At 45.1% G+C, this 136,136-nt stretch overlaps 1 pseudogene across 1 annotated transcript; it reads left to right on the top strand.

The window, feature by feature from the left end:
- The first annotated feature begins 33,412 nt into the window (after window positions 1-33,412).
- On the top strand, window positions 33,413-101,223 carry LOC143940910 (granzyme A-like; annotated as a pseudogene). The gene is made up of 5 exons (XR_013263953.1): window positions 33,413-33,524; window positions 58,168-58,321; window positions 71,917-72,061; window positions 93,539-93,800; window positions 99,517-101,223. The product of XR_013263953.1 is annotated as a granzyme A-like (transcript).
- The last annotated feature ends 34,913 nt before the right edge of the window (window positions 101,224-136,136 follow it).

Here is a 136,136-nt window from a genome sequence, read left to right as displayed (position 1 = left end):
ATAGTCTTCTCTCCACAGTTCACACACATCTGACTCCTCCCGTGATCCCCATCCCGGTGGGGCTCCCACTCTTGACTCCTCTCCAAAATCCCCCTCAGAGAATGCAGACATGATAAAAGATAAGAGATGGTCAGAGGCTGCGGATATGGTACAGGAGATGGTCAGAGACTGCGTACATGATACAGTAAATGGTTAGATGTTGCAGACAGGATACAGGAGATGGTCAGAGGCTGCGGACATAGTAAATGAGGTGGTCAGAGACTGTGGACATGGTACAGGAGATGGTCAGAGACTGCGTACATGATACAGTAAATGGTTAGATGTTGCAGACAGGATACAGGATATGGTCAGAGGCTGCGGACATAGTAAATGAGGTGGTCAGAGACTGTGGACATGGTACAGGAGGTGGTCAGAAACTGCGTACATGATACAGTAAATGGTTAGATGTTGCAGACAGGAGATGGTCAGAGGCTGCGGACATGGTACAGGATACAGGAGATGGTCAGAGACTGCGGACATAGTAAATGAGATGGTCAGAGGTTGCGGACATTGTACAGGAGATGGTCAGAGACTGCGTACATGATACAGTAAATGGTTAGATGTTGCAGACAGGATACAGGAGATGGTCAGAGGCTGCGGACATAGTAAATGAGGTGGTCATAGACTGCAGACATGGTACAGGAGGTGGTCAGAGACTGCAAGCATGGTACAGGAGGTAATTAGAGAGTATGGACATGGTACAGGATGTGGTCAGAGACTGCGGACACAGTGCAGCACTTGAGAAAAGTGTGTGGGCCACTCAGGCTCAATAGAGAGGGGGGTGTAGACAATGCATCTGCGCTGCTACTAGAGTGCTGACAGTGGATGGAGCCCATCCTGGCTTCTGCAAAGGTTCAATAAAGGAAAGCTGACCCTGGAGGTCACATACCTTTGGTGTCCTGCTGCAATGAATGGAGGGGCAACCTCCTCGGCCTGCACTCCGACCAGGCCACGCCCCCAACATGCTTCACTCTGTCCCCAGACCTTAGTCATGGGGACAAACATGAGTAAGCTCAGAGGGAGTAAAACGCGTTGGGCCGTGGCCTGGATGGAGTCCAGGCTGAGGTTGCCACTCCATTCATTGCAGTAGGACACCATAGATGTGCAACTTCCAAGGGTCACCCATCCTTTCTTGGACATGGTACAGGAGGTGGTCAGAGACTGCAGACATACTACACTAGACGATCAGAGACTGCAGACATAGTACAGGGGTGCTAAAAGACTGCGGACATTTACAGTGTGTCCGGAAGGCCACAAAGGAGAGGCAGACACAGGCCACTAAAAGAGAACAAGCAGGTTCTGTGTCTACAGTCGACAGTAGAACACTTCTTTTTCTTTTTCCTGCAGCTGGTCGTGTTATTGAGCCACAACATGCAGAAGAGTTGGTGGAATGGATAACAAAGCCGTCCTCATCCTCCACATCCTCTGTCACCCAGGCTCAGAGTAGTTTTCCTGCCAATGCAGCTGCCAAAGAGGCCTATTCCACCAGCTCCATGTCAACAGTCACTCCTTCCCTAGCCTGACCATCATGCATGGAGGAGTCCTCCGAACTATTCGACCAGTGTCTGGTACATGCTGCAGGAGGATGCACAGCAATTTGAAGGGTCTGATGATGACACCCAAGTTGAGGAAGGGAGTAAAGTCAGCCTAGAGAGAGGGGGTACCCAAGAAGGTCAAGAAGCTGGCAGTCACATTCCCCCAGCTGCAGCATACTGCCAAGTTTGCTCCACTGACGAGGAGGGAGGGGATGATGAGGTCACTTATTCAACTTGGGTGCCTAATAGAAGAAAGGAGAAGGAGGCACATCTTCAATGAGGTAGGATGCCCTCCAGGAAGCAGCTTAAGGGCAGACACCCTATTACATCACACCTCAGAGCTAAGCAGGTGCAGGGGGCTGCTGTCTCCCATCATATTTTGAAAAGTTCTTTGGTGGGGGCCTTTTTTGACACGTGTGCAGCAGATTGCACCATTGCTGTTTGCAACAAAATGTCTGAAGCGTATCAAGTGTGGCCAAAACAGCAGCCACTTGGGCACCACATGCTTGACTCTGTCAGCTCTGCAGGGGCAGGCTCAGAGGTGGTTGACCCCATGCCAGTTTTAGCCAGAAATGATTGTATGCGACAATGGCACCAACCTCCTCTCTGCTCTCTGACAGGAACACTTGACCCATGTTCCCTGTTTGGCTCATGTCCTGAATTTGGTGGTCTTGAGCAGGTACCCAGGCTTACAGGATCTCCTGGGGCAGGCCAGGAAAGTCTGTGGTCATTTCCACCTTTCATATAATGCCAGTGCTTGGCTGGCTGACATTCAAAGAGAATGCAACCTGCCCAAGAACCGCCTCATTTGTGACATGCCCAACAGGTGGAACTCAACGTTGGCAATTCTGCAGCAGCTGCACATGCAGCAGAGAGCCATCAATGAGTACCTGTGTGAGTATGGCACCAGGACAGGGTCAGGGAAGCTTGGCTTTTTTTTGCCATGCCAGTGGCTACTGATCAAGGATGCATGCACTGTCCTGTCACCATTTGAGGAGGCCACGAGGATGGTGAGCAGTGACAGTGCATGTATCAGTGATACTGTCCCTTTTGTCTTCCTGTTGGAGCACACGCTTTGTGGAATAATGGACAAGGAACTTGAGGCAGAACAACGGGAGGAAGAGGAGGACTTCCTTACCTCTCAAGGCCCCCTTTATCCAGATACTAGTATTCCTACAGGCCCACCAATCGCACAGGAAGAACAAGAGGAGGAGGAGGGGGATTGTGTCAGCATGGAGGTGGAGGATAATACTCAGCATAAGTCTTCAAGAGATCGTTTACAGTCCCCAGAAACCCATGGACATGGCTGGGAGGAGGTGGTTGAGGATCATGCGATCCTTATGCCGCGTACACACGATCAAACAAGCGGGTGGAAAAGTCCTGCAAACTCAGGTCCGCCAAACAATCCCCCCATGTGTAGCCTCCGGCATACTTTTTTGACCCGAAAGTACGGCGGACTTAGAATGTAGTTTTACACTCCAATCTTCCCGCCGGACTCGCATTTCGGCAGACAATCCGGCCGTGTGTATGCCAGTCCGCCGTACTTTTGAAATGAACGGACTTTTCCCGCCCGGAGAAAAGTCCGCTCATTTCGAGCGGGTCTCCTGGTAGGCAGGGCCCGCGAAGGAGACGTCGCTGGCCCCGCCGTCTGGTATGGACTTAAAGGGGAACCCCAATGCCCAAAAAAAAATCGGCCTGGGGTCCCCCCCAAGTCCACAACAGACCCTTGTCCAAGCACGCTACCCGGCCGGCCAGGAAAGGAGGGGTGAGCGAGCGCCCCCTCCTGAGCCGTACCAGGCCGCGTGCCCTCAACATGGGGGGTGCCTTGGGGAAGGGGGGGCCGCGCTGCCCCCCCACCCCAAAGCACCTTGTCCCCATGTTGATGAGGACAAGGGCCTCTTCCCGACAACCCTGGCCGTTGGTTGTCGGGGTCTGCGGGCGGGGGGCTTATCGGAATCCGGGAGCCCCCTTTAATAAGGGGGCCCCCGGATACCATCCCCCCACCCTATGTGAATGAGTATGGGGTACAATGTACCCCTACCCATTCGACCTGTAAAATAAAAGTACAAAAAAAACACAACACACAAGATAAAATAATTTATTGCACAGCTCCGGGGGTCTTCCGTCTTCGGGGGGTCTTCTCGCCGGACTCCTCCGCTATCTTCTTGTAGCTCTTTTGCTAGCGGAGGAGCCCGGCTTTCTTCCTCGCCGCCGGTCTCTTCTTCCGACTTTGGGGGTCTTGTCCCCCTCTTCGGTTCTTCTGCCGGTCTTCTGTCGCCGCCGCCGCCTTCCGCTCTTCTCTTCTTCTTCTTCAGATGTTGCCTCGCCGAGTCCTCCGCTCACAATGACGGGGACCAGGCGCGCAGCGACTTATATAGGGACAAGGGGCGGGGTCTTTGATTGATGTCACATGGGTTCATGTCACATGGGTTCATGTCACATGGCGACAGTCCCAGCATCCTCCGGGACTGTGACATCGTAAGGGGGCGGGGTCACCCCCGGAGCTGTGCAATAAATTATTTTATCTTGTGTGTTGTGTTTTTTTTGTACTTTTATTTTACAGGTGAATGGGTAGGGGTACATTGTACCCCATACTCATTCACATAGGGTGGGGGGCCGGTATCCGGGGGCCCCCTTATTAAAGGGGCTCCCGGATTCCGATAAGCCCCCGCCCGCAGACCCCGACAACCAACGGCCAGGGTTGTCGAGAAGAGGCCCTTGTCCTCATCAACATGGGGACAAGGTGCTTTGGGGTGGGGGGCCGCGCAGCCCCCCCTTCCCCAAGGCACCCCCCATATTGAGGGCACGCGGCCTGGTACGGCTCAGGAGGGGGGGCGCTCTCTCGTCCCCCCTTTCCTGGCCGGCCGGGTAGCGTGCTCGGACAAGGGTCTGATGTGGACCTAGGGGGGACCCCCACGCCGTTTTTTTTCGGTGTTGGGGTTCCCCTTTAAGCCCATACCAGGCGGCGGGGCCAGCAACGTATCCTTCGCGGGCCCCGCCTACCTGGAGACGCGCTCGAAATGAGCGGACTTTCCTCCGCGTGTGTGGGCGAGTCCGTTCATTTCAAAAGTAGGGCGGATAGTACGGCGGACTTAGTACGCCGTATTAGTCCGCTGAAAAAGTGCCGTGTGTGGGCAAGTAGCCCATTCGAAAAGTCCGACGGACAGTCTGGCGGGAAGTCCGCCAGACTAAGTACGTCGGACAGACGGCTACGTGTGTACGCGGCTTAAGTGACCCAGAGGACTCAGGATTGAATGCCTTGCAAACCTACACTGCATGGCCTCCCTGATCCTGCAAAGCCTGCGAAAGGACACTAGGATTCATGGTATCAAGGAGAGGGACCATTACTGGCTGGCAAGCCTTCTTGATCCATGTTACAAGGATAAGGTTTTGGAACTTATCCAGCCTTCGCAGAGGGAGCAGTGGATGAAACATCTTTGGGAGGCCTTGCAGAAAGGTTTATGCAATGCGTTTCCAGAGCCTGAGAGGTTACAAATTCCTGGTACTGGATGTGTTGCTGAGGCTTTTTTAAGTCACAGAAAGAGTGCTGGAGAAGATGGCCGGCTGACCGATGCCTTCAGGCAATTCTTCAGTCCTCAGCGCCAAGGTCTGATCAGTTCCAGCAACCATCGCCAGCGTTTGAATCCCATGGTGCAGTAATATCTAGGGGCAAGATCAGACTTGGAGACCTTTCCACCAGAATGTCCACTGGGTTACTGGGTCTTGAGTATGGACCACTGGCCAGAGCTTGCTCAATATGCAATTGAGCTACTGGCCTGTCCTGCATCCAGCGTTCTTTCTGAATGCGCATTCAGTGCTGCTGGAGGCTTTGTAACCAATCACAGAGTGTGCCTATGCACAGACTCTGTTGATCGGCTCACATTCATAAAAATGAATTGGTGTTGGATCACCAGCTACCAAGCACCTGATGCTGATGTAACCAATAGATTTTTCTATGGATGTGGGATCCCTTGAAGACTGCATATGCTGAGTGACTATCCTATTATGCTGAGTGACTCTCCTATTCCTCCTCAATTTTCATGATGATAGCTTCTAAGAATATTTTCGGTTCAGGGCACCACCACCACTGCCTAAGGCCCAATTTTTATGCCCTTGTTTAACGGGGGTGTGTAATTACAATTTTTGATCTAATATTTCACAGCAGGGCCTGTTTCTGAACTCAACAAAGGTATCTGTGAGGCTTTACAGTGTTGTGCTACCACCACCACTGCCTAAGGCCCAAATTTTCTGCCCCCGTTTAACAGTGGCCTGTAATTACAATTCTTGATATAATATTTCACAGCAGGGCCCGTTCCAGCGCCCACCAAGAGTAACTGTGAGGACTTACAGTGTTCTGGTACCACCAACACCTAAAGCCCAATTTTCCACAGAGTGTATAGGGCAGGCCGTATAGTATATAAGGCAGTCCCCTATTTTCAAGCATCCGATGTACAAATGACTCCTACTTACAAATGGAGGGAGACAACCTCGGAAGTGAAAGTGTCTCCCCACTGATGCTTTATCACCAATCCTTGTTTCCCTAATAACCCAAAATTTTCAAAATACAATTGTCATTGGGACAGAAAGTGAGGTGAAATCTTCTGAACAGGGTCACAGACAGCAAAACAAATGTTACAGTGATGATGATAGGCATGTGCAATTCGTTTCGGAACGAATCGAAATTCGGCCGAATTTTGCATCTTTCGGACATTCGGATGCATCCGAGTGTCCGAATAAAAAATAACGAATTACAACGAATACGAAAGAAATATAACGAATGAATTCGAATGCATTCGACATCGAATTCGAAAACAATTCTAGTCGAATCGAATTTGAAAACAAATTTGAATAAAAATCGAAAAAATATAATAATTCGATTTCTAAAAAAGAATACAGTAAAATAGAATATAAAATAATAACACAATAGAATGAATATATATATATATATATATATATATATATATATATATATATATATATATATACCATCTTCCGAAATTCTAATTTCCTATAGAATGAATTAGAATATAAAAGATTTGAATACAAAAGAATAGACTAGAAAAACAATTGAACAGAATAGTATAAAATATTATTTTTCTATTTATTTTTATTCTATCACTGAGTCCAAGCCTTATTCTTCAAGGGGAAACCCTAACCCCAACCCTAACCCTAAACCTAACCCAAACTCCAAGTTGGCGATTGTCCACTTGCCACATCACCTGCCACAAGTTGTGTATTGTCCACTTGCCATGACACCTGCCACAAGTGCCATGACACCTGCCACGAGTGCCACGTGACCGGCCACGAGTGCCACGTTACCAGCCACGGGTGCCACTCGACCGGCCACGGGTGCCACGTGACCTGCTACGGGTGCCACGTGACCGGCCACGGGTGCCACTTGACCGCCCATGAGTGCCACGTGACCGGTCATGGGTGTCACGTGACCGGCCACGGGTGCCATGTGACCAAGTTGTGGACTGTCCACTTGCCACATCACCTGCCAAAAGTTATGGGGTTCCTAGCACCAAGTGACCCTGAGATATGTATCTTGGGGCCACTTACAGCTAGAGTGTGGCCCCCAAGATATGTGGCCCCAAATTCGGGTCGCAAAATGTCATTCTCTGATATGAACAATATGTCAAGCACTTTTCTGTTGCAGAGAATGACATTTTGTGACCCGAATTTGGGGCCACATATCTCAGGGTCACTTGGTGCTAGAAACCCCAAATTTGGTGATTTGGTGAAATCATTATATACTAAATTCGAATTTCGGAAGATGGTGGTTTTATAATATATATATATTTCTTTCCGACATTCGAATTTTGTATAGAATGAATTAGAATTTGAATAGAAAAGATTAGAATGGAAAAAGAGAATAGACTAGAAAAACGATAGAACAGAATAGAATATATTATATTTTATTCTATTCTGTTCTATTGTTTTTCTAGTCTATTCTTTTATATTCTATCGAAATCTTTTCTATTCAAATTCATTCTATACGAAATTCGAATGTCTAAAAAAAAATAAAAAATTATATATATAAGAGAGCCAGTATGGTGGCCCGTAATTATGGGAGGAGCCCGGAGGGTATTTAATCAGACCACCCACAACGGTCTGTGTCGGTTCCAGTGCAAGGTACTGCACATCAAGGGGCCGACTCTTCTCAGCTCCCTCACGGTCGACTATCTGTGCGTCCAATCGCAGGTGCACTTCAGCTTCTTCATTCGTGGTCTTTGTCGGCGGTTCATGGTCGCAGATAAGTAGTATCCGAATCTTTTCATATCATGTGCAAACTTGCGGCTTATCATGCTTACTATCCTGCACCCCTTTCGCAAAACCTACCTCTGAGTTGTTGACACTCATGTCCCGACATCTTTCGGCACAAGCATAGTACATTCGTAAATTCCTTCTACCAAACATATGACTCATTCATAGATCCAAGCCTCCAAGTCGCTGTCGGTCGTTCTCCAATATCACTCACCATAGGCTTCACTGGTTTTAAAATTCACTGTTCTCATCCTTTTTTTAGATAAACCGGTATTGTTTGTATGGGTTTCTGTGGCTGATTGAGGTGTAATTAAACCCACCTGATGTCTTTCCTGCACTTGACTAGCCTGGGGGGATGGGTGGTTGATAGGTGTTTGGTTTCACAGTAAGGAATGGCATACACTCTACAACCAATTCGTATCAGATACTCCTTTCTGCCAATTTATATCAGATTCATCTCATACATTTTTTAAGCTGATTCGTGTCAAATGCATTGCACAGGCTGACTCTGCCAACTCACTGCGTGTCCACGTAGTTGTACCTTGGAGATCGGTCGTATATCTTCATCGATTGTCACACACTCGCTGTCGCAGGTAGGACTTTGTTGTTACCGCTCCTCTAAACTCTAGTAGTTACGTAATCATGTTCGTTTATCATGTTAGTTTTGCAAAAGTCGCACTTACGCCACCGTAAGTCTTTCTATGTCATCTTTCATGTATTTCATGCTTTCTACCCAACGCGGGTTTACTCGAGCCGTTCACTTCACTTCACGGCGATGTGGTCAAATCCGACATTCAAGCCCCTTACTCACCTCGCATCTACGGCCAATTCGAATCTAGTCGCAACTTCGCTTCTATGTTTTGGATCCTCGGCAATCAAAAGCCCCTTCAACCGCCATCACCATTTAGTTGATTCGAACCCAGCCATATCATCGGCAATACGGGCAGATCTGTCATACGAGCCCTGTAATCACCTCGCATCTACGGCCGATTCAAATCTAGTCGCAACTTCGCTTCTATGTTTCGGATCATTGGCAATCACCAGCCCCTTCAACCACCATCACAATTCAATCAATCCGAACCCAGCCATATCCTCAGCGATACGGTCGGATCCCATATACGAGCCTCTCAGTCGCATCTACGGAGGATTCGAGTCTAGTCGCAGCATCGGCGCAACGATTCCAGTCCTTGCCAAACGCAACTCTAACAACCAAGCCGAATCCTGTTGCATCACCGACTCAAATTAGTCAAATCTTTCGCAGACTATTCCATAGCTATAACCAAGTTCAAACTAGTCACATCGACTGTACGAATTCAGCAGTACTTACGTTTGACTTTCTCAGTCTATCCATACATGATCATACACAATTTGCTCAGTGTTGCGCACGGTCATTCCTACATAATCACATTTCCTCTATAACCTTTTCTTTCGCCTTTCAACAAAGCTCCTTGCAATCGCTGCAAGCATCAATGCAATGGCTCAATACGGCCACTCATCTCCAGTAACAACACAGCTGCTCATCTCATTCATCCATTCATTCATTCATTCTCACCTCATAATTCAAATAAGGCCGCTTCCTTGCAATCGCTGCAAGCATTTCAGCAAGTGGCTCAAACTGGCACTCATCGTCTCCAGTAGCAACACGGCTGCTCATCATTTTCTCTGTCGCTTTCCCCTTTTTAGGCTAGTTAGAACACCAGTTAGTCCCCCCTGCACCAGGTTTGGACAGTATCTCCCAAAAAAAAAAAAAACCCATTGTCGAGGGATTGCATCTTCACCAGGGGGCCAGCTTTGCCCCAAACAGCTCTTTGCAATCCCCCTTGTCAAAACAAAATTCTCATGTCACCTTACTACAGGCTCCTGGTCAACTCAGTTCTTGACCCCAACCAGTCGACTTCACAACAAGGGCATAAAGTCAGGTGTTTAGTTCAATGGGATTCCCCCTTTCTCTTAAACACTCTTTCACTACATACTTTTACTTCACATACAGAATTTGACCTGCTCCTGAGGCGTTAGCAACTGTCACATACTTCTGTGCACTTCACTCTGTTTTCGAAGCACAAGCCTTCAATAAGCAGATAAGGTCCCCTAATCTCCATACTTGCTGGCAGTGCAAGCATTAGTAGACCGAACCCACGTCAATTAACTACAGATCGCAACATTAAAAACAAAAGTTATTGGCGCACAAATGAATAAACCCTTTATAGAGAACGCTTATCCATATATTAGGTTAATTGTTGTCTCAAAGAGGGCCTGTAATTGGTCTCAATGTGCAGCTGCTAGACCACTTTGGACTTGGTGGAAGAAAGCAGAAATTGAACCATCAGAAAAACAGCGCATCAGAGAGACTCATAGTCTGATGTAAAAAGCATAAAAACAATTTATTAGATAAAAAAAACTAAATAAGAGACGTCTGATCCTCCTGGGATCTTAAAACCATTACATCAGTCAATCACGACAATATAAAACAACAGTTGCTTGGTGATGAATTGGCCCTGGGATCTTCTATTCGTGACTTTGAAATGTTGGTAAAAACAGGGCTGTGCTGCCAGTACAGTCTATTGTGCACCTGGATTTAATGATTGTGGGTGATCATCTCCCAAAGGCAGGGGGAACCAGTAAAGTTCATATATAAGTGCAAATAAATGGTTGGAACTGAGTTCCAAAAGTCACTCACTTTTGTTAATGGCTGGACTGTAGGGCTGGGGCGCCGTCGTGCTGAGCTGGAGGAGTGGAAGAGAAAGGGTCAATCCTGCTCCCTGTGCTCCGGGACGGAGGTGCAGTGAACGCTGAAGGATGTTTATCCAAGTTGGACACAAGGTGGCGTCCACCTTGTGTGTTGGAGAGGCTTGGAGCGCAGCGCACCGCGAATGAAGCCGCTTGCCCGAGCGGTTGTGGGTCAACTTGTGGGTCAAGCTTTGATAAAGTGCATGCGCGCGAAACATGTTAGCAAGCCGGTCGGCATGGCAACTCCCCTCGCTGCGGAGCCCTCCACGTGACCAATAGTGACCCACAACCGCTCGGGCAAGCGGCTTCATTCGCGGTGCGCTGCGCTCCAAGCCTCTCCAACACACAAGGTGGACGCCATTAACAAAAGTGAGTGACTTTTGGAACTCAGTTCCAACCATTTATTTGCACTTATATATGAACTTTACTGGTTCCCCCTGCCTTTGGGAGATGATCACCCACAATCATTAAATCCACGTGCACAATAGACTGTACTGGCAGCACAGCCCTGTTTTTACCAACATTTCAAAGTCACGAATAGAAGATCCCAGGGCCAATTCATCACCAAGCAACTGTTGTTTTATATTGTCGTGATTGACTGATGTAATGGTTTTAAGATCCCAGGAGGATCAGACGTCTCTTATTTAGTTTTTTTTATCTAATAAATTGTTTTTATGCTTTTTACATCAGACTATGAGTCTCTCTGATGCGCTGTTTTTCTGATGGTTCAATTTCTACAGATCGCAACATTCCTACTTAGTATACCAGACTTCAGCTACCCACCCCAGTCCGCCCTGGGGCGCTCTGGTTCATTAGTCTGTGCCGAGCACAGACTGATACCCGAGCTATCGGTTACCTAACCAGTCACCTCATGGCTCACCTCGGTTGTCACGCATTCTTTTGAGTTTTCTAAAGTCACACTCAACAGCGCTCAAGCGCAAACCAACTGTCACTATGGCTGTCGCTCCTTGTCCTATTCTTCTTGTTTCCTTCCGCCTTTCATCTTATCTACCCAAACGCAACTATCCCCCTCCTACTTTTGCAACTTACCTCAAACATACGCACCCCCCCTTGCTTTTAGTTGACGCCATGTCGCAGGCAGACAGTGAGGACTTTGCCTCAGCCCTGCCATCACCCTTTACGGGCTCTGCAAGCGGCGGTTTACAGTCTCACAAGAGCTTGGACCAATAAAAAAAAAAACTCATAGCAGAACGGTGTCGCAGGAGTAAATCCTACCCTACCGCAGCCAGGAAACCAAGCCTTTAGGCTACTGTTTCCACCGCCAGTGGCAGCCCTTCCAGGCACCACTTCAGTCTATCTTCTTTGCGACTACTCAGCTGCACTCCTGGGTAACCACACTGTCAACAGCAGTCGCAGAAGCCCAAGCAGAGTGACAGCCCTGGAGGTACGCCCAGCCATTCCCCTACCAGCTCCAGTCACCACCGTCATTCCCGTACCTTCACTTACAGATACACCCAACTTCTGCACCATTATCTTCCCTGCACACCTTGTCCTAGCAGGGCATCTAGGAGGACATCTTGGATGACAACGACGTTAACTAGGATCCCTCCTCATAGCAGTACACAACTTGGCCTAGAACAAGTCATATTCGCGGGGAGATGTCTCCGTCATCCTGAAGGCCAGAGACCCTTTACTTAATCGCAAGCTCACTGTCACAGAGTTTGTGCTGGCCTTGGGAACAGTCAGAGACAGGCTAGGCAGAGCAACCCCAACAGGAGGGTAGAATTGGACCCGTATCTGCATACAGCAGGTCACAAGTACGCAGGGTGCCCATCCTTTGACTATCACCGCTCATTTTCAGCCAAGGCAGCAGCCAGACTCAAGGTGATCGTTTATCTCCCGCCTTTTAGTGTTTCTCTCCCAGGTACAAGACCCCAACTAAATCCTTAAATTAAGATGTGCCAGCTATAGCAGATCTGCCCATGGGAGTCGAATTTCTCACAAATTGGAATGGCATGCCAATGTTTATTCCCTCAGCATCTCTCTCTTCATCTCAGGTAGTCATGGTCACCACAGCCTCCACAGGTCCTCGCCTACATTTTTGGCCAATTTGGGTTTATAGGGCCATGGCCGTCAGAAATCCTCTTGATTCCTTGGTTCAGTTAGTCCTCCTCTTTGTTCGACCTCTACCCCATTGTCGCAGCAGCTCAAGTCTGGTGCAACAACTGGGCAGGACAAACAGTGACGTTCGCCACAGACAACCAAGCCACAGCCAGTATTATGAATAAAGGAGATCCTAGTAGCAGGCCATCATGGCCTTCCTGCGCAGGCTGGTGCCACTAACCCCACAGCACCAATCTAACGTCCTATGCTTCCACATCCCAGACAAACGCAATAATCTGGCCGACGCACTACCCATTAACTTTGCTTCGTTATTTTTGCAGGAACCTGGAACCGACCCGACCATGTCTCTTATCCCACACTGGTCGTAGCTAACCTCGGATTCAAACAACACTTTCACGACGCTACCTGCCTTATTAATCTTTCATTATCTCACAACACCCTGAAGGCCTACCGTGCAGCCTAGAGGTTCTACTGCATGTCAGGTTACTAGCCTCAAACCCCAGAGCAATACCAAGAGTTCTCTATTACATCCTGGTCTTCATATCATGCCACCACACACAGTTGGCATTGTCACACAATACCTTAGACCCTACTCAGCTGACATCCAGTATTTCATCCCCTTATGAGATCCTAACAAACCGTCTTGTTTGCCGCCCATACGGTCAAGACCATGTTGTGTGGTATTCACAGGCAATGACCCCAAATCAGTATCAAATGGCTACCCGTCACCAGCGCCATATTCCGAGACATGTCTTTCATCCTGTCACATTCCCCTTTGGTTAAATTCAGCCTGGTCGTTCAAGCAGCCATCTACCTGGCTTTCTACAGCTTCTTACACCCCAGTGAATACTGTCACCATCCCAGTTGTAAAGTGTTACGTAGACGCCACCTCACACGCCATCAGACTTACTTCATCTTGCTCCTCAGGGTGTCCAAAACACAATAGTCCGGTCCAGGGGTTGACATCAAACCTTTCCAAACTCTCAAAGCCTGGTGCCCCGTGTCCATCCTAGATCAATGTTTGATCCCTCGCAGGACAGCCCATTACTACCGTTCCCGATTAGTACCCCAGGCAGCAACCAGTTCATTAGTCACGTCAGGTTCCTTTTGAGCAAATTAGGCCAGGACCCTGGCCATTTTCTTGGAAATTCTTTCGCATTGGAGCAGCATCAGCAGCCTCACGAAACGGGGTCCCAGTCCACGCGATCAAAGATGGGCAGGCGGGAATCCACCTGCTTTACTCGATACATCTCCAATCCACAAGTGGAAATGTCATGAGCCTTCAGCAGCTTTGCCCCGTAGTGTCTTGTTGTACATAAATTAATTACCTCCCTAAACCAAGTCTTTTGCAGCCTTCTCTTGGCATATCACCCAGCAGACCAGGGCTCACCGCCCAGCTCACCAGGGCTTACCTTACAGCAGACCAAGGGCACTATTCAGGTGTATTTTATGTTGTTAGTTTTGTGACGTGTTTATGTGTTCTTTCATATCTCTTAGAGTGGAGGGCTCCGAATATATATATATATATATATATATATATATATATTATTTATTTATTAATTTTTTCGACATTCGAATTGCGTATAGAATTAATTTGAATTTGAATAGAAAAGATTTTAATAGAATATAAAAGAATAGACTAGAAAAACAATAGAACAGAACAAAATAAAATTATAATATATTCTATTCTATTGTTTTCTAGTCAACTTTCTATTTTATTATAATCTTTTCTATCCAAATTTAAAATTAATTAATTTAAAAATTTTAATTCATTCTATTTGAAATTCGAATTTCAGAAGATGGTTGTATATTCTTTCTATTTTATTCTATTAAATTATATATTTTTTTCTAATCTTTTCTATTTGAATTATAAATTTTGGAAGATGGTTAGTTACTTACTTATATATATATCTGTCACATCAACTTCTCATACTTGCAGTGTACCAGTGCAAAAAAACACACACATCTTATTTCATTTATATTTATCACATCAATGAAGTTGTCAGCATGCCTGATTGAAGAAGTCACGGATGTCGATCTTAAGGCAAGTACATATGCTGTATGTCATTGTCCACTTGCCACGTCACCTGCCACAAGTTGTGTATTGTCCACTTGCCACATCACCTGCCACAAGTCGTGTATTGTCCACTTGCCACATCAACTGCCACAAGTTGTGTATTGTTCACTTGCCACGTGACCGGCCACGGGTGCCACATTACCAGCCACGGGAACTGCCAGGGGTGCCACGTGACTTGTCATGAGTTTCATGTGAACAGCCACGAGTGCCACGTGTACCATGTGACCTGCCACAAGTGCCACATGACCTGCCACATGACCAAGTTGTGGATTGGCCACTTGCCACGTCACCTGCCACAAGTTGGGGTTCCTAGCACCAAGTGACCCATAGATATAGGCAATATGTCAAGTACTTTTCTGCAGCAGAGAATGACATTTTGCGACCCGAATTTGGGGCCACATATCTGGGGGTCACTTATAGCTAGAAACCCCATTTGGTATGCAAACACAATACTACTAGCACTACAACATATCAAAATTTGGAGTTTCTAGCACCAGGTGACCCCGAGATACATGGCCCTAAAGTCGGATCACAAAATATTTTCGAATGCGGTTGAAATAATTTCAAATCATGTTGAAATCATTTCGAATGCGGTTGAAATCATTTCGAATGCGGTTGCAATAATTTCGAATTTGGTTGAAATATTTTCGAATGTGGCCGATTTTTCGAATTCGGTAGAAAACTAAACTAAATCCGAAAACGAATTTAAGGAAGTTAATGAATATAACTAAACGAAATTAATGAATTAACAAATTAAAATGAAACAAAACTAAACTAATTTTTTCCTTTTGCGCATGTCTAGATGATGATAACCCTTCGCTATGTTATCCAAAAAGCTTATAACATTTTTTTGGCTGGAGCTACACGTACAAAATGTACCTGTTCTAAATTACAAACAGATCCAACTTAAGAACAAACCTACAGTCCCTATCTTGTTTGTAACCTGGGGACTGCCTGTATACTGCTGCTGCTCAGATTATATAAGGCCTGGGGGTGAGGGGTTCCCCTTAATATCCAAACCAGACCCAAAGGGTCTGGTAATGGGCTAATGGGCTGGGGGGGGCAACATTACATTACAGCTGCAAGCATTTTTAAATGACTTTTAGTCCTTTAGAAATATAATTTTTGAAGGGACTGTTCTAAACATGGGAAAAATGCGCCACTTTACAGGAATACTATAGACACCCCTCCCAGGCATGATATTTATAGGAATATTTCACTTTTATTGTTTCACTTTAAGCATTATTAATATCACTGCTCCCAAAAAACAGCAGTTTTTAAAAGTTTTTTTTGCATTGATTCATGTCCCCTGGGGCAGGACCCAGGTTCCCAAACACTTTTTATGACAATAACTTGCATATTAGCCTTTAAAATTAGCACTTTTGATGTTTCACGTTCGAGTCCCATAGCCTTCAACAGGGTTTGTGTTTTTTCGCACAAAATTTTGGTCTGTTCGCATGTTCTGCCGTGAACCAAACCGGGGGGGGGGGTGTTCGGCTCACCCCTACCCCTCAGTTACATGAGTGTCCTCACTCCTCCTCGGCTCCTCCTCTGCTGTGACGAGGCACCACCAAGAATGAGTGCCTTTCATTCAAAATGGTGCCATTACGTCACTGCAGAGCATGTGCCCACCTGGCTGAGCGTGTAGGAGCTTTCCCGAGCATGGCAAGCATCAGAACGGCGCATGCGCATTTACACTGTCAGCCTGCAAGTATGTTTATTATGGGCACCACTGCTCGTAATGGGCATTTATGGGCAGCCCGAGAATGGGCTGAAATTTACAGGCTGCCGGTAAATTAACACTGGTTGCAACATACAGATCTGTGCAGTATTTATAAGTATCACTGGGTAAAGTCTTATCCTTTTCCACAGTTCAATCATATGCAAGACTGTAACTTCCAGCGTGAACCAGCAAGTAGCAGCTGTCCACTCACCACTGCATGCTCTTTGCTAATCTGTGAAGATAAGTGCTATAATTAGGTGGGGGGGGCAGTTGTAGATAAAAAAGTTATAATAGAACAGGCAAAATTCCTGACCAGAGCACATCACAGTTGAAGACATTAACTTAAATGACCATAGACACTACATTTACTAAGAAAATACATGAAGTAAAAAATGTTTTACTTATATTCATTTGGGACCTTATTTCCAACTAAATTGTTACACTTGAGAGCTTTGCTATATGCTATTTGCCTGGCATTTTTCTGATCTACATATAAAACAAACATAAAGCCAGTAGCATAGCTACTAACAAAAATAAAATGCAGACACACATATTTTTGATGTGCATCCAAGAAGTCATTGTAGGTGGAAAACATACTTTAATTATGGATGGGGCATGAGTGTAGTTCTACAAAGGGCCTAGTGTAAAATGTATTTAAAATATTGTATATACAGGAAGATGTATTATTTTTATGTACATTTATGTATTATTATGTTTAGCTAGCTTCAAATTGAATTTCACCAGTCTATTTAATGTGCCTCAACCCAACAGCTTTTGAACAGAATACAGTGGTCAATACCAGTTACACTGCAAACACATTTGGCATAAAATATTTAGAAAACGTTATTTGACACTGACGACTCTGCTGAGTAAAGGGAACCTGTGGTTCCTGCTGAAGGCTTTGTGGCAAAAAAAAAAAAAAAAAAAAGTCATAACTTAAAGAAGTTTAAGGTATGTAAAAAAAAAAATAAGCATGCATACTCACTTCAATGCTAGTAAAAGAGAGAAGTGACTGAGTGTGGGCCCCTCTTCCCGTACCAGATCACATGCCTTTCAACATTGGGGGTGTGCCTTAGAAAAGCCTTGCACCTTGCTTAGTGTCTTCTGTTAGGCCCCTTTCACACGGGACGGATCCGTAATGATCCGCCCTGTGATGATCCGCTTGCTCAGCGGTGATTGCTCCGTTTGTCCCCGCTGAGCCAGCGGATGACAGGGCGGTCCCTGCACACTGTGCAGGGACCACTCTGTCAGCTCTCTGCTCTCCTCTATGAGGGATCGGATGAACACGGACCGTCTGTCCGTGCTCATCTGATCTGCTCTGCAGACGGATAGAAAAATAGGATTTTCCTCCGTCTGTAGAATCGGATGTTCATCCGCAGACACCCGCTATCCCATAGGAATGCATGTATGTCCGTATTTCATCCGCAAAGGATGGATGAAATACGGACATACTGTTCGCATGTGTGAAAGGGGCCTTACAATGTTGAGGGACAAGTGCCTCTTCCCACCTACACTTCCCCAAAATAGGAGGTGGGTGTAATGGGGGGGGGGGGGGGGACAAATGCAATATGTTTTAAGCACCTCCTGCCCACCGTATTGTAAACTGACAAGTGCAAGAGCAAACAGGCTCTTTCGTTTCGGGATGACGTCATATGATATCGTCCTACCTCGCCGCTCTTGGGACACGGCTCATCACCAATCTCGGTAAAGAGTCAAAACGTCACTTATGCCCATAGCTCTTAAAGGGACATTTTTTTAAATAATTTTTTTTATTACAATTTATTTATTTTTTTAATTGCATTTTAGTGTAAATATGAGATCTGAGGTCTTTTTGACCCCAGATCTCATATTTAAGAGGTCTTGTCATTTTTTTTAAGTGTAAAAATAAAAAAAAGTAAAATAAATAAGAATTTTTTTTTTTTAATGTGCCCCGCCCCACCGAGCTCGTGTGCAAAAGTGAACGCATATGTGAGTAGTGCTCGCATATGAAAACGGTGTTCAAACCACACATGTGAGGTATTGGTAGAGCGAGAGCAATAATTCTAGCCCTAGACCTCCTCTGTAACTCAAAACATGCAACCTGTAGAATTTTTTTAAATGTCGCCTATGGAGATTTTTAAGGGTAAAAGTTTGTCGCCATTCCACGAATGGGCGAAATTTTGAAGCGTAACAGGTTGGGTATCAATTTACTCGTATCTTTCACAATATAAAACAAAAATTGTGCTAACTTTACTGTTGTCTTCTTTTTTAATTCAAAAAAGTGTATTTTTTCCAAAAAAAGTGTGCTTGTAAGACCGCTGCGCAAATACTGTGTGACAGAAAGTATTGCAACGACCGCCATTTTATTCTCTAGGGTGTTCGAAAAAAAATGTATAAAGTTTGGGGGTTCTAAGTAATTTTCTAGCAAAAAAAAATTTCTTAAGTGGTTAAGATATTGTGACTTAACCTATCTGGGTAAAAATCTATCATCTCACAAAAAATACATTTTATGTTGAAAATGAAAAGTTAAAACTCAGAGTATGTAGTTATAATATGATCTCAAGTGCTGGAGAGAAAAAAGAGAAAAAAAAAAGGTCCTGAACATTAACTCGCATAAATCTTTTGCATACAATATAGAAGATATTAAAGATTGGATTTGTGTATAATCAATAGGTTTGCGTTGTATTATGGAACAATATAACATTTGTTTAATAGTATTTAAGGAAATAAAGAGATAAGAAATCTGCTACCAACTTTGTGTAAAAAGAAAATTGAAAAGGGTAATGATGAAAGTTTGAAAGGGGAAAATGTGAGAAGAAAGAAATCAAAGATAGTGGGGATCCCCAGGGAATCACATGGTGGTGCACCTTCGCTTGTGTAGACAAAAATTCTTGCACTGACTCTTCTGTTACTTATAACCGCCTCCTTACTTGGCCCCCTACCACTCCCCACCCCTGCTAGCCCAATGCTGCCAGTCTGACATTCCAACCTCCAGCAGTGTCCCCAATGTGAGCCAGTTGCTGTAAGAGCTCTTCTCCTGCACCACTGCAGCTCATATTCCTGGGGTCAGTAATGGGTATGTTGGTTCTCTGGTTATGGGTGACCTGCTCAGGTTCTGCTCACTGAGCCTGTCAGTAACATCCTGTTTAAAAGAACTTCAGATGCTGGGAGTGCAGGTCTTACATGCTATTAAAATCTATCAAATTTATGGCAGTATCTAAATGCAGGTAGAAAACTCTGGCGGAACTACCAGGGTCACAAAGGTTACACTTGGGACTGGACCCTGGTGTTCTACCACCATGATGGCAGAAAGGAGGCTGCTGTGAGATCCTAATAAAGGGCCCCACAATGAGAGTAAAGGGATCCAGGCCCGGGACAAGAGGTCAGGGGGGCCTGTCATGGTTTCTTGCACCGGGGCCCTGAAAGTTGTAGTTACGCCTCTGATTTGGAATCTCTTTGTGTGGCCAGATAGGGGGTGGAAGTTTCTTTTCTCGTCTTACCTAGGACTATATCTGCTGGCTTTATAAAGTTGTCAGTAAATGGCCTTAGGGTGCTTTAAGCTCATGCATTTAAAGCAGAACGTAACTCTATCTGAACGCCACAAACTGAAAATTATGTTTAATTATTTTTTTATAATCCAAGCAAATTCACCCATTCATTCAAGTCTCCATGTTTTATTTTGTCAGGTAATCACTTTGAAAACACCCGCTAGCATTTCTAGCTACTTATCTTGAGTAAGAGCAGGCAGGCAGGAGGGTGTGCTTAGCTGAGAACATCCCTCCTCCATATGAAAAATGCCCATGAAGACTCCTGGGATGAATGACATCACTTTGGCCTAGGCCAGAATCCAGGAAGCAACTGAAGAAATGTAAAACAGAAGTTTAAAACAAGTAAACACAATACACCTTCCTATCTATTTACTAATGCTAGCAGCATAAGGATTAAAATAGGATTTTTAAATACAGCTTACCTGTAAAATCCTTTTCTTGAGAGTATCACGGGACACAGCACCTTCATTACATAGTGGGTTAGACCTTCTGTGATTGGACACTGGCTAACCCCCAATTAAGAATTCCTCCCCTATAAAACCCCTCCCATATGGGAGGTACTTCAATTTTGTAGCAAAGCAATAGGAAACCATGTAAAACCCAAGAAGGGCGGGAGCTCTGTGTTCCATGATGTACTCTCAAGAAAAGGATTTTACAGGTAAGCTGTATTTTTATTTCTTGAACATACATCATGGAACACAGAGCCTTCATTACATATTTGGATGTCCCAAAAGCAATGCTCAGTTTGAGGGGAGGGAGACACAGATCAGGATTATAGACTGCCATGGACAAGAGGAACTAAACTGCAGCCTGCAGTACACCGCGCCCGAAGGCGTTATCCTCCTTGCCCTCTTACATCCACCTGATAAAATCTGGTGAATGTATGGACTGATGACCAAGGCGCAGCCTTACAGATCTGAGCCAGGGAGGCCTGGTGATGCACTGGCCAAGAAACACTTACAGCCCTAGTTGAGTGCTCTTTTACTTGAAAAGGATGGGGTCTTCCTATATCATAGACCTGAAGAATAACTAATCAATCTCAAGAGAGTGGACTTTGAAGCTGCCTGGCCTCTTTTAGGGCATTCTGGCAAAATAAACAATCAGTCTTTCTTATCTGAGCGGTTGCCTGCAGATAAATACTGATTGATTGCTCTTACCACATCTAGAGTGTGTAATGACTCTTCTTCTGCGGACTGCAGATCTGGAAAAAAGAATGATAGGATTACATCTGATTCAAATGGAATCCTGAAACCACCTTAGATAGGAAGGCCCTATTAGAAGGATTACATCTCGATTCAAATGGAATCCTGAAACCACCTTAGATAGGAAGGCCCTATTAGAACGCATCACTACTCGGTCCTTGTGAATAATCAAATAAGGTTCCTTGCTTGAAAGAGCTGCTAGCTCTGAAACTCTCCTAGCCAAGGATATAGCTATCAAGAAGACTAATTTCTTAGTCAAAAGAACTAAAGAAGCCTGGTGTAATGGTTCAAACGGTTGTCCCTGTAATGCAGACAGAACCAAATTCAAATCCCACGGGCACACCGGTTTTAACCGCATGGCCCCCTAAATAAAAGCCCGGACAAGTGAATGTGATGAAGTGGCTTCTGGAAAAACACTGACAAAGCTGAAATCTGGACTTTGATAGTGCTTATGGCCAAATTCATTTCTAGGCCTGACTGGAGGAAAGCCAAGACCCTGCCAATGACATACTTTCTAGGATGCCATCCCCTGGGTTCACACCAGGAAACATATGCCTTCCAGATTTTGTAGTAAATAAGCCTGGAGGCCGGCTTTCTGGCATTGACCAGAGTAGACAGGTGTGACTCTGTGAGTCCGCAGTCTTTCAGAATGTGGGTCTCAGCAGCCAAACCATCAAATTCAGACTGTGTAAAGCAGGATGGTAGATTGGACCCTGCGAGAGTAGATTTGACCGGAGGGGAGGGACCCAAGGCCTGCCTACTGCCATCTTCATGATCTCTGAGTACCAAGGTAATCTAGGCCAAGCCAGGGCTACTAACAGAACCGACTTTGTTTCCCTCTTGACTCTTCCCAGGAACTGCGTCAGAAGTGGATTCGGCCGGAAGGCACCGATTAGATTGTACCGATCCCAAGGAATTGTCAGAGCATCTGACCCCTTAGTAAGTATGTCTTTTGTCCTCGATACAAACTTGTCCAGCTTCTTGTTGAATCTGGACGCAAACAGATCTACATCTGGAGTACCCCATCTGTGAGATATGAAATATTTCGGGGTGTAGAGCCCATTCTCCTGAGCAGAATTGTTGGCGGCTTAGAAAATCCGCTTGCCAATTTTCCACTCCTGGGAAGAAGACTGCAAAAAGGCAGGGAACATGCCTTTCTGCCCAAGCAAGTATGCGATTCACCTCTCTCTGTGCATCCAGACTTTTAGTGCCACCTTGGTGACTGATATAAGCCACAGCCTAGGCATTGTCGGACTGTATTCGAACAGGGTGACCCTGCAGTCTGTAAGACCAGTCCATGAGGGTTTTGCTAAAAGCGCGCCCCTTTTCACACGCATGACAAGCTGTCATGGCCGTGAATGAGGGGGAAGGAAGAGGACCACTCTATGAGCTCTGCGGGACCCCCTAGACTACGTGGGACCCCTTTATTATCTATTTGTGGCAGAGCCTGCAGCGGAGGATGTGAGCTGTCCGGAGACTGGCTTCACTGAGCGTGTATCCTGGAAAGGCAGGTAAGTATATACCCGGCTGCTCTTTACTCCCTCTAGTGGCGGAAACCAGGTAAGACATGCAACTACTCATGAAGAAATCTATTATATACAATTAATATAGGATTAACTTCTCTTACCTGTTCAATCTTCACCCATCACAGCGGGTAGCGTTGTGCCAACCTTCAGGATTTTTTGGGTTGCTTCTCAGAGGAACCTCTTACCTGGACCTGTAAAAGACTCTGCCAGAACATTCGTGCCACTGTTTTAATAATACACCAAGTCTGGTTTTCCCAGAGCCCAGTCTTCCAAGGGAGAGGACTTACAGGCAAAACCTTGTTTCTGACGAGGCCTGGGTGCCATATCATCTTGGGATTTGAATATCGGCCCGAGATATGGATCCGGTTAGTATATCCCCTTAGACCCCTGCAGGGACCTGCATAGAGCTTTCTTCATAGCAATTGGGGATTAGCCAGTGTCCAATCACCAAAGGTGCCTATCTAACCCACTATGTAATGAAGGCTTTGTGTCCCGTGATGTATGATCAAGAAAAATTTGTTAATGTTAACTGAGAGAGTTTAGCTCCCCTTTAAGAAGCTTTTCACACTTGGGCCCTTTCAGACTTATGCATTTTGGGGACTAAGGACAACCCCTCCTTAGTACACTATATTACACATCACTTGTGTTGTGGCACTATATTTTAAAAAGAGTGTGCAGGGCACATTAAGTGCTAAATACCACACACTAACATGCATGCAGCTAGCATGCAATGGACCACAAAGGTCTGAAGAGGGTCATATGTAGTGATGGACGAACTTCCGACGGGACGTTTCGCGAACGCGAAACGCGAACGGACACAAACGTTCGCGAAAACGACCGTTCGCCGCGGGCTCCATTGACTTCAATGGGAGGCGAATTTCGCAAACCTTTAGGTCGAATTTGCGGCCACGGGGTAATTATTAGGGGGTAGCACGTAGTCCCACCACCTGGACAATAGCATAATACATGTATGAGGTGAATTTGGGATCGATAACTACAAGCATTTTTTTTTTATTTGGGAAATTGTTCTGACAATTCAGGACTATGGAGCTAATGAAGGCAATGGAGGAGAGGGAAGGTCAGGGACCAGGGTAGGCAAACAAGAGGGTGCAGGAGATACAGAGCACTGACAGCAGCACCGTAATACAGAGCACTGACATCAGCACCGTGACATACAGCGCTGACAGCAGCTCCGTGACATACAGCGCTGACAGCAGCTCCGTGACATACAGCGCTGACAGCAGCTCCGTGACATACAGCGCTGACAGCAGCTCCGTGACATACAGCGCTGACAGCAGCTCCGTGACATACAGCGCTGACAGCAGCACCGTGACATACAGCGCTGACAGCAGCTCCGTGACATACAGCGCTGACAGCAGCTCCGTGACATACAGCGCTGACAGCAGCTCCGTGACATACAGCACTGACAGCAGCTCCGTGACATACAGCGCTGACAGCAGCTCCGTGACATACAGCGCTGACAGCAGCTCCGTGACATACAGCGCTGACAGCAGCTCCGTGACATACAGCGCTGACAGCAGCTCCGTGACATACAGCGCTGACAGCAGCTCCGTGACATACAGCGCTGACAGCAGCTCCGTGACATACAGCGCTGACAGCAGCTCCGTGACATACAGCGCTGACAGCAGCTCCGTGACATACAGCGCTGACAGCAGCTCCGTGACATACAGCGCTGACAGCAGCACCGTAAGCAGCCCCAGGAGGAAGTCAGCACAGCACAGGGATGGTGTGATCCCCTCATAATAAGAACCCCCAGGAGGAAGTCAGCACAGCACAGGGATGGTGGGAGCCCCTCATAATAAGAACACCCAGGAGGAAGTCAGCACAGCACAGGGATGGTGGGAACCCCTCATAATAAGCAGCCCCAGTAGAAATATGACACCGCTCAACCTCTTCAAAGAGGAGGGTAGGGGCATATAGTACGGTGTGCTTTTTTGGGTCAGGGAAGTGAGCCAAATGAATTAAGAAGGTCTGTGTGCTTGATTCCAAAAATTGTTTATAGACATATACATGGTCTACTGATCACATGTGTTGAATTCCTCCGAGATCCATGCCTCATTCATTTTTAGAAATGTGAGGTAGTTAACACTGTGGTGAGCTAGGCGAGTACGCTTATCGGTCACAATCCCCCCTGCTGCGCTGAACGTCCTTTCGGACAGGACACTGGATGAGGGGCAAGCCAACAGTTCGATTGCAAATTGGGCAAGCTCTGGCCAGAGGTCAAGCCTGCCCACCCAGTAGTCTAGGGGTTCATCACTCCTCAGAGCGTCCACATCGGCCGTTAACCCAATGTAGTCGGACACCTGACGGTCTAGGCGTTCCCTGATGCTGGATCCGGATGACACCTGTCGATGGGTCGGCTGAAAGAATGACCTCATATCCGAAGTCACCAACACATCTTCAAACCGGCCTCTTCTTGCAGGCGCTGTTGGATTGGTACCCGCAAATCCTTCTCTGGGAGTGGGAATTGCTCCTCTGCCAGCGCACGCAAAAGCAGAATGCAGCATTTCTCGAAGCAAGGCCTGGAAGTGCTGCATTCTGACAGCCCTCTGCGACGGCGGTAACATTTCCGCCATTTTGTGTTTGTACCGGGGGTCTAAGTACGTTGCCACCCAGTACTGGTCCTTGACCCTCATGCTTTTTATACGGGGGTCCCTATTAAAACACTGGAGCATGAAGGCCCCCATTTGCACTAAAGTGGAAGCGGTGTGGTGGCCTGGCTCCTGCTCATCATCCAGGATAATGTCGTCCTCTTCATTCTCCTCTCCCCATCCTCGCACAACAGGGATCCCAGAAAGGTTTAAAGCATGCTCTTCTTGCTCCTGCTCATCCGCCCCGGCACCATCCTCCTCTGACTCCTCATCAGACTCCTGTTGTTGACTTGTCTCAGATAGAGTAGCCCCCCCTGGGAATTCATCCAGCATTGCGACTTCCTCATCTTCCCGCTCCTGCTCCTCCACAGCCTGATCAATGACACGACGCAATGCACGCTCCAGAAAGAAGGCATAAGGTACCATGTCACTGATGGCGCCATGGCTGCGACTGACCAGTTTGGTGATCTCCTCAAATGGCCGCAGAAGTCTGCATGTGTCGCGCATGAGCAGCCACTGGCGCGGTGAAAAAAAACCCAGCTCCCCAGAACCGTTTCTTTCGCAGAGTTCATACAGGTAGACGTTAACTGCACGTTTCTGCTGGAGCAGCCTATCAAGCATATAGAAGGTTGAGTTCCATCGCGTCGGGCAATCGCAAATAAGACGTCTGACCGGCAGATGGTGTCGCCGCTGAATGTCAGCAAGGCGAGCCATGGCCGTGTAAGATCTTCTGAAATGGGCCGAGATTTTCCTTGCCTGCCGCAAGATGTCCTGGACCCCAGGGTATTTGACAAGGAATCGCTGCACGACCAAGTTTAAGACGTGTGCCATGCACGGCACGTGCGTGATTTTGCCCTGTTTCAATGCGCTAAGCAGATTGGCACCGTTGTCACACACCACTTTACCAACTGTCAAATTGAGCGGTGTTAGCCACTCATCTGCCTGTGAACGCAAAGCTGAAAGGAGTGCCGGGCCAGTGTGGCTCTTTGCTTCCAGGCACAACAGACGCAGCACGGCATGGCAACGTCTCACCTGGCATGTGGAATAGGTTCTGGGGAGCTTGGGCGGTGCAGTGGAAGAGACGCTAGCAGCGGAAAAGGAGGAGGCAGCTGAGGAGGAGAGGGAGGAGGATGGAGTAGGAGGAGGAGAAGAAGAGTCAGGCCTGCATGCAATCCGTGGCGGTAAAACCAAATCTACACGGGTGCCACGGGTTACATGCTTGACGGCCGTCAGAAGGTTCACCCAGTGGGCAGTAAAACTGATATACCTTCCCTGCCCGTGTTTGCTAGACCACGTGTCTGTGGTCAGATGTATCTTGGCACCGACACTGTGTGCCAGAGATACATTCACTTGCCGCTGAACATGGCCATATAGCTCTGGGATGCCCTTCTCTGAGAAATACTTCCTTCCTGGGACCTTCCATTGTGGTGTTCCAATGGCCACAAATTTGCGAAAGGCCTCCGAGTCCACCAGTTTATATGGCAGTAGTTGGCGGGCTATGAGTTCTGACAAGCCAGCCGCCAACCGTTGGGCAAGAGGGTTATCCGGCGTCATCATTTTTTTACGCTCAAACATTAGGCCCACGGAAGCCTGCCTTTTTGCAGAAAAATGTGAGCTTGGCGTGATGGAAGGTGGAGTGGAGGACAATTGTGAGGAGAGAGGAGAAGGAGAAGTAGAAGACGAGGCTGGACGGTGAGAGCCTGCAGTGTGGCTTTGTGTGTTCCGTTGCTCCCACTGGGCTCGGTGATGGCTGCTCATGTGCCTTCTTAAGGCGGTCGTCCCTAGGTGAGTATTGGGCTTACCGCGACTAACGCGTTGACTGCAAAGATTGCAGATGGCAACGCTATTGTCAGCAGCGGACACGTTAAAAAAAGCCCACACTGCGGAGCCATGTGCCGGTGTCCTGGGAGCGCCAGATGTGACCGTACATGGTCGATGACTCGCTCCTGATACATTTGCAGTCTGCTTTGTCCCTGCTGTGCAATGTAAGTCATTGCTGCTTCTCCTCCCTATCTGCTGGTCCATATCTCCCTCTGAACTCCCCTCCTCTTCCTCTCTTGTGGGCACCCACGTGACATCACTAGACACGTCATCATCAACGTCACCTTCCCCACCGCTATAAGTAGAGTAGGCAGCAACACCGGGGACCAACCTCCTCCTTGGGCTGATCTGGGTACTGGCGTCAGACTGCTGAGTAGCGCTTGTTGCTACCTCCTCTTCCTGATCCAATACCAAGAGTGGCTGCGCATCAGAAATGTCCTCTTGATATGGATCGGAAAATAATTCCAGTGACTCAAGCGGAAGGTATGTGGTGGTGGTGGTGGTGGTCGTGTTGTTGGTGGTAGTGTCTTTGGGGGTGCACATAGCAGAGAGTGAAGAAGAGGGTGCAGATCGAGAGGATGAGGAGGGTGCAGAAGAGTAAGGCTGAGCGAGCCACTCAACCAAGTCTGGTGCATCCTTTAAAGTAATTGAACGCACCTTCTGCAACTTCCCACTTTGGCTCAAGCCTGTTGCTCCTGCCCTACCCCTACCACCCCTGCGGAAGGGCCTGCCTCTTCCTCTGCATGTCATTTTTTAAATGACCCTGTGACAAAACTCTTAGTCCCTATACCGCTGAAGGACTGCTGCAGTATAGGTGAGCGGTCAGCAGTGGTGCACGTCAACCCTATCTATTGTGGACCTATAGCGGTCCTTACAGAACAGCAGACTGTACCGCACTCAAGCCTATGTACCGTAGCACCCTATACCAAGTTACCAGTCCTTATAAGAACTTTTGTGGACCAAGCAGGTTGTGTATTAGTGTTTAGCAGACTGTACGTCAGTCCCTATACCGCTGAAGGACTGCTGCAGTATAGGGCAGCGGTCAGCAGTGGTGCACGTCAACCCTATCTATTGTGGACCGATAGCGGTCCTTACAGAACAGCAGACTGTACCGCACTCAAGCCTATGTACCGTAGCACCCTATACCAAGTTACCAGTCCTTATAAGAACTTTTGTGGACCAAGCAGGTTGTGTATTAGTGTTTAGCAGACTGTACGTCAGTCCCTATACCGCTGAAGGACTGCTGCAGTATAGGGCAGCGGTCAGCAGTGGTGCACGTCAACCCTATCTATTGTGGACCGATAGCGGTCCTTACAGAACAGCAGACTGTACCGCACTCAAGCCTATGTACCGTAGCACCCTATACCAAGTTACCAGTCCTTATAAGAACTTTTGTGGAACAAGCAGGTTGTGTGTTAGTGATTAGCAGACTGTACGTCAGTCCCTATACCAATGAAGGACTGCTGCAGTATAGGGCAGCGGTCAGCAGTAGTGCACGGCAACCCTATGTATTGTGGACCGATAGCGGTCCTTACAGAACAGCAGACTGTACCGCACTCAAGCCTATGTACCGTAGCACCCTATACCAAGTTACCAGTCCTTATAAGAACTTTTGTGGACCAAGCAGGTTGTGTATTAGTGTTTAGCAGACTGTACGTCAGTCCCTATACCGCTGAAGGACTGCTGCAGTATAGGGCAGCGGTCAGCAGTGGTGCACGTCAACCCTATCTATTGTGGACCGATAGCGGTCCTTACAGAACAGCAGACTGTACCGCACTCAAGCCTATGTACCGTAGCACCCTATACCAAGTTACCAGTCCTTATAAGAACTTTTGTGGACCAAGCAGGTTGTGTATTAGTGTTTAGCAGACTGTACATCAGTCCCTATACCGCTGAAGGACTGCTGCAGTATAGGGCAGCGGTCAGCAGTGGTGCACGTCAACCCTATCTATTGTGGACCGATAGCGGTCCTTACAGAACAGCAGACTGTACCGCACTCAAGCCTATGTACCGTAGCACCCTATACCAAGTTACCAGTCCTTATAAGAACTTTTGTGGAACAAGCAGGTTGTGTGTTAGTGATTAGCAGACTGTACGTCAGTCCCTATACCAATGAAGGACTGCTGCAGTATAGGGCAGCGGTCAGCAGTAGTGCACGGCAACCCTATGTATTGTGGACCGATAGCGGTCCTTACAGAACAGCAGACTGTACCGCACTCAAGCCTATGTACCGTAGCACCCTATACCAAGTTACCAGTCCTTATAAGAACTTTTGTGGACCAAGCAGGTTGTGTATTAGTGTTTAGCAGACTGTACGTCAGTCCCTATACCGCTGAAGGACTGCTGCAGTATAGGGCAGCGGTCAGCAGTGGTGCACGTCAACCCTATGTATTGTGGACCGATAGCGGTCCTTACAGAACAGCAGACTGTAACGCACTCAGGCCTATGTACCGTAGCACCCTATACCAAGTTACCAGTCCTTATAAAAACTTTTGTGGACCAAGCAGGTTGTGTGTTAGTGTTTAGCAGACTGTGCGTCAGTCCCTATACCGCTGAAGGACTGCTGCAGTATAGGGCAGCGGTCAGCAGTGGTGCACGTCAACCCTATCTATTGTGGACCGATAGCGGTCCTTACAGAACAGCAGACTGTACCGCACTCAAGCCTATGTACCGTAGCACCCTATACCAAGTTACCAGTCCTTATAAGAACTTTTGTGGACCAAGCAGGTTGTGTATTAGTGTTTAGCAGACTGTACGTCAGTCCCTATACCGCTGAAGGACTGCTGCAGTATAGGGCAGCGGTCAGCAGTGGTGCACGTCAACCCTATCTATTGTGGACCGATAGCGGTCCTTACAGAACAGCAGACTGTACCGCACTCAAGCCTATGTACCGTAGCACCCTATACCAAGTTACCAGTCCTTATAAGAACTTTTGTGGACCAAGCAGGTTGTGTATTAGTGTTTAGCAGACTGTACGTCAGTCCCTATACCGCTGAAGGACTGCTGCAGTATAGGGCAGCGGTCAGCAGTGGTGCACGTCAACCCTATGTATTGTGGACCGATAGCGGTCCTTACAGAACAGCAGACTGTAACGCACTCAGGCCTATGTACCGTAGCACCCTATACCAAGTTACCAGTCCTTATAAGAACTTTTGTGGACCAAGCAGGTTGTGTGTTAGTGATTAGCAGACTGTACGTCAGTCCCTATACCAATGAAGGACTGCTGCAGTATAGGGCAGCGGTCAGCAGTAGTGCACGGCAACCCTATGTATTGTGGACCGATAGCGGTCCTTACAGAACAGCAGACTGTAACGCACTCAGGCCTATGTACCGTAGCACCCTATACCAAGTTACCAGTCCTTATAAAAACTTTTGTGGACCAAGCAGGTTGTGTGTTAGTGTTTAGCAGACTGTGCGTCAGTCCCTATACCGCTGAAGGACTGCTGCAGTATAGGGCAGCGGTCAGCAGTGGTGCACGTCAACCCTATCTATTGTGGACCGATAGCGGTCCTTACAGAACAGCAGACTGTACCGCACTCAAGCCTATGTACCGTAGCACCCTATACCAAGTTACCAGTCCTTATAAGAACTTTTGTGGACCAAGCAGGTTGTGTATTAGTGTTTAGCAGACTGTACGTCAGTCCCTATACCGCTGAAGGACTGCTGCAGTATAGGGCAGCGGTCAGCAGTGGTGCACGTCAACCCTATGTATTGTGGACCGATAGCGGTCCTTACAGAACAGCAGACTGTAACGCACTCAGGCCTATGTACCGTAGCACCCTATACCAAGTTACCAGTCCTTATAAGAACTTTTGTGGACCAAGCAGGTTGTGTGTTAGTGATTAGCAGACTGTACGTCAGTCCCTATACCAATGAAGGACTGCTGCAGTATAGGGCAGCGGTCAGCAGTAGTGCACGGCAACCCTATGTATTGTGGACCGATAGCGGTCCTTACAGAACAGCAGACTGTACTGCACTCAGGCCTATGTACCGTAGCACCCTATACCAAGTTACCAGTCCTTATAAAAACTTTTGTGGACCAAGCAGGTTGTGTGTTAGTGTTTAGCAGACTGTGCGTCAGTCCCTATACCGCTGAAGGACTGCTGCAGTATAGGGCAGCGGTCAGCAGTAGTGCACGGCAACCCTATGTATTGTGGACCGATAGCGGTCCTTACAGAACAGCAGACTGTAACGCACTCAGGCCTATGTACCGTAGCACCCTATACCAAGTTACCAGTCCTTATAAGAACTTTTGTGGACCAAGCAGGTTGTGTGTTAGTGATTAGCAGACTGTACGTCAGTCCCTATACCAATGAAGGACTGCTGCAGTATAGGGCAGCGGTCAGCAGTAGTGCACGGCAACCCTATGTATTGTGGACCGATAGCGGTCCTTACAGAACAGCAGACTGTACCGCACCCAAGCCTATGTACCGTAGCACCCTAGACAGACCAAGTTACCAGTCCTGATAAAGAGCTTTGTGGAACAAGTGAGTTGTGAATGATTAGCAGACTGCAGCAGAAGGGCAGCAGTCAAGTATAATATTCTTTCTATATTTGGAAGAAAGAATATTATACGTGTACAAGCCTATTACCGTACCACTGATACCAGTCCTGAAAAGAACCTTTGTGGAACTAATAGTAACAGCAAGTCTTTAAAATTATCCTCACTGCCTGACACACTGCTTCCTGCCTGTCCCTATACAAATTGGCAAAAAAAGTAGGCTGGAACGATTAGCTGGAACAGCTCTTTTGTGGACCTGATAGTAACAGCTAATGATGATGATGATGATGATGATGAAGAAAGACTAATCTGGCTGAGCTGTCCCTAAAATAGCAGCATACAGCGCTCTGTCCCTTTATCTAAACTGACAAAAGAAACTCAGGCTGCTGACCTAACACCTATACCAGTCCTGAAAAGAACTTTTGTGTACCAAATAGCTAGCGTTTTCTCTGTCCCTACTCCACACAGGATCCTTTCCCTACAGTGACAGAAGAAAGAATGTAAAATGGCCACCGGATCGGGTGTATTTATAGGTTAGGGGGAATGTCCAAGTGTCCATGAGCTGTCATGTCTCAATTGGTTGTCCTGTAACACATGATAAACGTGTCACGAAAGGTTAAAGTTCTTGTATACATTAAACACGTAAGTCCGCCGGGGCGAACGACGGAAAAAGGCGTTCGAACCCGCGGACGGCGAAAGTCGGAAATTCGCCGCGAAACGACCGCCGGGCGAACCGTTCGGCCATCACTAGTCATATGCACTTGCAGTAACATGCATTTATGATGCCTGTTCTTACATGCATTCAGCACGCACTTATACACATTTTCAGTTTTTTTATAGACACGTCTTTTTGCTTTACTATGCAAATCCAGGGAGTTTCATTCAAGCGCCAAAGTGGAACCTTGCTCTTTTGCAATGGACCAAAATTGCTTCAAGTTTGGCTAGTATAGTGCACTGCAGTACAGGTGGATTCCAAAATTACACTGGGGTATCATTCATAATGAATGGTACTGCAGCATACCACCACATTTAGCATACATTATCGCAGTGCATTAATGTATATGCAAATAAGATGTGAAAAGCAGGTCCTTTGCACCCTTTAAGCCCTTGTACACACAGTCGGAGAATCCAGCGGAATGTGTCCGATCGGACCGTTTTGTCGGATATTCCGACTGTGTGCGGTCTACATCGGATTGTTCTTGCCGGAGTATCCGACGAACCAAGTTTTCCAACTTGTTGGTAAAATTTTCGGACAAAATGCTCTGATCGGACATACTCCGATCATGTGTAGAGAATTCCGATCGAACAAAGCGTGAACGTAGTCCCGTCGTAATGAAATAACGTAATCACGACGGATTTTCCAACAACTTTGTCCGACCGTGTGTATGCAACAGTTTCGGACAAAATCCGTCGGACAAAATCGGATCAGATTTGGTTGTCGGAATCTCCGACCGTGTGTACAAGGGCTTAGACTGTTTATGATGCTATACTGTATAAATTTACTGTAAACCCTACTGTATAATGCTTTGCGGCACAAAAGAAAATATTTAAAAATAAAGATAATATCAATAACTCTAATCCTATCATTGACATTCTGCACCTAATTTTTTCAATTATTTTAGTTTACACTTTACAGTTCTGAATGATTCAACCATGATAACTGTGAAAGAGTTACCGTTGAGATGTTTATCAAAAGATTGCCAAATGATTGGTAGTTGCAATATACAGATCTGTGGGCTATTTATACGTTTCACTGGGTAAAGTCTCCATATTATGCACAGTTCAATCATATGCAAGATTGGCACCTTCAGCATGAATCACCCAGTAACAGCACACCTCTGTTATCTGCTCAGCACTGCATGCTTTTTGCTAATCTGTGAAGGTAAGTGCTATAATTAGAGGGTTTTTTGTTTTTTTGATTTAGTTTTTTTGTAGGTAAAAGTTACAGTAGAACTGGCAAAATTCCTGACCAGAGCACATCACAGTTGAAGACATTTACAATTTTGAAAAAAATTTTTTTTTACTTTGTTATAAAACATACCAATGTAAAAAATCTAATTTCTTCATCAATTTAGGGCAATAAGTATTCTGCTACATATTTTTGGTAAAAAAAATCCCAATAAGTGTATATTGACTGATTTGCGCAAAAGTTATAGCGTCTACAAATGATTTTTTAACTACTAATGCCGGCGATCAGTGACTTGTAGCGGGACTGGGATATTGCGGTGAACAAATCAAACACTAAGTGACACTTTTAAAACTTTTCGGGGACCAGTGACACTAATACAGTGATCAGCACTAAATAATATGCTTTACTAATGACACTGGCTGGGAGGGGGTTAACATCATGGGGCAATCAACGGGTTAAATGTGTTCCCTGGGAGTGCTTTCTAACTGTGGAGGGGGGTGGTAGTACTGTAAGAAGACAGAGATCTGTGTTCCTGCTTAGCAGAAACACAAGATCTCTGTCTTCTTCTGCCATGGAGCAGGGATCTGCCTTGTTTACATAGGCACACCGCCGTTCTGTCTGCCTTGGGAGCGGTTAGGGTTCCTGGCAGGCATCGGGTCCGCCCGACACGCTGATTGGCTACTGGTGTGTCCGATCACAGCAGAGTGTGTCGCTGGTCGTTTCTGCGCCCAAGACCCGGAAGAAAAAAGTTAAGTACAGGTATATGATTTTGTGCTAAAGGGCCTCCCTGCCACAGTATATGTACGTGGGGCATTCCTTAAGCGGTTAATTATGGGCATAGGGCATAGGCATGGTTCTCCAAGAGGAGTATTGTAAAATTTGTTTAAATATTGTATATACAGGAAGATTTATTATTTTTATGTACATTTATGTATTATTATGTTTAGCTAGCTTCAAATTTAATTTCACCAGTCTATTTAAAATGTGCCTCAACCCAACAGCTTTTGAAGAGTATACAGTGATAAACAACAAAATAACACTGCAAACACATTTGGCATAAACTATGTAGAAAGCATTATTTGACACTGACTGTTCTGTTTAACCGGAACCTGTTGTGGCTGCTGAAGGCTTTATGGCAAAAAAAAACAAAAAAGTGTCAATATTACTCAGAACTTAAAGAAGAAGTTTGTGGTACATAAAAATAAGCATACATACTCACTTCAATGCTGGGAAATAGAGCCGTGACAAGTGTGGGCCCCTCTTCCCGTACCAGACCACATGCCTTTCAACATTGGGGATGTGCATTAGAAAAGCCTTGGACCTTGCTTAGTACCTTTTTGTTGCATTGTTAAGGGCCAAGCGATTTTTTTTTTTCCCATATACACATATCCCATATCCCAAAATGGGGGGGAGGGGGATCTGGATGCCCCCAATATAATAATGGAGAGATCAAATATCTGACCACTGCCAGGAAGCTCAGTACAGGGGTATATTAGTACTTCTTACCCATTCCAAAAAAAGGGTTGAAAGTTGTTATATACACCTCAAATAAAAAAAAGTCCTTTATTTAAAACAAAATGCACTCACATACTTAGCTGCTTTAAAAAAAAATGTTATGTCCGCAGAAGTCATTTTACATCAGTCTTGGCGTTCAGCGATATAAATCCAGGGTCAGCCGTGAGCGAAGAACTGTCCCTTGCTGGTGTGTACACACTGCTCTCCCACACCTAAATGACAGAATCCCTGTCTGAGGAACAGGAAACTGACAGCTGGGAATCCTGGAGGATGTCATTGACTAAATGTGCTCAATGACATCACCCAGGATTCATGACTTAACCCCCCTGACGGTATTCCCAAGTCTGGCTTAGGGTGGAATTTTTATGTCGAAAGCGGTAACCCCGAGCCAGACTCGGGACCACATCGCTGGATCCAGGAGGACGCTTACTTACCTTCTCCCTTGGATACAGCGCTGTCCCCCCGCTGTACAAGCGAGCCGTGTCTCGCTCGATTCATCACATCGTTGATCTCCGTGCCCTGCGAGCGAGTGAAACACACACATTACATACAGTATAATGTAATCTTACAGATTACATTGCTGTATGTAATTTTTTCACATCCCCTTTGTCCCTAGTGTTCTGCCCAGTGTCCTGCATGCAGTTTTATATTATAAAAACTGTTCTTTATGCCTGGAAACTGGAGATTGTCCATAGCAATCAAAACTGTCACTTTACATCAAAAATGGTTTTAGACCAGCTAGAAAACAGCGATAATAAATTAGAACCACTTGCGGAATTGAACGATAGTGATTTGTGGGGAGATCCATCATCAAATACTGAAAAGTAATGACAGCGACAATTCTGCAACTGAGCAAATTTCAGTGTTTTTGTTTTGATTACATTATTGAATCATTTTTATTATTGTTATATTATTATTTGGTACAATTATTTATAATTATTTATTATATTATAATTTATGACTTCATTTTTCAAACTTTATCATACCCGGGATGTCTGCTAGACTCTGGTTTGTACAGATTTAAGTGAGTTATTGCTAAGAATTACAGGCCTACAATATAAAACACCAAATTTTCATGCAAAATAATTGTACCGCTTTCAGCACCTAAAATCTGAAATAATCATACCGCCAGGGAGGTTAAAGACCTGACCAGCTGTTATAAATTATTTTACACATTTTCTGTGCAGTTCCACAACATGGAGTAGATCTATCTTGGGGAAGGGGGGGTCAGCAGGGCCACACACAAAGCAATATTCACCTGGGTTCATCAGGAACTAATAAATTACAACTTGAGCAATAGATAGAATATTTTTTTCAATAAATCTGAGCTGACTGGTAGTTTAGCATTGTAAGAGAGGAACATCAATGTATACAACGTACAACTATGCACAAGCGCAGCCTACATTTTAGTGAGAAAATATTAAATGCAATGTGCATGTATAATTACAAACTACTAATATGGGAGGATTGTGATAGAAGTAATAAACTCTATATATGATACTACATTGAATCCTGATCATGTAGTATATCTCCTTGGGTATATAAATCAATGCTATTCTTGGCTCATAAATGAATAGCCTCTCAATGGGTACCACCTAATCCTCCTTCCCTTGGGGACTAGGTACGGGAAATGGCAAGCACATATCGTTTGAGAAATATACTTATCTCCAAACAAATGCATTTCAGAAGTTTGAGAAATTGTGGAAAAAATGGATGGATGTCCCACGTTCAAATTTAGGCTGAAAATGGGAGTAGGGAATACTTGCCTTTTTTTTTTTTCAATGCCTGCTCTCCCCTTTTCTTAAATTAAATGTACTGTTATATAACATGTTATATAATAACATGAGCGTAGCGGTTGCTCCGGGATATTATATCCTATTATAAATATTAATGTCTGCCCCTTTTTTTTTTTTTTTTCTTCTTTCCCTTCCTTCTTTTTTAATACTTTTGAAGAGCTGGATGATAAATGAACTAAAATTACTGTTAATGATGATGTTCCTATTTGCTTATCTAATTCTTTAATAAATGCAAAAATGTGTAAATAAATGCTCCCACCCAGCTGAGTTTGAATGACTGATGTTATCACAATATACAAACCATCATTATAATCAATAAGGTGAATACTTTTCCAAATAATTCATCAACATATAGAAAAAATAATTAATAAATAAATAATACACAAAATTCATAGATGCTCTTAAAAAATATCACTGAACGATGAGGGTGAAGAAATAAATATTGATAAATATTACACAAATGAATAATGATTCTGCATAGAAATCAATGAGCTTCTAACCCCAGCTTATCCAATTAAGCTTTGGTAATAAAACCTGGAAGCTCATTGGTTTCTATGCAGAAGTGAGCCTGATTTTGCACTTTCCAGCTTTAGTAAATAAACCCCATTGTGTACTTAAAAGTGGGGTATGCCTGTATATAGTGAGTGAGTCACAGGGTAGAAGGAATTTGGGTGGAGAATCAGAGAGGAGCTAGGCTCCGTAGCTGGCCACCATGGGATTTGGTGGGGTCTTATCTGCCAATATATATATATATATATATATATATATATATATATATATATATATATATATAAAACCAGTGATTGGTATTCCCCACCACCAGTGGGGACCATGGTGTCCTGGACAGGATGGAGTGAGGATATAGGACAATCCCAGGACCCTGTATCTGGAGTGGAAATGCACATTGATAAACAGCAAAGGTATGAGGGCTGTTAGTGGTACCTGGACATTTAAAATATGCCCATGTTCATTTTAGCTCTGCTTACAAGCAGGCTTCTGATATCCCTTTGTTTATCACCCAGGCTTGCTCAGCAGTCCCTCCTTGTGGCACCCAGCTGTGTCCCTATACTGACAACACTGACAACTCTTAGCACACCTGTCTTGTGGGGGGGTCCTAGAAGTATGGCAACATTGATGTAAATAGCCTGGTAATATCCCAGGTCCAGAGGTATACTGGAGAAGCAAAACCCTATGAAAAATGTTATATGCCTATCCATATGTACACCAATTGTAGAGGTGCATGTATTGTTGTTATCCCAGAGGGCCTTTTATTTTTCCCCTGTATGTGAGTATATGAAGGATATAAAATATAATGCAAGCCATATATACAGGTAGTGATATGAATACCCAAGATATGGATAATTTTCCTCTCCTTGTTCTCCTGGTGAAGCTTGATACATGAAATGCGTTGAGGAAGGAGACCTCTGAAAATCAAATTAATAGAACCCCTGGACTAATTGATACAAGTTCTTAAGGAGGGGGGGTCATTTATGACAATATTTTACTGTTCAGCATTGGATTTGTAGATGTTTTTTATATAATATGTAAATAAATACTACAATATTTTAGTTGTAATCTTGTATTTTTGGAGTTATTTAAGTAGGTGCAAGCACCTAAAGGGCCGGTTCACACTGCTGCAAATTCTATGGTGAATTTGAGTCATTGCGATCGCTCAAATTCGCAAGTGATTTAAATAACATAGTTTTCCATTAGTGTCGTTCACATCAATGTGTTGCTAATTTAAGCTACGTACAAAAAGGGTCCTGTGTAAGTCTGATCCATGTGCAATGTGAATTCAATGCAATATTTGCGGTAGAATTGCAGTAGATTCACCAGAACAGATACAGAATTTGCAGTGAAAATTTGCAACGCAATTGGATCAAATTCACACAAAATTCACACTGCAGCAGTGTGAACCGGCCCTTAAGTAGCATTAAACCTAAAAGCTAACATTTATTATATTGCAGCTTACTAATTAGATGTGATGGCTGATTTTAGTTTTTTTTTTTTTTTTAGCTTTATTTCAAATTATGGTCAGCTTTTATTTATTTATGTAAAACCTTTATCCCAAAAGTAACAAAACTCTTACTATAACTGCTTAAAGAATGTTATCTGGAGTTTTACTTCAATTTGTCAGTCACGGCCATCTAAATCTGCTAGTCTAACATTACTCTCACTCCAGATTGACAATGCTGCTGTCCAAAGGTGTCTCTGTTGCTCCTTCATCCAGAGTGTAGGCACGGTAATACAGGAAGGTGTTACTGGCTGGAACAATAGGTGACAAAAAAAGCCTAAAAAAAAGAAAACCAATGCAGCCACCGCATCTAAGGCTGCATTCACATTACAGCGATTTGAATCGCAGGCAGATTTGTCACAAATTTGTCACTAATCTGCTCCCGATTTAAAAGTGCTGATGTGTGAATGACATATCGAACTCACAATTGAATGGCATTCATTTGAATGACACCTCAAAACGCAGTGTGGGTTTGCCGCGATTGTCGGACGATAACGTGTGCTGCAATCGCGGCAACCCGCATCACACGGTACACATGTCACCCAAAAATAGTTCAGGAGTAAGGATGAGCCCGTGGTTCGAGTCGAGCTTAAGTTCGACTCGAACATCGGGTGTTTATTTCTTCTAGAAATTAAGTGAACATATGGGGTGTTTGTGGCAAATTCGAGCCCCGCGGAATGCCCCATAATGTACTGCGAGATCACAGTGCATTGCTGTATGATTATTGGCCAACGCATGCACCTGACCTGCATGCTTTGGCCAATCGCAGTGTGCTCTGAGAGAGCCATAATTGGACAAAGACAGGGAGCCTTTTGCCATCATGGCTCAGGGGGACTAAGTCCACACCCCGCACTATATAATTATTATTATTATACAGGTTTTATATAGCGCCAACAGTTTGTGCAGCACTTAACAAAATAAAGACATACATTGCAGTTCACATTCAAATTTGTTACAAGAGGAATCCGGGGGCCCTGCTCATTAGAGCTTACAATCTAAGAAGGAAGGGTCAATTGATAAAAAAAGGTAATAGCTGTGGGGGATGAGCTGATGGAGGAAGTAAAACAGTGTTAGTTAGAAGCAGGATAGGCTTCTTTGAAAAGAAGGGTTTTCAGGGATCATCTAAAGATGGATAGATTAGGGGACAGCCGGATAGATTGGGGTAGGGAGTTCCAAAGGATGGGAGAAGCTCTGGAGAAATCCTGGAGGCGAGCATGGGAGCAGGTGACAAGGGAGACAGAGGGCAGGAGGTCTTGGGAGGACCGAAGAGAGCGTCTCGGTTGGTATTTTGGGACTAGGTTAGTGGTGTAGCCAGGGGCAGAGTTGTGGATGGCTTTGTAAATTATTGTTAGTACTTTGAATTTTATTTGTTGGGTGAGTGGAAGCCAGTGGAGGGATTGGCAGAGAGGGGTGGAGGACACTGAATGGTTGGTAAGGTGGATGCGTCTTGCAGCAGCATTCATTATGGACTGAAGTGGGGATAGTCAATGTAAAGGCAATCCAATGAGGAGGGAGTTTCAGTAGTCAAGGTGAGAGATAACCAGGGAGTGAATTAGAAGCTTGCTGATGTCATTAGTTAAAAAGGGGCGTATTCTGGAAATGTTGTGGAGGCTAAGGCGGCATGATTTGGACAGGGATTGTATGTGGGCCTGAAAGGACAGTTCAGAGTCTAGGGTTACCCCTTGCACCCTGGCATGTGGGGACGGACTGATAAAACGATAATTCACCCAATCTATAAGACTTTGGTCCGGCCGTACCTGGAGTATGCTGTCCAGTTCTGGGCACCAGTCCTCAGGAAGGATGTACTGGAAATGGAGCGAGTATAAAGAAGGGCAACAAAGCTAATAAAGGGTCTGGAGGATATTAGTTATGAGGAAAGCACTGAACTTTTTCTCTCTGGAGAAGAGACACTTGAGAGGGGTTATGATTTCAATATACAAATATCATACTGGTGATCCCACAATAGGGATAAAACTTTCTTGCAAAAGGGAGTTTAACAAGACACGTGGCCACTCATTAAAATTAGAAGAAAAGAGGTTAAACTACGTAGAGTGTTCTTTACTGTAAGAGCAGCAAGGATGTGGAATTCCCTTCGACAGGCGGTGGTCTCAATAGGGGGCATTGATAGTTTCAAGAAACTATTAGATAAGCACCTGAAAGACCGCAACTTACAGGGATATACAATGTAATACTGACCTATAATCACATACATAGGTTGGACTTGATGTCTTTTTTCACTCTTACATACTATGTAACTATGTATATGAGAGATGTGCCATTGATCTTGACAGAGAAGTCAGGGGAAGGGGCACGTGAGGGAGGAAATAGAGTTTTAGATTCAGTTTGAGGAACTGGTTTGACATCCAAGTTGATATCTCTGTTAGTAAATCAGAGATGCATGAGAAGATTGATGGGGTGAGCTGAAGAGCAGGGAGATAGATTTGGGTGTCATCAGCATATAAATAGTAGTGGATAAAAGGCTGCTTACATAGTGGCCACATACAGTGTGTGGACAGAGATAGTTTGAGGTGGATTAGGCAGGCAGGTTAGTTAGTGGCAGTGTATTTGATATATATATATATATATATATATATATATATATATATATATATATATTATATACAGCTGTGCTCAAAAGTTTGCATACCCTGTCAGAAATTGTAAAATGGTGGCATTTATATTGAAAATATGACTAATAATGTCAAAAAACTGTCTTTTATTTAACCACTTAAGGACCGCCGCATGTAAATATATGTCGGCACAATGGCACGGACAGGCACAAACACGTACCCGTACGTGCCTGCCTTCCAGCAGGTGGGGGGTCCGATTGGCTGTGGCGGTCTGTTTCGCTTCAGGAGCGATCCGGGATGAGGGGAGCCGTTGGTTTCTGGCCATCCCCTCGTGATCGCTCCTGGCGAATGAGAAGCTTCCCCTGCCTGTGTAGTGTAAACACAGGCAGGAGGAAGTGATGTCACTCTCCTCGAGGCGGTCTCTTTGACCGGACGGCAAGGAGAGAAGACATCTTAGTAAGTGCACCAACACTACCCTGACACGTAGGTACACATAGGCAAATTTTCAGCTCCAGTCACCCCCTGATCACCTCCCCGATCACCCCGCCCCCCCCCCCCCCCCCAGTCACAGTGTCACTGATTGCAGTGATCATTTATTTACTGATCACTGCATTTAGTGTCAGTTGTGACTGTAAAAAGTGTCAGGGCAGTTAGTGTTAGGTCCAGGGTAGCCCCCTACCCCCACAATAAAGGTTTAACCCCTTGATTGCCCCCAGGTAACCCTTTCACCCCCTTTTGCCAGTGTCACTAAGCAATTGTTTTTCTGATTGCAGCATTAGTGTCACTGGTGCCCTTAGGTAGCTAGTTATTTTTTAGGTTCACCGCCAGGTTTTTAATAGCGTTAGGTACCCCCATATACTACCTAATAAAGGTTTTAACCCCCTGATTGCCCCTAGAGTTAACCCATTCACCAGCGATCACCGTATAACTGGTGACGCTGGTTATCCATTTAGTTATTTAGTTATTTAGGTTCCCTGTCAGGTTTTTATATAGCATCAGGGACCCCCATATACTACCTAATAAAGGTTTCAACCCCCTGATTGCCCCGAAAGTTAACCCTTTCTCCAGCGATCACCGTATAAGTGTCACTGGTGACGCTGGTAGCCAGTTAGTTATTTAGTTATTTAGGTTCCCCGTCAGGTTTTTATATAGCGTCAGGGACCCCCATATACTACCTAATAAAGATTTTAACCCCCTGATTGCCCCTAGTTAACCCTTGCACCAGTGATCACCGTATAAGTGTTACGGGTGACGCTGGTTAGTTAGTTTGCTTTTTATAGCATCAGGGCACCCACCATTTATTACTCAATAAAGGTTTAACCCCCTGATCACCTGGCGGGTGATATCAATTGGGTTTTAGGGTCAGATAGGGTCTGCGTCGCCCCAGGCAGCGCTAGGTTAGTGCCAGTACCGCTAACACCCACGTGCAAAGCATACACCTCCCGTAGTGGTATAGTATCTGAACAGATCAATATCTGATCTGATCAGATCTATACTAGTGTCCCCAGCAGTTTAGGGTTCCAGAAAAACACATTGTTAGCAGGATCAGCCCAGATACCTGCTAGCACCTGCGTTTTGCCCCTCTGCCCAGCCCACCCAAGTGCAGTATCGATCGATCACTGTCACTTACAAAACACTAAACACATAACTGCAGCATTCGCAGAGTCAGGCCTGAACCCTGCGATCGCTAACAGTTTTTTTGGTAGCGTTTTATATTTAAATCCTGAAGGCAGTGCTTGGTTTTTGGGGTCCCAGTACTCAGGAGAAGCAGCAGAATTTATGTTTGGGTGTAATTTCACATATGCCCATAGCATGTGTGAGCAATATATTATTTAGTGACAACTTTGTGCAAAAAAAAAAAAAGTTTGTAATATTCCCGCAACTTGTGGCAAAATATAAAATATTCCATGGACTCAACATGCCTCTCAGTAAATAGCTTGGGGTGTCTACTTTCCAAAATGGGGTAATTTGGGGGGGTTTTGTGTTATTTTGGCATTTTATGGCCTTCGAAACGATAGGTAGTGAGGAGTGAAATCAAAAATTTGCACCCTTAGAAATCCTGAAGGCAGTAATTGGTTTTCGGGGTGCCGTACGTGGCTAGACTCCCAAAAAATCCCACATATGTGGTATCCTGGTACTCAGGAGAAGCAGCAGAATATATTTTCGGGGTGCAATTCCACATATAACTATGGCATGTGTGAGCAATATATCATTTAGTGACAACTTTTTGTAAACTTTTTTTTTTGTTATTCAATCACTTGGGACAAAAAACAGGCTCAACATGCCTCTCAGCAATTTTCTTTGGGGTGTCTACTTTCCAAAATGGGGTCATTTGGGGGGGGGGGGGTTGTACTGCCCTGCCATTTTAGCACCTCAAGAAATGAGATAGGCAGTCATAAATCAAAAGATGTGTAAATTCCAGAAAATGTACTCTGGTTTGTAGACGCTATAACTTTTGCGCAAACCAATAAATATACGCTTATTGACATTTTTTTTTACTGAAGACATGTGGCTGAATACATTTTGGCCTAAATGTATGACTAAAATTGAGTTTATTGGATTTTTCTTATAACAAAAAGTAGAAAATATCTTTTTTTTTTTCAAAATTTTCTGTCTTTTTCCATTTATATCGTAAAAAATAAAAATCGCAGAGGCAATCAAATACCATCAAAAGAAAGCTCTATTTGTGGGAAGAAAAGGACGCAAATTTCGTTTGGGTACAACATTGCATGACCGCTCAATTACCAGTTAAAACAGTGCAGTGCGAAAGTGTAAAAAGACCTCTGGTCCTTAGGCTGACAATTGGTCTGGGGCTTAAGTGGTTAAGGATAATGATCACATGATGCCATTTATTATCACAAAGTTTTTTGGCTCCTTTTAAAATCATAATGATAACAGAAATCACCCAAATGGCCCTGATGAAAAGTTTACATACCCTGGAATCTTTGGCCTTGGTACAGACACAGAAAGTGGCACACACAGGTTAAAATGGCTATTAAAGGTTAATTTCCCACATTTGTGGCTTTTTAAATCGCAATTAGTGTCTATGTATAAATAGTCAATGAGTTTGTTAGCTCTCACATGGATGCACTAAGCAGGCTAGACACTGAGTCATTGGGGAGAAGAAAACAGCCAAAAGACCCTCCTAACAAAGAAATGAAACTTTACAAACATGGAAAGCAGGCATGTACTGGCCATTGGGACTACCGGGAGTTTCCCGGTGGGCCGATGGCTCAGTGGGCCGCTCTGATGTAAGGGGGCTGGTGATGGGCTACTCTGTTGTAAGGGGTCGGTAATGGGCCACTCTGATGTAAGGGGGCTGGTGATGGGCCACTCTGATGTAAGGGGGCTGGTGATGGGCCACTCTGATGTAAGGGGGCTGGTGATGGGACACTCTGATGTAAGGGGGCTGGTGATGGGACACTCTGATGTAAGGGGGCTGGTGATGGGACACTCCGATGTAAGGGGGCTGGTGATGGGACACTCTGTTGTAAGGGAGTGCTGATGGGACACTCTGTTGTAAGGGGGCTGGTGATGGGACACTCTGATGTAAGGGGGTGCTGATGGGACACTCCAAATGTAAGTGGGCCGGTCTGGATGAAGTCCAGGGCCAAATTTCTGTCCCAGTCCAGCCCTGATGGAAAGGGATATACAAGCATAGCCAAAGCCTTAAATTTGCCAGTCAGTACTGTTCATTTAATAAGAAAGAAGAGAAAAAAAAAGAGTTGCATGGTCAAGTTGCCAGAAAGAAGCCTTTATGGCACAAGTTCCAAAAAAAGCTTGGTTACAATATGCCCAACACCTTGACATGCCTCATTGGGTTTTTTTATGGCATTGGCGCAGTAAAGGCTTCCTTCTGGCAGCTCAACCATGCAGCTCTTTTTTGATCAAGTATTGTTGAAGCCTGTATTTCTCCTGAGGTTACCTGTGGGTTTTTCTTTGTAACTTGGACAATTCTTCCACCAGTTGTGGCTGCAATCTTTCCTGGGCTACCTGACCTTGGCATGGTATCAAAAGAGCCCAGAATTTTTTTTTTTTTTTTTTTTTTTTTTATAAAGTTCCATTACTTTGTTACGCAGACTATATATTCAGTGTAGACTCTATATTCAAGTCAGTGCAGGCAATGTATTTGATATATATATATATATATATATATATATATATATATATATATATATATATATATATATATATTACAGTTTCTCACAAAAGAGTACATCCCTCACATTTTTGTAAATATTTTATTATATCTTTTCATGTGACAACACTGATACTTTACTACAATGTGAAGTAGTGAGTGTACAGCTTGTATAACAGTGTAAGTTTGCTGTCCCCTCAAAATAACTCAACACACAGCCATTAATGTCTAAACCACTGGCAACAAAGGTGAGTACACCCCTAAGTAAAAATGTCAAAATTGGGCCCAATTAACCATTTTCCCTCCCTGGTGTCATGTGACTTGTTAGTGTTACAAGGTCTCAAGTGTGAATGGGGAGCAGGAAGAAGTTGAGTGCATGTCATATCCAGAGGTTGTCTTTGGGAAATAGACATATGAGTGCTGGCAGCATTGCTGCAGAGGTTGAAGGGGTCAGCCTGTCAGTACTCAGACCATACGCCACACACTTCACGCATCAAATTGGTCGGCATGGCTGTCATCCCAGAAGGAAGCCTCTTCTAAAGATGATGCACAAGTAAGCCCTCAGTTTGCTGAAAACAAGCAGACTAAAGACATGGATTACTGCAACCATGTCCTGTGGTCTGATGAGACCAGGATAAACTTATTTGGTTCAGATGGTGTCAAGCGTATTTTGCAGCAAAAGGTGAGGAGTACAAAGATAAGTGTGTCTTGCCTACAGTCAAGCATGGTGGTGGGAGTGTCATGGTCTGGGGCTGCATGAGTGTTTGTTTCTGGCACTGAGGATCTACAGTTCACGAATGCCAACATGTAAATTTATGACATACTGAAACAGAGCATGATCCCCTCCCTTCGGAGACTTGGCCGCAGGGCAGTATTCCAACATGATAATGACCCCAAGTATACCTCCAAGACAACTACTGCTTTGCTAAAGAAGCTGAGGGTAAAGGTGATAGACTGGCCAAGCATGTCCCCAGACCCAAACCCTATTGAGCATCTGTGGGGCATCCTCAAATGGAAGATGGAGGAGCGCAAGGTCTCTAACATCCACCAGCTCCGTGATGTCATCATGGTTGTGTGGAAGAGGACTCCATGGGCAACCTGTGAAACTCTGTTGAACTCCTTCCCCAAGAGGGTTAAGGCAGTGCTGGAAAATAATGGTGGCCACAAAATATTGATACTTTGAGCCCAATTTGGACATTTTCATTTAGGGTTGTACTCACTTTTGTTGCCAGCGGTTTAGACAAATATGGCTGTGTGTTGAGTTATTGTCACATGTTGTCACATGAAAAGATATAATAAAATATTTACAAAAATGTGAGGGGTGTACTCACTTTTGTGAGATACTGTGTATATGTATATGTATATATATGTGTATATATATATATATATATATATATATATATATATATGTATATATATATATAATAGGCATGTGCACACTGAAATATTTTATTTCGGAATTTCTTTTTAAATAAATTTATTTAGTTGCTCCCGAAATTTGTTTTTATTTATTTTGTTTTGTTAAAAATTGCATTAGTCCGAAAATCCAAAATAATTAAGGTGGAATCTGTCATTGAAGGCTTATGGTGTCTGTCCAATGTTCTAAGAATATTCAACTGAGCAGCCAAACTCTAAGAAGCTGCAGTTCTACAATTCCGGTCGAATGTTTCGTCTACAAGCTACGGTAGAATTCTAATGTAGTATGACACTAGTAATAATTATATTTATTAATTATTCTTACTAGTCAACCAACATTAGAATTCTAATATATCCTATGGACAAAGCATTTGACCATAAATGTCCACTCGCGGCGACTGCTTCGTCGAATCTTCATGTGGAATCTTTTCTTTCTATGTCGAATAATCTTGGACTAATAGAGTTAGGTTAGGCACATTCAACCTTTTTTGCTATTGTCTCTATAATGTCGAATCTTTTCTCTCTCTGTCAATTTTTTTCTCTTTATGTAGAATAATCCTGGACTAATAGAGCTAAGCTTAGGCACATCCACCCACAGGTTCGATGGACACAGATTGCTATTGTCAGCGTCATGTCAAATCTCCTATCTATATCGAACTGTTGTCACAACGAAAACGAAAATAAAGCATTTGTTTATGTCGGATCTTTCGGTTTTCGGATTCTGCACGTTCGTTATCGTTTGTTAAAATGATTACGAAAATACCCGAAATTCGACGAAAATGCATTTGGATGAAAACGAATGCACATGTCTAATATATAATATATAGTCTGCATTCAGTGTAGATTATATATTCAATGTAGACTCTATATTCAGTCAATGCAGGCAGTGTCATTTATATAACACAGTGTATTGAAGTGGTTAAGGGGAACCCTGCGCTAAATAAAAATGGCGTAGGGTCCCCCCCAAAATCCATACCAGGCTTTTATCTGAGCATGCAACCTGGCAGGCCACAGGAAAAGGGGGGACAAGAGAATGACCCCCCTCCTGAACCATACCAGGCCACATACCCTCAACATGGAGAGGGTGCTGTGGGGTCCCCACCCAAAGCACCTGGTCCCCATGTTGATGGAGACAAGGGCCTCATCCCCACAAGCCTTGCCCGGTGGTTGGGGGGTCTTTTGGCGGGGGGCTTATCAGTATATGGAAGCCCCCTTTATCAAAGGGACCCCCAGATCCCAGCCCCCCTTATGTGAACAGGTATGCGGTACATTGTACCCAAAAAAGCAAAAAAGACAGCAGACAGTTTTTGACAATTCCTTTATTTCAAAAAAATGCCCCGCAATGTAAATCCATCTTCAATCACGGCACTGACAGTCCCATCATATGACGTCAGAGGGGACGGAGTTACCCGTTTACATCATCGGGTGGCCCCCTCCCATGGAGGCAGAGTTTTTCAGTTTTTTTTTCTCTGGACCGTTGGTGAATTACAATGGATTTACATCGTGGGACACTTTTTTTTCTTAAGGAATTGTCAAAAACTGTCTGCTGTCATTTTTACTTTTTTGATTAATGGGGGGCTGGATCTGGTGTTCCCCTTGTTAAAGGGGACTTCCAGATTCCGATAAGCCCCCCACAACCAGCGAGCAAGGGTTGTGGGGTTGAGGCCCTTGTCCCCATCAATATGGAGACAAGGTGCTTTGGGGGGACCCCAAAGCATCCTCCCCATGTTGAGGGCATGTGGCCTGGTACAGTTCAGGAAGGGGGGACGCGCTCTCATTCCCTCCCCTTTTTCTGCAGCCTTCCAGGCTGCGTGCTCAGATAAGGGTCTGGTATGGATTTTGGATTTTTTTTGCATTGATACATGTCCCCTGGGGCAGTACCTAGGCCCCCAAACACTTTTTATGGCAATAACATACATATAAGCCTTTAAAATTAACACTTTTGATTTTTTTTACATTCATGTCCCATAGACTTTAACGGTATGCACACAAATTTATTTGTCTGTTCACATGTTCTGGTGCGGAGCTACTTTGGGGCAATATGCGTCCTGTAATGCAAATGAATGGCATCTCAAATGCGAGTCCCGCATTTTATCATTCATACATCGGCGCTGTCAAATCAAATCGCTGTAGTGTGAATGCAGCCTAAGGATTGGTAAACTGCAATATGATTTTTTGGTTTTGGGTTTAATGCCACTTTAAAGGACCCACTAAGCAATTTTTGGCATCTGTAGATGGATATACCCAAATCAGTTAAGTCCCCTATAATAAATAAAACTCTGGGGCAGAAAGTAAATTTACTTACCTTGCCCCTGGCCTCTGCCCACGTTGCCCAAGCAAAGGTGTCTGCCCAATCTTTCCTGGGAGATCCCAGGGAATGCGGAGTATCCCAAATCATACAATAATTGTACTGGAGTTTCTACCTGTGCAATCTGGAATACTCAGAATCCCCCAGGATCTTGACAGAAGGTTTGGGGGTATGGTAATTATAATTACTACCTTTTTCCCGGCTGTTTTTTTTTCTTTTTTTTTTACTTTAAAGACATGACTTATAAGAGAATGGGAGGCCCAGATGTATTAAGTTTGTTCCTGCATTTTAGTGCAAGGCCCACTTTAACAAACATTACAGTGGGTGTAAACTCAAACTTCATGTCTCAAAATGTCTGTACTAAAGGTTCCCATACACATTTTGACCCAATTCTATACAATAAAATTGTTATGAAACTCCATATTCATGTCTCTTTTAAAATAGGGCTGTAATTACATTTACTTGTCTTATCACACTTTTAAAACAATACCCAATCTCAGTGGCTGTGGTGGCCCTGACATATGGTATCCACTTGACCTCCAGAAGATTTATCGCCCCTCATTACTGGACCATTTTTTGCTCTACGGCACTGCGTTACTTTAACTGACAATTGCACGGTCATGCAATGCTGTACATACCGGAAATGAAATTTATGTCATTTTCACACAATCACACCACACAAACAGAGCTTTCTTTTGGTGGTATTTGGTCACCCCTGGGGTTTTTATTTTTTGCACTATAAAACAAAAAAATCTCTATTTTTTTACTTTCTGCTATAGAACATATTCAATAATAATGTTAACATTTTTTAAAAAAATACATAAATTTAGGCCAATATGTATTCTGCTACATATTTTTGGTAAAAAGATCCCAATAAGCGTATATTGATTGGTTTGTGCAAACGTTATAGCGTCTACAAGCTATTGTGTATATATACTGACATTTTTATATATTTTTTATATACTAGTAATGGGGGCGATCAGCGACTTTTAGCGGTACTGTGATATTGTGATAGACAATTGGATACTAACTCACACTTTGTGGGAACCAGTGACACTAAAACGGTGATCAGTGCTAAAAAAATATGCACTGTCACTGTACTAATAACACTGGCTGGGAAGGAGTTGAACATCTAGGGTGATCAAAGGGTTAAATGTGTGCCTATCCAGTGCTTTTGTGTGTGCAGTGAGCTTTCACTAAAGAATGTGTTGGATTTTCTGCCCTGCTTTTCAAGGAAGCAAAATCCAGCATATCCCATCTGACAGGACAGAGCTCTGCATTGTTTACAAATGCAGAGCTCCGTTCAGTGTGTCTCCTCATTGATCAGAGGGTGTCAACAATCATTCATTGGTCGGCACCTGAGACCTGCTTCTGGTGTGATTATTCACAGCATAAGCAGCAACCTGGTGGCTTGTGCACATGCCCCCTACCCTTAAAGAGTAGAATCACATTTTTGTAAATATTATATTATATATTTTCATGTGACAACACTAAAGAAATTACACTTTGCTGTAGTGAGTGTACATCTTGTATAACAGTGTAAATTTGCTGTCCCCTCAAAATAACTCAACACATTAATGTCTAAAACCGCTGGCAACAAAAGTAAGCACACCCTTAACCACTTAAGGACTGGGCCTCTTTTTTAGATGTTTTGTTTACAAGTTAAAAACATTTTTTTTTTCTAGAAAATTACTTAGAACCCCCAAACATTATACTTTTTTTTTTCTAACACCTTAGAGAATAAAATTGCAGTCATTGCAAAACTTTCACTGTCACACTGTATTTTCTTTTTTTTATATTGTGAAAGATAATGCTGAGTAAATTGATACCCAACATGTCACGCTTCAAAATTGCACCCGCTCGTGGAATGGCAACAAACTTTTACCCTTAAAAATCTCCATAGGCAACATTTAAAAAATTCTACAGGTTGCATGTTTTACGTTACAGAGGAGGTCGAGGGCAAGAAGTATTGCTCTCGCTCTACCGATCGCTGCGATGCCTCACATGTGTGGTTTGAACACCGTTTTCCTATTTGGGTGCTACTCACGTATGCGTTCATTTCTGTACGAGAGCTCGGCGGGATGGGGCACGTTTAAAAATGTTTTTTTTCTTATTTATTTTACCTTTTTATTTTTAATTTTTACATTTTTTTTAAATGGTGTCACTTTTATTCCTATTACAAGGAAAGGAAACATCCCTTGTAATAGAAAAAAAGCATGACAGGACCTCATAAATATCAGATCTGGGGTCAAAAAGACCTCAGATCTCATATTTACACTAAAATGCAATAATAAATAAAAAATAAAATAAAAATATGTAATAAAAAAAATGGACTTTTAAGAGCTATGGGCGAAAGTGACATTTTGACGTCACTTCTGCCCTGCAGTGTCATGGAGATGGCCATCTTCCCCTCACTCGTCTCCATGCACAGCCATGGGAAGGATCCAGATTGTGGCGGGAGGGGGGGGGCCTTCTCCCACCATTGATAAAAGTGATCGTGTGGCGAATCTACCACGGAGACCATGGTTATCTTGTACTGGACTGCCGGCCAAACACAGAGATACCAGGGCTATGGCAGATAGCTGTTGCCATAACAATATCCGTCCTTAAAGTAAGAACATACAACGGTGTGCGCCGGTCCAAAAGTGGTTAAGTGAAAATGTCAGAATTAGGCCCAATTAGCCATTTTGGACTCTGCGGTCCAGCTCACCCCAAACCATCTCGATTGGGTTCAGGTCCGGTGACTGTGGAGGCCAGGTCATCTGGTGCAGCACCCCATCACTCTGCTTCTTGGTTAAATAGCCCTTACACAGCCTGGAGGTGTGTTTGGGGTCATTGTTTTGTTGAAAAATAAATGATGGTCCAACTAAACACAAACTGGATGGAATAGCATGCCACTGCAAGATGCTGTGGTAGCCATGCTGGTTCAGTATGCCTTCAATTTTGAATAAATCCCCAACAGTGTCACCAGCAAAGCACCCCCACACCATCACACCTCCTCCTCCATGCTTCACGGTAGGAACCAGGCATGCAGAGTCCATCCGTTCACCTCTTCTGCGTCGCACAAAGACACGGTGGTTGGAACCAAAGATCTCAAACTTGGACTCATCAGACCAAAGCACAGATTTCCACTGGTCTAATGTCCATTCCTTGTGTTCTTTAGCCCAAACAAGTCTCTTCTGCTTGTTGCCTGTCCTCAGCGGTGGTTTCCTAGCAGCTATTTTACCATGAAGGCCTGATTCACACAGTCTCCTCTTAACAGTTGTTCTAGAGATGTGTCTGCTGCTAGAACTCTGTGTGGCATTGACCTGTTCACTAATCTGAGCTGCTGTTAACCTGCGATTTCTGAGGCTGGTGACTCGGATGAACTTATCGTCCGCAGCAGAGGTGACTCTTGGTCTTCTTTTCCTGGGGCGGTCCTCATGTGAGCCAGTTTCTTTGTAGTGCTTGATGGTTTTTGCCACTGCACTTGGGGACACTTTCAAAGTTTTCCCAATTGTTCGGACTGACTGACCTTCATTTCTTAAAGTATTGATGGCCACTCGTTTTTCTTTACTTAGCTGCTTTTTTCTTGCCATAATACAAATTCTAACAGTCTATTCAGTAGGACTATCAGCTGTGTACTGTATCCACCTCCTGCACAACACAACTGATGGTCCCAACCCCATTTATAAGGCTTGAAATCCCACTTATTATAACTGACAGGGCACACCTATGAAGTGAAAACCATTTCAGGCGACTACCTCTTGAAGCTCATCAACAGAATGCCAAGAGTGTGCGGAGCAGTAATCAAAGCAAAAGGTGGCTACTTTGAAGAACCGAGAATATAAGACATATTTTCAGGTGTTTCACACTTTTTTGTTCAGTATATAATTCCACATGTGTTAATTCATAGTTTTGATGCCTTCAGTGTGAATCTACAATTTTCATAGTCATAAAAATAAAGAAAACTCTTTGAGAAGGTGTGTCCAAACTTTTGGTCTGTACTGTATATATAGCACTAACCCCCAAAGGAGCTGCTGAATTTTTCTGGGCTTAACGATTACCTCCTCCAGCTTGTAACTCGTTGTTCTTGTCTTGGGGTTCCCAGGGTTGATGACCCAGTAAATGTAGAGACTGACACTTGAATTCCTTGTCAGGACTTTTATTTTGCATTAAACGGTTGAACAAACTCAGTCTGGGAATAGAGGGCATAAGGGTAAAGTTTAGCTCAGGCACTTGGACCTGCAGACTTCAATAAAAGTCTCTCTCTGTGTACACAATCCAGGGACTAGCCACTCGCAACTGGATTATTTAACTGTTGGATAAATCCTTAACTTTCGTTTAGCAGCCAACACGTAATTCTAGCTTTCAAAGTCACTCACACAGACTTGGTTGAAGAACTTAGTTGTAACAGGTAGGGTAAAGGTAGGAACTTTTTTTACTGTACCAGAATCTTTCAGCTGTAATACTGTAAGAATCGCAGATTCAGTCAATGTCCATGGCAGCTCTGCTTCCAGGCTCTTACCAAGCAGCCAGCCTTGTGCGTGGCTCTCCTACTTAAGAGTCCTCCCCTGGTTGCATGTAGAGTTGCTGGGCCTCTCCAAAGTTGGAACGACACCGGAACACCTCAGAATCCTCCTTCCAGTTACTGCGCCTAGCCAGTTCTGAGGCTCGGGAATGAACGGATCTGCACTCCAGGCCATGAGGGCCCCTGGGGGCTGGTCAGGAGGAACAGGACCACAGAGTCAGCAACAACTTCTGGACCGGAACCCAGAATCATGTGACTTAGGCATTTTTTTACAATTTCTTTGTGAAATGGTAGGGGTACTTTTGTACCCCATTACCTTTTCAAACAGGGGGGGGGCAGGATCTGTTGGTCCCCTTGTTAAAGGGGGCTTCCAGATTCTGATAAGCCCCCCGCCCGCAGACCCTCACAACCACCGGCCAGGGTTGTGGGGATGAGGCCCTTGTTCTCATTAACATGGGGACAAGGTGCTTTGAGGGGTCACAGACCCCCAAAGCATCCTCCCAATGTTGAGGGCATGTGGCCTGGTATGGTCCAGGAGGGAGGGGGGCCGCTCTCTCGTCCCCCCCTCTTTTCCTGCGTCCTGCCAGGTTGCGTGCTCGGATAAAGGGTCTGGTATGGATATTTAGGGGGAACCCCACGTCAATTTTTTTTTTAATTTGACGCAGGGTTCCCCTTAATATCCATACCAGACCTGAAGGGCCTGGTAATTGAATTTGGGGGACCCCCACGCTTTTGTTTTTATTTATTTTATTTATTTTATCAATGACTTTCAATGAGTGTTCTCTGTATTACGGAGCCGACAATTCATGATAGCTGCGAGTGATTTTAAATGACTTTTTTTCCTGCATAAATGACACTTTGTGCAGGGACAGTTCTAAGCACCAGAAACATGCGCCCCTTCACAGGCATACTATAGACACCCCCCCCCCCCCTTTACAAAATTTAAAGGAATTTTACACTTTTATTGTTTCACTAATCATTATTAAAATCACTGCTCCCGAAAAAACAGCTGTTTTTAAAACTTTTTTTTGCATTGATACATGTCCCCTGGGGCAGGACCCGGGTCCCCAAACACTTTTTAGGACAGTAACTTGCAGAATCTTTTCTCTCTGTCAAATATTTTTTCTCTGTCGAATATTTTCTCTATATAATCTTGGACTAATAGAGGTAAGGTTAGGCACATTCGACCACAGGTTCTATAGACACAGCTTGTTATTGTCAGAGTCACGTCGAATCTCCTATTCTATATCGAACTGTTGTAACAATGAAAACGAAAATAAAGCATTTATTTATGTTGGATCTTTTGTTTTTTGAATTCTGTGCTTTCGTTATCGTTTGTAAAAACGAAAACGAAAATAGGTGAAATTCGGACGAAAATGCATTCGGATGAAAACGAATGCACATGTCTAACTACCAGCACTTCCCTGCAAGAATACACTACTGCACTTGATAGCTATTGACTGCTGCTAACATATTAGTGAAGATTTAAAACATATAATAAAGCAGTTCAGATTTAAAGCTCATTAAACCCCATAATGTACTGTGAGATTGCAGTGCATTGATGGCTGCTGATTAGCCAAAGCATGCACCTGACCTGCATGCTTTGGCCAATGCTGCTGTGAGAGCCATGATTGGCCACAGGCAGGGTGCCTGTGGCCAATCATGGCTTAGAGGCTAAGTCCACGCCCTACACTATATACGGCTGCTGCTTACACAGTAGCCGTATATAGTGAATAGATGGAGATTAGGCTGGTAGTGTAGTTTAAAGTATATAGTGCAATTTAATGTAGCATATATATATATATATATATATAATACAGTTCAGAGTATATAGTGCAGTTAGTGTAGCACATAGTGTATATATAATGTAGTTCAGAGTATATAGTGCAGTCCTTATAGTATATATAATGCAGTTCAGAGTATGAAGTGCAGTCTGTATAGTATATATAATGCAGTTCAGAGTATATAGTGCAGTCAGTGTAGTATATATAATAAAGTGCGAGGTATATAGTACAGTGTGGAGTATATAATACAGTGTATTGAAGTGGTTATGGGGAACCCTATGATAGAATTAAGAAAAAAAATCAGCATGGGGTCCCCCCAAAATCCATACCAGGCCCCTTGGGTCTGTTATAGATTTTAAGGAGAACTCCATGCTAAAAGGTAAAAAAAAAATCAGCATGGGGTCCCCCCAAAATCCATACCAGGCCCCTTGGGTCTGTTATAGATTTTAAGGAGAACTCCATGCTAAAAGGTAAAAAAAAAAATGGTGTGGGGTCCCCCCAAAATCCATACCAGACCCTTATTCAAGAAAGCAGCCTGGCAGGCTAGGAAAGGGGGGGGGGGTGAGTAAGCAGTCCTGAACCATAACAGGCAGCTTGCCCTCAACAAGGGAAGGGTGCTTTGGGGATCCCCCAGATCCCAGCCCAGCCCATGTGAATGGGTATCGGGTACATTGTACCCCTACCCATTCACCAAAAAAAAGTGCCAAAAAGTAAAAACCACAATCCCTGACGGAATGCCTGACGGATCTGAAAAAAGCCCTGAAAAAAATTAAAAAGCCTTGCCTCGATTGGGAGGCCTCCCGCCAGCTGCTGTCTCTTGGCTGTGAAAGCTGTTATATAGGCAAGGGCAGGGCCACCCGGTGATGTAACCGAGTGCCCCGCCCCCTTCTGATGTCATGTGACATCAGAGGGGGTGGGCTCATCTGGTTATGTCAGCGGGTGGCCTCGCTCTTGCCTATATAACAACTGTCACAGTGAAAAGACAGCGGTCGCTGGGAGGCCTCCCATGGAGGTGGCGTTTTTTCAGTTTTTTTTCTGCTTTCCAGGTCCGTCGGGCGGCATGATTGATGATGTATGTACATCGCGGGACACTTTTTTTCTTTTTTTTTTTTTTTTTTAATAAAGGAATTGTCAAAAAATGTCTGTTGGGGTTTTTACTTTTTGACACTTTTTGGTGAATGGGTAGGGGTACAATGTACCCTTACCCATTCACATGGGGGGCCCCTTGTTAAAGAGGGCTTCCAGAATCTGATAAGCCCCCCTGCCCACAGACCCTAATAACCAATGACCAGGGTTGTTGGGAAGAGGCTCTTGTGCACATCAACATGGGGACCAGGTGCTTTGGCGGGACCCCAAAGCACCCTCCCCATGTTGAGGGCATGTGGCCTGGTGAGACTCAGAAAGGGGGCGCCCCCTCTATTCTGACCTCCAGGCTGCATGCTCAGATAAGGGTATGGTATGGATTTAGGGGGGACCCCATGCCATTTTTTTTAAGCCACCCAACATTACAGGTGATTTATACCGCCGAAGGAAATAAACCTTTGCATACTGGTACTGACTAGTATTTCAGCATTTCTCTTCTCCCTCAGTTTCTCTCCATTAGCTAATGATCCCATTGCTGAGCAGAGGGTCAAACAAGGACAACTGTGGGCACCTGATGTCATTGGTGGTTAGCTGGCCCTCGTGGTGCCCAAGGTTTTAATGCTGCACAATAAAAACCTTTGACTTTGTGTAACAAAAAGTCAGGCTTGATCTATCCTCTGACTTGTTGACAATTTTTGAGCACTTTGGCAAGGCACCCTGGTTGAAAAAGGCTGCTCTACAGAATCACTGACAGAGTCTATAGGGCAGAACACCAGCAGTTTTAAGGTGACATCTTGACAGTGCGCTCAATCAGTGCAGAGGAGTATTTATAGGGTTAGCTATCTTCCATGGCTTTTACAATAAGCCTCTGATAATACTTGGCTCACCGTAGAGTTCCTCAATCCTAGGCCCCTGCAGCAAACCACAAATCCACAGTTGAGGGGGAAGGGTGGCAAGTCCACTTGTTTCTGAAAAAGATGTTCTCCTGTCCGGCTTGTTGGTGCTGGCCAACAAGGCAACCCCCACTTTTTCTTTTCTAGTTGAATTACATGTTGCTGCACAGGGGTGAACTGTTCTCAAACCCCAGTTACTTGGGCCCCACCCACAGCTGGTATTATATGGGCACTAGATCTACCCATGACATCACTACAGGAGGGGCAAAACTTAAGGGGGCACTACATCTGCTAACAGACTGGCTTCTGTAAGCTATAGGAGAGCAATTTTTGGGGTCAGGTGAGATGCTATGGATCATGAGGAGCACAGCCAATTTCAAAACCAAGGTGTATTATGAGATAGCAGGGATCAGTAATTATTTGCAAGTGTCTCATCTCAAAAGAGCTCCGACTCTCGTGGGCTTACACACAAGAACGAAGGCCATAATAAAAATAGGAATGAGATACAAACTCCATGGGCATAGGGGTCTGTTGCTAATAATATTATATTCCTTTCTTTTTGATACAATTACATTTTATTATTATATAGGTGCAAACATAAAAATTATCAATGGAGATGACGTCATCCCCCATTCCAGACCTTACATAGCCCTAATAGAGACTCTGAATGAAAAGAAAAAAACAATATGTGCTGGAAGTTTAATCAAACCTGACTGGGTGTTGACCGCAGCTCACTGTAAACTGTAAGTACACGTTTTTTATTTAATTTTATCATTGCTTAATGTAATGCTTCATAAACATTTTGCTATTAAAGTGGACCTTGCACAAAAAGAACAAGGTCTGCCCAAGCAAAGGTACAGTATCTGCACAATCTTTCCTGAAAGATCCAAGGGAATGCTGAGTATTCTCAATCTCACAGGAAGATGCTTTTGAATTGTGCTGGAGTGTGCAATTTGGAACACTCAGCATTAGAGATGGACCAACTTGCGACAGGACGTTTCGCGAACGCGGCCAAAAGTTTGCGAACCGCAAAGTTCGCGGTGGGCCCCATTGACTTCAATGGCAGGCGAACTTTAAAAACCTACAGGTCATATTTTCAGCCACAAAATACTTACTAGCTGTGCACACATAGTCCCACCACATGGCCACTGACATAACACATGTATGAAGTGAATCTGAGATCGACAACTACAAGCATTCTTTTTTTATCTGTGAAATTTTGACAATACAGGACTCAGGAGCGCATGAAGGCAATGGAGGAGAGGAAAGGTCAGGATAGGCTATGAAGAGGGTGCAGGAGATGATCACCAGCACTGTGATATAGAGCACTAACACCAGAACCGTGATAGAGTGCACCACTGACACCAGCACCGTGATAGAGTGCACTGACACCAGCACCGTGATAGAGTGCACTGACACCAGCACCATGATATAGAGCACTGACACCAGCACCATGATAGAGAGCACTGACACCAGCACCATGATATAGAGCACTGACACCAGCACCGTGATAGAGTGCACTGACACCAGCACCGTGATAGAGAGCACTGACACCAGCACCGTGATAGAGAGCACTGACACCAGCACCGTGATAGAGAGCACTGACACCAGCACCATGATAGAGAGCACTGACACCAGCACCGTGATAGAGTGCACTGACACCAGCACCGTGATATAGAGCACACTGACACCAGCACCGTGATAGAGTGCACTGACACCAGCACCGTGATATAGAGCACTGACACCAACACCGTGATAGAGTGCACTGACACCAGCACCGTGATAGAGAGCACTGACACCAGCACCGTGATAGAGTGCACTGACACCAGCACCGTGATATAGAGCACACTGACACCAGCACGGTGATATGGTGCACTGACACCAGCACCATGATATGGTGCACTGACACCAGCACCATGATAGGGTGCACTGACACCAGCACCGTGATAGAGAGCACTGACACCAGCACCGTGATAGAGAGCACTGACACCAGCACCGTGATAGAGAGCACTGACACCAGCACCGAGATAGAGAGCACTGACACCAGCACCGTGATAGAGAGCACTGACACCAGCACCGTGATATAGAGCACACTGACACCAGCACCGTGATAGAGTGCACTGACACCAGCACCGTGATATAGAGCACTGACACCAACACCGTGATAGAGTGCACTGACACCAGCACCGTGATAGAGAGCACTGACACCAGCACCGTGATATAGAGCACTGACACCAGCACCGTGATAGAGTGCACTGACACCAGCACCGTGATATGGTGCACTGACACCAGCACCATGATAGGGTGCACTGACACCAGCACCGTGATAGAGAGCACTGACACCAGCACCGTGATAGAGAGCACTGACACCAGCACCGTGATGGAGAGCACTGACACCAGCACCGTGATAGAGAGCACTGACACCAGCACCGTGATAGAGAGCACTGACACCAGCACCGTGATAGAGAGCACTGACACCAGCACCGTGATAGAGAGCACTGACACCAGCACCGTGATAGAGAGCACTGACATCAGCACCGTGATAGAGTGCACTGACACCAGCACCGTGAGAGCACTGACACCAGCACCGTGATAGAGTGCATTTACACCAGCACCGTGATAGAGAGCACTGACAGCAGCACCGTGATATAGAGACACCGCTCAACCTCTTCAAACAGGAGGGTACGGGCATATAGTAAGGTGTGCTTTTTTTGGAAGTGAGGAAGTGAGCCAAATGTAGAAAAAAGGTCTGTGTGCTCAATTAAATAAATCGTTTATAGAGATATATATGGTCTACTGGTCACATGTGTTGAATTCCTCCGAGATCCATGCCTCATTCATTTTTAGAAATGTGAGGTAGTCAACACTGTCGTGAGCTAGGCGAGTGCGCTTATCGGTCACGATCCCCCCCTGCTGCGCTGAATGTCCTTTCGGACAGGACACTGGATGAGGGGCAAGCCAACAGTTCCATTGCAAATTGGGCAAGCTCTGGCCAGAGGTCAAGCCTGCCCACCCAGTAGTCCAGGGGTTCATCACTCCTCAGAGCATTCACACCGGCCGTTAACCCGATGTAGTCGGACACCTGTCGGTCTAGGTGTTCCATGCTGGATCCGGATGACACCTGTCGATGGGTCGGCTGAAAGAATGACCTCATATAAGAAATCACCAACACATCTTCAAACCAGCCTCTTCTTGCAGGCGCTGTTGGATTGGTACCCGCAACTCTTTTTCTGGGAGTGGGAATTCCTCCTCTGCCAGCGCATGCAAAAGCAGAATGCAGCATTTCTCAAAGCAAGGCCTGGAAGTGCTCCATTCTGACAGCCCTCTGTGACGGTGGTAACATTTCCGTCATTTTGTGTTTGTACCGGGGTCTAAGTACGTTGCCACCCAGTACTGGTCCTTGACCCTTTTGCTTTTTATACGGGGGTCCCTGTTAAAACATTGGAGCATGAAGGCCCCCATTTGCACTAAACTGGAAGCAGTGTGCTGGCCTGGCTCCTGCTCATCATCCAGGATAATGTCGTCCTCCTCGTTCTCCTCTCTCCATCCATGGACAACAACAGGGATCCCAGAAAGGTTTAAAGCATGCTATTCTTGCTCCTCCTCATCCGCACCATCCTCCTCTGATTTCTCTTCAGACTCCTGTTGTTGACTTGTCTCGGATAAAGTAGCCCCCCCTGGGAATTCATCCAGCATTGCGACTTCCTCATCTTCCCGCTCCTCCACGGCTTGATCAATGACACGACGCAATGCACGCTCCATAAAGAAGGCATAAGGTACCATGTCACTGATGGCGCCATGGCTGCAACTGACCAGTTTGGTGATCTCATAAAATGGTCGCAGAAGTCTGCATTCATCACGCATTAGCAGCCACTGGCACGGTCTGACCGGCAGATTGTGTCGCCGCTGCATGTCAGCAAGGCGAGCCATGGCCGTGTAAGATCTGAAATGGGCCGAGATTTACCTTGCCTGCCGCAAGATGTCCTGGACCCCAGGGTATTTGACAACCAATAGCTGCACGACCAAGTTTAAGACGTGTGCCATGCATGGCACGTGCGTAATTTTGTCCTGTTTCAATGCGCTAAGCAGATTGGCACCATTGTCACACACCACTTTACCAACTGTGAAATTGAGTGGTGTTAGCCACTGATCTGCCTGTGAACGCAAAGCTGAAAGGAGTGCAGGGCCAGTGTGACTTTTGGCTTCCAGGCACAACAGACGCATCACAGCATGGCAACATCTCACCTGGCATGTTGAATAGGTTCTGGGGAGCTTGGGCGGTGCAGCGGAAGAGACGCTAGCAGCGGAAAAGGAGGAGTCAGCCGAGGAGGATAGGGAGGAGGATGGAGTAGGAGGAGAAGAAGAAGAGCCAGGCCTGCATGCAATCCGTGGCGGTAAAACCAAATCAACACGGGTGCCACGAGTTATATGCTTGACTGCCATCAGAAGGTTCATCCAATGGGCAGTAAAAGTGATATACCTTCCCTGCCTGTGTTTGCTAGACCACGTGTCTGTGGTCAGATGTATCTTGGCACCGACACTGTGTGCCAGAGATACATTCACTTGCCGCTGAACATGGCCATATAGCTCTGGGATGCCCTTCTGTGAGAAATACTTCCTTCCTGGGACCTTTCATTGTGGTGTTCCAATGGCCACAAATTTTCGAAAGGCCTCCGAGTCCACCAGTTTATATGGCAGTAGTTAGCGGGCTGGCAGCAGTCAACCGTTGGGCAAGAGGGTTATCCAGCGTCATCATTTTTTATGCTTACGCTTACGTTTGGCCCACAGAATCCTGCCTTTTTGCAGAAAAATGTGAGCTTGGCGTGATGGAAGGTGGAGTGGAGGACAATTGTGAGGAGAGAGGAGAAGGAGAAGTAGAAGACGAGGCTGGACGGTGAGAGCCTGGAGTGTGGCTTTGTGTGTTCCGTTGCTCCCACTGGGCTCGGTGCTGGCAGCTCATGTGCCTTCTTAAGGCGGTCGTCCCTAGGTGAGTGTTGGGCTTACCCCGACTTATGCGTTGACTGCAAAGATTGCAGATGGCAACACTATTGTCAGCAGCGGACAGTGTCCCTACACTGATAAAGGACTATTGCAGAATAGGGCAGCAGTCAGCAGCAATGCACCACAACCCTATATATTGTACACCTATACCAGTCCTTACAAGGACCTTTGTGGACCTAGTAGCTAGTGATTTGCAGACTGTACCTCAGTCCCTACACTGATAAAAGACAGCTGCAAAATCGGGCAGCAGTCAAGTATAATATTCTTTCTATATTTGGAAGAAAGTATATTATACTTGTACAACCCTATATACTGTACACCTATACCAGTCCTTAAAAGGACCTTTGTGGACCTAATAGTAATAGCTAGTGATTAAACTGACTCTCCCTGCTCCACACAGCATCCTGTCCCTACACTGACAAAAGACAGCTGCAGAATCAGTCAGCAGTGCACTCAGCAATCACCAGCACAGCAGTGCACCAGAACCCTATATACTGTACACCTATACCAGTCCTTAAAAGGACCTTTTGTGAACCTAATAGTAATAGCTAGTGATTAAACTGACTGTCCCTGCTGCACACAGCGTCCTGTCCCTCCCTACACTGACAAAAGACAGGCTGCTGCAATCACCAGCACAACAGTACACTGAACCCTATATACTGTACTACACCTATACCAGTCCTTAAAAGGACTTTTGTGGACCTAATAGCTAGCGAATTGTGTCACTACAGTCTTTCCCTGCTCCACACAGAATCCTGTCCCTAAACTGATATAAGACAGAATGTAAAATGGCCACCAGATCAGGTCTATTTATAAGGTAGGGGGAATGTCCAATTGTCCATGTGCTGAAATGTCTCAATTGGCTGTCCTTTACCCCATGATGGATGTGTCATTATGGGTCAAAGTTCTTTCACACTGTAAAAACATATGTCCGCCGGGCGAACAGTGGCAATAGTCCGCCGATTGGGCGAATCGCGAACACGCAAAATTTGCCGCGAACCGACCGCCGGGGGAACAGTTCGTCCATCCCTACTCAGCATCCCCCAGGATCTTGACAGATCGATTGGGGTATAAATACTAATTTTTCTCTGCCGTTTTTTTTACTCAGCATTACTTATTATAGGATGGAAGACCCTGATATATTAGGTTTATCCTGAATGTTAGTGCAAGGCCCACTTTAACAAACATTAAAGTAGATGTAAACCCAAAGTTAATGACTTTTACATAGCTAAAGCACTGAGTTTCATTAACATGTGCTATGAAGGAGGTGCCAATAGCGCTAGCGAGGGACCCGAGAAGAGGAGCATCTGGGCTGCTCTGTGCGAAAAAAACACAGCACAGAGCAGGTAATTATGACATGTTTGTTATTTTTAAACAAAAAAAAACAAGACTTTAATATCACTTTAAGGATGGGACAAGAAAATGTCCACTATGGTGCAAGAATTGGGGAATTGGGCAGCCAAAGACGCAATGGACAGGTGTAAATGTGGAAAATTAAAAGGTTACAGGAATCTGTTTGGAGAAAAAGACCAGAACTCTGGCCTGACAAGTGGATTCTCCACCACGACAATCCTCTTGCACATGATGCAGTAAGTGTTCACGAGTTAGTGGCCCAGGAGACCATTCCACAACTTGCCCAACCACCTTATTCCCCTGCCTTAACACTCTGCGACTTTTGTCTGTTTCCAAAATTAAAAAATGCCTTAAAAGAACAGATTTGATGACATTCCGGACATCCAGTGCACCACAATAAAGATACTGCTCAGCGCTCGAAAATTAATTCCAGAAATATTTCCAGTAGTGGCACAGTCGTCTAGAAAAGCGCATCGCTTCACAAGAGGACTACTTTGAAGATGACAACAGACGCTAGTGTACAGGTTTTTTTTTTTCAGTCCATTCAGAAAATAAAATTGTCACACCTTGTAGACCAAAAAGGGAAGTCCAATGGTTTCAACTCAATTTCTGTATTCACCACTACGTCACAATTAGCAGCATCATTTTATGTCCTGCTGTATGCACTCCTTTAGTTAACCATTGAGCTGTCAATCTTAGGGACCTGATTTTTAAGCATTAGTGAATGAATGTTCCTTATTTGGAGAATCTGAACAAGACAAACATAGACAGCTCTGAAATCTCACTTTTACAGTAAAACTGTGGTTTTATACAGTTTATGCCTAGGAGGGTTAATATAAGCATTCTTTATAACATGACAGCAGGACAGGCATGCAGACAGATATCGCTGTCACAAGTGGGCAGCAGCCTGCAGCCCCTGTCATGCTGATGCCAGTACACATTTCATTTAAGTTGGGGTCCCCAAAAAATGGGGATACTTATCCTAAAGAAATGGTGCTTATGTGCAAGCTGCATGCCCCCAACAGAAGACAAGTAGGTGGTTGCTACTTTCCTGGTTTTAGGGGTCCTTTGGACTCTAAACCAGTTCGCCATGGTTGCTGATGTGAAAGTGTAAAGAAAAACACAGTTTTTAGAGTAATTGTATTTTTGCTTATTTTACAAATTTGCTTCCAGTTTCCAATTTTGGAATCTTAAGAAATGTAACACAGTTTCCGTTACCTAATATCATGTCTTCAACGCCTCTTTTGGTGTTTTTAGTTCAGTGGCTCTCAACTCCTGTCCTCATGACCCACTAACAGGTCAGGTTTGCAAGATAACTGAAATACATCACAGGTGCTATGATTTCCTCCTCAGTGATTGCTGTATTCTAGTTTGCATCTCCCCAAGGTAATACTTAAAATCTGGCCTGTTAGTGGGTCCTGAGGACAGGAGTTGAGAACCACTGTTTTAGTGGGATGTTGATTCTCCAGTAGCTCATCTCAACTTTCCTGCTAGTGTAAGGTGTATGGCACCATCATTTCTTTACTGATATCCATGTTTCTTTTAACTTTTGCATGAAATGGTTCCATTCCTAGATCAAAAAAGCAGAACCCTACACGGGCATTCCATTTGTCTGTTTTTCATCCTTCCGTTTACAGATAATAAACGGACATCAATGCACCTCTATGGAAAAACAGATGTAAGCTGATGATCATCCATTTACATCCACAAACAAATTTCAGAAATACTATGTACTCCTGAACCTAGCACTCAAAATGGAAAACCAGTTTTTATGCACTCAGAGCCGCTATTATAAAATTCACAGTCAATATTAAATTATGCTCTAATCTAAAAATCACAAGCATTAACAGCGCTTCATACAGATAAAAGACATTCACACAAATGCTATCATCACATATAGTGCGAAAAATGAGAAAAATTGAGCTCTCATATAATAATATTTAGAAGCAAATCTGTCCACTAAAGTGTCCAGCAACCCACTATACATCAGTGTATATATAGTGTATATATAGATAATGGTATAATTAACCCATCCACCAATAGAATGTTCCAAAGGATAGACTGGCAAAAACACTAGTAGCTGCTGTGGTTAACTTCTGATAAAAGCAGGGTCAAATTTCCTGAATCTTTAACTGTTATTCCTGCACCAATCCACCAAGTCCTCATCCCTTTGTGTGTGTGCTTACCGAAGGTAAGTATAAACCGAGCCTGTCACAACATCCTCAACATAGGGCTGCAGAATCTCTTAATGGGAGCTTTCAATTTCCTTAGATTACTTTCATCTATGTGTAGCACAGACCACGAAGGAACTGTAGGCTTTCTTTTGGGCTTACCGTTACCTCACCTGCTCACTGTGTCCGTCTTTGGGGTCCCGTTGTAGAGTCGATTAAAGAATGTTAGCTCCGACACTTAGTCCTTTTTCCAAAGATTTATTTAAAAGAACATGAAGTTGTGCATTTTCTTGATCCAGAGGACAAACAACTTCCACAGGCTGGATCTAGCAACCACCAGATAGGCCTCTCTCACTGACCTAGCAGCCGATGAGATGCTCGAACAAATTCTCTGCCACAGACTTGTCAATTCAATGGAATCCTTGTGCAATCCTCTGCCACAGGAAAGCACAACCATGCAACGTGTTGTAAAGTTATAGAGCTGTCACACAGTACCAGTTTCTTTTAGCCGATCCGGCGATACTGTTTGGTAGGTTACCTGGGATGCATCCTCCAACTGAGTTTCCAGGCTCTTCCAGAGATACCAGCCTTGTTTCTCGGTCCTCTCCTGAAAAAGTCCTCCCCTGGATCCTCCAGTCACTTGGCTTCTCTTCTCAGGCAAGACAGCACAGGACCACCTGTGGATTGGTAGGCCCCAAGACTTTTGAGCCCACGCTTTCAGTTGTAAAGCCTCGGGCCAGCCGGCAACGAGACATAGAGAAAAGACAGCACACACCTCAGGCCAGAGGTTGGGATAAACGAACCCCAAAAATATGGCACCTTAAGTAACCTTACCTTACCTTACAGATGAACCACTCCCACCGGGCTATTTCTGAGTAAAAGGGGTACCCAATGCATTCAGCCTGTTGCGTTTCCAACACTTACCGGTGGTGACAGCGACACCCATGGCCAAGTGGAAACTAGCACAACCCAGCTGAACTGGTACAGAAACCAGAACTTTGACATAATTAGTCTGAGCCAAACTGCAGCTTCAGACAAACTTAACCACTTCAATATAGGGCCTATTCTGGCACTCCTCTCCTACACGTAAAAATCATAATTTGCTTGCTAGAAAATTACTCAGAACCCCCAAATATTGTATATTTTTTTTAGCAGACACCCTAGGGAATAAAATGGCAGTCATTGTAACTTTTTATCTCACACAGTATTTGCGCAAAAAAATTTCAAACGCATTTTTTGGGGAATGTGTAATATGATGTTACGCTGAGTAAATAGATAACTAACATGTCACGCTTTAAAATTGCACAAACTCATGGAATGACGCCAAGCTTCAGTACTTAAAAAATTCCATAGGCGACACTTAAAATTTTTTTACAGGTTACATCTTGAGAGTTACAGAGGAAGTCTAGAGCTAGAATTGTTATTTGCACTCTAACGCATGTGGCGATACCTCACATGTGTAGTTTGAATGGCGTTTACATATGTGGGCAGGACTAAGGTGTGCGTTCGCTTCTGAACGCGAGCTAATGGGGACAGGGGCATTTTTAAAAAAAATATTTTATTTTATTTTTTATTTTACTTTATTTTTTTATTTTTACTTTATTCTTACAATATTTTTTTTCTGATCACTTTTGGAATAAAAAACGTAAACATCCCTTGTAATTGGAATCATTCATGACAGGTCCTCTTTATGGAGAGATGTGGGGTCAATAAGACCCCACATCTCTCCTCCAGGCTGGAAAGCATCAGATCGTGAAAAAAAATTCACATATCCCATGCTGACAGCCGCGATCGCGGCTTTGTTTACTTCCAGGAACCCGGGCGTGACATCATAACGTCGCGCCCAGGCCACCAACGGTCTTAGAGTTGACTGGTGACCATCTATCTGGTCACCAGAAATCTCTATCGTCATCATCCGGTGCCGGACGATTCTTTCTCCAGGTCCCCGATGGCACGGGAGAGCCCGGAGAAGCACCGGATGGCGGCGGCAGGGGGGGAATGTCCCCTCCCGTCGCCTGTAAGAACGATCAATCGGCAGAACTGCCGCTATGATCGTTCTTATGGTGTATTGCCGGCTGAAAACAAAGATATCTGAATGATGCCTGTGGCTGCTATCATTCAGATATTCCCACTGAAAGTCCAGGACGTTATATGATGGCCATGGGCAAGAAGTGGTTAAATTTACAAAAATAATAGCGTCTGCTCATTAGTAGCAGGGCGCTACACATGCATAAAATATAATCATAGGACATGAATGAATTTCTTTGTGACCTGCCTGGCTATGTGATTCATGGAAACACAGTGCTTCCTCATACAGCTCTGGCCCCAATAATCAGGCAAGTTTCCTATTTCATAAGTAGATGTGGCTGCGAGGTCTATTTTCCACTCCTGATACCAACTTCTGGAACACTGCTTCAGCTATTCAGGACCGGCAAATGTTACCTAAACACACAAACATTTATATCCGTTTACATCCACATCCATCAACATCCACTTTTTGGAACGGATCAAAGTTCTATTTTTCTTCTATTAAAAAAACGGATCAGACGAAAAATGTATGTAAAAGAACAAACGCACCATTTTGCATGGAAAAAATGGCTCCAGGACTCAAGTGGTTAAGGACTCTAGCAGTCAGATGTAGAGTGCCTTTAAAAAGTATTCATACTCCTTGAAATTTCCACATTTTGTCATATTACAACCAAAAATATAAATGCATTTTAGTGGGATTTTATGTGATAGACCAACACAGAGTGGCATATAATTGTGAAGTGAAAGGAACATGACAAATGATATTCAATTTTTTTTACAAACGAATATCTGAAAAGCGTGGCGTGCATTTGTATTCAGCTCCCTTTACTCTGATATCCCTAACTAAAATATAGTGGAAACAATTGCCTTCAGAAGTCACCTAATTAGTAAATAGAGTTTACCTGTGTACAATTTAATCTCAGTATAAATACAGCTGTTCTGTGAAGCACCTCAGAGGTTTGTTAGAGAACCTTAGTGAACAAACATCATCATGGAGGCCAAGGAACACACCAGGCAGGTCAGAGATAAAGTTGTGGAGAAGTTTAAAGCAGGGTTAGGTTATAAAAAAAAATCCCAAGCTTTGAACATCTCACAGAGCATTATTCAACCCATCATCCGAATATGGAAAGAGTATGGGACAACTGCAAACCTACTAAGACATGGCTGACCACCTAAACTGACAGGCCGGGTAAGAAAAGCATTAACCAGAGAGACAACCAAGAGGCCCATGGTAACTCTGGAGGAGCTGAAGCGATCAACAGCTTAGGTGGGAGAATCTGTCCACAGGACAACTATTGCACAAAGCTGGCCTTTATGGAAGAGTGTCAAGAAGAAAGCCATTGTTGAAAGAAAGTTATAGGAACTCCCATTTGCAGTTTGCGAGAAGCCATGTGGAGGACCCAGTAAACATGTAGAAGAAGGTGCTCTGGTCAGATGGGACCGAAATTTAACTTATTGGTCTAAAAGTAAAATATTATGTGTGGTGGAAAACTAACACTGCACATCACCCTGAACACACCATCCCCACCGTGAAACGTGGTGGTGGCAGCATCATATTGTGGGGATGCTTTTCTTCAGCAGGGGGAAGCTGGTCAGAGTTGATGGCAAGATGGATGGAGCCAATTACAGGGCAATCTAATCAGAAAACCAGTTAGACTGGGGGCGGAGGTTCACCTTCCAGCAGGACAACGACGCTAAACATAAAGTCAGAGCTACAATGGAATGGTTTAGATCAAAGCATATTCATGTGTTAAAAGGCCCAGTCAAAGTCCAGAAAGCTGGGAGAGACATCCCCAAAAAGACTTGCAGCTGTAATTGCAGCGAATGATGGTTCTACAAAGTATTGAATCATGGGGGCTGAATACAAATGCACGCCACACTTTTCAGATATTTATTTGTAAAAACTTTTGAAAACCATTTATTTTTTTCCTTCCATTTCACAATTATGTGCCACTTTGTGTTGGTCTATCACATAAAATCACAATAAAATAAATTGATGTTTTTGGTTGTAACATGACAAAATGTGGAAAATTTCAAGGGGTGTGAATACTTTTTCAAAGCACTGTAAAAGTAGATGAAAAATGAATGACATGTTGAAAAACTGATGTAAACGTCATTAGTTTTTTCTTTGAAAAAATATGACTGAACTGATGAAAGGGACAGTCCACATTTGTGAAAGGAGCCTAACTGTCCTTTCACATGGGCGTTCTGTTAAGTTAATTTGAGCTACATCAGTTTTACATCAGATTTTACATTTCCTGAAGCCAATTTCTCATACAAAAACTGACGATTTGTCAGTTGTATGTCAGCTTGTCATCCGATGCATTTTGTTTAACAGACGAAAAATAGGGCTTTGATCCATTTAAAAAAAACTGTTCTGTCTCAAGGACATATAGTTAAACCTTCTTGTCCAAATCACTTCAGATACCATATTTCTTTGATCTCAGTTTTATTAGAACAAGCCAGGTGAAACTACAAATAACAGAAATAGACTTTAATAAGTAGAATATTGCATACAATACAGCATACATTGCAGAAACAACAATATACAATATAGGATCAGATATTAAAAACTTACTTTTTAAGTTCTCTAAGGGGTAATGGTGATGGATTGAGAAAGAGATGTTTTGCTTCCTGCAATGTCTTGTAAAAATGGTGGCTGGTTAACTTCCTGTGAAAATTCTACCCAGAAGTCCCTGCTTATTGACAACTTCCTTAACTACACATAGTAACTCTATATAAACAACTGCAGCAATACCAAAAAGGAACGCTAGATGGAGCCTGCACACAAACTATGATTGTCTTATATAAATTACACACTATACATGTAAATTTAAAAACACAAGTACAAATAGTCAGTATAAACCTCTGATGGACAGAACAAAAACAGCTGACGGAACCGGATGTAAATGGATAAACATTGTTTTTCCATAGAGATGCATTGATGTCTGTTTTTCCTCCATCAACGGAAGGTCGAAAAACAGACAAACGGAATGCCCATATAAAAGGGGACAAGGGAGGATTATAACTCCTGCCATCTATGTCCCATTGAGTTGAGTTGAGTTCCATCTTGATTTAGCATGGTCATTTACCCCGTAGGGTCCCAACACGCTTACAATACATACACACATACACATACTAGGGCAAATTTATAGACAGGATCTGATTAACCTACCGACATGTCTTTGGAGTGTGTGAGGAAACCGGAGTACCCGGAGGAAACCCATGCAGCCACAGGCAGACATTGCAAACTCCAGGCAGCTTCCTTAAATGCATGCTCCCCTGCCTATCAGTTATAATATCAGTGCCTAAGCATTGCCCTTCATTTCTTGTCTCATAGCATAAACAGGAAGTGAGAGGAAATACCTCCAAAGTGGTTGAAACCTGGGGTGTCAGCAGGGTCACTAGAACTAGTGTCCTCACTGAAGATTTCTCCTCTATTACTGTTTTAAAATCAAGCTAAAATTTGTGATTGTCTTTTACTTTCACTTTTGATCGTCACGGTAAGCAGGGCAAATAGGGAGGGTGAATCTCCCTAATTGGGGCACAGACATCAATAAAAAAACAATAGGCGTTCTAATACCTCTTCACTCTATCCAGGAAGTGATTGGATCAAAGCTTACATAATGGTTGACTGCTAACCACTCCCAGATGGGATTCTTTTCCCCTTATTTCATAAATTATTTTTAGCCAGATATATATTACATTATTCAAATGTACAAAATTTGAAATGAGTTTCAGGTTTAATGTTGCTTTAAACTTTTCATTTTTGTCATATTCCTTAGGAAAGCAAATGTAACTACAGTAACTCTTGGTGCTCATTCAATAACACAAAATGAATCAGAGAAGCAGAAGATGAAAGTTATTAGACTCTTTCCACATGACACATATAACCGCACAACAAAACAAAATGATATTCAACTTTTGCAGGTAGGAATTGCACATAGTATTATTCTGTACCCCTTATGTAAATTGTTTGCTTGTATGATTGCATACGTTCATAAAATATGCATGGTTTGAGACATATGATTTGATATCTGATATAAGTGTAGAGGCGGCTCCTGAAGAGCATGAGCTTTGCGTGTTTTTCAAAGTTAAACTTTGCCTAAACTGCATTTTGGTCTAGGTACAATTGTCTAAATTGGACTTCGGCATCAGTCTGAGTGGACTGTGAGATGTTCAGCCTGGCCACAGGGGGCACTGTCTCTTGTGGCAGGCATGGAACTATGGTCTGGTCAGGTGCTTAAGTTACTCTTTCTCTGAGCCAGGTCAGTGGGAGTGTCTCTCTCGCTGTGCTCTCTGGGAGAGGGTATTTAAGATGCCGACGATGCCGACATCACGTGGTTCAGGGTTCCAGTCCAGTATGATGTGCTGACTTCATGGTCATGGTCCTCCTGACCAGCCCCCAGGAAGGCTATGGCCTGGGGTGCGGATTCACCCGACTTTAATGTCTTGGGGCTGGCTAGCCCGAGGCAAGGAAACTAAAGGAGGATTCTGAGGTGGTTGGGTGTCGTCTTCGGTTCGGGAGAGACCCAGTGTACTTCAAGCATTCCAGGGGAGGACTCTTTAGAAGAACACCACGTACGAGTTGGTTTTCTTAACAAGAGCCTGGAAGGGCTGAAGTAACCGAGAGAATCCGGTCTTGTGGATATCGCCAAGCAGGTTGAAAGATCCAGGTATCTTACAACTGTTTCAAGCTTAGTTTCCCTACGTGTTCTACAACAACGTCTGTGGCAGAGTGTCATGGTTTTGCAATAGAGTTTATCTGCTTACCTGCTTCCATGTGTTCATCTCTAGAGACCAGCCGACCCTCACCTGACTGCTTTTGTAATTCATCCTCTGGCATGACTCCACCCTAGCTCCTATCAGAGAACTCTATATTAACCTGTGCACTGCAGGCCAATCCTGCTGATCAACCTTTGTGTGTTTAGCTTCCTGTTACCTGCCGTGTGCTCTGCTGTTGTTCCGTTACCGACTTTGGCGTGTCCTTGACTATCCCTGTTTGCCTGTGATCCTGACCTATTGGCGTGTCCCTGACTATTCCTGTCTGCTTGTGGCCCCGCCCTTGGCTTTATCCCTCACTATGCCTATCCTCCTATTGCCTACTCTGGGTGCGAGCTGGGGGACCCTGGGGGTCGCGACCTGGAGCCAGTTGCAGCCCAGTCCATCCTCACCACTAGAGGCTCTGGTGAAAACCCTGCTGGCTCTTAGACTCCACGCCCCAGGGAATCTTACGTTCTAACCCCGGTGGGTTCGGTCTTGGTGTTCTGGTGGCCCTGCCTTCCTTATCACCTTGACTCCTGTCCGCAGCAGTCAGCCATAGGGTCCACAACCTTGAGGTGCACTCCTCATCTCTACGGTGTGCATCTGTCACCTGGTCTGAAGGGGATCTGACACAGAGACATTATTTTGTACGTTCTACGACAATGTCTGTGGCAGAGACTTGTTCCTGAGTAAGCACCTTGTTGGCTGCTAGGCCTTGTGAGAGAGGGACTGTCCAACCTGAGTGATCATCCAGATGTGAGTGGCTATTCTCTGGATGCAGTCAAAGTAAGCAAGTTCTTTAAACGTTTTTTTACTTTGACACTAAGGCCCCTTTCACACTGAGGTGCTTTGCAGGCTCTAGAGTGCTAAAAATAGCGCCTGCAAAGCGCCCTCAAACAGCCGCTGTTGTCTCTCTAGTGTGAAAGCCCGAGGGCTTTCACACTGGAGCGGTGCGCTTGCAGGACATTTTTCAGCTGAAAAATGTCCTGCAAGCCGCATCTTTGGAGCGCTGTAGGAGCGGTGTATTTAGCACTCCTAAAGCGCCCCTTCCCATTGAAAACAATGGGGCAGCGCTCCAAACCCGCCTGCAAAGCGCCACTGCAGACGGTTTTAGCCCTTTTTTGGCCACTAGCGGGGGTTAAAACTGCCCTGCTAGCGGTGGCGAAGCACAGCTAAAAAGACGGTAAAGCGCCGCTAAATATAGCGCCGCTTTACCGCCAGCGCGCCCAGTGCCTCAGTGTGAAAGTAGCCTAAGAGTACCTGAACTTCCTTTCCAACCCTCTGATCCCAAGTTGAAACACTGTTCAATTGACTGAGTTTTGCAAATAAAATCCATTCAAGTGGATCTGCTGTCAGTCTCAAGTTACTGGGCTATTTACCCATGGGACATCCCCTAGACGTGCAACAAGGAGAACAGAAGGTAACGGTAAGCCCAAAAATAACAAGCAGCTCCTTCAGGGGTAAGTGATACATAAGTTTCAATTATTTAGTAAAGATGCTTGAAAACACCTTGATTTAAGCACACAGAGGTGTTTTGAGCTCAGATTGAGTATACATTGCTTTGTAAGTTTCAATTCAAAGGTTAAATACCACTACAGCCCTACATTTATCAAAGATGCTTGACAAACTCATGATTGATGCACAAGGTAACCAAACCAAACCAAACCATAACTCCTTCAAAAAGGAGTCAGCTATGGAAGCTTTGCCAGCAAAGTGAGACAGAGGAAAAAGGACTAGTCACCAGGCATTTGCCTACCTCAAGCTTTCCCCTTTACCATGCCTCTGCAATGTGTCTCAGATTGGAGGTGGTCATCTTTTTAGAGGCAGTAGTGTTTTTCCTCAAGTAAGAGCCTCCAGTAAGAAGAATAGTAAACAGTGCTGCAGGGACATCGTCAAATCTCATTTCTAATCTCCTGAGACAAGCAGATGCAGCAGAGCCATGATATAACACTGCACATATACATCTATGATCTTCTAAGCACACTCACATACCAGGAAGTAGGGATGAGCCGAACACAAAGCCCCCCCCCGGTTCGGTTCGCACCAGAACCTTCGAATGGACTGAAAATTCGTACAAACTTTAGAACCCCATTAAAGTCTATGGGACTCGAACGTTCAAATCAAAAGTGCTAATTTTAAAGGCTAATATGCAAGATATTGTCCTAAAAAGGGTTTGGTGGCCCGGTTCCACCCCAAGGGACATGGATCAATGCAAAACATTTTTGTAAAAATGGCAGTTTTTTCAGGAGCACTGATTTTAATGATGATTTTTTAAAGTGAAAAAAAGAGTGAAATATTCCTTTAAATATTGTGCCTGGGGGTGTCTATAGTATGCCTGTGAAGTGGCGTGTGTTTCCCGTGTTTAGAACAGTCCCTGCACAAGATTACATTTAACGGAAAAAAAGTCATTTAAAACTGTTTGCGGTTTTAATGTAATGTCTGGTTCATGTGGATGAAAATCATTGAGAAAAATGGCATGGGTAGCCCCCCAGCCCATTACCAGCCACTTTGGGTCTTGTACGGATATTAAGGGGAACCCCATTCCCAAATTAAAAAAAGCAAAGGCGTGGGGCCCCCAGGCCCTATATACTCAGAACAGCAGTATACAGGTGGTGCAAACAAGACAGGCACTGTGTTGATTTGTTGTGTTAAGTAGAATCTGTTTGTAATTTTGAACTGGTACATTTTTAAAGTGTAGCTCCAGTCAAAAAATCTATTTTTAAGCTTTTTTGGAAAACATAGGGAAGGGTTATCACCCCTGTATAATTTTTTTGGCCGTACGTCTTTTTCATCTCACTTACTGTTGTCTCCTTCTGTTTGCAAGTAGGAGACATTTGTAAGTTGGATGTTTGAAAGTAGGGGCCTGCCCTATATGTTTTGCAGAAATTTGGGCCAAAGGTGTTGGAGTTACCACAAGTTAACACTGTAAGCCCTCATAGTGACTGTTGGTGGGCGCTGGAGCGCCCTACTGTGAACGATTATATCAAGAATTGTAATTACATGCCATTGTTGAACAGTGGTAGAAAAATTGGGCCTTTGGTGGTTGTGGTGGTGCCGGTGCCACAACACTGTAATTGAATGGGCCCTGCTGTGAAATATTATATCAAGAATTGTAATTACATGCACCTGTTAAACAGGGACTGAAATATTGGGCCTTAGGCACTGGTGCCACAACACTGCAACCCCTCACAGATACTCTAGTTGGAGCGCAGGAATGAGCCCTGCTGCAAAGCATTGTATCAAAAATTGTAATTACATGCCCCTGTTAAATAGGGGCTGAAAAATTAGGCCTTAGGCACTGGTGCTGGTGCCACGACACTGAAACCGCTTCCAGATATTCTAGTTGGAGTGCAGGAATTATCCCTGCTGCAAAGCATTGCTGCAAAGCCCTGCTGCAAACAAAGTATTACATCAAAAATTGTAATTACACGCCCCTGTTAAACAGGGGATAAAAAATTGGGCCTTAGCCACTGGTGGCGGCACCCAGAACCAAAAATGTTCTTCCAAGCTATCAGCAGGATCATTGAGGAGGAAGAGGATAGTTAGTCAACATAACAGGACAGACACTCAGCATCAGCATAGGCAGTCTTGAAGGGATGTGACATTAAAAAAAATTATTTGGTTACATCAGCTTCAGGTGCTTGGTAGCTGGTGGTGATCCAAGACTGATTCATCTTTATGAAGGTCAGTCGATCAACTGAGTCGGTGGACAGGAGCACCCTGTGATCGATTACAAAGCCTCCAGCAGCACCGAATGTGCATTCTGAAAGAACGCTGGATGCAGGACAGGCCAGTAGCTCAATTGCATACTGTGCAAGCTCTGGCCAGTGATCCATCCTCAAGACCCAGTAAGCCAGAGGATTTTCGGTGGGAATGGTGTCCACGTCTGACCTTGCCCCTAGGTATTCCTGCACCATGTAAATCAGACGCTGACGATTGTTGCTGGAACCGATCACACCTTGGGCTGCGGACCAAAAAATTGTCTGAACGCATTGGTCAGACGGCCACCTTCTCCACCGCTCCTTCTGTGACTGACCGAAGCCTCAGCAACACGTTGTCCAGGACCAGGAGTTTGTAACCTCCCAGTCTCTGGGAACGTGTTGCACAGACCTTTCTGCAAGGCCTCCCGGAGATGTCTCATCCTCTGCTCCCTCTCCGATGGCAAGATAAGGTCCGCAACCTTACCCTTGTACCGTGGATCAAGGAGAGTGGCCAGCCAGTAATGGTCCCTCTCCTTGATCCAAAGAATACGAGGATCCTTCCGCAGGCTTTTCAGGATTAGGGCGGCCATGCAGCATAGGTTAGCTGAGGCATTTGGTCCAGAGTCTTCTGGGTCACTAAGGACAACGTGATCTGCAGCTACCTCCTCCCAACACGTACAAGTCCACGGGTTTCTTGGGACTGTAAATCATCCCTAAAAGACTGCTGCTGCTGAGTGCCAGGCTCCACCTCCATGCTGACACAATCCTCCTCATCCTTTTCCTGTGTGATGGGTGGGACAGCAGGAACACTGTCTGGATAAAGGGGGCCTTGAGAGGCAAGGAAGTCCTCCTCTTCCTGCCTCTGTTCTGCCTCAAGTGTACTGTCCATTATTCCACGCAGCGTATGCTCCAACAGGTGGACAAGAGGTACAGTGTCACTGATGCATGCACTGTCACTGCTCACCATCCTCGTGGCCTCCTCAAATGGTGACAGGACAGTGCATGCATCCCTGATCATGCCCCACTGTCATGGAAAAAAAAAGCTCCCCTGACCCTGTCCTGTCGCACAGGTACTCATGGATGGCCCTCTGCTGCATGTACAGCCGCTGCAGCATGGCCAACGTTGAGTTCCACCTGGTGGGCATGTCACATATTAGGCAGTTCTTGGGCAGGTTCAACTCCTTTTGGGGCTCAGCCAGCCGAGCACTGGCATTATATGATCGGTGGAAATGCACACAGACCCAGATCCCAGCTGATGAGGAGCAGGAGAGGTCCGCTTTGTTCTTTGGTGTGGGACTTTAATGTATGCTTGCCAAGGAGCTGCATGGCAGGTCAACATATGTCTGGTCAAGCATGTGGTGCCCAAGCGGCTGATGTTTTGGCCACACGACATATGCTTGAGACATATGTTGCAAATAGCAGCGGTGCGATCTGATGCACTTGTCTCAAAAAAGGCACAAACCAAAGAACTTTTGGAATAATAATAACAGAGGCAGCGCCCTGCACAGGCGGAGCTCTGAGGTGTGATTCAGTCAGTGTGCTGCCCTTAAGCTGGCCACCAGAGGGCATCCTGTCTCATTGGAGATGTGCCTCCTCCTCCTCCCCTCTCCTATCAGACACCCACGTGGAGTCAGTGACCTCATCATCCCCTCCCTCTTCATCACTGGAGCAAACCTGACAGTCTGCTGCAGCTGGTGGAACATGGCTGCCAGATTGCTGTCCTTCTTGAGCATCCCCGCTCTCTGCACTCATGCTACTGTCTTCCTCTAGCTGGGTATCATCATCAGAGCCTTCAAATTGCTGGGCTTCTTCCTGGAGCATCAAAAAAAAAAGGCTTCCCCCTGAGTGGGTGGGATTTTAAATGACCATAAACTCCGTAAACAAATGGACACAATAATATACAATTTTTATTCATAAATTACACAATGTACATAATATTACCAGGAAGTGCAAATGGGCTAAACAATGTCCTCCTGGTATATTAATAAATAAACAACATATATACAGAACAAAATATGATTAAAACAATGCTTGTCCTATATCACCCACACCCTTGGGGCGTACAATGCTTGTCCTATATCACCCACACCTTTGGGTGTGGGTGATATAGGACAAGCATTGTTTTAATCATATTTTGTTCTGTATATATGTTGTTTATTTATTAATATACCAGGAGGACATTGTTTAGCCCATTTGCACTTCCTGGTAATATTATGTACATTGTGTAATTTATGAATAAAAATTGTATATTATTGTGTCCATTTGTGTCCGGAGTTGATGGTCATTTAAAATCCCACCCACTCAGGGGGGAGCCTTTTTTTTTTTTATAAGTATATAGGGATTGGACCACTTCACCGTTATTTGACCCATTTTCAGTTCTTTTCTTGTTTCTTCCTGGAGCATGTATCCAACACTGTGCTCAAACAGTTTGGGGGACTCCTCAGGAGGACATGGTGGGTCTAGGGAAGGAGTGACTGATGATATTGAGACTAGGGAAGAGGACGCGTTGACAGCTGCTTTGCCAGTACCCTGAGCGTGGGTGAGAGAGGATGAGGAGGATGAGGAGGGCTTGATCATCTACCCTACCAAGTCTTTCGACATGATGGGGCTCAACATGTCCAGCTGGCGGAAATAAGGACAAGCATGTCCCATGGCCACGTACTGATGAGGATGCACCGTGTCCATGACCAGCACTGTTGTCTCTAGATACAGAGCTTGCCTGCCCTCTTTTATTGGCTCTTGACTGTCTGCCTCTCCTTGTTGGCCTTCCAGACATGCTAATGGCCTGCAGGGAGATGGGAAAACCAGAAATTGGGTTAGCTTTAGGTGCACACTGAGCAGATGACACAGTACACTGACTGTAATTACTGCAGCTGCCTGCCTGCGGTATAGGATCTGAAGAAAACCAGCAATTGGGGTAGCTTCAGGTGTATACTGTGCAGGAGGCACACTACACCCACTGTAACTGCTGCAGATGCCTGTGTTAGATGAACAGAACAACACCAGCAATAAGGGGTAACTTCAGGTGTATACTGTGCAGGAGGCACACAACACCCACTCTAACTGCTGCAGATGCCTGTGTTACAGAAACAGAATAACACCAGCAATAAGGGGTAGCTTCAGGTGTATAATGTGCAGGAGGCACACTACACCCACTCTAACTGCTGCAAATGCCTGGGTTACAGAAGCAGAACAACTCCAGCAATAAGGGGTAGCTTCAGGTGTACACTGTGCAGGAGGCACACTACAGCCACTCTAACTGCTGTAAATGCCTGGGTTACAGAAACAGAATAACACCAGCAATAAGGGGTAGCTTTAGGTGTATACTGTGCATGAGGCACACTACACCCACTCTAACTGCTGCAGATGCCTGCGTTAGAGAAACAGAACAACACCAGCAATAAGGGGTAGCTTCAGGTGTATACTGTGCAGGAGGCACACAACACCTGCTGTTACTGCACTAGGTTAACAAGTAAAAAGATGCTGTACTAGCCTATTCTGCTCTTTCCCTGCACGCCAACACACTACACAAGGCCGCTACGCTGGCGGCCTTATAAAGTGTGGGGTGTGTACTAAACCCCCCTGAGCTATAATTGGCCACAGGCATCCTGCCTGTGGCCAATTATGGCTCTCCTCGCTGCCAGCGCTGTGATTGGCCAAGCATGCAGGGTCACAGTGTATACTTGGCCAATCATGAGCCAGTAATGCACTGCGATGTGGCCCACAAAATTCTGGATTCGCCGAACAGCCGGTGTTCGAGTCGAACATGCGCAGGGCCGGACTGGCCTACCAGGATACCGGGAGATTTCCCGGTAGGCCGCCTGCCCTGGGGCCGCTTTGCGGCTGCACTGCTCCTCTCTCCTTTTGTATCACAGCGCTGGCTGAGTCTTGTCTTCAGCGGCCGCACTATAACACGGGCCCGCCTCCCTAGACCTGCTTGTGTGATAGGCGGAATATTGATTTTATCTACTATCACACAGGTACGTCTAGGGGGGCGGGGCCGTGTTATAGCGCGGCCACTGAAGACAAGACTCAGCCAGCGCTGTGATACACAGTAAGAGATGCCGCCCTGTGTGCCTGGATAGGAGGAGAAGCAGGACATATAGAGGAGATGAGCTCTCTATATTCCTCCATGCAGGCGCTGCTTCTCCTCCTATCCAATCCAACTTCTTTTACTGCCCGCCCAGTTCTCCTAGTGCTCCCTACCCTCCGTGCTCTCCTCCTTCACCACACTCTCCAGCCCCCCCACAGTGCCATCCATCCCCCCACTGTGCTCTCCAGCCCACACCCCAGTGCTCTCCAGCCCCCACAGTGTCGTCCACCCCCCCACAGTGCCGTCCACCCCCCCACTGTGCTCTCCACCCCACACCCTAGTGCTCTCCAGCCCCCACAGTGCCGTCCACCCCCCCACAGTGCCGTCCACCCCCCCACTGTGCTCTCCAGCCCACACCCTAGTGCTCTCCAGCCCCCACAGTGCCGTCCACCCCCCCACTGTGCTCTCCAGCCCACATCCTAATGCTCTCCATCCCCCACAGTGTCGTCCACCCCCCCACAGTGCCGTCCACCCCCCCACTGTGCTCTCCACCCCACACCCTAGTGCTCTCCAGCCCCCACAGTGCCGTCCACCCCCCCACCACAGTGCTCTCCAGCCCCCACAGTGCCGTCCACCCCCCCACAGTACTCTCCAGCCCCCACAGTGCCGTCCACCCCCCACAGTGGTCTCCAGCCCCCGCAGTGCTCTCCACCCCCCCAGAGTGGTCTCCACCCCCCCACAGTGCTCTCCAGCCCCCCATGCTCCCCACCCCTGTTCTTTCTGCCCCGGCACTCTCTGCCCTCGTGCTCTCCACCCCTGTTCTTTTTGGCTCCCACCCCTGTGTTCTCCACTCCCCCCTGCATTTTGCCCCCACCCATGTGCTCTCCAACCCTGCCAGTTCTTTCCGTTGCCCATAGTGCTCTCCAGTCCCCCGTGCATTGCACCCCTGTTCTTTCTGGCCCCCACTGGCGCTCTCAAGCTCCCCCCATTTCTCTCCACTCCTCCCTGCTCTTTGTACCCCCCAGTGCTCTCCAGCCCTGTTTTTCTTCCCCCAAGTAGTCTCAAGCTCGCCCCAGTGCTCTCAAGCCCCCCCCCCAGTGCTTTTCACCACCCCACAGTCTTAGCCCCCCCCCAGTGCTCTCCAGCCCCCACAATGCCGTCCACCCCCCCCACAGTACTCTCCAGCCCCCACAGTGCCTTCCACCCCCCCACAGTGGTCTCCAGCCCCCGCAGTGCTCTCCACCCCCCCAGAGTGGTCTCCACCCCCCCACAGTGCTCTCCAGCCCCCCATGCTCCCCACCTCTGTTCTTTCTGCCCCGGCACTCTCTGCCCTCGTGCTCTCCACCCCTGTTCTTTTTGGCTCCCACCCCTGTGTTCTCCACTCCCCCCTGCATTTTGCCCCCACCCATGTGCTCTCCAACCCTGCCAGTTCTCTCCGTTGCCCATAGAGCTCTCCAGTCCCCCGTGCATTCCACCCCTTGTTCTTTCTGGCCCCCACTGGCGCTCTCAAGCTCCCCCCATTTCTCTCCACTCCTCCCTGCTCTTTGTACCCCCCAGTGCTCTCCAGCCCTGTTTTTCTTCCCCCAAGTAGTCTCAAGCTCGTCCCAGTGCTCTCAAGCCCCCCCCCCCCAGTGCTTTTCACCACCCCACAGTCTTAGCCCCCCCCCGTGCTCTCAGCCTCCTGTGCTCTCCACCCCTGTTCTTTTTGGCCCCTACCATTGCTCTCAAGTTCCCCCCCAGCACTCTCCGCTCCCCACCCCTGTACTCTCTACTCCCCCTGCATTTTGCCCCCACCCATGTGCTCTCCAACCCCACCAGTGCTCTCCGTCCCCAATAGTGCTTTCCACCCCTGTTCTTTCTGGCCCCCACTGGTGCTCTCAAGCTCCCCCAATTGCTCGCCACTCCCCCCTGCTCTTTGTACCCCCCAGTTCTCTCCAACCCTGCTTTTCTGCCCCCCCCAGTACTCTCAAGATCCCCCCCAGTGCTTTTCGCTACCCCACACTCTTATCCCCCCCAGTGCTCTCAGCCTCCTGTGCTCTCCACCCCTATTCTTTTTGGCCCCCACCATTGCTCTCAAGTTCCCCCCCAGCACTTCCCACCCCTGTGATCTCCACTCCCCCCTGCTCTTTGCCCCCACCCATGTGCTCTCCAACCCCACCGGTACTCTCTGTTCCCCCTTCTCTCCAGCTCTCACCCAGTGCTCCACTTCCCCAGAACCAGAGGACAGGCTGACTGGAGCCGGAAAATGAGGACGGCTGAAGGTGCAGGTGGCCAGGGACCACTCCATCTCACAGCAGACAGATCCTCTGGAAGGAGCACCGTCCCCATCCAAAACGAGAACCCTGCCTGCTGCTGCCCGTCAAGGATATCCTGCTGATATGCAAGGTACCGTACCGAGCAACAACACACCTTCCCACAGACAGGGACTGCAGACTGGGACATGCGGCACAGAAGAGGCTGAAATGATGGGCACAGCGAGACTGCATTCACGGCACAGTGAGGCTGCATTGATGGACACAGTGAGGCTGCAATTATGGGCACAGTGAGGCTGCAATGGTGAGCACAGCGAGGCTGCAATGGTGGGCACAGCGAGGCTGCAATGGTGGGCACAGCAAGGCTGCAATGGTGGGCACAGCGAGGCTGCATTTGGGCACAGTGAGGCTGCAATGGTGGACACAGTGAGGCTGCATTTGATGGGCACAGTGAGGCTGCAATGATGTGCACAGTGAGGCTGAAATGGTGGGCACAGTGAGGCCACATTCATGGGCACAGTGAGACTGCATTTGATGAGCACAGTGAGGCTGCATTTGGGCACAGTGAGGCTGCATTTGATGGGCACAGTGAGGCTGCAATGGTGTGCACAGTGAGGCTGCATTTGATGTGCACAGTAAGGCTGCAATAGTGGGCACAGTGAGTCCGCATTCATGGCACAGTGAGACTTTATATGATGAGCACAGTGAGGCTGCATTGATGGGCACAGTGAGGCTGCATTGATGGGCACAGTGAGGCTGAATTTGATGGGAACTGGTAAGGTTGCATTGAGCTCTTGTATCATGTCTGCAGTCTCTGACCATCTTCGGTATTATTTCTGCAGTCTCTGACCATCTCCTGTATTATGTCTGTAGTCTCTGAAGGAGTCTGGAGAGGAGTCAGGATGGGGGTCATGGTAGAAGTCAGACTTGTGTGGACTGTGAAGAGGAGACTGTAGGATAAAACCAGAGCCAACCAAGCTGGAGCTGACTGACTGAGCCCTGCACGGTGCACCTAAGAGGTTGTGAGTGACAGCACCACCAGGCCAGTCTGAAGGGGGGTCACTGATGTAAGAGGGTAGTGAATACGATAATGGCACTGATATAAAGGGTTTCCCCCTTATATCAGTAACCCACCCCCCCTTACCTTAGTGTATTCTTTCTGCGGAAGGTGGCCCACCCCCCGGTTCTGAGTTCCTGGGGTCCCCCTTGATGATTGACCACTTTTAACTGGAATTTGCTTATATATATATATATATATATATATATATATATATATATATTTTATTTTTTTTTTTATCCCGATGTGATTTCATATCTGTCTTATCTATATATAATACACTCTTCAGATGTGCTTTAAAATGTATGGTTTTACCTTTTTATGAACAAGAAAATAATGACGTTATGCTGTTGCGCTGGTATAATAATGCTGTGGGGCTGGTATGAAATTTTTTACAGGGCTGGATTTTATTCCCAGTCCGGCCCTGAACATGCGTTTGAATCGAACACCGAGCTCATCCCTACCAGGAAGCGCACTGCTAATTTTTAGGAGTTCCAGTCAAAAGGTAACATTTTCAGGGTGATGCTTAGACATAATTAATATTTCTTAATGTTCCATATTACTTAGCAAACTTTCACCCTTTGAGTTCAAGTCCACTTTATTGGGCTATAAACCACAATGGCGTGCACTGATGAATTCATGGAGATGAAGAACATTCCAGAAGTGTCCTGTTCAAAAGCCTTGGCAATCAACATTTTTTCCAGTGCTGTTAAGCAGCTAAAAGACTTGTCAGTTCCCTCTTTATTTGGGTGTCAGAGAAAAGTGAGTTGCCTTGCATAGGTGATTAATGGCCTTAACTAGGGATGAGCCGAACACCCCCCGGTTCGGTTCGCACCAGAACTTTCGAACGGACCCCAAATTCGAACGAACGTTAGAACCCCATTGAAGTCTATGGGACTCGAACGTTCGAAATGAAAAGTGCTAATTTTAACGGCTAATATGCAAGATACTGTCCTAAAAAGGGTTTGGGGACCTGGCTCCTGCCCCAGGGGACATGGGTCAATGCAAAAAAAAGTTTTAAAAACGGCCGTTTTGGCGGGAGCACTGATTTTAATGACGATTAAAGTGAAGAAAAAAAAGTGAAATATTCCTTTAAATATGGTGCCTGTGGGGTGTCTGTAGTATGCCTGTGAAGTGCCACGTGTTTCCCGTGTTTAGAACAGTCCCTGCACAAAATGACATTTAACGGAAATAACACCATTTAAAACTGCTTGCGGTTTTAATGTTATATCTGGTTCCTGCAATATGGTTGAAAATCATTGAGAAAAATGGCATGGGTAGCCCTCCCTGCCCATTACCAGCCTATTTGGGTCTTGTACGCATATTAAGGGGAACCCCGTACCCATATTAAAAAAAGGAAATGCGTGTGGCCCCCAGGCCCTATATACTCAGAACAGCAGTATACAGGCGGTGCAAACAAGACAGGGACTGTGTAGGTTTGTTGTGTTAAGTTGAATCTGTTTGTAATTTTCAACTGGTACATTTTTAAAGTGTAGCTCCAGTCCTGTATAATTTGTTTTGTCGTCAATCTTTTTTCATCTCACTTGCTGTTGTCTCCTTCCGTTTGCAAGTAGGAGATGTTTATAAATTGGATGTTTGAAAGTAGGGGCCTGCCCTATATGCTCTGCAGAAATGGCGGAACAAGGTGTTGGTTTTGCCACAACATTGTAAGCCCTCAAAGTGACTCTTGGTGGGCGCTGGAGCGCCCTGCTGTGAACGATTATATCAAGAATTGTAATTACATGCCATTGTTGAACAGTGGTAGAAAAATTGACCTTTGGTGGTTGTGGTGCTGGTGCCACAACACTATAAGTCCTCACCGTTACTCTGCATGGGCACAGGAAGGGGCCCTCCTGTGAAATATTATATCAAGAATTGTAATTATATGTCCCTGTTAAACAGGGGCAGAAAAATTGGGCCTTAGGCACTGGTGCTGGTGCCACCACACTGCAACCTCTGCCATATACTCTAGTTTTATTGCAGGAATTAGCCCTGCTGCAAAGCATTGCATCAAAAATTGTACTTAAACGCCCCTGTTAAACAGGGGCAGAAAAATTGGGCCTTAGGCACTGGTGCTGGTGCCACCACATTGCAACCTCTGCCATATACTCTAGTTTTATTGCAGGAATTAGCCCTGCTGCAAAGCATTGCATCAAAAATTGTAATTAAACGCCCCTGTTAAACAGGGGCAGAAAAATTGGGCTGCTGGCATCACCCAGAACCAAAAATGTTCTTCCAACATATCAGCGGAGGAGGAAGAGGATAGACAATCAACATAACAGGACAGTCACTCAGCATCAGCATAGGCAGTCTTGAAGGGATGTGGTATTTCAAAAAAAATTATTCGGTTACATCAGCTTCAGGTGCTTGGTAGCTGTGGGTGATCCAAGACTGATTCATCTTGATGAAGGTCAGTCGATCAACTGATTCGGTGGACAGGCGCACCCTGTGATCGGTAACAAAGCCACCAGCAGCACTGAAGGTGCGTTCCGAAAGAACGCTGGATGCAGGACAGGCCAGTAGCTCAATTGCATACTGTGCAAGCTCTGGCCAGTGATCCATCCTCAAGACCCAGTAAGCCAGAGGATTTTCGGTGGGAAAGGTGTCCAAGTCTGACCTTGCCCCTAGGTATTCCTGCACCATGTAAATCAGACGCTGGCGATGGGTGCTGGAACCGATCATACCTTGGGGCTGCGGACTAAAAAATTGTCTGAAAGCATCAGTCAGACGGCCACCTTTTCCACCGCTCCTTCTGACCGATGCCTCAGCAACACGTTGTCCAGGACCAGGAGTTTGTAACCTCCCAGTCTCTGGGAACGCGTTGCACAGACCTTTCTGCAAGGCCTCCCGGAGATGTCTCATCCTCTGCTCCCTCTGCGATGGCAAGATAAGGTCGGCAACCTTACCCTTGTACCGTGGATCAAGGAGAGTGGCCAGCCAGTAATGGTCCCTCTCCTTGATCCGAAGAATACGAGGATCCTTCCGCAGGCTTAGGGAGGCCATGCAGCGTAGGTTAGCTGAGGCATTCGGTCCGGAGTCCTCTGGGTCACTAAGGACAACATGATCCGCAGCTACCTCCTCCCAGCCACGTACAAGTCCACGTGTTTCTTGGGACTGTAAATCATCCCTATAAGACTGCTGCTGCTGCTGCTGCTGCTGCTGATGCTGAGTGCCAGCCTCCACCTCCATGCTGACACAATCATCCTCCTCCTCCTCTTCCTCCTCCTCATCCTCTTCCTGTGTGATGGGTGGCACAGCAGGAACACTGTCTGGATAAAGGGGGCCTTGAGAGGCAAGGAAGTCCTCCTCTTCCTGCCTCTGTTCTGCCTCAAGTGCCCTGTCCATTATTCCACGCAGCGTATGCTCCAAGAGGTGGACAAGAGGTACAGTGTCACTGATGCATGCACTGTCACTGCTCACCATCCTTGTGGCCTCCTCAAACGGTGACAGGACAGTGCATGCATCCCTGATCATGCCCCACTGGCGTGGTGAGAAAAAAACAAGCTCCCCTGACCCTGTCCTGGTGCCGTAGTCGCACAGGTACTCATTGATGGCCCTCTGCTGCGTGTGCAGCCACTGCAGCATGGCCAATGTTGAGTTCCATCTGGTGGGCATGTCACATATAAGGCGGTTCTTGGGCAGGTTCAACTCCTTTTGGAGCTCAGCCAGCCGAGCACAGGCATTAAATGATCGGCGGAAATGCACACAGACTTTCCTGGCCTGCTTCAGGACATCCTGTAAGCCGGGGTACCTGCCCAAGAACCGCTGCACCACCAGGTTAAGGACGTGAGCTACACAGGGCACATGGGTCAGTTGTCCCTGTCGGAGGGCGGAGAGGAGGTTGGTGCCATTGTCGCAAACCACCATTCCTGGCTTAAGCTGGCGTGGCGTCAACCACCTCTCGGCCTGCCCCTGCAGAGCTGACAAAACATCCGCCCCAGTGTGGCTCCTGTCCCCCAAACAAACCAGCGCAAGCACAGCATGGCATCGTTTTGCCTGCGTACGTGCGTAGCCCCTGGAACGCCTACGGAGCACCGCTGGTTCTGAGGACAGAGCACTGGAAGAGGCCATGGAGGAAGAAGAAGAGGAGGGGGTGGAGGAGAGAGGTGTGTCACAACCAATAGTAGCATTTTGGAGGCGTGGTGGCGGAACAACCTCCAACACTACTGCACCTTGTCCTGCATCCTTCCCAGCAGCCAGAAGAGTGACCCAATGGGCCGGGAAAGACAGGTAACGTCCCTGTCCATGCCTGCTGGACCATGAGTCAGCGGTAATATGCACCTTACCGCTGACCGCCCTGTCCAGCGAGGCAAGGACATTGCCTTCCACATGCCGGTAGAGAGCCGGAATCGCCTTCCATGAGAAGTGGCGTTTGGGGACCTGCCACTGAGGAACCGCACATTGTACAAACTCACGGAAGGGGGCCGAGTCTACCAACTGAAAAGGCAGCAGTTGAAGTGCTAGCAATTTAGCCAAGCTAGCATTCAACCACTGGGCATGTGGATGGCTGGGAGTAAACTTCTTCCGCCGGTCCAGCAGCTGGGGCAGGGACATTTGCCTGCTATAATCGGACGTGGGTGTACGGCTAGCAGAGTTCCCGGAAGCACTTGGCTGTGACACACCTAATTCTACACCTTCATTCCTCTCAGAGCAGGTTTCAGAGAGGACTGAAGGTCTAGTGGGGTTGGAGATGCCAGCTGATGAGGAGCAAGGAGAGGTCCGCTTTGTTCTTTGGTGTGGGTCTTTGAGGTATGCTTGCCAACGAGCTGCATGGCAGGTCAACATATGTCTGGTCAAGCATGTGGTGCTCAAGTGGCTGATGTTTTGGCCACGTGAGATACGCTTGAGACATATGTTGCAAATAGCAGCGGTGCGATCTGATGCACTCGTCTCAAAAAAGGCCCACACCAAAGAACTTTTAGAATAACGCGCAGAGGCAGCGCTCTGCACAGGCAGAGCTCTGCGGTGTGATTCAGTCGGTGTGTTGCCCCTAAGCTGGCCCCCAGAGGGCATCCTGCCTCGTTGGACATGTGCCTCCTCCTCCTCCTCCTCCTCCCTCCTTCCAGGCACCCACGTGGAGTCAGTGCCCTCATCATCCCCTCCCTCTTCATCGCTGTAGCAAACCTGGCAGTATGCTGCAGCTTGTGGAACATGACTGCCAGATTGCTGTCCTGCTTGAGCATCCCCTCTCTCTGCGCTCACGCTACTGCCTTCCTCTAGCTGAGTGTCATCATCAGAGCCCACAAAACACTGGGCATCCTCCTGGAGCATGTACCCAACACTGTGCTCAAAGAGTTCAGGAGACTCCTCAGGAGGACGTGGTGGGTCTAGGGAAGGAGTCACTGATGATGACATTGAGAGGAGGGAAGACGATGCGTTGGCAGCTGCTTTGCTAGTACCCTGAGACTGGGTGAGAGAGGATGAGGAGGATGAAGAGGGCTTGGTCATCCACTCTACCAAGTCGTTGGCATGTTGTGGTTCAACATGTCCAGCTGCCGAAAAGAAGGACAAGCATGTCCCATGGCCACGTGCTGATGACAATGCACCGCGTCCACGACCAGCACTGTTGTCTCTAGACACAGAGCCTGCTTGCCCTCTTTTATCGGCTCGCGCCTGTCTGCCTCTCCTTGCTGGCCTTCCAGACATGGTAATGGCCTGAAGGGAGTTGGGTAAAACAGCAGTTGGGTAGTTTATATTGTGCTGGAGGCACACAACACCCACTAACTCCTGCAGATGCCTTTTTTATAGAACACCAGAGATAAAGGGGTATATACAGATGTATACTGTGCTGTGCTGGAGGCACACACAACTTCCAATAACTCCTGCAGATGGCAATTGGGCTCAAATAGAGAACAGCTATGTAGGTGGATATAGCGGTATGTACTGGGTACAGAGCACGCAGACAGCACGCACTATCTCCTAACACTACTGACTGCAAGCTCTATTATTAAATATAGATCACTAGCTATATAGGTGAGGTGAATATAGTGGTGTATACTGCGGTCAGGGCACGCAGACAATAGCCACTACACAACAACAAGATAGGAAATCAGCCGAAAACTATCGGTGTGTACTGTGTTAAAGGTACACAGAACACCCACTGCTTCAGACGCCAACACACTACACAAGGCCGCCGCAATGGCGGCCTTATATAGTGTGGGGCGTGCATTACACAGCCTGAGCTATGATTGGCCACAGGCATCCTGCCTGTGGCCAATCATGGCTCTCCTCGCTGCTGGCACTGTGATTGGCCAAGCATGCGGGGTCACAGTGCATGCTTGGCAAATCATGAGCCAGCAATGCACTGCGCCATCGCAGTGCATTGTGGGCCGTGAGCGCCACGCGAATTTGACATGAATGGACCAAAATTTTCGGATTTCGCCGAACGGACGAACAGCCAATGTTCGAGTCGAACGTACGTTCGACTCGAACACGAAGCTCATCCCTAGCCTTAACATCGCCTTGAGACTAGGGATGAGAGAACGGTTCAGCTTGAGCATAAGTTCGAGCCGAACTTTGGTTTTTCGGGTGTTCTGCAGAACACCGAACAATATGTGGTGTTTGGGGCAAATTCGAAAGTCGCCGGAACACTGTTAAAGTCTATGGCACATTAACATGAAAAATCAAAAGTATTCATTTTAAAGGCTTATATGCAAGTTATTGTCATAAAAAGTGTTTGGGGACTCGGGTTTAGATCAGTCCCTGCACAAAATTACATTTCTAAAAAAAAAAAAAAGTATGATATGAATATTAAGGGCAATAATAAGGGGAACCTTTATCCGAGCACGAAACCTGGCAGGCCACAGGAAAAGAGGGGGGATGTAAGAGCGCCCCTACCCTCCTGAACCGTACCAGGCCACATGCCCTCAACATGGGGAGGGTGCTTTGGGGTAGCTCCCCAAAGCACCTTGTCCCCATGTTGATGGGGACAAGGGCCTCATCCCTACAATCCTTGCCCGCTGGTTGTGGGGGTCTGCAGGTGGGGGGCTTATGGGAATCTGGAAGCCCCCTTTAACAAGGGGACCCCCAGATCCCGGCCTCTCCACCTGTGTGATATTGTAACAAGGTACAAATTACCCCTACCATTTCACAAAAAAGGTGTCAAAATGGTACAAATGACAAGACACGGCTTGGGAAAAGTCCTTTATTAAAAAATAAAAAATAAAAATGTCCCTCGAAGTCCATTCATCTTCTTCTCTCGCTTTGCCGATGGAAGATGAATGGACTTCGTGGGACATTTTTACTTTTTTATTTTTAATAAAGGACTTTAAGATTCTGTTAAAGGGGGCTTCTAGATTCTGATAAGCCCCCCACCTGCAGACCCCCCACAACCACCGGGTAAGGGTTGTGGGGATGAGGCCCTTAGGTACAATAGTAATTAATGATTAAGCTAATATTGAGTAACTTTTGTTTAGGAGTCCATTCATAACAGGCCTTCACTTGTTTCAGGGGCTAAATGTTAGAGAGTGCAGAGTCTGGGGCTGTGCTCTCTCGTTTTTAGTTAAAAGTGAGTAATATTGCTGAACAATGAAGCCCACTAGTAGGGGTCCAAACAGCCTGTTTAAGAAAAGAACATAACTATTTAAACTATATAGCAAAGAAAAAAACTGGTGTTAAATAGTGGTAAGTACAGTATAAGCATTGCCAGCTTTTAATAATATGACATGTGACAGGGGGCTCATTTTAAAGTTGTTAAGTGTCTATGAACCAGTGAAGAAGAGCACAATTTTTGCTTTAAAAATGCAGATATGACTGCTACACAAGTCTTTCTGTTCCTAAATGTAATCAAAAAATCATTTTAATTCATATTTACAGCCATAATCATTTTACAAATCTGTAAAAAAAAAAAAAATCGAATTCCCTTGAAATATATTCCTCGAAATATGGTATGATATGGTGGTATGATTATCTCAAATCTTTCCCCAGAACTTTGCAGTTAGCTGAGAAAAATATGAGCTAGACATTGATACGCTTCTTCAGAAAATATTGGCTTGGGTGTGATGCTGAGTTTCTTCAGTGCTTTCTTAATCATTGATTAATCAAACATGCAGATCAGTCTTCACAGGAAACATTTTAATTTCCATTACTATTTCACCCAATTTGGTCAATGGGAAGTAACTAAAATGGAGCTTTAATAAAAAAAAAAAAAAAAAAAAAATGTAATGTTGTATTCAACCTGCTGATACATATGGCCTTCAGTGAGAAATATTTTGATGACAAACCCACTCTACATACCAATTTTACCTTATTATGTTTTGTTCCAAGATTAATGCTTAATATTTGATCTTTATTCCACACATGGAGATTCGGGAAGTCCTCTTATCTGTGATGAAGTTTTCCGAGGAGTGAATTCTTTTGGATATATACCATGTGGAACCCCAAACACCTCCAATGTGTTTACTCGACTGACCCAGAAATACATCTCGTGGATTAATACAATAATTAACAACAATGAAATTGATAGTTGAGGCAAAAACAAGTGCAAAAGTTGACATCTTGCCCATGATGTCAGGACTTTAAGATTCTGTTAAAGGGGGCTTCCAGATTCTGATAAGCCCCTCACCTGCAGACCCCCACAACCACCGGGCAAGGGTTGTGGGGATGAGGCCCTTGTCCCCATCAGCATGGGGACAAGGTGCTTTTGGGGACTACCCCAAAGCACCCACCCCATGTTGAGGGCATGGGGCTTGGTACGGTTCGAGGGGGGAGCGCTTTCTCACCCCCCTCTTTTTCTGCGGTCTGCCAGGTTGCGTGCTCGGATAAGGGTCTGGTATGGATTTTTGGGGGGACCCTCACATCATTTTTTTTTTCATTTTGCCACGGGGTTCCCCTTAATATCCATACCAGATCTGAAGGGCCTGGCATGGAATTTGGGGGACCACCATGCAATTTTTTTTATTTTGATTCGGGGCTCCCCTTAATATTCATACCAGACCCAAAGGGCCTGGTAATGGACTGGGGGAATCCCATGCCTTTTTTTTTCAATTACTTTTATCTGTATTGCTGGGACTGACAATTCATTATAGCTGTGAGTACTTTTAAATTACTTTTATTCCTTTAGAAATGTAATTTCATGTACAGACTGTTCTAAACATGGGAAAAATGCGCCACTTTACAGACATACTATAGAAACCCCCAGGTACGAAATTTAAAGGAATATTTCACTTTTATTGTTTCACTTTAAGCATTATTAAAATCACTGCTCCAGAAAAAACAGCCATTTTGAAAACTTTTTTTTGCATTGATACATGTCCCCTGGGGCAGGACCCAGATCCCCAAACACTTTTTATGATAATAACTTGCATATAAGCCTTTAAAATTAGCACTTTTGATTATTCATGTTAGTGTCCCATAGACTTTAACGGTGTTCGTGTGTTCTGCGTGTTCTTGTTTGCCTGTTCGCTATGCAGTGTTCGGCCCATCCCTACTTGAAACATAACTATTTTATATGCCATCAGCAGCAATTTGTAGTATGAAAAGAAATTAGATACAAAAGGCAGCTGGGTGTACATTTGCATTCAGCAGATATACTGTACAAGTGCTAAGTAAACTTTTCTAAATGTGTAACAAATGTGTGTTGTATGATTTATGTCCTTTCAGTTATCTAAGAAGGCAACACTTGGGGATGCTGTCAACATCATTCCATTACCAGAGACATTTGAAGACATTCCAGAAGGCACAGTATGTAGGGTAGCTGGATGGGGAACAACTGAATCAGACAAGCATTCAGACACACTAAAAGAAGCCCATATCGCAATACTAAATAGAAAAAAAATGCATTAAAGACTGGAGACACAAATATTTAATTACAAGAGATATGATTTGCACTAATGTGGGTTCTGACAGACAAGATACTTGCAAGGTAAGAGTAACTTCCTTTTTTTGGTATTCTTGCAAACCACTTTTCCTCTAGTGCAAGAGAGCAAAAATGTTTCTTTAGCCACTTCTCTTCTGGAGCAATGTGCATTTTTGTCTTTAAAATTTCTTAAGATCCCTAGAACATGATATATTTTCTGAATACAGAGGCTCTGCAGAATAAAAAGATGGTAGTTACAATTTATATTTGCACAACTGTTAAATCTATATTTTCAGAAAAAAACACACTAAAATGAATATTAGTGCACACAAACACAATAATATTCACAGTTTTTTGTACAAAATGAAAGATGAGGTTGTGTAGAGCAAATCGATACTAAATACGGTCAGCCCCCGTGACAGCCATTTGTGAGGGGCACTGCCACCCTAATCCATGCGCCCGGCCCCTAACCTCCATGCAGAGCACTGGACGCATGGATTTCTATGTGTTTTTTTTTTTTTTTTTAAGTACGTGATTAGAGCCTGAGGCACCAATTGGCTTCAAAAAGAGTGGGCTTGAGGCACAGAGCCCACCCTCATGTTCAAATTAATATTCGCTAATGTCTTCCTGCTTCTCCTTCTGGCCAATCAGGAAGCAGGTCCTGAGACCCGATTGGCCAGGATGAGAAGCAGGGACTCAGGAGAAGACACAGGGAGAAGCCGCTACATGAATGGGGTAAGTAAGGAGCTGGCGGGCGACGTGTAAAAAAAGACATTTATAAAGCGTATAACTTTCCTATGGACTAAATAATATACACTGATTTGGGTTATTTTCATCAAAGAAATGTATCAGAATGGTGGTGGCACAGTGGTGTAGTGGTTAGCACTCTCACCTAGCAGTAAAAAGGGTCGCTGGTTTGAATCCCAACCACGACACTACCTGCCTGGAGTTTGCATGTTCTCCCTGTGCCTGCGTGGGTTTCCTCCAGGTACTCTGGTTTCCTCCCACACTCCAAAGACATGCATGTAGGTTAACCACTTTCAGACCGGACCATTTTGCTGGTAAATGACCAGAGGTCTTTTTACAATTTGGCACTGCGCTGCTTTAACTGGTAATTGCGCGGTCATGCAATGTTGTACCCAAACAAAATTTGCGTCCTTTTCTTCCCACAAATAGAGCTTTCTTTTGATGGTATTTGATTGCCTCTGCGATTTTTATTTTTTGCGATATAAACGTAAAAAAACCGCAAATTTTGAAAAAAAAATGATATTTTCTACTTTTTGTTATTAGAAAAATCCAATAAACTCAATTTTAGTCATACATTTAGGCCAAAATGTATTCAGCCACATGTCTTTGGTAAAAAAAAAGTCAATAACTGTATATTTATTGGTTTGCGCAAAAGTTGTCACATCTACAAACTAAGGTACGTTTTCTGGAATTTACGCAGCTTTTAGTTTACGACTGCCTATCTCATTTCTTGAGGTGCTAAAATGGCAGGGCAGTACAAAACCCCCCCAAATGACCCCATTTTGGAAAGTAGACCCCCTAAGGAAATTGATAAGTGGCATGTTGAGCCCATTGAATATTTTATTTTTTTGCCTCAAGCGATTGAATAATGACAAAAAAATTATTTTTTTTTTTTTTACACAAAGTTGTCACTAATTGATATATTGCTCACACATGCTATGGGCATATGTGAAATGACACCCCAAAATAAATTCTGCTGCTTCTCCTGAGTACGGGGATACCACATGTGTGGGATTTTTTGGGAGCCTAGCCGCGTACGGGGCCCCGAAAGCCAAGAACCGCCTTCAGGTTTTCTAAGGGCGTAAATATTTGACTTCACTCCTCACTACCTATTACAGTTTTGAAGGCCATAAAATGCCAAGATGGCACAAAACCCCCACAAATGACCCCATTTTAGAAAGTAGACACCCCAAGCTATTTGCTGAGAGGCATGTTGAGTCCATGGAATATTTTATATTTTGCCACAAGTTGCGGGAAAATTACAAACTTTAATTATTTTTTTTTCACAAAGTTGTCACTAAATGATATATTGCTCACACATGCCATGGGCATATGTGAAATGACACCCCAAAATAAATTCTGCTGCTTCTCCTGAGTACGGGGATACCACATGTGTGGGATTTTTTGGGAGCCTAGCCGCGTACGGGGCCCCGAAAACCAAGCACCGCCTTCAGGCTTTCTAAGGGCGTTACAGTTTTGAAGGCCATAAAATGCCAAGATGGCACAAACGCCCCCCAAATGACCCCATTTTGGAAAGTAGACACCCCTAAATTTAGGGGTACACTAGTGAGACTAGGTAATAAATGGCGGGTGCCCTGAAACTATAAAAAAATAACTAACCAACCAGCGTCACCTGTAACCGTTATATGGTGATCACTGGTGAAAGGGTTAACTAGGGGGCAATCAGGGGGCTTTATGCGGTAGTATATGAGGGTCCCTGGCGCTATAAAAAGCTGCGGCGAACCTAAATACCTACCTGCCTAACTAGTGTCACCTGTGACACTAATACAGCGATCAGAAAAACGATCGCTTATTAGGCTGGGTTCACACTGGAGCGATGCAGGAACGCCACAAATCCGCGGCGGGTTCCCGCATCGCATGCCTCCCGGCGGCAGTTCACACTGCCCTATGCGAACTGCTGGGAGTGTCAGTGAAATGTTAATGACACCCCCAGATCAGTTCGCATATCGCAGTGCGATCTGCAAACTCGGATCGCATGGTGTGAACACCCATGCGATCCGATTCTGCTGCGGACCAAAAAAAGGGTCCCGTGCGAGTTTGCGGCGGGTGCGGCGGGTGCGACACGAATTCAGCCATACTATCTGTATGGCTGAACTCGAATCGCACAGAGATCGGATGTGATTTGCACTGCAGTGCGGTGCGAATCACATCCGTTCTCAAACCGCTGCAATGTGAACCCAGCCTTAGTGACACTGGCGACGGGGGGTGATCACGGGGTTAAACCTTTATGGGGGGGTTAGGGGGGTACCTTAGAACTAAAGGGGGCTAACCCTAACTGCCCTAACAGTTATTACAGTCACAAATGACACCCACCGGGTGATCAGGGGGTTAAACCTTTATTAGGTAATAAATGGCGGGTGCCCTGAAACTATAAAAAAAAAAACTAACCAACCAGCGTCACCTGTAACAGTTATATGGTGATCACTGGTGAAAGGGTTAACTAGGGGGCAATCAGGGGGCTTTATGCGGTAGTATATGGGGGTCCCTGGCGCTATAAAAAGCTGCGGCGAACCTAAATACCTACCTGCCTAACTAGCGTCACCTGTGACACTAATACAGCGATCAGAAAAATTATCACTTATTAGGCTGGGTTCACACTGGAGCGATGCGGGAACGCCACGAATCCGCGGCGGGTTCCCGCATCGCATGCCTCCCGGCGGCAGTTCACACTGCCCTATGCGAACTGCCGGGAGTGTCAGTGAAATGTTAATGACACCCCCAGATCAGTTCGCATATCGCAGTGCGATCTGCAAACTCGGATCGCATGGTGTGAACACCCATGCGATCCGATTCTGCTGCGGACCAAAAAAAGGGTCCCGTGCGAATTTGCGGCGGGTGCGGCGCGAATTCAGCCATACTATCTGTATGGCTGAACTCGAATCGCACAGAGATCAGATGTGATTTGCACTGCAGTGCGGTGCGAATCACATCCGTTCTCATAAACCGCTGCAATGTGAACCCAGCCTTAGTGACACTGGCGACGGGGGGTGATCACGGGGTTAAACCTTTATTGGGGGGGTTAGGGGGGCACATTAGAACTAAAGGGGGCTAACCCTAACTGCCCTAACAGTTATTACAGTCACAAATGACACCAATGCAAAAAAAATAAAAAAATGCAATTGGTGTCACTGTGACTGGGGGGGGCAGGGGTAATTGGGGGGGTGATCGGGGGGTAAAGGGGGGGTGTGAGTGTGCCTGGCATGTCCTACTGTACGTGTGGTGTGTTGGTGCAACTCACCGATCCTCTCTCCTCGGTGCCGGAACGAAAAATACCGACACGGAGGAGAGATCACATCACTTCCTCTCCTGTGAGGAGAGGAAGTGATGTCACGGAGCATTTTCATTCGTCGGGAGCGATCGCGAGGGGGTGGCCATGAATGAATGGCCGCCCCCTCATCCCGGATCGCTCTCGAACGAATGCCGACCGCCGCAGGCACCGGGGGGGGGGCCCGATCGGGCCCCCCACCCGCGGGAAGGCAGGGACTTATATATACGCCCATATGCCTGCCCGTGCCATTCTGCCGACGTATATCGTCGTGCGGCGGTCGGCAAGTGGTTAATTGGCTTCTGTCCCAAATTGGCCCTATTATAAGAATGGGGACCTTGGATTGTGGGCTCCTTGAGGGTAGAGACTGATGTGAGTGTGCAATGTACAGGGATAGGGACAATTGTAGACACTCACTCAGGTTGAACTGGTGTCTTTATTCAACCTTACTAACTATGTAACTATGTAACTATTTTGCATGACTTCAAGGCAACTAGCATTTCCAAATGGAGGTAAGCAATGGCAACCTTCGTATTTTTTTTCAGCACAGGTTTCTTTTAATTGTTGTTGTGATTGGGGGACATATTTATGAGGCAACAGTGAACAAAAGGCATTTTACCTCCCTGGACTTCACTTTAGTCATGGGTTTTGAGGCCATTTATCAAATGGCAAAGCAAACACCAATATAATGATTTTTCAGCAATGTCCATCAATACATAAAAAAAAAAAAAAAAAAAAAAAAAAAAAAGTTAATCGAAAAATCCATGTTATTTATTAATTGAGCCCAAGGGGAGATTCCACACATCCATCCAAACCTCTAGGTACAATAGTAATTAATGATTGAGCTAATATTGAGTAACTTTTGTTTAGGAGTCCATTCATAACAGGTCTTCACTTGTTTCAGGGGCTAAATGTTAGAGAGTGCAGAGTCTGGGGCTGTGCTCTCTCGTTTTTAGTTAAAAGTGAGTAATATTGCTGAACAATGTAGCCCACTAGTAGGGGTCCAAACAACCTGTTTAGTGTCTTTAAGAAAAGAACATAACTATTTAAATTATATAGCAAAGAAAAAAACTGATATTAAATAGTGGTAAGTACAGTATAAGCATTGCCAGCTTTTAATAATATGACATGTGACAGGGGGCTCATTTTAAAGTTGTTAAGTGTCTATGAACCAGTGAAGAAGAGCACAATTTTTGCTTTAAAAATGCAGATATGACTGCTACACGAGTCTTTTTGTTCTTAAATGTAATCAAAAAATCATTTTAATTCATATTTACAGCCATAATCATTTTACAAATCTGTAAAAAAAAATCTAATTCACTTGAAATATATTCCTTGAAATATGGTATGATATGGTGGTATGATTATCTCAAATCTTTCCCCAGAACTTTGCAGTTAGCTGAGAAAAATATGAGCTAGACATTGATAAGCTTCTTCAGAAAATGTTGGCTTGGTTGTGATGCTGAGTTTCAGTGCTTTCTTAATCATTGATTAATCAAACATGCAGATCAGTCTTCACAGGAAACATTTTAATTTCCATTACTATTTCACCCAATTTGGTCAATGTGAAGTAACTAAAATGGAGCTTTAATAAAAAAAAAAAAAAATGTAATGTTGTATTCAACCTACTGATACATATGGCCTTCAGTGAGAAATATTTTGATGACAAACCCACTCTACATACCAATTTTACCTTATTATGTTTTGTTCCAAGATTAATGCTTAATATTTGATCTTTTTTCCACACAGGGAGATTCGGGAAGTCCTCTTATCTGTGATGAAGTTTTCCGAGGAGTGAATTCTTTTGGATATATGCCATGTGGAACCCCAAACACCTCCAATGTATTTACTCGAATGACCCAGAAATACATCTCATGGATTAATACAATAATTAACAACAATGAAATTGATAGTTGAGGCAAAAACAAGTGCAAAAGTTGACATCTTGCCCATGAAAACCAGTCAGATGCTTATATTTTCAATTAGTCTAGAACACAACTGCTTACTAACTAGCTACTGAAAATCCATATGATTTATTTTTCTGCTACTTTCCACAGAGGAGCCCCCAGGGTTGCCAGCCATTTATATTAACAGACAGCCAATTATTATAAAGCTTAGAAACTCTAGTCAGCGAAAATCTCTGTGCGTTTTTGCTCCACAGTACAAATAAATAAGTATAAAAATGGTGGTTCCACTTTTCTATCACAGACATTTTTACAGACATCTGTCAGCTCCCTATAAAGCAAGAGAACAGGGGGGATTTTGACCCCATCCTCTGACTCTGATTGGGTATCAAAAGCATTGACAGTGCTCATATTAATCTAGCCTGACTACAAATGTAGGAATTTTTGCTGGATGATAAAAACTTCTATTCCACTGTGATATGTCCTTATGACTACACACATAATCTGCTGTATTAATAAAATACTCTTGCTCTTACTCCCAAAAAGGGCCTCTGATGTTTGGTTCCCCTGTTCACGGTGATAACAAACCACTAGGCAAGGTCGCTCTCTCTCTACCAACTCTCCACGCGTTCCTCTGTCCCCACAGCATGGGCTCTTTAACCCTCCTTTCCCTTCCAGCACTGCCCAGCCTCTGGCACTTGTGATCCCATGCAGTCTCACTTTGATCATGGTAGGCTTCCATGGAACTAAAATTCCCAATGGTCTCTGTGCCCACAGATCCCATCTCCAATCTGGCTCTCCTTCTGCTCTTTCTGTGGCTGCAGCCAATTACATTGTACCTTTCACCTTGCAGTCTAGTGGGGAGGTGACATTTTCCAGCAGCCAGCAGTAAGTCATTTCTACTTACTCTTTCCCGGCTCTCCACTTAGTCTTACTTTGGCTGGGAAAAGAGAGAGAAGACAGTTTCTGTGTCCTGTTATGGGCATGGTAATAGGGAGGCATGCCTCTGCAAAAATCACACTGTTTTATCATGCGTGTTATGTTTTAACGTGATATTTTAAGACATGCCAGTTTTGCCATGCTAAGTTTTAGTAATGTCTCCCTACCCCCAAGTGACAGTGCCCAGGCCTAGTGATTGACTGCTAAGGCAATCAGCATTGCATAATTAGAGGAAGGCAAAAAACCCTCCATCTTCTCCATACCTTTGGAGGTTTCTTTTTATTCAGGAAGAGCATGAAAAAGTGAGGTTACACTTTGTACACATGGACTGAATGTGGGCATTCGGCCCATGTGTATGTCAGCCGGTCCAACAGAAGCTGGTCCACGGACCAGCTTTTATCAAATGGGCATGCTGGAAAACCAGGGATGATACACAAATAAAGTCATTTAGTGCTAAAAAAGAGCAGTCTATAAGCAATAAAGTCTGTGTCATATGTATAAAAAAATGTATAATGATAATACTTGGTAAACCGGTGCAGCTGCCAACCACTTGGGAGAAAATGGACAACAAACCAAAAAAACACAATAGCAGCGCTCAGATGGGACCAATATAAAAAATATTAAAGTTAATATGTTCAAACAAGTTAATTTATTGAATGCACTAAAAATTGATTATATAAAAAAACACAACTGTCAATAATAATAATAAAATGATCAGAAATTGCCATGATGACACAAATCTCATTGTGTCGATTGAGACACATATAATATATACAATACCACCAGATGACACAGGGTTGACATCATGAGTTGGCTCCAAATGCTAATCCTGGGATGTACGATCCAATGGCCCAATTTTCAAGATGGGATGCAATGTTCAGATAAATAAACCCAGATCTTGATACTGGCTCTGATTGTAATGTTATCCATCCCACTGTGCTGCAGGAAGTGTGGAAGTCTGTGTTTCAAATACTCATGATGTTAATCCTGTGTCATCTGGTGGTATCGTATATATTATATGTCAGAGTGTCTCAATCAACACAATGAGATTTGTGTCATTATGGCAATTTCTGATCATTTTAATATTATTAACATTTTTGTTTTTTATATAATAAATTTTTAGTGCATTCAATAAATTAACCTGTTTGAACATATTAACTTTAATATTTTTTATATTGGTCCCATCCTAGCGCTACTATTGTGTTTTTTTTTTAAAACCAGGGGGCAGTCCCCTGTCAGTATACAATTGCTCAGAGAGATCGCTGTACTAACATCACTTATGCCTGCTGGGTTGAATGAAAAAAATAAACCTTCATGTGTGTACCAGACATTAGATTTGAACCTCCAAAATTGTTCAGGGTCAGTCTTGCGGACGGTATTGAAGATATTTAATCAACAGTGATGGAACTAAAAGTTTGCATTAATACTTTAGCCTTTAGCCAATTATTTTACCTCTAGGGCACATAGTTATTGCTTTGTAAACTAGTACATTTTGTAAGTGCTATGAAAAATGTATTTTTTATTATATCTTTATAATGCTGTTTCTATACGGTTTGCTCCTTATACTGTGTTATTGCTTGATTCTTTCTTTGCTGTGAAATAAAGGACAGCTATACTCAAAAAGTTTGATTTTGTTAAAATGCTACTAACAAGTATTTAGATAAAAGTCCTAACGTCTATTTAGAAAACTTGATGTTTTAATACCTCAAGTTAGAACTCCTGATAAAATGTTTTCCTTCGTTTTGGATACAGCAGGGGAGGGAAAGTTTACCCTGGTCTATGTGCTCTACAACAAAAACTAAGAAGGAATTTTCCCAAAGTGTAGAAAATTGAAATGTTATATTTCCCTTTCACAACATTCTTCTTTAATATTGTCTGCATGACTATCATAAATTCCTAGTCCAGGTAACCACACAGGAAGTGAGAGTGAATACTCTATAATATTGTCTGCATACCTATCATAAATTCCTAGTCCAGGTAACCACACAGGAAGCGAGAGTGAATTTGACCCATGGAGTCACAGACAGCAAGGAAAACGTAGCAAAAGTTCTTCCCACTTACACCCAAAACTAAAAAAAAAAAAAAAAAAAAAAAAAAAAAACGGCAGGAGTTCCCAGTGCAAGATTTAGACCTTGGGGTGCATGCAGCATTTCAAGTTTGGGGCAGGGGGGCCCAACATAAAAAAATTCAATTATATGACAAACAAAAAGGAAATGAATAATAAACCACATTTGTTCTAAAAAATATTGTTAGGTTTCAAAGGAGACACTGACTGATTTTTCTTCACAGCCTATTTTTCTGGACTTAGCGTCAGCAAAATCTTTAACTTAAACTGGCCATAGATGGATCAAATCTCAGCAGGCCATATATTGGCAGGCTAGCCCATCTTTTGACTTGGGTACAACCAGCCTGCCAGCAATGATCAATGATTATAATGTGTTCTAACAGCCAGGAAAGCTCCCCATGAACCCCTCATCCACCAGCAGAACACAATAACACTGTGGGAGGCAGTTCCCCATCAACACTGATTGTGTTAATGGGGGAATCAAGCAATTTAATTTCCTTCCACCCATGATGGAAGGAAGGAAGGAAGGAAAGAAAATTGTATAATCTATGGCCTGCTTGACTCATCAGACTGTACCATCTTGAGGACAACAGCTAGTAGGCACAGAGCATTTAGTCTTTCGTGGGTCATCTTTATCAGTGCCAATTTACTGAATGACCTCTACCCTGAACAGCTAGTGATTATTAGTGATGTCACAGTCCCTGGGGATGCTGGGACTGTGACATCATACGGGGCGGGGTCACCATATGACATCATCCAGTGACCCCACCCCTTGTCCCTTTATAAGTCGCCACACAACGCGTCCCTGTCATTGCGGGTAGAGAGAGCGTTGTGTCAACATCTCAAGGAAGAAGAAGAGAAGGCGGTGGCGGCAGAAGACCAGGCCAACGCTAGTAAAAGAGCTGGAAGAAGAAAGCGGAGACCCGGCAGAAGAACTGAAGAGCGGGACAAGACCCCGAAGTCGGAAGAAAACCCCGGGCAGCGGCGACAATGAAGAAGAAAGCTGGGCTCCTCCGCTGGTAAAAGAGCTAGCAGAAGATTGCGGAGGAGTCCGGTGAGAAGACTCCCCAAGACGGAAGACCACCGGAGCTGTCCAGTAAATTATTTTAAAAACATGTGTTGTGTTTTTTATTTACACTTTTTTTCACTAGGTGAATGGGTAGGGGTACATGGTACCCCATACTCATTCACATAGGGGGGGGGGGGGCCGGTATCTGAGGGCCCCCTTATTAAAGGGGGCTCCCGGATTCCAATAAGCCCCCCGCCCGCAGACCCTGACAACCAACGGCCAGGGTTGTCCAGAAGAGGCCCTTGTCCTCATCAACATGGACCCCCCATGTTGAGGGCACCTGGCCTGGTACGGCTCAGGAGGGGGGGCACTCGCTCATCCCCACCCCTTTTCCTGATTGGCTAGGCTGCGTGCTTGGATAAGGGTCTGATATGGACTTTGGGGGGACCCCCACGCCATTTTTCCAGCGTAGGGCTTCCCCTTTAAGTCCATACCAGGTGACGGGGCCAGCGAGGTGTCAACCTCGCCGAAGGAGGCAGCAACATTGACTTCCTGCACTAATCCAGTCTACCTGGAGCCGCGTTCAAAATGAACAGACTTTACTCCGTGTGTGGGCAAGTCCGTTAATTTCAAAAGTCCGGCGGACTAGCACACAGATGGGCAGATCGTCAGTCCGGAGGATAATTTTGAGTTAAAACTTCTTTCTAAGTCCGCCGGACTTTTGGGGAAAAACATGGGCGGAGCCCACACATGGGCTGCCGGACCAAGTCCGCCGGATAGTCCGATCGTGTGTATGGGGCATTAGAGGTGTACTCACTTTTGCTGCCAGAAGTTTAGACATCAATGGCTGCGTGTTGAGTTATTTTGAGGGGACAGCAAATTTACACTGTTATACAAGCTGTATACTCACTACTTTACATTGTAGCAAAGTGTCATTTCTTCAGAGTTGTCACATGAAAAGATAAAATATTTACAAAAATGCAATAGGTGTATTCACTTGTGTGAGATACTGTATATATTTAATGGCTCTTTAAGAAGAATGCCAGAGTTGGTATGTGTGATATGGCAGTTAGAGAGTTATCAAACAGTCACAGCTTATTGTGATCATGAGACTTGCGAAGGAAAGAGACTTTGTCTTTTCAGAATTACTCAAAATCAAATGATAAAGATTATGAAAACTAAATTGTAAACATGTTGCTTTGCAAGAGTATTTATTGGTATTCATCATTCAATACTACCATCTTTCTGAGGACAAAAAAATATCTTTAGTGCCTAAATTTTACACTTTCCACCCTTCTATCATTCCAGGCAATTAAAACACACTGGTAATATTACATGTATACAAAAAATACACTTTTCATCAATTTACAGACAGATGCTGAAGGAATGATCAGCAAAAAATAAATACTACAAAGCCACCAAAAAAGCCACAGCTCACTTAAGAAAGACCCTGTTACCACCTTGGATATCAAGTTAAAGTGGTTGTAAACATTCAACTTTTTTAAATAACAAACATGTCTATACTTACCTGCTCTGTGCAATGGTTTTGCACAGAGCAGCCCTGATCTTTTTCTTCTGGGGACCTCCATCGGCACTCCAGGCCCCACCTCTTCATGGGGTGCCCCATAGAAAACAGATTTCCATGGGGGCACACGTGTGGGCTCGCTCCTGAGTCACGCTACTGCCTCCATTGACAGAGACAGCGGGACTCGGCCCCACCACCCCGCATCACAGCTTTTGATTGACAGCAGTGGGAACCAATGGCTCCTGCTGATATCAATCTGTCCAATTAGGAGGGCAACAGTGACTGAAGCTGCTGAGCTCATGCACATCACTGGATTGGATCGGGCTTGGGTAAGAAAAAGGAGGGAGTCTGGGTTGAGCTGCAGCACAGAAGATTTTTACCTTAATGCATGAAAAACCTTAAGGCTTTACAGTCACTTTAAATATTATAAGTAATTGTACTAACATATTCATAATTCAGTGTCCCTAATTTCACCTTCCCTCTGTGCAGAACCCAAAGCTTATATATGTAATCATATTCAAAACTTACAGAAGTTTTGAAGGCTGTCTGTGCTAGAATGCTGCATCTGTTCCTCCTCCCCAACCCTGACATAAACCAAGTGTGTGCTGGACCTACACACCCTGGGGGTAACATTCTCTTGTACATGCTCACGAATACCCAATACCCTATACTTAGGACAGGTGGGGCTGCAGTCATGTAGAGATCAGCATAAAGGCAGAACCCCAAATTAGAAGTGAGCCATTTACCTCGTGCAGCTGTGAAGCAATATCTGTGAAACACTCTGTCCCATATCGCTGCACACTTTGTCTTCCAGAATTTATCATTTAGAGTGGGACACTGCAGAGCCCATGTCCCGCTCCACCAGTTCAGCTGTCCTTTGCCACCTCACTGCCAGTGACAGAATGGGATCTCCTTACTACAGGTTCCATATGCTATGGTGAACAATATTTCATATAATGTGCAAAGCCACAATGAAAAGTGCAAAATAAAAAAATAAAAAAGTATAACTAGATAAAATATAGCAATTCATATCTTGAAAGTGAATACAAATAAATTCAAGCAAAAGTTAATCATTCTTAAGTGAAAAGTCATCCAGGTGCTTGAATAAAGTTCTCAGTGTTTAGAATCATACAAAAGTACTTCAGTGCCCCCACCGTGAAAGTATAACACTTTGCCTTAACTCCATCATCAAACTCCGGAACAAATATGTATTACAAGCAAAGGAAGAAAACTCATAGTGCTATACTGTAATGATAATATTTTATTTTTAAAAGGATTACATTTACAAACATGACAGAATGCCTTGCAGTAAAACACTGCAGCACAGCCACAATGTGCTCAAGCGTGCCCATGCATGATAACGTCACACTACTAGCTCCGCCCGATGCGTTTCCACATACAAGGCTTTTTTTGGCATTGGAGGCTGATGTCTTGTATGGGGTAACGCATCGGCCACGCTTGAAGACATTGTGGCCATGTTGGAGTGTTTTACTGCTTGACATTTCTTCATGTTTGTAAGTATAATACTTTTAAAAATAAAACATCAATGCTACAGTATAGCACTATGAGATTTCTTCCTTTGCTTTTGATACATATTTGTGGTGGAGTTTGATGATTGTATTATGGCCAAGTGTTATATTTTCACTGCGGGGACACTGTTGTTCGAATCGGCTGATGGGGTCGTAGAGCTCCTTTGAGATCCGATGGTGATAATCCCCTGAGTAAAGCCACCCCCCTTTTTATACAGCATAGGGTGGAGGGCAGAACCCAGAAAATGCTGAGGAAAGCACAAAGAAAAATGTAACCCTTACCACCCAAACAGCCTGGAAAACTGAGAAACCAACATGCCTACACAAGGAAATCCTCATAAAGAAGCACTTACTGGCTCAGAGCTGCACAGTAAAGTTCCCAGGCAAACAGGGTTACATTTGCACTTACCCTGCAATTCATGATATACACTAACTTACAGACAAGCACTGACTTACATATACTTGTTGGCATACACTGACAGTTTAATAATAGGGATAGACATAGAGACACTGACTGATAGACAAGTATGAGCAAGAAGGATGAACAACATAGTTAGCACAGGTAGCCAGGGGCATTGCTAGGTCTACAAAAGATCTGGGGCTAGAGCCCATAACAGCATAGTAAAGAGTCACACACTTGGGTGGGCATACACATGTATATAATATGTGTGTGTGTGTGTGTGTGTGTGTGTATATCCCGGAGAGCCTCCCCCTTAAATCAGGGTCCCCAGAGAGCCTCCCCCCTTAAATCAGGGTCCCCAGAGAGCCTCTCCCTTAAATAAGGGTCCCCAGAGAGCCTCCCCACTTAAATTGGGGTCCCCAGAGAGTCCCCCACTTAAATCAGGGTCCCCAGAGAGCTCCCCTCCCCTTGGGGACCCCTGCAGAGACTTGGGACTATGGGCCCCAGATTCAGGGCTATAGCCCCAAAAGCCACCCCTAGGGACGCCACTGCAGGTAGCATAGGGTAGGATACACAGAGTATGTAGAATGAGCAGTTTTGGTCATATTACTGCTCCCCTGACCCTGTCCTGGTGCCGTAGTCGCACAGGTACTCATTGATGGCCCTCTGCTACATGTGCAGCCGCTGCAGCATGGCCAACGTTGAGTTCCACCTGGTGGGCATGTCACATATAAGGCGGTTCTTGGGCAGGTTCTACTCCTTTTGGAGCTCAGCCAGCCGAATACATGCATTAAATGATTGGCGGAAATGCACACAGACTTTCCTGGCCTGCTTCAGGACATCCTGTAAGCCCGGGTACCTGCCCAAGAACCGCTGCACCACCAGGTTAAGGACGTGAACCACACAGGGCACATGGGTCAGTTGTCCCTGTCGGAGGGCGGAGAGGAGGTTGGTGCCATTGTCGCAAACCACCATTCCTGGCTTAAGCTGGCATGGCGTCAAACACCTCTCGGCCTGCCCCTGCAGAGCTGACAAAACATCCACCCCAGTGTGGCTCCTGTCCCCCAAACAAACCAGCGCAAGCACGGCATGGCATCGTTTTGCCTGCGTACTTGCGTAGCCCCTGGAACGCCTACGGAGCACCGCTGGTTCTGAGGACAGAGCACTGGAAGAGGCCATGGAGGAAGAAAAAGAGGAGGGGGTGGAGGAGAGAGGTGTGTCACAACCAATAGTAGCATTTTGGAGGCGTGGTGACGGAACAACCTTGTCCTGCATCCTTCCCTGCTGCCAGAAGAGTGACCCAATGGGCCGTGAAAGACAAGTAACATCCCTGTCCATGCCTACTGGACCATGAGTCAGCGGTAATATGCACCTTACCGCTGACCGCCCTGTCCAGCAAGGCATGGACATTACCTTCCACATGCCGGTAGAGAGCCGGAATCGCCTTCCATGAGAAAAAGTGGCGTTTGGGGACCTGCCACTGAGTAACCGCACATTGTACAAACTCACGGAAGGGGGCCGAGTCTACCAACTGAAAAGGCAGCAGTTAAAGTGCTAGCAATTTAGCCAAGCTAGCATTCAACCACTGGGCATGTGGATGGCTGGGAGTGAACTTCTTTCGCCAGTCCAGCTGCTGGGGCAGGGACATTTGCCTGCTATAATCGGACATGGGTGTACTGCTAGCAGAGTGCCCGGAAGCACTTGGCTGTGACACACCTAATTCTACACCTTCATTCCTCTCAGAGCAGGTTTCAGAGGGGACTGGAGGTCTAGTGGGGTTGGAGATCCCAGCTGATGAGGAGCAAGGAGAGGTCCGCTTTGTTCTTTGGTGTGGGTTTTTGAGGTACGCTTGCCAACGAGCTGCATGGCAGGTCAACATATGTCTGGTCAAGCATGTGGTGCCCAAACAGTTGATGTTTTGGCCACACGAGATACGCTTGAGACATATGTTGCAAATAGCAGCGGTGTGATCTGATGCCCTCGTCTCAAAAAAGGCCCACGGCAAAGAACTTTTAGAATAACGTGCAGAGGCAGCACTGCGGTGTGATTCAGTCAGTGTGCTGCCCCTAAGCTGGCCCCCGGAGGGCATCCTGCCTTGTTGGACATGTGCCTCCTTCTCTCTCCTACCAGGCACCCATGTGGAGTCAGTGCCCTCATCATCCCCTCCCTCTTCATCGCTGGAGCAAACCTGGCAGTATGCTGCAGCTTGTGGAACATGACTGCCAGATTGCTGTCCTTCTTGAGCATCCCCTCTCTCTGCATTCACACTACTGCCTTCCTCTAGCTGAGTATCATCATCGGAGCCTACAAAACACTGGGTATCCTCCTGGAGCATGTACCCAACACTGTGCTCAAAGAGTTCAGGAGACTCCTCAGGAGGACGTGGTGGGTCTAGGGAAGTAGTCACTGATGATGACATTGAGAGGAGGGAAGACGATGCATTGGCAGCTGCTTTGCTAGTACCCTGAGCCTGGTTGAGAGAGGATGAGGAGGATGAAGAGGGCTTGGTCATCCACTCGACCAAGTCATTGGCATGTTGCGGCTCAACATGTCCAGCTGCCGAAAAGAAGGACAAGTGTGTCCCATGGCCTCGTGCTGATGATGACGATGCACTGCGTCCACGACCAGCACTGTTGTCTCTAGACACAGAGCCTGCTTGCCCTCTTTTATCGGCTCGCGCCTGTCTGCCTCTCCTTGCTGGCCTTCCAGACATGGTAATGGCCTGAAGGGAGATAGGAAACCAGCAATTGGGTAGTGTATATTGTGCTGGAGGCACACACAACATCTACTAACTCCTGCAGATGGCAGATGGCTCAATTAGAGAAGAGCTATGTAGGTGGATATATTGGCTACCTGGCGGGCCTCTGGGTGACAGGTTGCTGTTCCAGGGACACCGTATGTTTCTTTGGGGGATGGGATCATGGCTCCTTTGACCATCTTGGCCTGGTACGTACGGGGCCTAAATTCAAAGCTCAAGCGTTCCCTGGTGTTCACGTATGTTAAGAAATACTCTCCACAGATTTGTATACTGCAGGAGACCCATCTGACTGGTGGGAAGACGCTGGCCCTTAAGAAGCCCTGGGTTGGGGCGTACTACCACTCTACCTACTCTGTCTATGCCAGGGGGGTCAGTGTTTTGGTGCATAGATCTCTCCAGTTCAGCCTGCTGGATCTTCATTTGGATCCGGGTGGCCGGTATGTAGTACTCCATGCCGTCTGCAATGGACTGGAGATGCTCCTGATAGGTATTTATGTGCCCCCGCCAGCTACCATGGAGCTTTTGACTAAGTTAACCCCTATAATGGCACTATACCCTGGTGCTGGGGTATTGTTGGCGGGAGACTTCAATATGACCCCGAACCCGTCCCTAGATAGACTCCGGATGGGTGTAGGCCAGATCTCCCCACTTCTAAAATGGATGGAATTATATGGGCTCACTGATATCTGGCGGTGGAAACATCCTACTGACAGGCAATACACGTGTCACTCTGCCACTTATGGCTCATTTTCTAGGATTGACCTGCTGCTGGCGGACGCTTTGCTGCTACCCCGCACTGAAGGTGTGGAGATTTTGCCCAGAGGCATATCCGATCACGCTCCTATGTTGCTGCGGCTCGAGGTGGGCCACAACCCGGGGCCCGCCTTGTGGCGACTCTCTGGATACTGGGTGGCGGATGAACGGGTTGCCCCGGGAGTGGAGGCTGAGCTAGGCTCCTATTGGGGGTTGAACAGGGGTACCGCGGCTTCCACTGTGCTCTGGGATGCCTTTAAGGCTTATGCCAGAGGTCAGTACCAGCTGGGCATTTCCAAGGCCAGGAACAATTCTAAGCGGGCATTAGAGGAGGCGGAGAGGAAGGCGCAGGAGCTGGAGAGGGCTTACACACTGGGGGGCGACGGAGCGACCTATGCTGCCTTGCAATCGGCTCATAGGGAGATCTCCCTGCTTAGGACGGAGGGTAGTAGGAAGCTGTTGTTGGCCCAAACACAGCGCATTTTCGAACAAAGGGAGAAGACGGGAAGACTTCTGGCCTGGTTGGCCAAAGAGAGGGCCTCAGTGGCGCATATAGCTAGAATTAAGGAGGAACAGTGGGAGATGTTTTCGGACTGCTTTCAAATTAATGATAGATTTGTGCAATATTACAAGGCCCTATATGCCCCCAGAGAGGTCTTTACCCCGGAGGCACTTGGTCAATTTTTAGACCAGGTGGACTTCCCGATGCTCTTTGATGTGGACCGTAGCCGCCAGGAGGCCCCGATCTCTCTTGAGGAGGTTCAGGTGGCTATTGCCTCCCTCAAAGTCTCCAAAACTCCGGGCCCTGATGGCCTACCAGCGGAGTTTTACAAAACCCATGCTGACGTCCTCGCGCCACAGTTTCACAACTTACTTTGCACAATGCTGGTGGAGGGGAACTTCCCACCCACTATGTCCGAGGCGGTGATCGTTGTTATCCCCAAACCGAATAGGGACCCTGAGTGTTGCTCCTCCTACCGCCCGATTTCGTTGCTTAATGTCGACGCAAAAATCGTGACAAAGATTTTGGCAAACAGGCTTAATTCTGTGATCTTGACCCTAGTCCATGGTGATCAAACGGGCTTTATGCCTGGCAAAGGCACTGACATTAACATAAGGCGCTTGTACACTCACATCTCCAGGGCAAGAAATGGACAGGGACAGGGAGTCGTTGCGTCGCTCGACGCGGAAAAGGCGTTCGACTCTGTCGAATGGCAATTCCTCTGGGGGGTTTTGGAACGCTTCCACTTTGGCCCTAAATTTATCTCCTGGATTAAGATGCTTTATAACAGCCCCGTAGCTAGAATTCGCACCAATGGTATGGTGTCTGAGGAGTTTTCGCTGGGCAGGGGCACGAGGCAGGAATGCCCTCTGTCCCCTGGCCATACTTTTGAGGGCATCGGAGGAGTTTGAGGGACTACGGGTGGGCCCCCTTAGGGAAAAAATATCTTTATATGCGGATGACGCCCTCCTCTACCTCCCTGACGCATCCACCTCATTACAGCAGGCCCTATGTATCATGGACGAGTTTGCTTCCTTCTCAGGGATTAGGATCAACTGGGATAAATCCTTGCTATTCTCACTCTCTCAGAACCCCCGGGATATGAGCACGCCGACGCCCCTGAAATTTGTTCAGCAATTCCGATACTTGGGGATAGTGGTGAGAGGGGACCCCAAACAATATTTGGCCGATAATGTATACCCAATCCTGGATGATCTGATTGCCAAATGCCAAATGTGGAAGTCCTTGCCTTTATCACCGGTAGGTAGAATCAATCTTTTAAAAATGACCTTCTTGCCAAAGTTCTTGTATGTCTTTCGAAATACCCCTGGCCTATTCCCGAACTCCTTCTTTTTAAAGGTGGATCGAGTGACCACTGCGTTTATATGGGCCAGAGCGGTGCCCCGGTTGGTGAGGACTGCCCTCCAGCTACCCTTGTCTGCTGGGGGACTGGCCTTGCCATGCCTGAAAAAATATTACTGGGCGGCGGTGCTATTCACGGTGCGATGGTGGTTTGTGCAATCGAGGTCCAACCCGTCGGTCAACTTGGAGGCGGCAATTCAGGGGTCTTATGCCCCACTTAGTAATCTAGTCTTTAGGGGCCCTAAAGCCCATCCAGCCATCACGTCCGCTATGACAACGACGGTGCGGGTGTGGATGCAGGTGTCGACAAAACTTAGTGGCCCTTTGGATGTCTCACCCCATATGCCGTTGTGGGGCAATCCGCAGTTGCAGCACTTGCACTCTGTCCCGGACCCTGCATTGTGGGCCAAATATGGCATTACGACCCTACAGCATGTTATGCCTAGGGGGGTTCTCCTTAATTTTGACACCCTAAAAGCGGAATTCGGGTTACCAAATAAAATGTTTTTTCGATACCTGCAGCTGCGCCATACGACACGGGCCCAATTCCCGGATAGGATCTCTATATGTTCACACCAGATTGAGAAGTTCCTACTTTCCAAACAAGCGGATCGTATTCTCTCATCCCTATATCTTAGGCTCTCCACTTCGAAGCCCGTGGAGGAGACTGCGCTTTTCTCCAAGTGGAGGTCTGACCTCCCATCTCTGACGGGGGAGGACTGGACAGAGGGGATTCAGAATTTTATCCCCTTGATGATCTCGGCACGGGATAGGTTTATTCAACTGAAGTTTATCCATAAGGCCTACTACACTCCACAGAGACTATCGAGAATATACCCATTGTGCTCCGATAGGTGTCCGAAATGTTGCACGGCAGTGGGAACATTTATGCATGTAGTGTGGGACTGCCCAGTTATTCAGACCTTCTGGACGGAGGTGGTGGGGGTCCTGAACTCGGTGGGGGGTCTCGCATTGGGGCTGGATCCTATGGTCCTGCTTTTGGGGGTGTGTGACGGAGTGGCAGTGGGTACACACAAACAACTTTTTGTATTCTATGCGGCATTCTATGCCAGGAAGGCCATCCTGCTTAACTGGAAGAGGGCTGACCCCCCTGGGATCTCTCAATGGAAAGGGTTGATTGACTCTGCTCTTCCCCTATACAAATTGACGTATATGAGTCGGAAGTGTCCCTCTAAATTTGACAAGATTTGGGGGTGCTGGGTGGGAGTGTAATTGTTGTATTCTGATGATGGCCTGGAAGTGGGGTTTGCGGTAATCTCTTATCATCGCCTGCTAGAATGTGGTTATTGGGGGAAGACTGATCTATATTGCTGAAGAATGTTTTTTTTTTTGCTGCTTTTCTACTATGAGCCGTATTCGGGCTCCTGTCTTCTGCTCTCCCGCCCCCCCCCCCCCCCTCCCTCTCCCCTCCTCTCTTTTTTTTTTCCTTTTTGTTGTTTTATCTCCTATCCTCTTCTTTTGACCTGATCCTGTTGATATGTAATGACTGAGAAACTGATTGTACACTGAACACTGTACTTTGTTTATATTGTACGATGCGCTGTTGTATTGTACCAATGTTTTTCTCCTCATTGGAGGCAAATAAAAACGTACCTGTTAAAAAAAAAAGAGCAAGATAGCTAGCTATATAGGTGGATATAGCGGTGCATACTGGGTTCAGGGCACGCAGACAGCACGCACAATCTCCTACAAATGACTGCAAGCTCTATTTAAAAAGAGCAAGATAGCTAGCTATATAGGGGGATATAGCGGTGTATACTGGGTTTAGGTCACGCAGACAGCACGCACAATCTCCTACAACTGACTGCAAGCTCTATTTAAAAAGAGCAAGATAGCTAGCTATATAGGTGTATATAGCGGCGTATACTGGGTTCAGGGTGCGCAGACAGCACGCACAATCTCCTACAACTGACTGCAAGCTCTATTTAAAAAGAGCAAAATAGCTAGCTATATAGGTGGATATAGCGGTGTATACTGGGTTCAGGGCACGCAGACAGCACGCACAATCTCCTACAACTGACTGCAAGCTCTATTTAAAAAGAGCAAGATAGCTAGCTATATAGGTGGATATAGCAGTGTATACTGGGTTCAGGGCACGTAGACAGCATGCACAATCTCCTACAACTGACTGCAAGCTCTATTTAAAAAGAGCAAGATAGCTAGCTATATAGGTGGATATAGCAGTGTATACTGGTTTCAGGGCACGCAGACAGCACGCACAATCTCCTATAACTGACTGCAAGCTCTATTTAAAAAGAGCAAGATAGTTAGCTATATACAGTGGTGTGAAAAAGTGTTTGCCCCCTTCCTCATTTCCTGTTCCTTTGCATGTTTGTCACACTTAAGTGTTTCGGAACATCAAACCAATTTAAACAATAGTCAAGGACAACACAAGTAAACACAAAATGCAATTTGTAAATGAAGGTGTTTATTATTAAAGGTGAAAAAAAATCCAAACCATCATGGCCCTGTGTGAAAAAGTGATTGCCCCCCTTGCTAAAACATACTATAACTGTGGTTGTCCACACCTGAGTTCAATTTCTCTAGCCACACCCAGGCCTGATTATTGCCACACCTGTTCACAATCAAGGCATCACTTAAATAGGAGCTGCTTGACACAGTAAGGTCCACCAGAAGATCCTTAAAAGCTACACATCATGCCGAGACCCAAAGAAATTCAGGAACAATTGAGAAAGAAAGTAATTGAGATCTATCAGTCTGGAAAGGGTTATAAAGCCATTTCCAAAGCTTTGGGAATCCAGCGAACCACAGTGAGAGCCATTATCCACAAATGGCGAAGACATGGAACAGTGGTGAACCTTCCCAGGAGTGGCCGGCCGCCCAAAATTACCCCAAGAGCGCAGCGACGACTCATCCAAGAGGTCACAAAAGACCCCACAACAACGTCCAATGAACTGCAGGCCTCACTTGCCTCAGTTAAGGTCAGCGTTCATGCCTCCACCATCAGGAAAAGACTGGGCAAAAATGGCCTGCATGGCAGAGTTCCAAGGAGAAAACCACTGCTGAGCAAAAAGAACATCAAAGCTCGTCTCAATTTCTCCACAACACATCTTGATGATCCCCAAGACTTTTGGGACAACATTCTGTGGACCGATGAGACAAAAGTGGAACTCTTTGGAAGGTGTGTGTCCAAGTATATCTGGCGTAGAAGGAACACTGCATTTCATAAAAAGAACATTATACCAACAGTAAAATATGGTGGTGGTAGTGTGATGCTCTGGGGCTGTTTTGCTGCTTCAGGACCTGGAAGACTTGCTGTGATAAAAGGAACTATGAATTCTGCTGTCTACCAAGAGATCCTGAAGGAGAATGTCCGACCATCTGTTCGTGTACTCAAGCTGAAACGAACTTGGGTTCTGCAGCAGGACAATGATCCTAAACACACCAGCAAGTCCACCACCGAATGGCTGAAGAAAAACAAAATGAAGACTTTGGAGTGGCCTAGCCAAAGTCCTGACCTGAATCCTATTGAGATGTTGTGGTATGACCTTAAAAAGGCCGTTCATGCTCGAAAACCCTCTAATGTAACTGAATTAGGACAATTCTGCAAAGATGAGTGGGCCAAAATTCCTCCAGGACGCTGTAAAAGCCTCATTGCACGTTATCGCAAACGCTTGGTTGCAGTTGTTGCTGCTAAGGGTGGCCCAACCAGTTATTAGGTTTAGGGGGCAATCACTTTTTCACACAGGGCCATGATGGTTTGGATTTTTTTTCACCTTTAATAATAAACACCTTCATTTACAAATTGCATTTTGTGTTTACTTGTGTTGTCCTTGACTATTGTTTTAATTGGTTTGATGTTCCGAAACATTTAAGTGTGACAAACATGCAAAGGAACAGGAAATGAGGAAGGGGGCAAACACTTTTTCACACCACTGTAGGTGGATATAGCGGTGTATACTGGGTTCAGGGCACGCAGACAGCACGCACAATCTCCTACAACTGACTGCAAGCTCTATTTAAAAAGAGCAAGATAGCTAGTTATATAGGTGGATATAGCGGTGCATACTGGGTTCAGCGCACGCAGACAGCACGCACAATCTCCTACAACTGACTGCAAGCTCTATTTAAAAAGAGCAAGATAGCTAGCTATATAGGTGAATATAGTGGTGTATACTGGGTTCAGGGCACGCAGACAGCACGCACAATCTCCTACAACTGACTGCAAGCTCTATTTAAAAAGAGCAAGATAGCTAGCTATATAGGTGGATATAGCGGTGTATACTGGGTTCAGGACACACAGACAGCACGCACAATCTCCTACAACTGACCGCAAGCTCTGTTTAAAAAGAGCAAGATAGCTTGCTATATAGGTGGATATAGCGGTGTATACTGTGGTCAGGGCACGCAGACAGCATGCACAATCTCCTACAACTGACTGCAAGCTCTATTAAAAAAGAGAAATATAGCTAGCTATATAGGTGGATTTAGCTGTGTATACTGCGGTCGGGGCACGCAGACAACCACTACAGAAGAGCAAGAACGCAAAATCGGCCGATAACGATCGGTGTATACTGTGTTGAAGGTATACAGAACACCCACTAACTCCTACAGACGCCAACACACTACACAAGGCCGCCGCGCTGGTGGCCTTATATCATGTGGGGCGTGTACTACACAGCCTGAGCTATGATTGGCCACAGGCATCCTGCCTGTGGCCAATCATGGCTCTCCTCGCTGCCGGCACTGTGATTGGCCAAGCATGTGGGGTCACAGTGCATGCTTGGCCAATCATGGGCCAGCAATGCACTGCAATGGCGCAGTGCATTGAGGGCCGTGAGCGCCACACAAATTTGGCACGAACGGCCCATAACGTTCAGAATTCGCCGAACGGTCGAACAGCCGATGTTCGCGTCGAACGTATGTTCGACTCGAACACGAAGCTCATCCCTAGTCATGAGAAACACATACATAAACTGAAATTAATATACTGCACAGGGGAATTAAAGCACAACAAATTATGAATGCTTTTTTTCAGTATAACAACAGTACCTGCCTAAAAAAAATCCCAAAAATGTAACATTAGGTACCAAGAAACGGGCCTGTCACCCCTTAGGAAGAGGACGTTGTTCTTCTCGGCTCTGGCATGTGTTCAACAGCACAGAGTCGTCCCAGCACTACATGGTATAACAAAAAGAGGGGCCATATAGTATAAAGATTCAGCAAAATACATGGAGACAATAACTATATACAGTATAGTTTTTAAAAAATGGCAGTTGGCACACCATGAGTGTAACTTGACACTTAAAATAAAGGAAAAGTAACTGTACATACTAATGCACAATTAACTACATACATACTTAACTAAGCACGGCAAAAATCCATTTTTTTTACATATAACAATTCATAAATCACCATCCGTGTGTGCATGTGGGGACTTTGTTGTATGTGTTGTATGTGTACCACAACAGACCAAAAATTGTGCATGCAGCATTTTCAGCAGTGCACTGCTCCACAGTGCATGTGGTACTCTTTAATGCAGTAGAAGTGGCGGTGTCATTCAGAATGACTGCCATTGCATCACATCAATGAACATGATCCCCACCCCCCTCTTTAAGTTCAACTGAACTCAGATTCTGGTTCTGTATTCATTTCAGTCATTGGAAGCTGGAGGGTTTAAACACTTATTAGTATTATTTAAAAATAATACAGTTTTAGGCAGACTCATTTATCTGACAGGAGAGAAGTTGAGCTCCTGGAAGATCTATTGTCCTTTTGAAATTTTGTGTGACTCCCAAATTTCTCAGGTGAAGTGTTAAGTCTGATCTTATTTTCCTTGTAGGTATTTCTGTTTTCAAATTAATCTATGAGGTTCTTTGTAAATGTGTTGCAATATTTTTTAATAGCATCGATTTGGTCACAGTAAGAACCAAAATATAAAAGGGGTCCTTAATATAATTTATAAATGGGGACCTACAGTATGTACAATCATTTACTCAAAGATATATAAAGGGTAAGCCTAGCCATTCATGAGTATTTTTTTCGTTCAACGAGTAGGTTGAACGAAAAAAAAGAACTTGATTCTCCCATTCGCACACTGTAGGTGTGGATAGGGGAATCCCACCGGGATTTTGTATTCTGACAGCTGGCAGACCTCCCCACTAGGCATGTGCGATTTGTTTAGTTCTGAATTAATTTTTTTAACACATTTCGACAAATTCGGAAATATCTGACTGAATGAAAACCTGTTTAACAAATTCTTCCAAATATTTGTAAATTTTAATATTCGAGAATTCTGAATTTTTCAAATTTACGGATTTTGAATTTATGAATTTTTAAAAATTCCGAAATTCGAAATTGGAAAATCCAAAAATGTGAAAATTTGAAAATCCAAAAATTTGAAAATCCAAAAATAAACGAAAATTCAAAAGAAGATTGAAAACCAGAAAATTTGAAAATATTAAATAATAACTAACTAATAATAACTTAACTATTATCAACTATTAAATTATAGTTATTGGAATTTCCTTTCAAATTTGGCTGTTAGTGAATGTAACAGCTACAAATTTATCTGAAGTTACGAATTTTCCGAAATAATGAATTCCATATCTAAACAAATGGAACATAATGAATTAATAATAATAAATAACAATAATAATAAAAACGTTCTATTATTAATTATTAGTTTGTCCCGTTCCATTTGTTTAGATAAGAACATTAATTATTTCGGATAATTCGTAACTTCGGATACATTCATATTCGTTACATTCACCAACAGTCAAATTCTAATAATTTAATAGTTAGGTATTATTAGTTATTTCCAATTTCCGGATTTCAATTGATGCATTTTTGAATTTACGAATTTTCGGATTTACAAATTTCAAATTTTCTAATATACAGATTTATGAATTTTTTAATTTAACCGATATCGAACTTTCTAATTTTCGAATTTTCAAATTTCAGAATTTACAAGTTTACGAATTTTCAATCATAAAGAAAGACCCGACAAATGAAAAAAAAAGAAAAAACAATGAAGTGAAAACTAATTCTTCGGCAGTGCACATGTCTGCCTCCCACCATCAGAATATACTGATCAGCACTGCCCGCTATCAGTCTTTTGAAGAGGTTTCATTTGAGGTTCTGTTCCAAGCATAGGCCCAAGCGGGGGAGGCTTCTAAGGGTGGAGGGTTCTGTCATATGAATCTGCAGTAATCTTTCATGCCCTGACTGTCTGCTTACCTGTGTGTCTGGGTATCAGCTTTGGGAACCGTGCTCTCACACCTGTGTGACCTGACAGTTAAAGAGACGCATGGTCTACTATTACTGACATTTCTTAATGCCAATGCTATTGCTTTGCTGCCATGATGATTTAATGGATTCACCACTTTGTCACTAACCTGGAAATAACTATGCAGTTCTCTGCCTTTTGGCTAAGTGTAGCACCTGATTTCACCTTAATTGTATTTGCTGTATACTTGTTTTTGAAGATTTACTCAAAGTGTTTTGAAGAACTCTAATGACTTCTATGGCTGCTACATAACAAGCATTTTCAAAAGGAGGAATCAATGCTATCCTTCAAGTGTATCCACCATCAAAACGTAAAATCATCATTTAATTTCCACAGAGCATTTCAATTACTTCTAGCCTACTGCTATTGCTCTAAATGATCTTGAAGTTTGTAAACCTACTTTCCACACATTACTTCCTTGAATTCTGTGACATGTAGTCATTATGCTCTGTGAGTAGGCACTGCTGTGTCACACATTTCACAGAGCCTGCCTTCTGAACTACAGAGGTGCAGAGAGGAGAAGTTTTAAGAGCAGGAATCACTGCTTTCAGGCAGCAAGGGATATGTAGTCCTTAGATATGAAAAGTCAATGCAGAGGAGTAGCTGAAAAGCATGCAGGGAATCCAGGAAGTCTTCAAAAAGAATAATAGTGCTAGTATAAGGGTAAATGGTGCTACCCAGTGGCGTAACTAGAACCTTGAGGGCCCCGATGCAAGAAACCATGAAGGGCCCCCCTGAACCCCAACCAGGGCCCTTCCCTCCAAGTCCGGCGGTGGAACTCTAGGGCGTGGTCACAGGTATGACCTTTGTGAGCCCCGTTGTTCCACCACTGGTATCAGTAGTTTTTTTTAATTCATTTTTTTTTAATTTTTAGGTGCCCCATTGGGGGACTGTCCCTGTCTGGCTGGGGAGAACAGACATCAGACTGAGTGGCAATGCATGGAGCAGGAGAGGGGTACTCTGAGGAGCTGGCTGAGGACACAGGTCATGCGGGGAATGCACAACTAAAGAGCAGCCAGTGCGATAGTCGAGCATGGAGCTCTGCTAGTCACCCTCCACCTGTAGCCACCCGTGTGCATAGTGCACTGGAACCCCTAGCTGCCTATGCTGCTGCCAGCCATATGTAGAGGGGGCTGCATGGGCCCCCTGCATCACAGGGCCCGGTTGCGGTCGCAACTGCTGCACCCCCTATAGTTACGCCCCTGGTGCTACCTATATAATGAAAGGCGACAGACCCTGTTCACTTGTTAGGTGCTATGTGCCTCTATAGTGACTAATAAAAGTGCATATACCAATAGTGCAATCCTAATAAATTACCAATGTGCATATATCAGTGGTGAAAACCTCATTAGGTTGCCAAAAAAATATGAACTTGATATAAATAAATGTTTAAAAGTGATACATAAACCGTGATACTCCAATACCAAAAATGCAAGTATATAAAACATAAATAAATAAAAAATAATGTATATATAAAATAGTCTCAAAAGTGTGAGACAGATATTAACCACATCAATACCGGGCCTATTCTGGCACTCCTCTCCTACACGTAAAAATCATAATTTGTTTGCTAGAAAATTACTCAGAACTCCAAACATTATATATATTTTTTTTTTAGCAGACACCCTAGGGAATAAAATGGCGGTCATTGCAACTTTTTATCTTGCACAGTATTTGCGCAACAATTTTTCAAACGCATTTTTTTTTGGAAAAAAAAAAACATTTCATGATTTAAAAAATAACAAAACAGTAAAGTTAGCCCAATTTTTTTGTATAATGTGAAAGATGATGTCATGCTGAGTAAATAGATACCTAACATGTCACGCTTTAAAATTGCGCACACTCATGGAATGACGCCAAACTTCAGTACTTAAAGAGGAGCTGCACCTTTAAAAAAATATTAAAGCCAGCAGCTACAAATATTGCAGCTGCTGACATTTAATATATTGACACTTACCTGTCCCAGGGTCCAGCGATGTCGGCGGCAGAGGACGAGCAATCGCCATCCTCTGTCAGGGAATCGGGAAGTGAAGCATTAAAAATCTCCATAGGCGACTCTTGAAATATTTTTACAGGTTACATATTGAGAGTTACAGAGAAGGTCTAGAGCTATAATTGTTGCTTGTGCACTAACGCACATGGCAATACCTCACATGTGTAGTTTGAATTGCGTTTACATATGTGGGTGGGACTAACGTGTGCGTTCGCTTCTGAGTGCGAGCTACTGGGGACAGGGGCGTTTTAAAAACAAATTTTTTTATTTTATTTTTTATTTTACTTTATTTTTTATTTTTACTTTACTTTTCAACTTTTTTTTTGATCACTTTTATTCCTATTACAAGGAATGTAAACATCCCTTGTAATAAGAATCTATGTGACAGGTCCTCTTTATGGAGAGATATGGGGTCAGTAAGACCCTACATCTCTCCTCCAGGCTGGAAAGCATGAGATTGTGAGAAAAATTTCACTGATCCCATGCTGACAGCCATTAACGTGGCTTTGTTTACTTCCAGGAACTTGGGCGTGATGTCATAACATCGCGCCCGGGCCTCCGACAGTCATAGAGATATCGTCATCATTCGGCGCTGGACGATTCTTTCTCCAGGTCTCTGATGGCACGGGAGAGCCCGGAGAAGCACCGGATGGTGGCGGGAGGGGGGGATGTTTCCTCCTGTCGCCTGTAACAACGATCAAGTGGTGTAACTGCCCCTATGATCATTCTTATGGTGCACAGAATCGCCGGCTGAAAAAAAGGATATCTGAATGATGCCCGTAGCTGCTAGCATCATTCAGATATTCCCACTGAAAGTCCAGGACGTCATATGACGGCCATGGGCGGGAAGTGGTTAAATAATAAAAAATTGTTGATATGATATAAAACGACCCCAAAAAATTAACATGCCAAGTTCAAAAGATACATCAAAAAAATCAATCCAACCAAAGTCTTATGTGATAATTAAGTGCTTGGTGACAATAAACACAGGAACAAAATCCAGGTGTCTTTTAACCGTGTCAAGCTCCGTGAGTCAGGTCGCGGGTCCCGTGGACTCGATCGCCGCAGGAGTACCCACGATCGCCTCACGGGGAGGAAGAACAGGGAGATGCTAATGTAAACAAGCATCTCCCCGTTCTGCCTAGTGACACTGTCACTGATCTCTGCTCCCTGTGATCAGAGCAGAGATCAGTAACATGTCACACACAGTCACGCCCCCCCACAGTTAGAAACATGCCCCAGGACACACTTAACCCCCACACTGACACCTAGTGGTTAACCCCTTCACTGCCAGTGTCTTTTACACCGGAATCAGTGCATATGTATAGCAGTGATTGCTGTATAAATGACAATGGTCCCAAAAATGTGTCAAAAATGTCTGATGTGTCCGCCATAATGTTGCAGTCACGATAAAATGACTGCTTGCCGCCATTTTTGCCGCCAAGACATAAGTGTTGTCGCCTTGCTATATGAGCTTCACCTGTGACTAATAATGGATCAATTAGGTCTCAGGTGTGTATAAAAAGAACACCAGTACACTAGACCTTCTCAACTGCAACTAGACCTCTGCAAACATGCCTAAGATTCACCCGGAGACTAAAGTGTTGATTATCAAGAGGCTGAAGACCAGATCCACTGCTGATGTGGCAGACACCTTTAATGTGTCTCAGCGTCAAGTTCAGAGAACAAAAAAAAGATTTGAAGAAACTGGAGACGTTTTGGAAAAGGCCAGGTCAGGCCGACCCCGCAGGACAACTGCTCGAGAGGACCGTTTGTTGGCTCGAAAATCCAAGTCCAGCCCATTTTCCACTGCAGCAGTGCTCCACGAGACCTGGTCACCCGAAGTCCCTGTGTCAACCAGAACAGTTTGTCGAATTCTGTCTCGAAATGGCCTCCATGGTCGAATCAGTGCCCATAAACCAGCACTAAACAAAAGACAATTGAAAAACCGTGTGGCATTTTCCAAGGGCCACAGCCTGCTAAAAGAATGGACTCTGAAAAAGTGGCAGAAGGTGGATTTTTCAGATGAATCTTCTGTTGAATTACACCACAGTCGCCGCAAATATTGCAGGAGACCTACTGGAACCCGCATGGAGCCGAGATTTACCCAGAAAACAGTGAAGTTTGGTGGAGGCAAAATCATGGTCGCGGGTTACATCCAGTATGGGGGTGTGCGAGGGATCTGCAGGGTGGATGGTCATATGTCTAAAATACCAAGAAATCTTAGCTACCTCTTATATTCCCAACCATAAAAAAGGCCAAATTTTGCAGCAAGATGGTGCTCCATTGCATACTTCCATCTCCACATCAGAGTTCCTTAAGGCAAAGAAGACCAAGATGCTCCAGGATTGGCCAGCCCAGTCACCAGACATGAACATCATTGAACATATGTGGTGTAGGATAAAAGATGAAGCATGGAAGACGAAAACAAAGAATATTGATGAACTCTGGGAGGCATGCAAGACTGTTTTCTTTGCTATTCCTGATGACTTCATCAATAAATTGTATGAATCCTTGCCAAACCGCATGGATGCTGTCCTTCAAGCTCATGGAAGTCATACATTAAATTTGGATCTCATAGCACTACTACTTAATTTGCTGACATATTTTGGGATTTTCAGTAAAATTGTTCAATTTCTTTATAGGCGACAAAACTTTTGTCTTGCCAAACTTTGACCTGTCTGTCTTGATTAAATGATAAATCTTTTTTCAGTGAAACTAATTTATTTCAGTGCATTAAACATCATTTGGGAGGGCTTTAGCTTTTCATATGAGCTATTTCTAACACCAATTGATTAATTAAAAGTCAGGTTAATAGCAGGAGTTTCTACAAAATAGAGAAGCAACAAGACTTTTGTCAGGGACTGTGTGTATATATATATATATATATATATATATATATATATATATATATATATATAATAAAAGTTCCATAAAACCATCCTCTATTTTGTAGACACTATAACTTTTGCGTCTACAAATCAATCAATAAACGCTAATTGCGATTATTTTTTACCAAAAATATGTAGAAGGATATGCATCGGCCTAAACTGAGGAAAAAAATGTTTTTATATATTTTTGGGGCATATTTATTGTAGCAAAAAGTAAAAAATAATGTGTTTTTTTCAAAATTGTTGCTCTTTTTTTGTTTATAGCACAAAAAAAAAAAAAACACAGAGGTGATCAAATACCACCAAAAGAAAGCTCTATTTGTGGGGAAAAAAAGGACAACAATTTTGTTTGGGAGCCACGTCGCACGAAATTTCGTTTAGTGAGGGTTGGGAAAATTACCTTTTTTAATATGGGAGTGGGAGACTGGTACTGGAAGTCGATTAGTCGGAAATTCAGAATCAGACAAAATAAGAATGTTCGTTAATTACGATTATTCGTTATGAGGAAGTTAAAAACCCAAGAAGTCAGCACAGCACAGGAATGGTGGGAGCCCCTCATAATGAGCACAGCACAGGGATGGTGGGAGCCCCTCATAATGAGCACCGCACAGGGATGGTGGGAGCCCCTCATAACGATAAATTCATCATAACAAATGTTCGTAATTGTTATGAAAAGTTAACAAACCTAACGACAATTCGTATATCGTATGAATCCAAATTGAATTTCAGACACAAATTACAAAATACGAATTAACGGGCAATACAAAATGGAACGGAATTAAACTAAACAAATTTATTGACGGCGCACATGTCTATTGTAAGATCAATACCAATGTGAGATTTCTGGCATTTCAGAAAAGATTTAATCAAATTGGCTTCTTTGGGCAACGACTACATTTTTCAATCAGTTGTCATGAGTCAGAGTAAAGATTCAAATTCATTGTAAATGAATTATACTATACATTTCAGGTACATCAAAACAAAAAGGTGTGCAAAGTTTTATAGTTACTTTTCTTTAGAAAGCAGCCACAGCCTGAAAATAAAAGCCTGTCCCCTGCCAGCATGCTGAAAAGAAGGAGCCTTGCTGTCTGTGTAGAAGCAGGGGTCTCTACATGAGTCCGGCACACTGCCGGCTGAGTTTAACCACTTCAGCCCCCAAAGATTTGGCTGCTCAATAACCAGGTAATTTTTTGCGATTCGGCACTGCGTCGCTTTAACTGACAATTGCACGATCGTGCGATGCTGCACCCAACAAAATCTATATGTTTTTTTTTTACCCCGAATAGAGCTTTCTTTTGGTGGTATTTGATCATCTCTGTGGTTTTATTTTTGTGCTATAAACAAAAAAAGAGCGACAATTTACAATATTTTGTACTTTTTGCTATAATAAATATCCCCAATTTTCTTTTAAAAAATCAAAAAAAAATTCTCAGTTTAGGCCGATATGTATTCTTCTACATATTTTTCGTAATAAAAATCACAATAAGTGTATATTGATTGGTTTGCGCAAAAGTTATAGAGTCTACAAAATACAGGATAGATTTATTTCATTTTTTTATTATTTTTTTTTTCCTAGTAATGCGATCTGCAATTTTTATCGGGACTGCGACATTATGGTGGTCACATTGGACACTTTTGACACATTTTTGAAACCATTGACAATTATACAGTGATCAATGCTATAAAAATGCACTGATTACTGTGTAAATGTTGCTGGCAGGGAAGGTGTTAACACTAGGGGGCGATCAAGGGGTGCAGAGACAGACCTGTCACCTGCCTGCTCAACGAGGATCGGCGGAGCGTCCGTGTGAAGGAGCCCTTATACTAGTTCCAAATATCCAAATATCTATACTACATATATAGTATAGATATTTGGATCAAGCCAATCACATTTCATACTCTATGCGATAAAACACCAAAACATGGTCTACCATAGAATTAACAAGTACCTGTGGAGGTAATTGCACTGTCCAAGTATAGAATGTGCTAGGGAATGGGGGATGGTGGAGACCCAGAATATGACTACAAAAAGGGCTTGAAACTGATCCCTTCATTGAGCCCAGGGTATCTAATAGCTTGTAGAGAATATATCCATTTGGTATCTAGCTGTAATAGCTTTCTGTCTATCTCCCCCCCCCCCCCCCCCAACCTGTGTGGAGGAATATGCTACAACGCATAAAAACCAATTGATTTCGGGTTGAAATTATGGTAAAAGCCAACATGCCGGCTGACCTTTTGTCTTTCCTATGTAGACGTTTTGTCTTTCCTATGTAAAAGGCCTTACACATTTCATGATGTAGACGATCCTTATTAATTGGCAAGTGGTCTTGTATCTGGGCGTCCATATGGTATTGTTGGGAAGGGGAAAATGTTTTCCCCTCAAGATAAAAGCACAGTAATTGCATCTACCACATGGGAAAGAGCCTAGAACTTTGGTTTCTGGGTGATCATCACACGAATAGTGACTTGTTACTAGTTTGTCTCTTAATGATCTGGACCTTCTGTAGATAATTTCTGGATAGGGTTTACTGTATCTGTTGATTTTCTGATCAGAGGTCAGTAGATGTCAATATTTCTTGTATATTGCTCAAACCTTTTCATGTTGCCTGTTGTATCTAGCAATTATACTTGTAGTTGAAGCTTTTTTAGACTTGTATATTAAGGAGGGTCTATTTTAGACCTTAAGCTTATTAAAGGCTTTTTTGAGACAACTGTAACTTCTCATCAAAAGACGTTCACATGGGGCTTTAGCCTCCTTCTAAAAGTCTGTATCTGTGGTGCAGTTGTGTCTGATCCTGATAAATTGGCTATAGGGAATGCTCTTGATCAAAGGTTTAGGGTGTGAGCTGATTGTGTGTAATACTGCATTGCCTGCTGAAGGTTTCCTATACAAGGTGGAACAAAGGACACCTGCCTCATACTTTAATAATTGTGTTTGTAAAAGTCTCTTCATACAGGCTTCCTTAACATTTGCAGTATACTGTATATATTTCTACATCTGCTGTTATGTTAAAGTGGAACTGCACTGTATCTGAGCACCACAAAGCAAAAGCACTTTAATATTCAAAGCAACCCCCTCCCCCCCCCCCCTCCATCCATCCATGCTTTATTTTGTTCAACAATCACATTGAAAAACACCCCCAGTATTTCTGGCTGTGGCCATCTTGAGTAAGGGCAGAAGATTCGAACAGTATTTGCTTCCTGACATCCACCTGCCCTTAGCTGAGAAAACAGCCCTCCTCCTCTCCTGCAGACTCCTGGGGTGTATGACACCATTTGCCTAGGCCTGGAAACCAGGAAGTAACTGAAGAAATGTAAAAAAAAAAAGTTTAAAACAAATACATATGATATACTTTCCTATCTATTTACTAATGCTAGCACCACAAGGATTAAAAATAGTCAATGTTGATTGAGAAGAAAAATAGGCAGCAATATGAAAACTATTTATTTTATAACCTTTTAAAACTACCAGAAAAAAGTGGCAGAATTGGAAAATAAATGTGCAAAATAGTTCCAGTTAGAATAATCTGACCGTTCAACATTTATCAAATAATCATGACTGAAAGTGAAGATTAAGAGCAGCAGAAGTCTGAGAACTCTGTAGGAAGGAAGGAGTCTTCTTTTATTAGAGATATTCATACTTGATTGCCCCATCATGTAGTCATCACTTGATCTATCAACTGTCTGAAGTTCATTTAGAGACTATATTTTCAAGTACAAGATGTACCCTTTCCACTTGTGGGTCATAGTTTTGCCATATCAGGAAAATGAACACAGCCTTATCTTACATTCAACATCCATCCACACAATGCCACGCTACATCCTAACCACATACTCCTGTGTCTGTGGCCTGCAGTCTCCTTGTCTTCTTCTAATCCAGGTTGTATTCCTGCTGGCTCCAATCACAAGTCTATTTCCTGGTGCCTTCATGTCAGCATACACATGCTGCCATGAAGGCAGCATCTGCCCCCAACCAACCCACAGGGCCAATTTTAACTCTATAAAAGAAAGAATAAGCCCCCCATACGCCATTCTTTTTTCTGTCCTCAAACCTACAGGATCAAGGATCACCTAAATACAGCCCTTACTATACCACTAGGTGGTGCAACCATTGCAGGTTCATGCTCCCTATATATGGAGTGCCATAACTTAGGCTGCTAGAGGTGCCAAAAAATTTGGGAGCCTATTTTTCTGTAGATCTTTTTTGGGTCAAGAGCCAGGCATTTCCTCTGGGTCTCTGCCAAAAAACAAAAAAAACTGCTCCTAGACAGCCCCCACCTGTTTGGGCTCTCTTCAGCTGCTTCCCGCTCTTGTTTCCCTTGTTGGCACAAGAGGGCTTCTTAGTTTAACCGTGGTTACACTGCAAAGCATGGCTGCATGCTTCCCCTAGCTGTAGATCATCTGCAGCGCTTCGCACGTTTCTCCCGGAACTAGTTTATCCCCTTCAGGTGCATGCGCGGTGGCTTTATGAAGCTGTCGGTGGCCATCTTGGTGCACCTAAGCTACCTATCCATATATAAGGAGCTGTGTGCCTTCATTACGGCAGCTGCTCTCATCATGGAAATATCTCCTGAGAACTAGGAGAGGTTCCCTCGAATAAACAGACTCGTACCTTTTATTATGGAGCCATCCCAAGGTAAGGGAAGTGGGGAAAAAAAACAGGTTTTCCTGACTTTCTCTTCTTTATAGTCTGTAACGTCAATCATCCCGTAGAGATTCGCCAGATAGGAGGTCCAAAGGATGCAGTACCGCAAGAAGGGAATACTCTTCTTCAGCTCATGCAACTGGGAATAAGGAAAAAGAAAAACAAGAGTCCATAAACACTATGAAAAAATTGATAAAGAACTCAATTCAAGAGTTAGCTTCATCCCAGAATTTAGCAATTCCCTCAACATGTGACTTTTCCGTGGAGACCCCGGCTCAGCAAACAAACACAGATTTCAGTTCAAATGATGACAAAGACACGACAGAAGAACACTGTTCCTCTTTTGATTTTGCGTATATTTAACCATTTGTAGTCGCAGTGAAAGATGCGATACAATGGGAAAAAGTTCCTGGACCTGCTGCCAAGTCCAGGAAATACTTTCCTCATTTAAAGAAAAAAGCACTGACCTTTCCGCTTATGGAAGAAATAAGGGAAGTAGTTAGGAAGTAGTAGGAAAAAGTCCTGCAAGCAGCATCTTTGCAGCGCCCCTGCCTATTAAAATCAATGGGCAGTGCCACGGTCACTGCACTTTTAACCCTTTATTCGGCCACTATCGGGGTTAAAAGTGCCCTGCTATGGGCCAAAAAGCACCTCAAAAACTACTTTAAAGCTCTGCTAAAACTAGTGGCACTTTACCGCTGACGCCCCCGTGCCTCGGTGTTAAAATGACCTAAAATAGATCATTTGGATAATGAAAAACACAGGCTAAACGCTTCAATAATCTGACTAGTCGGCTTGATCCGATGTGTGTATACAGTATCTCATAAAAGTGAGTACACCTCTCACATTTTTTGTAAATATTTTATTGTATCTTTTCATATGACAACACTGAAGAAATTACACTTTGCTACAACGTAAAGTAGTAAATGTACAGCTTGTTTAACAGTGTATATTTGCTATCTCCTCAAAATAACTCAACACACAGCCAATAATGTCTAAACTGCTGGCATCAAAAGTGAGTACACCCCTAAGTGAAAATGTCCTAATTGGGCCCAATTAGCCACTTCCCTTCTCCGGTGTCATATGACTCGTTAGTGTCACAAAGTCTCAGGTGTGAATGGGGAGCAGGTGTGTTAAATTTGGTGTTATCGCTCTCACTCTCTCATACTGGTCACTGGAAGTTTAACATGGCACCTCATGACAAAGAACTCTCTGAGGATGTGAAAAAAGAATTGTTGCTCTGGATGAAGATGGCCTAGGCTATAAGAAGATTGCCAAGGCCCTGAAACTGAGCTGCAGCATGGTGGCCAAGACCATACAGTAGTTTAACAGGATAGGTTCCAGTTAGAACCAAAGAGGTTGAGTGCATGTGCTCAGCGTCATATCTAGAGGTTGTCTTTGGGAAATAGACATATGAGCGCTGCCAGCATTGCTGCAGAGGTTGAAGGGGTGGGGGTTCAGCTTGTCAGTGCTCAGACCAAACGCTGCACACTGCATCAAATTGGTCTGCATGGCTTCCTGTCGGCACCAGTATGTCATGACAGGATGCGGAAGCTAGTCAAGGGGCCATGCATGCATGTTGTGTGCCGCGATGCGTGCTGCAGAATCCATGGCAACTACTGTGCTAAGCTGACAAAGAGTCTCTCATGGGCAGGTGCAAGTCCATCCAGTGGCCGGACGCCACCCAACCGCCGGACCTGCGTGCATCAGCCACAGTATGGAAATTGCCGACTACATGGTGCTCCAAGCCCAGGAAAGGCAGGTGTCGGGAGATGGAACCAACACCTAGCAGACATATAGGCCCCTGAAGACAATGGAAAATGGATCATCAAGGGAAGGCAGCAGACAGACACCTCAATGCCAAGAAGTCTCAGCTGGGGTGGCTCATCCCACCCCTTGCATGAGTCCTCGGATGCCTTTGAAGTCCATACAGGGATCAATTGACAGAGTGAGCAATCAAGTTGGAAGGGCATCCTGTCACCAAAGCAGACTCACAATGCAAAAACAGAAAAAAGGGTAACAAAAAAAGGGTTAAATGCTGTTAAGTTGGAAAAATTATTCTTGAACCTGGCCAAAAAAAAAGAAATGCATCACACAAAATATATTATTTAAACACTTTAGACAAGGTAAACAATCCACCTTAGGCCCCTTTCACACGAACGATCCGTTCAGGACCGCCTGTCAGTTTTTTAGGTGGACCTGAACGGACACTCCATAGAGGTGTATGGAGGGATTATGGAGGTCTATGCGGATCGGATCGCGTGACGACGGACTCTACGGTCCATCTTCATCCGATCCCCCATAGGGAAGAGCGGCGCTCTGACAGGTCCGTCCCTGTACAGTGTGCAGAGACAGACCTGTCACCTGCCTGCTCAGCGGGGATCCGTGTGAAGGAGCCCTTATACTAGGTCCAAATATCTATACTACATATTGTCAGAAACCAAGAAACAGACTGAGACAGAAGTACAATCAAATCACGCTTGTTTATTAATAAATATAAAAAGGTAAATAGAAAAAAGCGTAGTCAAGTATAGCCAGAGTCCAGTAGCCAGATGGGGTAGTCAGCCAGGCCAAAGTTCATAAACCAGATCAGGTAATCAGCCAGTCCAGAAGTCAGGGATCCAAGGAGAGCAACTGCAAGTAGGATAAGAAGCAAGGAGCAGGGGAGGGCTGGGCTGGGGGGCAGGGATGCAATTGCCCCCTGGGCTGCTCTGATATGCTATGGCAAAGGCTGCTGTGCCATCAGCTCAAGAGCACACATGAGCAGATCTTGAGCTGGCCGAGTCCAGTACTGTGATCCAGCGATGTCTTCATGTCAGGGCTGACAGTCTGTGTTACACAGCACAGCCCCGCCCAGCCCCTCCCTCCTCCACACCATTGGCTGGCAGAGGCTGGACCTGCTCTTTCTTTCCCCGACCCACACGCCCGTGTGCTGTCTGTGAAGAGAATGTGTGGGGCTGGAAAGTTCAATCTGAGCAGTCAGCTGGAATCCAGTGAGGCTCCTGGGAGGCTGAGACCATCCAAGTAAGTGAGCTCCTCCCTCCTCCTCTCTGCAGCCAAAGAGTTTTTTTTTCTAGCAGCCTGAGCAGTATGGTGGTATAATGTGGGCTTACACTGGCATGCTGCGGTTTGGCTGCAGTGCTGGTGTCCTGGCAGTCTTCCTGCATGTTGCCCCTGGTCCCATAGAGGCTGCACATTTTTACTGCATGTTCTGAAAGTGCACAAAACGTCCTGCATGCTGCATCTTTGGTGCAATTCCAGAAAATGCAGCAAAAATGTGCAACCTAAAAGAAGTCTTAGGGGCTGTGAAAGCTGCCTGTACACCCGCACTGCAGCACACTAAAGGCTTGTATTCACTTGCAGCAGCCACTCCTCTAAAAAGTGATCCATGCTCAGGTCACTTTTCAGAGGCATTTGACAGGCAGTGAGGAGTTGATATTACATTTCATCCCTGCCTGTTTTAACCCTCTAAATGCCAATCCCTGCAGGTAATGATACGGTTCACTTTGAACTCCACCTCATTTCCATTGCTCTCTGTAGACATTAGATGTGCTCTCACCTTATTGTTTGCACATCTAATATCCAAGGGTACTTTCACACTAGGGCAGTGTGGGCAGTAGTGGTAAAGCGCTGCTCATTTTAGTGGCGCCCTTTTAACCCCAGCTAGCAGCTCAAGAAAGGGTTAAAATCGCCTGTGTTGCTCATTTCAGTGGGCAGGGCACCTCTCCCAAACCGCCCCAATAATGCTGCTTGCAGGACTTTTCAGAATGTCCTGCAAGCGCACCGCCCCATTGTGAGAGCACTTGGGGGCTTTCACACTGGGGTGGCATGAGAGGCATTTTATAGGCGCTATTTTTAGCAATAAATCGCCTGTAAAGCGCCTTCAGTGTGAAAGGACCCTAAAAAGAGTTCTGTAAATAATGTGGAGTTCAAAGTGAATTTCTACACCTTAGGCCGCGTACACACGCGGGGACTGTTCGCTCAACTTTGTCCGCTGAACAGTGTTTCAGCGGACAGTCCGCTCGTGTGTGGGCTTTCAGCGGACAGTTTCAGCGAACAGTCTGCTGAACAAAGTTTTTCGGAATTTCCGAAAAACTGTCCGCTGAAACTTTGTTTCAGCGAACAGTGCCCTCGTGTGTAGGCTTGTTCGTCAAACTAAGTTTCGCGCATGCTCAGAAAGGATTTACACGCCGAAGGTTGCATTGCAGTGTATAGGACATCGTTTTCTAGTCCCGTCGTACGTGCCGTTCACGTCATCGCGCACGGTTTCAGTGGACTGTTCGTTCATTGTGTGCGGGCAAGTCCGTCCATGCTAAGTTTGAGCGGACTGTCCGCTGAAACTGTTTGACAAACAAAGTTGAGCGAACAGTCCCCGCGTGTGTACGCGGCCTTAGTGGAGCGCCCCTTTCAGAAGATTTGAGGATATTATTAAACAGAGACTGTGGACTCTGGCCACCATAGACAGATTGAAATTCTGCCTGTTCAGCAGAAATTTCAATCAATCTATGTGCAGACTGGTTGTACAGAATTTGATCTATCAACTGACAATACAACCAGCGTGTCACCTGTGTGACTGCGACCAAGTCTGGGCATAAGCTAGCACAGGCTCCTGGAAACATGTGAGGGTGGCCAGTAAGAGGAGAGCTGGGATATGACATTACTTGCCTCATATTCCTGCCACTCCTAAACCTGCTCCTCTGCAGCACCAGGCCCACGATGCCCTTAATCTGGCTGGTGCTCCGGTGTGCACCTGCATGTGCTTTTCTCACTACCCGCAATTGACACAAGAGGAGCCTGCACCCTGGGGAATCTGATGGTCATGCCAGGGAGAAAGCAGGACTTGAGTGTTTAGCCTGCTGAACTCGCTGTGACTCTTGGCTACTCTGCTGGCTTGGCTTGCCCAGTGGTGTGGTGCACACTCACCAGAGAAGCTCCAGACTCCACAGGTAGCACTTAGCCCTTGTACACACGGTCGGAGAATCCGTCAGAATGTGTCCTATCGGACCGTGTCATCAGATAATCCGACTGTGTGTGGTATGCATCGGACTGATTCCGTCGGAATATCCATCGGGCCCAATTTTCCAACATGTTGGAAATATTTACCGACCAACTGGGCGGATCGGACATACTCCGATCATGTGTAGAGAATTTTGATCGGACCAAGTGCCACGCATGCTCAGATCAAATTCCTACATCAAAGCTATTGGCTACTAGCCTGAATGTAGTCCCATCGTAACGAAATGACGTCACGTTCTGAAAGATTGGATTTTTCGCCAACTTTGTCCGACCGTGTGTATGCAACAGTTTCGGACAAGATCCGACGGACAAAATCCGACGGGCAAAATCCGACGGATTTGGTTGTGGAAATCTCCGACCGTGTGTACAGGGGCTTAGTGTAGCGGCAGAGAGTGACCGCTTCACACTGCCGGCACAGAGAGTGACCGCTTCACACTGCCCGCACAGAGAGTGACCGCTTCACACTGCCCACAGGGAGAGAGAGTGACCGCTTCACACTGCCTGCACAGAGAGTGACCATCAGTGTGAAGCAGTCACTCTCTCTGTGCAGGCAGTGTCAAGCAATCTCTCTCTCTCGGGCAATGTGGAGCAGTCTCCCTCTCTCTCTGTACGAGTAATGTGGTGTAGACGGATGGTGAGCTGATTCGGGGGTTCAATGGGCCACTTGACTGGACTTGCCCCCCAGGCCTAAGGCTGCCAGCCCTCCCCTGGCCAGGAGGGATGTCAGCAAGCCAGTCCTGAAACAAACAGCAGGATATTGTTCCTTGTGATGTGACCAACGTGAAGGCAAAGGAAAGAGTGTGCTGGAAGGCTTTAAATAGGCAGCTCAGACGAGCATCATCGGGAACAGCTGGTAACTGTGGAAAAGAAGAGAGCTGGCAATTAGCCGACAGCTGAGCGGCCAGCCCAAGAGGAGGAAGGGCTAAGCCAGCCCTGACACATATATAGTATAGATATTTGGATCAAGCCAATCATATTTCATACTCTATGCGATAAAACACCAAAACATGATCTACTATAGAATTAACAAGTACCTGTGGAGGTAATTGCACTGTCCAAGTATAGAATGTACTAGGGAATGGGGGATGATGGAGACCCAGAATATGACTACAAAAAGGGCTTGAAACTGATCCCTTCATTGAGCCCAGGGTATCTTATAGCTTGTAGAGAATACATCCATTTGGTATCTAGATGTGATAGCTTTCTGTCTATCTCACCAAACCCCCCCCCCCCCCCATCCCCCCCAACCTGTGTGGAGGAATATGCTACAACGTATAAAAAACAATTGATTTCAGTTTGGAATTATGGTAAAAGCCAACATGCCGGCTGACGTTTTGTCTTCCCTATGTAGACGTTTTGTCTTTCCTATTTAAAAGACCTTACACATTTCATGATGTAGACGATCCTTATTAATTGGCAAGTGGTCTTGTATCTGGGTGTCCATATGGTATTGTTGGGAAGGAGAATTTTTTTTTCTCCTCAAGATTAAAGCACAGTAATTGCATCTACCACATGGGAAAGAGCCTAGAACTTTGGTTTCTGGGTGATCATCACACGAATAGTGACGTGTTACTAGTTTGTCTCTTAATGATCTGGACCTTCTGTAGATAATTTCTGGATAGGGTTTAATGTATCTGTTGATTTTCTGATCAGAGGTCAGTAGATGTCAATATTTCTTGTATATTGCTCAAACCTTTTCATGTTGCCTGTTGTATCTAGCAATTATCCTTGTAGCTGAAGCTTGTGTAGCTTTTTTAGACTTGTAAATTAAGGAGGGTCTGTCTTGGACCTTAACCTTATTAAAGGCT

The sequence above is a fragment of the Lithobates pipiens genome, unplaced genomic scaffold (assembly GCF_037356315.1).
Source record: "Lithobates pipiens isolate NorthernLeopardFrog02 unplaced genomic scaffold, aLitPip1_a1.2 Scaffold_3, whole genome shotgun sequence".
Classification (NCBI taxonomy): Eukaryota; Metazoa; Chordata; class Amphibia; order Anura; family Ranidae; genus Lithobates; species Lithobates pipiens.
Note: the sequence above shows the minus strand (reverse complement) of the source record. Positions and strands in the feature narration are given on the sequence as shown.